The sequence below is a fragment of the Schistocerca cancellata genome, chromosome 10 (assembly GCF_023864275.1).
Source record: "Schistocerca cancellata isolate TAMUIC-IGC-003103 chromosome 10, iqSchCanc2.1, whole genome shotgun sequence".
Taxonomy (NCBI): Eukaryota; Metazoa; Arthropoda; class Insecta; order Orthoptera; family Acrididae; genus Schistocerca; species Schistocerca cancellata.
In genome coordinates, this window is record NC_064635.1 from 141,403,336 (window position 1) to 141,547,514 (window position 144,179).

Consider the following 144,179-nt stretch of genomic DNA (forward strand, 5'->3'; position numbering starts at 1 on the left):
AGAGGGAGTTTTTGAGTACGTGCCACGTAGAGTCGCTGCTCCCTTGCATTCTAAAGGTGGACCAATACACATATGGTCACAATTTTAGGGCTTATTACCGTATTTAGGTATTGCAGATTCTTCTAAGGTGCTTGGTTTGTTAATGCAATTGCAAGACACGACAGCTACAGGCTAATAGTTCAACTTGCTGGTGCTCTCTAATACCATCACCAACAATAAATCCAATAAAAGTTTCAAAAATTTTGACTACCTGCTATGGACGCTCCCGTAGTACATTTTGTGATCGCAGTCGTGAAATGTGAAAGCTGTTGGGTACTCTTCATCTCAGTGGTGCTTTCCAGCACTACCACAACCGAGAACATAAAAAATGAATGAATGAAATCCAGAACAATACGGAAACTTGAGGCCAGGGGAAGGCGGGGGAACATTCTCACGCTGCAGTTTGGAATACCGTAGCTCACACCAAACAGCTCAGCTTGATGGTGTTCTCTAAAAGAGCGACAACCGAAGACGACAGCAAATCTAATACGAAGCCCCAGAATAGTGGACCACATGTGGAACCTAGTGGCCATCCTCTTCTAGCACGACTTGAGACGGCAGTCAACTACTATGTCTGCATGGGGAACTAGAGGTGACATAAGCGTAAAATTGGTCGTAGACCACGTTGCACACTATTTCTGTTCTAGTTATTATCGTTATCAGTTAGAGGGCCCGCACAACATACAAGCGAGGTGGGCTGCCAACCTCCCTTCAAGAGCTCATATCGGAACATCGCCAGTGAATGTAAACATCAACAGACTTTCCTCATAAACACGGTTCTACTTCGTGAAAAGCCATTTGACGGAGAGCCAACAAGTAATGTGACCAAGCGTAGCACTCTGCAGAATCGGTGTTATAAGCATGCCAGAAGAGTCAGACCGTCAGTGTGTACCTACAGCTAGGACAGCTCTGGCCAATACCTACACCAGCTCTAGCCCAGTAAACACTCGCAGTAGTCTTTTGTAGAAATTTGTATCTTGTTGGGCGTAACGCCACTTTGGAACTATGTAGCGTAGTATCTTGGTTGTTATTACTTCTTTTCATTGTCTTATAACTTTTATCTAGCTTTCGCCACCATAAGAATTATTGTGTTTCTTGTTATTCTTGAGTTTGGAAATTAGTGCAGCTAAATAAAGCGTGTCCAAACTTCATCGTTAGTTCTTTCCTGCCTACTTTAAGGGGTAATTCCTAATCCTGTATTGCATGCTGTTGCCATTTTGCAACAAACTGTAAATTTATGTATAATAATTAAGGATACCACTTGTATGTCCGTAATGTTTTCATATGGCAACACACACAGTCTCGCCCCATCGAGCTAGACTTTGTTAGGCATCATAATGTTGGTAGAAACAGTTAAATCAATAATCTGTGCTAAAAGTCGAGTGTAGTTAAACACACGCGACAGCAGCTGAAAGAGTGAAGCAATTCTGCCTCTTAGATTACACCTAGTTAAGTTTTAAGGTGTGTAAAATGATGCTTAATGATAGCAAAGATTTTGTTTCCCTGTCCCTGGTATTGGCAGCAAATCTAAAGTAATGAATAAATCAGAATTTCAATGTTCAAGCTGTTAGATAGTATTTTGTCTATCTGACCCTACACTCAGATTTTTTTTCAGTAAAATTGATTTCCTAAAAAAAAACGTGCAGTAGTGGATTAAATGTTTGCCCTAACTGAGATACTTGTTTTTAAAGTTTCTTGATGTTGCTCTCCAGCACAGCTATCACGATCAACAACAAGTCCAATCTGAAGCCTCAAATTGTGGTCCACGTAAGGAAACATTGACGCACCCTAGCATGTCGTGCCTTGTGACTGCAGTTGTGCGACCTGCAAACTAGTGGGTGGCAGTGCACTACAGTAGTGATCTCCACCGCTACCACCACCACCACCACCATCACCAACAAATCTGAAGTGTTAAAATACCTGCGTCGGGCATGGATGTGTGTGATGTCCTTAGGTTAGTCAGGTTTAAGTAGTTCTAAGTTCGAGGGGACTGATGACCTCAGATGCTCAGAGCCATTTGAACCATTTGTTAAAATACCAGTCCACAAATGGAACCGTGGGTCATGGCAGCTACTCCTACTTCGTGTTCTTGTGGAACTAGAGGCAACAAAGCGGGAAATTTGTCATAGCCCACTTTGCAGACTATTTCTGTTCCTGTCATTGACCAGTGCCTTGGCAAAACTAGTGTAAGAACTAAAACTTAAATCGCTGTTCCAACTGGTATATGAAGAAGAACTTGCCTCTAAGACACCTCCATTATGCTATCCAACACTACCACCACCAACAGCAAATCTAAATGCCAGAATAGCACTTAGGGTGTATCTTGTCGTATACTGCCCAGTGATTCCAATTGTGGGACATGGCAGGTAGTAATTAGAAGTTTACTTCAATGGTGCTCTCCAATACTATACCACCATCAACAATGAAGCTAACGTTTTAAAAGAGCGTCACAAAGGGAGCCTAGAGGGCATCCTCTCATAATATGAGTTGTCTGTAGCTGTGAAACTTGGGAGCTAATATGTATGCATTGTTTTGTTGTTGTTGTGCTCTTCAGTCCTGAGACTGGTTTGTTGCAGCTCTCCATGCTACCCTGTCCTGTGCAAGCTTCTTCATCTCCCAGTACCTACTGCAACCTAAATCCTTCTGAATCTGCTTAGTGTATTCATCTCTTGGTCTCCCTCTACGATTTTTACCCTCCACACTGCCCTCCAATGCTAAATTTGTGATCCCTTGATGCCTCAGAACATGTCCTATCAACCGGTCCCTTCTTCTTGTCAAGTTGTGCCACAAACTCCTCTTCTCCCCAATTCTATTCAAAAGCCTCCTCATTAGTTATGTGATCTACCCATCTAATCTTCAGCATTCTTCTGTAGCACCACATTTCAAAAGCTTCTACTCTGTTCTTGTCCAAACTATTTATCGTCCATGTTTCACTTCCATACACGGCTACACTCCATACAAATACTTTCAGAAAAGACTTCCTGACACTTAAATCTATACTCGATATTAACAAATTCCTCTTCTTTAGAAACGCTTTCCTTGCCATTGCCAATCTACATTTTATATCCATCATCAGTTATTTTGCTCCCCAAATAGCAAAACTCCTTTACTACTTTAAGTGTCTCATTTCGTAATCTAATTCCCTCAGCATCACCTGACTTAATTCGACTACATTCCATTATCCTCGTTTTGCTTTTGTTGATGTTCATCTTATATCCTCCATTCAAGACACTGTCCATTCCGTTCAACTGCTCTTACAAGTCCTTTGCTGTTTCTGACAGAATTACAATGTCATCGGCGAACCTCACAGTTTTTATTTCTTCTCCATGGAGTTTAATACCTACTCCGAACTTTTCTTTTGTTTCCATTACTGCTTGCTTAATATACAGATTGAATAACATCGGGGATAGGCTACAACCCTGTCTCACTCCCTTCCCAACCACTGCTTCCCTTTCGTGCCCCTCAACTCTTACAACTGCCATCTGGTTTCTGTAAAAATTGTAAATAGCCTTTCGCTCCCTGCGTTTTACCCCTGCCATCTTTAGAATTTGAAAGATAGTATTCCAGTCAACATTGTCAAAGACTTTCTCTAAGTCTACAAATTCTAGAAACGTAGGTTTGCCTTTCCTTAATTTGGCTTCTAAGATAAGTCGTAGGGTCAGTATTGCCTCACATGTTCCAACATTTCTACGGAATACAAACTGATCTTCCCCGAGGTCGGCTTCTATCAGTTTTTCGTCTGTAAAGAATTCGCGTTAGTATTTTGCAGCTGTGACTTATTAAGCTGATAGTTCCGTAATTTTCACATCTGTCAACACCTGCTTTCGTTGGGATTGGAATTATTACATTCTTCTTGAAGCCTGAGGGTATTTCTCCTCTCGTACATCTTGCTCACCAGATGGTAGAGTTTTGTCAGGACTGGCTCTACCAAGGCCGTCAGTAGTTCTAATGGAATGTTGTCTACTCCTGGGGCCTTGTTTCGACTTAGGTCTTTCAGTGCTCTGTCAAACTCTTCACGCAGTATCATATATCCCATTTCATCTACATCCTCTTCCATTTCCATAATATTGTCCTCAAGTACATCGCCCTTGTATAGACCCTCTATATACTCCTTCCACCTTTCTGCTTTCCCTTCTTTGCTTAGAACTGGGTTTCCATCTGAGCTCTTGAGTCAGCCAAGTGGCTCTCTTCTCTCCAAATGTCACTTTAATTTTCCTGTAGGCAGTATCTATCTTACCGCTAGTGAGATAAGCTTCTACATCCTTACATTTTAGCCATCCCTGCTTAGCCGGCCGGAGTGGCCGAGCGGTTAAAGACGCTACAGTCTGGAACCGCACGACCGCTACGGTCGCAGGTTCGAATCCTGCCTCGGGCATGGATGTGTGTGATGTCCTTAGGTTAGTAATGTTTAAGTAGTTCTAAGTTCTAGGGGACTTATGACCACAGCAGTTGAGTCCCATAGTGCTCAGAGCCATTTGAACCATCCCTGCTTAGCCATTTTGCACTTCCTATCGATCTCATTTCTGAGACGTTTCTATTCCTTTTTGCCTGCTTCATTTACTGCGTTTTTATATATTCTACTTTCATCAATTCAACATTTCTTCTGTTACCCAAGGATTTCTACCAGCCCTCGTCTTTTTACCTACTTGATCGTCTGCTGCCTTCACTACTTCATCACTCGAAGCTACCCATTCTTCTTCTACTGTATTTCTTTCCCGCATTCCTGTCAATTGTACCCTTATGCTCTCCCTGAAACTCTGTACAACCTCTGGTTTAGTCAGTTTATCCAGGTCCCATCTCCTTAAATTCCCACCTTTTTGCAGTTTCTTCAGTTTTAATCTACAGTAAATAACCAATAGATTGAGGTCAGAGTTCACATCTACCCCTGGAAATGTCTTGCAATTTAAAACCTGGTTCCCAAATCTCTGTCTTACCATTATATAATCTATCTGATACCTTCTAGTATCTCCAGGATCCTTCCATGTATACAACCCTCTTTTATGATTCTTGAACAAAGTGTTAGCTATGATTAAGTTGTGCTCTGTGCAAAATTCTACCAGGCGGCTTCCTCTTTCATTTCTTACTCCCATTCTATATTCACCTACTACGTTTCCTTCTCTTCCTTTTCCTACTATCGAGTTCCAATCACCCATGACTATTAAATTTTCGTCTCTCTTCACTATCTGAATAATTTCTTTTATCTCATCATACATTTCATCAATCGCTTCATCATCTGCAGAGCCAGTTGGCATATAAACCTGAACTACCGTAGTAGGCATGGGCTTCGTGTCTATCTTGGCCACAATAATGAGTTTACTATGCTGTTTGTAGTATGTATGCATAGGAAAGGAAATTTTTTCAGAGATCACTTTACAGATTTCTTCTCCTCTAGTCATCGATTAGTGCCATGGGGAGACTTCTGTAAGAAGAAAATCTGCGATGTGTGTCCCAAATGGGACATGAAGAAGAATTTCCTTATAACAACTTCATGGTGCTCTGTAGCACTACTACCACCGACATCAACAAATTCAGTGTGAAGTCTCAAACAGTAGGCCACATATGGAACCCTGTGGACATTCTCTGATGCGACATCTTTTGACTGTATTTGTGAGACACAGCAATCACTGGCTGACTGTTTACCTCAGTAGTGCTCTCCAGCACTACTACCACCATCAACAGCAAGTCAAACCGGAAGTCTCAAAATACACTCCTGGAAATTGAAATAAGAACAACGTGAATTCATTGTCCCAGGAAGGGGAAACTTTATTGACACATTCCTGGGGTCAGATACATCACATGATCACACTGACAGAACCACAGGCACATAGACACAGGCAACAGAGCATGCACAATGTCGGCACTAGTACAGTGTATATCCACCTTTCGCAGCAATGCAGGCTGCTATTCTCCCATGGAGACGATCGTAGAGATGCTGGATGTAGTCCTGTGGAACGGCTTGCCATGCCACTTCCACCTGGCGCCTCAGTTGGACCAGCGTTCGTGCTGGACGTGCAGACCGCGTGAGACGACGCTTCATCCAGTCCCAAACATGCTCAATGGGGGACAGATCCGGAGATCTTGCTGGCCAGGGTAGTTGACTTACACCTTCTAGAGCACGTTGGGTGGCACGGGATACATGCGGACGTGCATTGTCCTGTTGGAACAGCAAGCTCCCTTGCCGCTCTAGGAATGGTAGAACGATGGGTTCGATGACGGTTTGGATGTACCGTGCACTATTCAGTGTCCCCTCGACGATCACCAGTGGTGTACGGCCAGTGTAGGAGATCGCTCCCCACACCATGATGCCGGGTGTTGGCCCTGTGTGCCTCGGTCGTATGCAGTCCTGATTGTGGCGCTCACCTGCACGGCACCAAACACGCATACGACCATCATTGGCACCAAGGCAGAAGCGACTCTCATCGCTGAAGACGACACGTCTCCATTCGTCCCTCCATTCACGCCTGTCGCGACACCACTGGAGGCGGGCTGCACGATGTTGGGGCGTGAGCGGAAGACGGCCTAACGGTGTGCGGGACCGTAGCCCAGCTTCATGGAGACGGTTGCGAATGGTCCTCGCCGATACCCCAGGAGCAACAGTGTCCCTAGTTTGCTGGGAAGTGGCGGTGCGGTCCCCTACGACACTGCGTAGGATCCTACGGTCTTGGCGTGCATCCGTGCGTCGCTGCGGTCCGGTCCCAGGTCGACGGGCACGTGCACATTCCGCCGACCACTGGCGACAACATCGATGTACTGCGGAGACCTCACGCCCCACGTGTTGAGCAATTCGGTGGTACGTCCACCCGGCCTCCCGCATGCCCACTATACGCCCTCGCTCAAAGTCCGTCAACTGCACATACGGTTCACGTCCACGCTGTCGCGGCATGCTCCCAGTGTTAAAGACTGCGATGGAGCTCCGTATGCCACGGCAAACTGGCTGACACTGACGGCGGCGGTGCACAAATGCTGCGCAGCTAGCGCCATTCGACGGCCAACACTGCGGTTGCTGGTGTGTCCGCTGTGCCGTGCGTGTGATCATTGCTTGTACAGCCCTCTCGCAGTGTCCGGAGCAAGTATGGTGGGTCTGACACACCGGTGTCACCCCCCAGGGGGTCCACAACTCTTTTGTGGATACGTGCGTAGCGAGCACGGGACCCCGAGCTAATGTGGCCTTCCTTCCTTTCCGGGCTGCATACCTTCCCATTCCGCATCCTCCCCCATCCCTATCTTCGCCCCTCCTCCCCTCACCTCTGGCTCTTTCCTTCTCTTTCTCCCCATCTGGGAGTATGGTTTGTGCCTACGTCCGGAGACGGACGCCCGTAAATGTACTGCATTTCTTGGCTTCCTTGCTTTTATGTCTTCTTCCTTCCTTTGTCTTTCTCTGTCTTCTTCCTTCCTTTGTCCTTCTCTTTTCCTTACCTCTTCTCTTTCCCTTTTCTCCGCTGCGGCGTTTGAGACCTCTCTTCCTTCCTTTCCCTTTCTCTTTCTTCCTCCCTGTGCGTGTCTGAAGGCCGACCCACGCCTTCGTGCGTAGCCGGTGACGGGGTAACGCGTAATTCCCCGCCCCGGGTAGACAGGTAGGACACGTACGTACCCCCTGGTAACGGCCAGGCCCAGGGAGGGGTGATTACCCGAGCTGATACCTTCCGAAAATGCCGATTGGTCCCTCCGTCCGTTTGTCGGGAGGTGTGACCTGAGGTGTGAACAATCACCTAAGGCGGGAGTGCCCTCAGAGAGGGCCCCCACAAGGGAGGAGCGCGCCATCGGAGACGCCGGTAATCATGGGGGATTCTTCCGCAATGGTTTCCTCACCTTCCACTAAGTCTAGTCACAAACGTAAGCATACTGAGTCTCAGCCACAGACGATTCTTCCATCGTTGCCACAGTTCCTTGTTGTTTCTCGGTCTGATGAAGGTCACGACTTCTCCACGGTCAACCCTTTCATTATTCAGAAAGGAGTCGACGCAATAGCAGGTCCTGTAAAGTCTTGTTCCAGATTACGGAATGGCACCCTGTTGTTAGAAACACACAGTGCCCTCCAGTCACAAAAATTGCTGCGTACTTCTCTGCTCCACACCTTCCCTGTCCGGGTGGAACCGCACCGTACCTTGAATTCCTCGCGTGGAGTCGTTTATACACGCTCCCTCGATGGATTGTCTGACGAAGAAATTCAGCACTATCTGTCTGACCAGGGCGTAACGGCAGTTCATAGAGTAATGAAACGGGTTGACACGAACATCATTCCAACCCGCACTGTCTTCTTGACATTTGACACAGTTCAACTCCCATCGAAAATCAAAGCAGGCTATGAGATAATTTCCGTTCGCCCTTACGTCCCAAACCCTACGCGTTGCTATCGATGTCAGCGGTTCAATCACACCAGCCAGTCCTGTTCCAATCCAGCCAAATGTGTTACGTGTGGCACGGATGCCCATGAGGGTGCTTGTCCACCTCCATTCCCTCGCTGCATCAACTGTATGGGTGACCACGCTGCTTCCTCACGAGATTGCCCCGTTTTTAAGGATGAGAAGCTCATCCAGGAAATATGGGTGAAGGAAAAGGTGTCGACCTTTGCTGCTCGAAAATTATTCGCCAGTCGCAAGCCCACCGTGCCTCAGACAGGAAAATACAGCACTGTCCTTGCTTCTCCTCGGCCAACAAAGGAGGCGGCCACGCAGACTTGCGACCTCACCTTTAGTACCACGGTCGTCAGATCGGCCAGCGCAAAGATCGCTCGTTCAACCTCACCACTTTCGCCTGCCCACTCTATGGCTCACCCTTCGTCGGGTTCTGCTACATCTCGAGCCCAAAAGTCGGACGCCAAGTCTTCGAAAAAAGAGCATACTCGTGAAGAGTTTTTACGGACCGCAGCTTCACAACCATCGGTTCCTCCTTCATCTAAACAACATTCTTCCAAGAAGACTACAAAGAAACCCAGTTCCTCTCCTTCTCCGCCAAGGCGTGCCCCCTCTACAGCACCACCTGGCGGAATTCGCCCTCGGCCATCTTCTGTGTCGCCGAGGCGCACTGCTGGTGGCCGGTCAACCGGCCGATCGCTGGTGGCAGGGACTGCTCCTGACCAACTTATGGATCAGGATCTTCTGCCTTCGGCTGAATGCCATTCCATGCTGTCGGTTGCTAGCTCCGAGCAGTCTTTGAGTTGACAGCAACTTTGGTCACATTCCTCCATTCTCTTTTCACCCCATGTCCATTATCCACTGGAATATCCGCGGCATTCGAGCCAATCGGGATGAATTGTCGGTCCTCTTACGCTCCTACTCGCCGGTCATCTTCTGTCTTCAGGAAACAAAGCTGCGTCCCCATGACCGCTTTGTTCTCCCTCATTTTCAGTCTGTCCGATATGATCTCCCCTCTGTTGAAGGCTCTCCAGCCCATGGAGGACTCATGATTCTTCTCCGTGATACTCTCCATTATCACCCAATCCCCTTAAACACTTCCTTCCAAGCTGTCGCCGTCCGTCTTTCACTTTCCGGATACACGTTCTCTCTTTGTACTGTATACATTCCATCGTCCACACCAATGGCACGAGCTGATCTCCTTCATCTTCTTGGTCAGCTTCCACCCCCCTATTTGCTGGTTGGGGACTTCAATGCCCACCACCCGCTTTGGGGATCTCCACACCCTTGTCCACGTGGCTCCATATTGCTAGACGTCTTCCACCAAGCGGATCTAGTTTGCCTCAACACTGGGGTCCCCACATTTTTGTCTGCCTCCACGACAACCTTATCTCATTTGGACCTTGCGGTCGGTACTGTTCCGCTAGCTCGGCGCTTCGAATGGTTCGCCCTTGATGATACACACTCGAGTGACCACTTTCCATGTGTCCTCAGACTGCAGCCTCAACTGCCATATATGCGCCCGCGACGCTGGAAGTTTGCCCAAGCCGATTGGACACTTTTTTCGTCTCTCGCGACATTCGATGACCGTCGCTTTCCCAGCGTCGACGATGAGGTCACACATATTACCGACGTTATCCTTACAGCTGCGGAACGTTCAATACCACGCACCTCCGAATTGCCCCGGCGCCCCCCAGTTCCTTGGTGGAACGAGGCATGCCGTGACGCAATACGTGAGCGGCGACGTGCTCTTCGCATTTTCCGTCACCATCCTACATTGGCCAACTGTATCCGCTATAAGCAGCTCCGTGCGCGATGCCGTCGCGTCATCCGCGATAGCAAGAAGGCAAGCTGGAAATTCTTTATTAGCTCATTTAACACCTTCACTCCCTCCTCGGAAGTTTGGAGTCGGCTTCGACGGTTCTCAGGCGCGCCTAGTTTCTCCCCGGTTTCTGGGCTCACTGTCGCGCATGATACCATAGTGGACCCCGTCGCAATTTCTAACTCGTTGGGTCAGCACTTTGCTGAGATTTCGAGCTCTTCAAATTACCCGCCAGCGTTTCTCCCGAAGAAACGTGCAGCGGAAGTGCGACCTCTTGCTTTCTCCTCCCAAAATCACGAAAGCTACAATACTGTTTTCTCCATGCGGGAACTCCAACATGCCCTCTCATCTTCTCGATCCTCCGCCCCAGGACCGGATGGTATCCATGTCCAAATGTTGCTGCATTTATCCACCCATAGTCTGCGTTACCTCCTTCGCCTTTATAATCGAATTTGGACCGGCAGCACCTTTCCCAGACGGTGGCGGGAAGCTATTGTCGTTCCCGTTCCGAAACCTGGAAAGGACAAACATCTCCCCTCTAGCTATCGCCCTATTTCTCTCACGAGTAGTGTCTGTAAGGTTTTGGAGCGTATGGTGAATTACCGTTTAGCTTGGTGGCTGGAATCCCGCAGTCTTTTAACACCAGCCCAATGCGGATTTCGGAAGCATCGTTCTGCAGTTGACCATCATGTCGCTCTCTCCACTTATATCATGAACAATTTTCTCCGGCAACGCCAAACGGTAGCAATATTTTTTGATCTGGAGAGAGCATACGATACCTGTTGGAGGACAGGCATCCTCCGCACACTGTTCTCTTGGGGCTTTCGAGGCCGGCTGCCCCTTTTTCTTCTGCGAATTTATGGCAGAGCGCACTTTTCGGGTGCGGGTGAACACTACTCTCTCCCGTACTTTCTCCCAAGAAAACGGGGTACCCCAGGGATCCGTGCTGAGTGTTGTACTGTTTGCCATCGCCATAAATCCAATTATGGATTGTCTCCCTCCTGATGTCTCGGGCTCCCTCTTTGTGGACGATTTTGCGATCTACTACAGCTCTCAACGGACCAGCCTTCTTGAACGACATCTTCAGGGATGTCTCGATCGCCTCCACTCGTGGAGCATCGAAACTGGCTTCCGTTTTTCACCCAGTAAGACCGTTTGTGTCAATTTTTGGCGACGTACGGAGTTTCTTCCGCCCTCCTTACATCTAGGTCCTGTCAACCTTCCGTTTTCAGACGTCGCTAAATTCTTGGGTCTTATGTTTGACAGAAAACTATGCTGGTCCTCCCACGTTTCCTATCTTTCGGCTCGCTGTCTGCGATCACTTAACACCCTCCGTGTCCTGAATGGTACCTCCTGGGGAGCGGACCGAGTGGTCCTTCTCCGCCTCTATCGCGCCTTAGTGCGCTCGAAATTGGATTATGGAAGCATAGTCTACTCCTCTGCTCGGCCGTCTATTCTTCGGCGTCTCGACTCTATCCACCACCGTGGATTACGTTTAGTGTCTGGAGCTTTTTACACTAGCCCTGTGGAAAGCCTTTATGCTGAGACTGCTGAACCTCCGCTGTCCAATCGGCGAGCAGTCCTCCTGAGTCGTTATGCTAGCCGTCTGTCTTCCATGCCTGCTAATCCAGCCCACGACCTTTTTTTCGACGCCTCCTTTGATGTAGGGTATGCAGGCCGCCCCTCCTCCCTACTACCCCCGGGAGTCCGCTTCCGTCAACTGCTCCATTCTCTTTCCTTCCGCTTTCCTAAAACCTTCCTGACAACTTGGGGTACAGCACCGCCTTGGCTCCGTCCCCGGATCTGCCTGCTCCGTGACCTTTGTCAATTTCCCAAAGATGGTACCCCTACACTTGTTTATCGTCGGGCATTTGCTGCTCTATGTGCAGAAATGACGGACGCCACATTTATTTACACCGACGGCTCGAAAACATCGTTAGGTGTAGGGAGTGCCTATATTGTTGGCGACACCCCAAATCGCTTTCGGCTTCCCGACCAGTGTTCGGTTTATACTGCGGAGCTTTACGCTGTTCTCCAGGCTGTCCACTACATCCGCCGCCATCAGCGGATACAGTACGTTATCTGCTCAGATTCTCTCAGCTCTCTCCTCAGTCTCCAAGCTCTTTACCCTGTGCACCCTCTGGTCCACCGGATTCAGGACTGTCTGCGCTTGCTTCACCTGAGGGGCGTCTCGGTGGCGTTCCTCTGGCTCCCGGGACACGCTGGTATCTGTGGGAATGAGGCGGCCGATATAGCGGCCAAGGCCGCAGTCTCTCTTCCTCGGCCAGCTATTCAGTCGCTTCCCTTCACCGATCTTCGGAACGATTTATGTCGCCATGTTGCTCATTTATGGCATGCCCATTGGTCGGCACTTCCCTGTAATAAATTGCGGGAAGTGAAAGCCCTTCCTTGCGCTTGGACCTCTTCCTCCCGAACGCGTCGTCGGGAGGAGGTAATTTTAGCTAGACTCCGGATAGGGCATTGTCGTTTTAGCCATCGACATCTTTTAAGCGGCGATCCTCCCCCACTCTGTCCCCACTGCTCTCAGCTGTGGACGGTAAGACACCTTTTAATTGAATGCCCCTATTTTAATCCGTTACGCTCCCGTCTACAGCTATCGCCTGATCTATCGTCGATTTTAGCAGATGACACGCGCTCTGCCGACCGCGTTATACAGTTTATTAGTGACAGTGAAATGACGTCAGTCATTTGAAGCTTTTTTTGGGGACAATCACCCCCTTTCTGTAGTGGATTTTTAAGCAGTCTTCTATTTTTAGTTTCTCCAATTTTCTGACTTTGTTCCCATTGCTGCTGGTTTTAAATTTCGGTTTTTTACTGTCTTAAGTCACGGGCTGGGCGCTAATGACCATAGAAGTTTTGCGCCCTAAAACCACAAAAAAAAAAAAAAAAAAAAAAAAACACCGGTGTCAATGTGTTCTTTTTTCCATTTCCAGGAGTGTAGAAGTACACATGTAGAACATTATGCGCATACTCCCATAGCGTGATAATTGTATGCAGTTCTGACACATGGAAATTAGTGGGTACCTCTCCACCTTCATGGTGATCTCCAGAGCTGCTACGACCATCAACAAAGAATCGTCTGAAGGCCCAGAACAGTGGTCCACACATGAAACTTGGTGGGCTCCTCTAGATGCACGACTTGTGACCTCACGGATCGATTAGTGAGTAGCGGCTCACCTTGATGATGCTCTCCAGGACCCTGAGGCTGGCCAGCTCTGCGAGGCTGGCAGCACGCAGGCAGTCGCCGCCCTCGCCGAAGACGTCCTTCAGCTCCCGCTGGGCCGCGTCCTGCCACTCTGGGTGGAGCGCGAGCAGCGCCAGCGCGTAACTCATCAACACGGCCGTCGTGTCGGTGGCGGTCACTGTCATAGTCATCAGCTGCAAAAGCGGCACTGGAAACACAGACTGCAACACCATTCCAAAGCCAGCAGTGAACGAGGAGAGGAAACTTGTTAAAATTATTATACAAGGAATGATAGCAGTTCAGAAAGGTTTGCTTATTTTACGTTTGTAGTATAGTGCATTGAATACACGATTAAAGTTGCAAGTGAGTTGTGGACACAGCAGCGTGACATATAGCACACAGAAGTGCCGACTCTGGCAACAACAGTGGCCCTGAATGACATTTTTCACTCTGCAGCGGAGTGTGCGCTGATATGAAACTGCCTGGCAGATTAAAACTGTGTGCCGGACGGAGAGTCGAACTCGGGACCTTTGCCTTTCGCGGGCAAGTACTCTACCAACTGAGCTACCCAAGCACGACTAAGGACGCATCCTCAGGAGGGTAGGAGACGAGACACTGGCGGAAGTAAAGCTGTCAGGACGGGTCGTGAGTCGTGTTTGGGTAGCTCAGTCGGTAGAGCACTTTACCGCGAAAGGCAAAGGTTCCGAGTTCGAGTCTCGGTCCAGCACACAGTTTTAATCTGCCAGGTTTTCACAACAGTGGCCGTAACTGGGCTTGTTATCGAGTCGAAGTAGCCGCGTAGGGCCGCCACTTGTTGTCACCTGCCTTCCCTCTGTTCTGTCAGCAAAGGGGATAATGTGGTGGCGTAAAGCCCGTGATCACCAATCTCTGCATTAAATTCCAAACCTCTCCACAGAGTCTTATGAACTCAGAACATCTGACACTGGTGATGTGAACCGTCCATCGGATGGGGACATAAAGCTCACGAGGGGACTGTACGAACTTCCCCTTACCGGTTTGATTTATACTCACAGGATGTGTGGGGCACAAATAGGACGTCAACATGTGCAAATATGGAGACGCAACTCTCAATCGCTTTCATGAGATTCTGATTCGAAAATTTTAGGCGTCCTTATACAGGGAGTTTCACAATTTATGTCGCTCACTTCCAGACGTTGTAGATGGCCTTAGTAGATCAAGTTACACGTAGGAATCAATGTCTAGAAATGGTTCGTTTCTATGCCGCAAGGAAAACAATATGTACAGCCCTTATTTACTGTGGTGATATAACGACCACCAAGTTCGGTGCGCACAGTGTATATGCGCAGTGAGTTTGCATAACCTGTGTCCAACATACGTGGTGTAAGGTTGATCACTCCTTCCGCAGCCACGATCTGTGGAACCAGATCTTCCTTCGACTGGACAGGGGTCTCGTAGACAAGACTCTTCATGTGGCAGCCGGCCGTTGTGGCCGAGCGGTTCTAGGCGCTTCAGTCTGGAGCCGCGCGACTGCTACGGCCGCAGGTTCGAATCCTGCCTCGGGCATGCATGTGTGCGATGTCCTTAGGTTAGTTAGGTTTAAGTAGTTCTAAGTTCTAGGGGGACTGATGACCTCAGATGTTAAGTCCCATAGTGCTCAGAGCCATTTGAACCATTTTTTCTTCATGTGGCCCCACGAGAACAACTCCGAAGGGGTTAAATCTGGGGACCGCGGTTGTCGAGCATGTGATCCATCTCGACTGATCCACCTGTCCTCGTAAACTGCTTTCACTTGATTTCGGACGCGAACTAGAAAATGAATTGGCACGCCATCGGACTGTGACCACAATTCGTGCCGAATGTCCTGTGGCGCATCTTCCATAAACTCCCCGATCAGTTGTTGTGGGAATATCGGGAATCTGACACCATTAGAGGGGGAACAAGGATATAAGGGCCAGTCACACGACCTTAGCGAATACGAGTAGCTGCCCAAACATTGGTACCGAAGGTATGTTGAAATCTTTGAGTAGAGGTGCCTTGGGGGGTTTTCTTCTTCCCGAATGTGGTTGTTCTGAGCATTCAAAACAGCTTCGCTGTTGAAGTGCGCTTCGTCGGTGAACAAAATCCGCCTTGGAAACTGAGGTAAATCCACGCTGTGGCATAAAAACAAAGTACAGAAATTGGCAAATGGCACGAAATCCGCCGGGAGCATAGCGTGTGCTTTGTGAGGGTATACGGGTGGTGTTGGTGTCCGTGCAGAACACTCCAGACAGACGAGTGAGAGACATCAAAGTCACGTGCAAGGCTCGAGTACTCGTCGATGGGTCCTCTTCAAATTTACGAAGCACCTCCTCTTCCATTACGACAGTGCGCCGCCATCTTGAAACACCCCAGTTTGCTCTGTCGCTTGTGAACTTTCGCACAGCAATTGTTCTTCTGTGGCAAACATGGCGTGTGATGGAGTGTCACGATTCGAAAAGTACGCGGGTCTCAGACGTGGAGCCACTCTTCCGCTACTGCGAGCTTCTCTGTAAATTAACACCGTATCCGTGCACTCTTCGAACGTGTATTCTGGCATCCTGTCACTGCAGTACTATGTAGTCACCGGGATGTCAACCTACACATCACCACGAAGCGTGAACACAAGGCAGGTGGAAATAGGACACGTGACATCGCATCTTCGTCCCATTCGTGAATGTGGGTAATCTATCATGACAGGCGAACTGCGTAAGAAACATCTAGCACCCGACTGAGTAGATCTTTTCTCCTTGTAACATGGAGACGAACCGTTATGGATCTGGGTTCATGTGTAAAACGTGATCTACTGAGCCCCCTCCAGAAGTCCGTAACACGAATTGCGAAACGCGCTGCATAACTTGTAACTTGCATGGTCGCTAGCGCCCCCCCCCCCCCTTACAAGAGTTCGCAGCCGAGCGCGATAAACGTTAGCTCTGTAGTTGCATTTCACAGCTGTTGTAAGTTGGCGTTCTATGTAAATAGAAGGTGGAACGGGGAGGACGGAAGGGAAAGGGAAGGGGTTAGAAGCCTTAAAGCAGTACTTCTACACAACGGCAATAAGTGTGCTTCTATACCAATTCGGCTTCAGGATCGTAGAATGCTAGCGACCATACAGTGAAAATGAGCACCTCCATAATTTTCAAACTGCATTTTCTCGAAAACGATTCAGTTTTGCGTTTTCCTGTTTACATTTGTTTAAATCCAAATCGTCTCCCACACAACCTTTCCCTACGAATCAAATCGATGAGGGGAAGTTCGTATGGTTTCCTTGTCAGGGGCCCTCTTACTGCTGTATGGGAGGAGTACACTACGTGTTTGCTGGCACTGGATTTCACCTTCCCAGGTCTCTCATCCAACACAAACACGACACCACACGAAGAAGGGGTGCGAGGGCACGTGGAGGATAGGAAAAATCTGGTGGCTGAGCCTGCCAATCAGTCGCGCATACGACTTTATTGATCGACCAGACGTCAGTCGGATGACACATATATTTGCGTCAAGTCTATATTGCTTGAATTTTATTTCGGAAATCATCCTATTGGCTAGCAAATGGTGACTTGACAGCCTCAAGGCGATGCTTGACCAGGCGTTCTCACAGGTTGGGAGAAAGTAGAACATCTTCTGTACTCAGGTCCTGACAGCAGGGCCAGAGTGTGGTCCACCATTATCTTGTTTAACGTCAAAGTGGACAGCCACAAGCCTTGTTTTTGGGTCATCAGCCTTCTGGTTGGTTCGATAAGATCCGTCACGAATTTCTCTCTTGTGCCAACCCCCCCATCTCAGCGTCGCAATTGTACCTTAAGCGCCAGCCGTTGTGGTCTAGCGGTTCTAAGCGCTACACTCTGGAACCGTGCGACCGCTACGGTCGCAGGTTCGAATCCTGCCTCGGGCATGGAAGTGTGTGTTGTCCTTAGGTTAGTTAGGTTTAAGTACTTCTAAGTTATAGGGGACTGATGACCTCAGCACTTCAGTCCCATAGTGCTCAGAGCATTTCTGAAATGATTAAGTTTGTAAACTGTTCACGTGGTGATGTTTGGTTTGTGGGGTGCTCAACTGCACGGTCATCAGAGCCTGTACAAAGTCTCAATTTGTACTCAGTCCAATTTTTACAGAATCCAGTTTAGCCCCTGTCACGAACGACGACGACGACGACGACGACGACGACGACGACGACGACGACGAAATGTTCAGCACAACACAAACACCTAGTCCCCAGGCAGAGAAAATCTGCAACCAGACCAAGAATCGAACCCGAGACCTTGTGATCCAGAGTCAGCACTGGACCACGAGCTGTGGAAAACTGTTCACGTGACGCCTTGGTTAATGCATACCACGGAGGGGGAAATGGAGCTATCCAAAACTGGGGACGAGGTCATAGATGACAGGGGTGAGGGACGGCTGCAGAGATACGTGCAGCCGAATGGACCTTCAACCATCAAGCAACTGACTGCCCAGGGGGCTACCAACGGTGTCTCCTCATCGACCGTTCACCGGATGCTGCTGCGTATCGGCCTCCTCAGCAGGTGCCTGGTTCACGCACTAGTGCTGGCTGCCGTTTCCTGTCAATGAAGGCTGGAATTTGCATGACAATACTGCAACTGGGCGTCTACTGAGTTGCGACAGGCACCTTTTCACACGAATGACCGTTTTCTGCTCCATCTAACAGATGGCCGTTGGCGCGTAAGACATGTGACGTCTGAAAGTGGACAAGGAAGGAGTGTTATGGCCTGGGGATTTTTTTTCCTGCTATACCCTGGGTGATCACGGCAGTCTGGAAGGCACAAAGGATCAACAAATATATGAATCTCTCCTTGCAGACGCTGTGCACCCCTACATGCAGCTTGTTTCCCCTCAGCACGTTGGCATCTACCAGCAGGACAATGCAACGTGCCACACAGCTCGCAGTGTAACGTGCTCGCTTGAGGCAACACGAGTGAGTTTCCCCTGGCAACAAAATTCCCTGTATTTAAACCCAGTCAAGAATCTGTGGCACCTCGTGAATGGCTCCACGGCCATGTCGGTATCTACCTGGACCTCTTTCACTGCCTTGCTGTACCACTGTGTGTGGTGTGCGTACTGTAAGACCTTCGGTACACACACCATCAGATTATTTGACTTGTCGCTCTAACGAAATAGGCGAGTGTCAGAAATATGTCTCGTGGTCTTATCGTGGCGTGTTTATCTTCTGCCGTTAGGTCAGACGATAGAAATGCCACTTGCACACTTAGAGTAGCAGATTGACGGTGACCAACTTTAAACACAACTTGATTAATTTTCACACACATTTATTAAAATAATAAAAAGCATAGACATTACGTAACTTGATTCTGGATGGTGTTTACGATTGACAATCTGAAGTTCCTTTGGTCTTGGTATGTTAATTTTATTCACACATATCTCTGATACTTGACAAAGTGTCTATATATTTATATTCATGGCTATGTAAAGGAAACTTGACTATAGACTGGTACAGAAAAATGTAGACTGATGCAGACTCGTAGAGACTAATGCTGACTGACTAATCAGAGGTCTGTATACTCGTTATAATACCTCGCGCGTTCAGGTATCAATGCGCGAGTGTGATCTGCGAGGAGAAAAGGTTCTACATTAGCAGCAATCTCATTGGCTGCGTTACATATTAATACGCGGATCGGCGGAAGCAGAATTTGGTCCGTCTCTATGGCAGCGCCATCTCGTAGTGCAGAGACGGACGAGCGCTGCGCCTGCGCTGTTGTGCTTAGGGGGGCGCGCTCTAGTGGGAAAGTTGTGTACGCGCTGACTACGCGGAACCATGCACACAACGCTGTGCTACAAAATCCTGGCTTTTAATGCTTTTGACAGGTGCTCACATGAACGTGATTGGACCGTTTATATGTTGAAAATCCTCTGGTAGTCTGGTGTGATACGGGCCCCATACACATGAGCAATATTCGAGGAAGGGTGGCGCGAGTGTTTTGTAACAAAGCTGTTTGTAGACTAATTGCATTTCCCTAGTGTTCTAACGTATGAAGTCTGCCACATTGTTCACATATGCGTCAGCCTATGTGATCACTCCATTTGATATACATACAAATTGTTGCACCTTGGCATTTGTATGAGTTGGCTGAGTCCAATTGTGTCTCATCGATACATTTGATACGTGGTGCCAGTCACTTCTCGGTATTCGTTTGAGATGTCTGTGTGGCGTGGCAGCGGTTTTCCTCTTTGGTCGCTTTTCGGCAGTTTAAGCGCACCGGCGCTGCGGGGAGAGGGCTGGTCTTGGTCGGTCGGCTGGCCGTCTAGCTGACAGTCGCTCCTCGCGCGTGCTCTGCCCCTTCCTGTCACGTGGGCTGTGGGGTCGCGGGCGGAGACGTGCGTGCGGTCGGCGAGTGTGTGCTGCTTCTAGCCAGGGGGCGACGGCCTCGTCTGTGCTGCTAGACGATGTGAACGCGAGAAAGTGTCTTTGAAACGTATCAGCCTGCAACCGGATATGCTACAGAATCAGAGGGTGGGAATAGTTCAGCTTCTAAAAGACCTGTTGAATTTCGTGCTGTTTGCAGCTAACGGCTATCCCAGTGTTTGGACGCCCTTTCTGCGCAACTTATTAAACAGTCGTTGCCTATCTGAATGACGTTTGCCTGTTTTGGACGCACCTGAGATGCTGGCAAGGAGGGTGCATCTCAAATGGTTCAAATGGCTCTGAACACTATGGGACTTAACATCTGTGGTCATCAGTCCCCTAGAAGTCAGAACTACTTAAACCAAACTAACCTAAGGATATCACACACATCCATGCCCGAGGCAGGATTCGAACCTGCGACCGTAGCGGTCATGCGGTTCCTGACTGAAGCGCCTAGAACCGCATGGCCACACCGGCCGGCCAGTGTGCATCTAAGTGCGTGTCTGTGCACTCCGAAATAACCACAGGTTCCATTTTCTGGCACTTCTTTCTGCCTCTTCCTGTTAAGTGTAATCCACATACAGTGCCATTCTTTTGTAAAATTAAGGGGTTTATGAAAATGTTTTTCTTCTTGCATGTAATTATTATTGTGTTCTGGTTTCTACAGCGTCTGAAGTGTTCTCATGGTGAATTTTTATGTATCGTGGTTCCTGTGCAAAGGGAGTGTTAACTGTTGTTGCAGACAATGATTGCAAGAGATTTAATTTGGCTGCAAAGAGTAATTGTATTCCTGTTTTGAAATTCTTCTAATTTTTTAAGGATTGTGTTGCTCTGGATGCTGTCCAGTTGCTGTGTGGTTTCATGTTGTTCTTTCAGTGGTACAGTCAGCGGTGCGCGTCATCAGATGTAGCTGGCCGTTTGACTGGGAGACGACGCCTCAGCGGCGGCCAGTTTGAATTGTAGCCGATAGCGCGGCCGCTGTGTTTATCAGTGGACTCCAGTTCTTCGGCGAATTTAAGTTGAGCATTTTATTATTTGTGCCTGATGGCACCGGGGCGTCCGTCTTTCCTTCTTCAGCGTTCCTTTCAGGTTTCATTCAGGACCGATACGAGTTGTAGTTTCCGCTCACCTCTAATGCGTTATTACTTATTACTGAAATTTTGTAATACGTGAAAGATGCCTTTTATTGTACTGAGTTTTTAATATCTTATTTAGAAACAGAAATTGTGAGTCGCTTCTATAGTTATATCTTAAAAGATATCCTGCTTCCGTGGGAGTTTTTGTCAGTAAACCATTTATTGTTTGTATTATTCTTAGCATTTATGAAAAGATGGCTTCAAAATTATCTCTTGCTTGGGGTTGGCTTTGCCGCCCGTAGACATGTTGTCTGTTTAGTAATGTTTGAGATTCTGGGACAATTATATATACTGTTCTGGGGTAACAGCAATTTTCTGTAATCATGCAATTGTTAAATAAAATCTGTTGGAAATTACAAACCAGAGTTTGTGTTTGATTGGCAATTATTGCCTTGTCTTTTTGAGTCGAAGTATCGCTGAGGGTATGTCCCGCGTCTCAACATTAGTTATTTTTATTTCATGAAGTACGCAATGTCGCATTACTGAACATTTAAAGCAAGGTGCCATTCTTTGGAACACTTTTAAATCTTTTCAAGTTCTAATCGAATATTTGTGAAGTTTTTTTTTAAACAGTACTTCAATTTAAATGACTGTATCAGCTGCAATATATCTGAGGTTACAACTGTTACTGTCTGCAAGGTAATTAATATACTACATGAAGAGCAGGAGTCCCAACATGCTACCCTGCAACGAACCTGATGTTTTTAGGTACTGACTAACATTTTGTCCGATGATCTTACTTCGCCATAACAGCTCCAACAAAGGAATCGCAATATGACTGTTCGCCAACTGTTTATCCTCGGAACCTACCGAATCCTACGAATCTTCGGGGCCAAGGAGAACGCGTGTCCCTTGAGCACTTACTGGTTTGTTGTATCTCGGGCAGATATCAAATGGCTCTGAGCACTATAGGACTTGACATCTATGGTCATCAGTCCCCTAGAACTTAGAACTACTTAAACCTAACTAACCTAAGGATAGCACACACAACCCAGCCATCACGAGGCAGAGAAAATCCCTGACCCCGCCGGGAATCGAACCCGGGAACCCGGGCGTGGGAAGCGAGAACGCTACCGCACGACCACGAGATGCGGGCGGCAGATATCAGACGAGGACGAGACTGTTATTTCTTGTGCTGCATAGCCTACAGTGCCTGCATCTCTTGAAACGACAATGGGCACAGTCTGCGTGCACTCTACAAGAGCTGTGTGGGAACCAATGACCGCCACCCAGGGCGATGGTAGCAGAAAAGAAACACCGACAACGATGGAGAGAACCAAAGGGAAGTGGCGCATCAGAAGGAACAGCTACGAGAAGACCGAACACATTTCTTACAGAGTAATCATTTAAGTTCGGGCGTGCAACCACGGAAACCCTATTTCTGCCCCCGGTATTTCGGGTACAACAATCGCTCCGTCGTTTTAAACCCGCGCACCTTAACCCTTTTGGACCCACACGTTCCTGCGTCCTACCACAGCCTTCTTCCTTTTTGCTACTTCAAAACAGAGAACTCTAGTGATGCACTACAGAACTTATACGAATACAGTGCATTATACACTCCTGGAAATTGAAATAAGAACACCGTGAATTCATTGTCCCAGGAAGGGGAAACTTAATTGACACATTCCTGGGGTCAGATACATCACATGATCACACTGACAGAACCACAGGCACATAGACACAGGCAACAGAGCATGCAAAATGTCGGCACTAGTACAGTGTATATCCACCTTTCGCAGCAATGCAGGCTGCTATTCTCCCATGGAGACGATCGTAGAGATGCTGGATGTAGTCCTGTGGAACGGCTTGCCATGCCATTTCCACCTGGCGCCTCAGTTGGACCAGCGTTCGTGCTGGACGTGCAGACCGCGTGAGACGACGCATCATCCAGTCCCAAACATGCTCAATGGGGGACAGATCCGGAGATCTTGCTGGCCACGGTAGTTGACTTACACCTTCTAGAGCACGTTGGGTGGCACGGGATACATGCGGACGTGCATTGTCCTGTTGGAACAGCAAGTTCCCTTGCCGGTCTAGGAATGGTAGAACGATGGGTTCGATGACGGTTTGGATGTACCGTGCACTATTCAGTGTCCCCTCGACGATCACCAGTGGTGTACGGCCAGTGTAGGAGATTGCTCCCCACACCATGATGCCGGGTGTTGGCCCTGTGTGCCTCGGTCGTATGCAGTCCTGATTGTGGCGCTCACCTGCACGACGCCAAACACGCATACGACCATCATTGGCACCAAGGCAGAAGCGACTCTCATCGCTGAAGACGACACGTCTCCATTCGTCCCTCCATTCACGCCTGTCGCGACACCACTGGAGGCGGGCTGCACGATGTTGGGGCGTGAGCGGAAGACGGCCTAACGGTGTGCGGGACCGTAGCCCAGCTTCATGGAGACGGTTGCGAATGGTCCTCGCCGATACCCCAGGAGCAACAGTGTCCCTAATTTGCTGGGAAGTGGCGGTGCGGTCCCCTACGGCACTGCGTAGGATCCTACGGTCTTGGCGTGCATCCGTGCGTCGCTGCGGTCCGGTCCCAGGTCGACGGGCACGTGCACCTTCCGCCGACCACTGGCGACAACATCGATGTACTGTGGAGACCTCACGCCCCCACGTGTTCAGCAATTCAGCAGTACGTCCACCCGGCCTCCCGCATGCCCACTATACGCCCTCGCTCAAAGTCCGTCAACTGCACATACGGTTCACGTCCACGCTGTCGCGGCATGCTACCAGGGTTAAAGACTGCGATGGAGCTCCGTATGCCACGGCAAACTGGCTGACACTGACGGCGGCGGTGCACAAATGCTGCGCAGCTAGCGCCATTCGACGGCCAACACCGCGGTTCCTGGTGTGTCCGCTGTGCCGTGCGTGTGATCATTACTTGTACAGTGTCCGGAGCAAGTATGGTGGGTCTGACACACCGGTGTCAATGTGTTCTTTTTTCCATTTCCAGGAGTGTAGAAGTCACATATAGCGTTGAAAGCAACAGTCGGCGTGGAAATTGAGCTTCCTGATTGTAGCTGATATCTGATATGCTTGTACTTATAATGGCGATATTGAGTAGATCATTTACAATTAAGATTATTGTAACGTAAATCTGATTTGTACTACTGCTTTCACGATAATTATCGAAATGAAACAACTGGGGCAGTATACAGTTGCGATACAAAATTTATTACATTTTTAGGTCCATTTTTGCTTGTTATTTCAGACTATAATTTGTTTTAGGCGATTAACTTGATTAATCCAAGGATCGGAATAATGCACAGCAAACGGTTCATTGATGACAGCCGTCTGTATCAGCCGGTGTGTCTCCTGCGGTTGAAAATGGAGAAAATCGAGTTTCATGCTGTTATCAAACACTTTCATTTGAAGAGTTAGACTGCCGCACAAATCAGTACAGAACTGGATGAAGTTCACGCAGCGCCATCACTGAAGACATTTACTTCTGGAATAATGATCTTAAGCGTGATCGGACAAGCACTCCAGCCTTTCAATTGCGGTCACTACAAAGGAAATCACTGACAAAATCCATGGTGTGGTAGTGCACGAGCGACGCATAAAAATTCGTTAAGCATATCTACTGAGTGAGCGCATAATATCCTACACGGAGAATTGCCTACGTAGAAGGTGTGTGCGAGGTGGGTGCTACGATTGCTTACAGTCGACCGAAAGCACAGGTGGCACAATATTTCGTCACAACGTCTGGCAACGTTTAATCGCAATCCGCAAGACTTTTTACGCCGATCTGCGAATGTTGATGCAACCCACATCTGTCATTACACATCAGACTCAAAATTGTTGTCAAGACAAGTGGCAAAAGATGCTGAAAGTGCACCGATGGAGGCACAGAGTTTTGTCAGCTGGTGAGGTAAAATTTTGGAATTCCCAAGGAATAATACTCATAAAAAGGCGGAACCAGAACTGGACACTATTGTGCTTCATTGCTGAATCGTTTCAAACTTGAGTCGGCTGAAAAAAGACCAAGGCTGGCAGGGAAAAAAGTGCTCTCTCACCAGGATAAAGCACCATCCCACGCAGCAGCGATAACAATGGCGAAACTGGATGAATGGGGCTTTGAATTGTTTCCTCACCCACCCTGTTCATCAGACGTAGCCACCAGTGGCTTGTTCCTGTTTCCTAACTTGAAACATTGTCCTGCTGCGAAGAAATTTTCATCAAATCAGTAAGTGATACTTGTAGTCAACGAGTATTTCACTGAGTTTGAGAAAATATATTCTCACACTTGGAAGAAAGAGCTGGAGGATCAAAGTGCCAAGTGCATATCCTTCAAGCGAGAAGATGTGCAGAAGTAATGTGAGTTGTCTACGAAAGAAATATTTTTTCTTGCTTTTTTACCAGACTTACCAAACCACCCTCGTACGAGGGTTGCCCAGAAAATAATGTACCGCACTTTTTTTTCTTCAACAATTGTTTACTGAACCTAATTAAAACTAAAGAATGTTTTATCCACACAGCCTATTTTTCCACGTCATCTCCACCCCCTTCTGTGGCCTTCCTCCAGCGCGAAGTAAGGGCGTGTACGCCCTGTCGATACAAATCCTTGTCTTGGTGGCGGAGCCAGTGCTTCACTGTACGAATCACCTCGTCATCGTCCTGAGAATGTCTTCCACGAATGGCTTCCTTTAATGGAGAATGACAACATGAGCTCGGTGCGATGCGTTACGTGCGACAGCCGTGGATGGCCTCCCCAACCTGTGCAGATCGTGGTGCTCCACCGAACCGCCTCCTGATGACCACACCATCTGTGTCCAACGACTAACAGCTGCTCCATAGACTTTGCATAAGAGTTTGTGACTATTCCCCACAGTTCGTTTCTCTGTAGTGAGAAATTCAATGACGGGACATCCCTTGTAACGTACATCACCTACAGACACCATCTTGAAACTGTCCTGCAGCTACGCCATCTGTCGGAAGTGACGGAAACTTGGTGCGCTCATTCACGAAAAAAAATGTGTGTGTGAAATCTTATGGGACTTCACTGCTAAGGTCATCAGTCTCTAAGCTTACGCACTACTTAAACTAAATTATTTTAAGGACAAACACACACACCCATGCCCGAGGGAGAACTCGAACCTCCGCCGGGACCAGCCGCTCATTCAGTAGACTTCAGATAATACATACGTAACGTTTCGCATTCGTAGCACTGTTTTCGGCTGAGAAAAAAGAAAATGCGGTGCATTACTTTCTTGGCAACCCTCGTAGATTGTATAGTATTGGGTGTTACCACAATGAAAATTAATTTTCTGTAAAAGTATTCGTTTAGATTCCAAAGAGCAGCTACCCCCTCAAAGCAATTAAGTGTTTACTTTTTCGCAATTTATTCTTGTACTCGTTGCCAACTATAACAACAATATATATATTTTTTTATATTGTTGGGGTTGAAAGCGTTAAGGGTTGAGGAAGGTGATAAAGAGAGATTCACATCGAAGGGTTTCCTGCCACATGTGGAAAGTATGGCGTTTAAGAAAAAGTCGAATCCTCACCAAGAACCGAAGACAGCAGCCATTTTGAGATACGTCAAAGGCGGCTTGAGACTCCATGAGGCTGGTGTTCGCAAGACGCCTCGCGGGTGTGGCCTCTCACGCACCCAGGAGGGGATGGAGGAACGCTAGAGAGCATTGAGAACTGTATGCGTATTCTTCACAGAGTGAAAAAGGGCCGCGCTCTTATTTTGCTGGAGGAGCTTGAAATTTATAAAGCAAAAAATAGAGAGCCAGATAATCTGCTTAACTGGCAGAACGATTTTGTGCCCAATGCCTACTTTGCTTTATTTGACAATGTTTTACCCTAATCACTCCACGCCTCTGTTATATATAGTGTGTTCGCAAGTTCTCCTAGTATTGAGTATATCACACATTTACTTCGTTTTCATACGTTTACGCATGACTCTGGTAGGTTCTTGTTCCTTCTTTATTCATTTCATAGACTGCATTAATCATATAATGTAGATCATCCACTGTTATGGAACTTTATCATTCTTTGCTTGCAACGGAGTACCGCAGGATACGTGGGTCCCTCTGCCGGTCACGTTCCTCCAACTACTTCCCGCCTGTGCGGAATTCTACAGTTAGCGCTAACAGAGGGCGCTGATTATGTGCAGCACTATATTTCCTTTCATTTGTGGCTCCTTTAGCGATTCGTTTTATGTTGTTTATATTACCCGGTGCAATATCAACGGTATTTAATATTTATGTTATTGCCTAGAATATTGGCACTAGAGCACATGTCAACCACTGTATTTTAACTCTTCATCTTTTTAACAATATTACTTTTGTCGTGTTCTTATTATGGCTTTTTACTACTGTAACACTTTTTATACTTTATAAGCTTATTACTGACTTCAACTATTGTATCCCCCTTTTATTTTCGCTGTTTCAATTAATTATTGAATACATGAGCGACATCTGGTCAACATACTACACAAACATCTTGTGGCTACTGTACGTCAGCTTGTTTTAAACAGTACTTTCACTGACAACATGACTGGTGCATGTAATGTGATTTATATGTATTTGACGATGCTGGTGCTGATTCCGCATTTAACAGTTGACTATGCCACGATGGCTGCAGTGCATTAGGACTTTGTTTATATGAGACAGGTATGCCTCTTCACATTTAAAGCGCACAAATGTAAATTTTGTCAGTACTACTTTTCAATATGCTCTATGTATTGACAACAGTTTGCGAGTGTATTTATAGTTTTCCCATTTTTGCTGCAGATCTGATGATGTCATAAAGGCCGAAACCGGTCATCTATTAAACAGAAAATATTGTGACCATAGACATAAATTAAAGGAAACCTTGTATATTGTATAGTATGCTACCACAATGAAGATTAATTTTCTGTAAAACAATTCGTTTATACTCCAAAGTGCAGCTACCCCCTCAAAGAAATTAAGTGTTTACTTTTTCGCAATTTATTCTTGTACTCTTGCTAACAATGATAACAATATACACTCCTGGAAATGGAAAAAAGAACACATTGACACCGGTTTGTCAGACCCACCATACTTGCTCCGGACACTGCGAGAGGGCTGTACAAGCAATGATCACACGCACGGCACAGCGGACACACCAGGAACCGCGGTGTTGGCCGTCGAATGGCGCTAGCTGCGCAGCATTTGTGCACCGCCGCCGTCAGTGTCAGCCAGTTTGCCGTGGCATACGGAGCTCCATCGCAGTCTTTAACACTGGTAGCATGCCGCGACAGCGTGGACGTGAACCGTATGTGCAGTTGACGGACTTTTAGCGAGGGCGTATAGTGGGCATGCGGGAGGCCGGGTGGACGTACCGCCGAATTGCTCAACACGTGGGGCGTGAGGTCTCCACAGTACATCGATGTTGTCGCCAGTGGTCGGCGGAAGGTGCACGTGCCCGTCGACCTGGGACCGGACCGCAGCGACGCACGGATGCACGCCAAGACCGTAGGATCCTACGCAGTACCGTAGGGGACCGCACCGCCACATCCCAGCAAATTAGTGACACTGTTGCTCCTGGGGTATCGGCGAGGACCATTCGCAACCGTCTCCATGAAGCTGGGCTACGGTCCCGCACACCGTTAGGCCGTCTTCCGCTCACGCCCCAACATCGTGCAGCCCGCCTCCAGTGGTGTCGCGACAGGCGTGAATGGAGGGACGAATGGAGACGTGTCGTCTTCAGCGATGAGAGTCGCTTCTGCCTTGGTGCCAATGATGGTCGTATGCGTGTTTGGCGCCGTGCAGGTGAGCGCCACAATCAGGACTGCATACGACCGAGGCACACAGGGCCAACACCCGGCATCATGGTGTGGGGAGCGATCTCCTACACTGGCCGTGCACCACTGGTGATCGTCGAGGGGACACTGAATAGTGCACGGTACATCCAAACCGTCATCGAACCCATCGTTCTACCATTCCTAGACCGGCAAGGGAACTTGCTGTTCCAACAGGACAAAGCACGTCCGCATGTATCCCGTGCCACCCAACGTGCTCTAGAAGGTGTAAGTCAACTACCCTGGCCAGCAAGATCTCCGGATCTGTCCCCCATTGAGCATGTTTGGGACTGGATGAAGCGTCGTCTCACGCGGTCTGCACGTCCAGCACGAACGCTGGTCCGACTGAGGCGCCAGGTGGAAATGGCATGGCAAGCCGTTCCACAGGACTACATCCAGCATCTCTACGATCGTCTCCATGGGAGAATAGCAGGCTGCATTGCAGCGAAAGGTGGATATACACTGTACTATTGCCGACATTGTGCATGCTCTGTTGCCTGTGTCTATGTGCCTGTGGTTCTGTCAGTGTGATCATGTGATGTATCTGACCCCAGGAATGTGTCAATAAAGTTTCCCCTTCCTGGGACAATGAATTCACGGTGTTCTTATTTCAATTTCCAGGAGTGTATATATACAGTTTAGGAAGCTGATACAGAGAGGTGCGCATCGAAGGGTTTCCTGCCACATGTGGAAAGTATGGCTTTAAAGAAAAAGTCGAATCTTCACCAAGAACGAGGTTGAAATGATTTATCGCCCTCCACCGAAGACAGCGGCCATTTTGAGGTGAGTCAAGTCAAGTCAAAGGCGACTTGAGACTCCAAGAGGCTGGTGTTCACAAGACCCAGGAGGGGATGGCGGAACGAAGTGAAACACGGCCAGTCGAGAGGGTAAGTTCTATGCCGTCATTTCAGTGACTGCAGAATCAAGTCGAATTAACAAAGAACTTATTAGTACGGACACTATCACAATCGAATGCTCCACAAATCTGTACACCGCACCGTTTGACTAGACGGTCAAACGGAGATACAGAGTGGAGCATTTTTCATACGCATTCAGGTGCTGATAACGCCATCTCACACGAGTGCGCAGCGATCACTGAGCACCCATCATACCCAGCCAGGCCCGGCGACGGCACTAAACACGGACAACACCAGCGCAGCCTGGTGGCTGTTGCGGCAGTCACACAGAAATGCAACTCCAACCCTTTACACGGTTGCTGATGGTGCGTACGTGTTCGGTATATTGACACCCGACTGTGTACTAGCACAATTTAACGAAACTTTTTGGAAGCAGCTGATAGTGTGACCACATAAATATTAGGTTAGTCAATAAGTTCGTAGAGTTTTTGGATAAGTTTATCAACAAATAAACATAACAGAGACTTTAGTCATCAATAATATATTCTCCTTCACTACAACGGTCTGCCACCACTGGGGTAACTTTTAAAATCCATGACTGTAGAAATCACGTCGCTTGCAGGCGAAGAACTCGGCGAGCCATGTTGGGAGCCATTTTCATCCGAAAAGGTAGGTCCTTAAAGGCTGTTCGACAGGGAGCGGGAAAGGTGAAAATCTGAGGCGCAGAATCAGATGAATAAGGTGCGTGCGGAATCACTTTCCAACCCAACCCCTGTATAATGTTTTTTTGTCAGCCTAGAAGAAAATTGGCGGGTGTCACCGCGGAGTAGTACCACTTAGAGCATTCTTCCTGGTCGTCGTTCTTGAACTGCTTCTGTAAGACGTCTCAGTTGGTGACAACAGATGTCAGCAGTGATGGTTACACTGCGGCTAAGCAATTCGTTGTACACCACACCGTCGCTGTTCCACCAGATGCATAACATTATCTTTGGCGGATGTGCACAAGTCATTGCAGGGCGAGTTGCTGCTTTGTTTGGGGTCAAACATTCGTTTCTTATTCGTATATTACCATAAAGACACCATATCTCGTCACAGGAACGGAACGGTCTGTGTTGTTCATGACGAAGAAGAAGAGACGCACATACGGCCGCCCGCAGATTTTTTGTGACTCTGTCTTAGAGCTACCTATACGCCCGATTTTCAAATCTTCCCCACTGCATAAAAATGTGGCACGGTGGTGGAATGACCACGGTTCACCACATTTGCCAGTCCTCGAGTACAATGACGTGGACGATTGTGGATCAATGCGTTTAAATGATCTTCATCAAACTGCGAAGGTGTTCCTGAGTGTGCAGAGCCACTAACGTCAAAACCATCCTGCTGAAAACGAGAAAACCATTACCTTGTCGTGCCCTGTCCAATGACATTATACCGGCACAAGGCGCTAAAATTAATGTTTCTGGCTGCCTCCGTTGCTGTCACTCGCCTATTAAACTCGAACAGGAGAATATGTCGGAAATGTTCCGATGTCTTCGCTTGGCACTCTATTTGCTAGCATCCGATGTTCCGCTCACTAACTCCAAATGACAATATGTAAACTCAAGTAGCAACAGTGAACTACAAATAAAAAAAAAGACCAATCGATAAATAAACGCGTAGCAAGCTGAATACCAACATACAAAACGAAAACGCTGCGGACTTATGCACCAACCTAAGGCGTCTTTGATTTTAAAAAAATAAATAAAAAAAACATGGCTAAGTAGGAATAAGAAGGTAGAAGATAAAAATGAGTATTGCATGAACAAAGAGAAGATCGCAAAACAAATTCAAATTTGTAAAAATGGAAATAACTGGAAAACATGGGTGAATGGAATCGTAAGGGGGAAGAAGGCAGAGACTAATATTCAGGACGAAGGAAAAGAAGGGAAATACAGGATTATTCTAAATGATGGCTCCATTTTCAAAACGTCGCATTTGTGCAAGTACAAGTCCAAAATGAACGAGCTTTATACCAATGGAAAGAGGAAGTTTCAAATATTTTTTTCATAATGCTTGATATAAATTTAATAAATTTAATAATTTGTAATTAATTAGTTTTTAATAATTATTTATAATTATAAATGTTCAATATGGCTACCTTTGGCTGCACGGCAAACATCGACGCGGCAGCCAAACTCGGCCAACATGGGCGAAAGCATGTCTGCTGTGAAACGTCCCCTTTGAACAAATTATACACGACTGTGCTTAACCTGACACACAATAATTTTAGCGCAACGCAATCTGACTATCAAAAATCCCTGCAAAAGAATGGCCCTGAGTAACATTAAACTATACCTTTCAGAAATCACTTACCTCACAAAAATCTTCATTACTCGAACTACTGCAATACAGCCAGCGCCACTACTGCCAGCTAAATAAAAGATTCAAACTATGGAAAGACACTTGTCATAATCAGGTGTGCAGATGTACGAATATTTCCCATCAATTCATAAGCATTTCAGTAATTAGCACAAAGTACGAGTAATCATATGTTTTCAAGTAACGAGCGTGTCGCATTAGCGATGCCCTCTACAAAGGAATATCAATAGCAAGGTTAATGGAAGTAATGAGGGTGTCGCATTTGCAATATTTTCTCTAAAGGAATGTCAATGGCGAGGATAAAGGCCTGCCTTTTTTCCTTTTTTTTTTTCTACCTGTGCCTCTGGAAAGGCCCTCACTCTAATGGCTTGTTCTCCAGGTGTCTGACACAGCTGTGTGCCGACGACGCACGTGCAGGTGGTCACTTTCTTACGGAAATATTTACGAAAGCAGTTTCCGCTACAGAGACAGTCTCATATACAAAATTTCATGGGTCGAGAATTTGCTTTGCAAGTGTGTAGAAACAAAATCCTATGAATATAACAGTGTCCAAAAAAAAATTTTCGCCGGCATTGTGATACATTCACGCATTTACACACACATTTCATAACTCTTAAAGTACGATTCTCGGTTTCCAACATCCTTTTTCAAAAGTCAAGAGTCCCTAACTTCTATTCATTACACCTTACCTTATTCATCGACACTTTTTCCATTTTTCATCATGACAGATACATAGCATAATCAAATAACTCATATAGCATCAGCCTATTAATCATAAACATACCTCAGCAGCATAATACACATCGTCATCGTAATAATAACAGCATAACACCTCAGTCAAATCTCAAAATCGTCGTAGCTTTCTGCAATAATTTCAAAACCTAACAAAATTCTCTGCTCATGTCAAAAGTGTCATCTGCCTCAAACGTACTTTAAAATCATGCTCCCTTACCAAATACATCATTCAAAGCTCTCATAGTATCACAATGGTACCAAAAAAATATGAACAGTTCACACAGTACAGACAAAATACAATTTCGTAGGTGTGAAGTTATCCAACTCTGTAATTGCGTAAACATGTGTCACTGACGTAATAAAAAAGTTTGTTTCTCTGTTAAATGATCAGATAGCTGTGTAATTTATGTGTTGGAGGAATATGGTACCGATGTGTAAAGTTGTATAAGCAAATACCATATTAGCTAGGGCTCCTTGTGCTTGCCAAACACATGGTACACAAAGTAGGCGTGTACCCCCCTGAGGTTTATTGTAATTATACCCTCAGGTGTTACAGATTACAGCAATGGAATGAAATGTATCACGCAAAACCTTTGTATCATTGTACTTCAAATATCTTTAAAAAGTAAATGTTTTAAGTACAAAATTAATCACTCAAATACGTGTCCTGTAGCGCTAAATGTGCGTCTTGTTGTAAGATAATCTCTGTGGAAGTGTCGTAGTTATCGTCCTCCGAAAGCTAAGTTCTGCAGAAGTCAATGTACTTACCTCATGATACACAAAAGTGAAATGCTTTGCGTATAGATATCATACTTATTACGCTTATTGCCGTGATGAAGAAAGTACTGTGCTGTAACGTATTGTTGTGCTACAGAAAAAGGCTGTCTCCTTGTAGCTATACCACAAAAGTTACTAATAAAACATGTTTTGCTTTCCAGAAGAATTCAGAAAAAACTGTGCAGATATAAAACAGATACACCACAAAAGCAACATTGTAAATTGTCACGCATTAGCAGCGTCGTGATAAAATCGTGTAGCTGTCACATAAACTAACCACTGTGTCATCTGGCACTTCACAGAAAGCACCTCAAATCCAGAATCCACTCTCAAGCAAACCAAAATGTTGCATGAAAATTTCATTAGCAGTGCTGGTATATGTTCTAAGTATGTAAGCCGTATATTCATTACGTAATCGTGCAACTAACAAGGAGGAATGTATAAATAACAACACTGTGTCGTCTGTTCGCAATAACAATGCATTCGCAATTACTTGTCTAAGTTACATATGTTCTTGACTGGATGGTTAGTTAGCTTTAAAACATAGTTGCATGTTAACAGTTTCTCAGTGTGACAAATTGTACAAGTACCGTGAAGTGAAAATTGCAAAGACTAAGTTAAAAAGCAGATTATCTGTCAATAAATGGTTTTACATGTGAAATGTGGTGTAAACCTTTTGCTCTTCTCAGTACACAGAGTTTCAACTTGAATGCAATTATCATGCGGTATTCGTCTGTAAAGAATACGGGAATTTTGCTCAAGGTTAGCGTCAATGTCATTTTTCTCGGAGCCAGCCGGCGCACGCAGCTGCCTGCGGTGCGAGTCATTGCCTATTGTCTCTTTGTTGGCGCGCGTCGTTATTGGGATTTGGAGACCTAACTTCTACAAATTCACGTTGCCCAGAGGGCCCAGCTCTGTTAGAAACCCGCCAGTTCTGATGAAATTCACGTCTGTCGTTTTGTCGGTAGTTTACATAGTTTCTTTCTTGTCTGTCACATGGTGGAGAATTTCTCCCTGAGTCGTAACTGCGCGCTGGACTGTTGCGTCTGAAGTTATTCTGTCTCCCGTGATAATAATTGTTCTGGTTGCCAAATTGTCTGTTTCTTTGAGTGTCTCTGTCATAGTCATTACTGCGGAGAGGTGATCTTTCCCTGTAATTATGACTACTCTGCCAACGGTTGTCATACGGGTGGTGTCTATTTTGGTCACGATTTGTGTGGTGAGAATAGCCTTGTCGCGTCCAGTTATCGTTTCTGTCGTCACGGAATTGTGACGGATGTGACCTGTAGTGATTGTTTTCCTGTTTTCGCATCCCGCGACTGTCTGTGTCAATTTCTAATTCTTGTAACAGTCCCTGAAAAGCTTCAATGTCGTCTTTGCAACGTCCTGCTAAAATAATATGTCGTAAATGTTCAGGCAGTTTGATTAAGCAAATGCGGATGAGTTCTGAGGGGCTGTATGGGTTTGACAGGTACTGATTCTTGTGCAACATGTCTTCAAAATATTTGACAAGACTGGAAAACTCAGATTGTTCAAAGTGTTTCATCATCATGATGCTATGTTTTACGCGGTCTTGTGTGGCTTGAGACCAATATGCTGAGAGGAAGGCATGGTAAAATTCTCCTTCACTGTGGCAATCGTGAATGACCGATCGCATTCTTATAGCTGGTTCATTCTCTAAGTAGCCACACATAAATTCTAACCTGTGCTCCAATGACCAGTTGGGAGCGAAACAATGAGAGAATTGATGGAGCCATGCTTGTGGATGAATGTCGTTGCCAGAATTCTTAAATGTTTTGAATTTACGTGTAGTAATGAACAGCTTATAGTCAAAATCATCGTGTCGGCGAGTAGCATGTCGGTCATTGTCACGTCGTTTCGGCGGTTCTATCTCAAAATTCGGTGTACCTTGCCAATTTCTTTCATAATTACCGAAATGCCCTGTGCTATTATTTTGTGGCTTTTCCGTATTTCTAAGTTCCTCTTCCCGTGTTGGAGCGCGAGTATCCTCTGAAATATGTAATTCTTGTATTACCTGTGTCAGCTGATCTTGTACTTCCCGGATTTCTCTTTTGTACTGTGTATTGATTTGATTTTGATTTTGTTTGAATTTTCTAATTTGTTCATACTCTTCTGTGTCAGTGAAGGCTACGGGTCTTGCGTCATTCAGATCATCATCTACCTTTGTAGATAAGTTAGTGACCTGATCCGAAAGTTCGGCTACTTTCTCTGATAATGAACTAATTTCCCCCATGTGTCTTTCTACTGTGTCCTTTAAGTTTTCCTGAGTTTTTGCAAGTTGCGTAACCGAATCGGTAGATGCAACTGAGTCCATTTTAGCTTGCAAGGTCTCATGATTTTCATGAACAATAGTTTGCAGTTCTTTTATGGCTGCTTCGTGATTCTGTAATGCATTTTCATGCCCCGAAAAAATAGGCTGAAAATGCTCACAAATTTGTGTTTTTTCGTCATTACAGACTTTTTGACATTTCGATTCAATGTTATGTAACTCAGTAGTTAAATCTTCACGTGTTTGTTCAAGTGTGGTGTCTAACTTCCGAAGATTTTGTTCCATTGTGTCTAACTTTTGCAGCTTTTGCTGTGTTTGTCTCTGATTTTGTTCCATTGTGTCTAACTTTTGCAGATTTTGCTGTGTTTGTCTCTGATTTTGTTCCATTGTGTCTAACTTTTGCAGCTTTTGCTGTGTTTGTCTCTGATTTTGTTCCATTTGTTGCATTAGTTGTAATAACAATGCATTAGTGTCTGGAATTTGTTCCTCTACTCTTTTCGGCAGTGCATTTGCACCGGCAACATTCACATTTTGACAAGCTGAAAATGTGTCTTGACTTATTTGAGAAAACGGTGAGGACGCAAAACCTGAATTTACAGTATTTGCAAAATTGTGTCCTATCATTTCGGATTCCTAAGGCGAGCTGTTGCCGACCGATCGATCGATAATGCTTCCCTGTTCACTACCTGTTTGACTGTCTACGCCATTGTTTGACGCCCGCTCCATTTCCCTATGCACAGTTACCAAATTACTACTTTGAATATTAGTTAATTCATTACATGGTGGGGCCAACACACTGCTTTCGTCTTCACTGTCATTTCTCATTTTACTTTGGAGCCGAGTGTTACGTTTTTCACACGCCATTATTGTCACAATATTTCACACGATAACACAGAAAAGCACAATTTGAATAGCAAAAATAAGAGAACACATTAACATAGCACTGAAAATAATATGTAGTTAATTACAAGCGCAGCTGCGAAATACTTGGTGCAAATCTACATGCATGCCACAACTGTTTTACAGTACAACAGTGAAAGACTGCAACTACAAAGGAGATTCTCTCTACAATTACGCGCTAGCAATAAACAAAAGCTACACTAAATACACAAACTACAAGAAAAAATCAGAAGTTTCCAGTGAGGTATCCTAGGCTAAGGGTCGACATATGAAACGTCCCCTATGAACAAATTATACACGACTGTGCTTAACCTGACACACAATAATTTTAGCGCAACGCAATCTGACTATCAAAAATCCCTGCAAAAGAATGGCCCTGAGTAACATTAAACTATACCTTTCAGAAATCACTTACCTCACAAAAATCTTCATTACTCGAACTACTGCAATACAGCCAGCGCCACTACTGCCAGCTACATAAAAGATTCAAACTATGGAAGGCACTAACTACTGATAGGGATAGTTAGCAAATGAAAGATATTAATAGAGAACAAACAATGTATTTACCTTAATATTCATAATTGACATCCAGTCTTACAGATTATCAAAACTCCGCCATCTCTCTCCCCACATCCACCACTGCTGGCGGCTCACCTCCAACTGCGCAACGCTACGCGCTGTTAACATCTAGCTGCCCCTCTACAATGGCAGACAACAATGCAAACTAGTCACAGACTGCACACAGCACAGCCAGTGATTTTCATACAGAGCGCTATGTGGCATTACCAATATAAAAATCTAAACAGCCTACTTACAGCTGTTACTGAGAGCTCGGCAACAGTGATCCGGTTCCTCAGATCGTTCAGAGTGGTTGGTAGAGGCGGGACGTAAACAGCTTCCTTCACACAACCTCATAAGATAGAGACGCAGGGTGTGAGATCGGGAGATCTCGGTGGCCAGAAGTGCAGAGCCATCCTCGAGTCACCTGAGGCCGATCCAGCGCTGAGGAAGGGAGTCATTCGAAAAGCCTCGTACATCATGGTGCCAATGGGGCGGAGCTCCATCCTGTTTGAAAATGAAGGCCTGAGAATCTTCCATAACTTGAGGGAACAGCCATTGTTCCAACATGTCCAGGTATGTGATTCCCGTTACAAAATGGCCCTGAGTACTATGCGACTCAACTTCTGAGGTCATCAGTCGCCTAGAACGTAGAACTAATTAAACCTAACTAACCTAAGGACATCACACACATCCATGCCCGAGGCAGGATTCGAACCTGCGACCGTAGCGGTCGCTCGGATCCAGACTGTAGCGCCTAGAACCGCACGGCCACTCCTGCCGGCGATTCCTGTTACAGTTCTTTCCGCAAAGAAAAATGGTCCGTAAACCTTTGTACGTGATACGGCAGAGAACACGTTGCTCTTCGGCGAGTCTCTTTCGTGGTGCCCGCATCTCGTGGTCGTGCGGTAGCGTTATCGCTTCCCACGCCCGGGTTCCCGGGTTCGATTCCCGGCGGGGTCAGGGATTTTCTCTGCATCGTGATGGCTGGGTGTTGTGTGCTGTCCTTAGGTTAGTTAGGTTTAAGTAGTTCTAAGTTCTAGGGGACTGATGACCATAGATGTTAAGTCCCATAGTGCTCAGAGCCATTTCAACCAACCATTCTTTCGTGGTAAGTGTGGATTTTCCAAACCCCATATGCGAACATTGTGTCTGTTGACTTTTCTATTATGGTGGAACGTCGCTTCATGGCTAAAAATTACACGCTGTAGAAATGCGTCATCCTACTTCTTTGCTAGCACCTAGCCACGAAATGCGAGTCGTTTCTCTTTGTCATTGGGGTCGACAGCCTGCACAAGTTGTGATCGGTAGGGCTTCTACACCAAACGCCGTCTGAGAACTTTCCATACAGTTGGTTGTGGTATTACAAGCTCTCGACTGGCTCTGTTTGTAGACTTAGTGGGACTGGGCACAATACTTGAATCCGTCGGACATCATTCTCTGACACACGCGGTCGGCCTGTACTTTTTCCTTTGCACACATTAACAGTCTGTTTAAATTGCTTAAACCAACGGCTAATGCGTTTGCGAGTTGGTGGTTGAATACCGAACTTGATACGAAATGCCTGCTGCTCGAAAATTTGCAACTCACTTTCCGCGAACTCGAGAACGCAGAAAACCTTGTGCTCCACAGTCGCCATCTCACTCACAGCTGACAGTGAAACGGAATGACGGCCCTATTGTCGCGCGAACTCTACCAGCCGCTTCTGAAACCATCACCGCCCGCCCGCCGCCGCCAGCCAAGAACTTTCAAAATTCCTGTCTTCATTGGTTCAAAAATGGTTCAAATGGCTCTGAGCACTATGGGACTTAACTTCTGAGGACATCAGTCCCCTAGAACTTAGAACTTCTTAAACCTAACTAACCTGAGGACATCACACACATCCATGCCCGAGGCAGGATTCGAACCTGCGACCGTAGCGGTCGCGCGGTTACAGACTGTAGCGCCTAGAACCGCTCGGCCACCCCGGCTGGCTTTTCATTGGTATAAAGCTTGTTCATTTTGGGTTTGTACTTAAATGTATACGAATTTTGGAAAATGGACCAATCCTTTAGACTAACCCTGTAATAATAAGAAGAATAATTAAGAAGTGGGGAAAGAAAGCAGGAAAAAACAGTCAAGTTGGAGAAGAAGAGGAGGAAGAAGTTGGTCAACAAAATACACTCCTGGAAATTGACATAAGAACACCGTGAATTCATTGTCCCAGGAAGGGGAAACTTTATTGACACATTCCTGGGGTCAGATACATCACATGATCACACTGACAGAACCACAGGCACATAGACACAGGCAACAGAGCATGCACAATGTCGGCACTAGTACAGTGTATATCCACCTTTCGCAGCAATGCAGGCTCCTATTCTCCCATGGAGACGATCGTAGAGATGCTGGATGTAGTCCTGTGGAACGGCTTGCCATGCCATTTCCACCTGGCGCCTCAGTTGGACCAGCGTTCGTGCTGGACGTGCAGACCGCGTGAGACGACGCTTCATCCAGTCCCAAACATGCTCAATGGGGGACAGATCCGGAGATCTTGCTGGCCAGGGTAGTTGACTTACACCTTCTAGAGCACGTTGGGTGGCACGGGATACATGCGGACGTGCATTGTCCTGTTGGAACAGCAAGTTCCCTTGCCGGTCTAGGAATGGTAGAACGATGGGTTCGATGACGGTTTGGATGTACCGTGCACTATTCAGTGTCCCCTCGACGATCACCAGTGGTGTACGGCCAGTGTAGGAGATCGCTCCCCACACCATGATGCCGGGTGTTGGCCCTGTGTGCCTCGGTCGTATGCAGTCCTGATTGTGGCGCTCACCTGCACGGCGCCAAACACGCATACGACCATCATTGGCACCAAGGCAGAAGCGACTCTCATCGCTGAAGACGACACGTCTCCATTCGTCCCTCCATTTACGCCTGTCGCGACACCACTGGAGGCGGCTGCACGATGTTGGGGCGTGAGCGGAAGACGGCCTAACGGTGTGCGGGACCGTAGCCCAGCTTCATGGAGACGGTTGCGAATGGTCCTCGCCGATACCCCAGGAGCAACAGTGTCCCTAATTTGCTGGGAAGTGGCGGTGCGGTCCCCTACGGCACTGCGTAGGATCCTACGGTCTTGGCGTGCATCCGTGCGTCGCTGCGGTCCGGTCCCAGGTCGACGGGCACGTGCACCTTCCGCCGACCACTGGCGACAACATCGATGTACTGTGGAGACCTCACGCCCCACGTGTTGAGCAATTCGGCGGTACGTCCACCCGGCCTCCCGCATGCCCACTATACGCCCTCGCTCAAAGTCCGTCAACTGCATATACGGTTCACGTCCACGCTGTCGCGGCATGCTACCAGTGTTAAAGACTGCGATGGAGCTCCGTATGCCACGGCAAACTGGCTGACACTGACGGCGGCGGTGCACAAATGCTGCGCAGCTAGCGCCATTCGACGGCCAACACCTCGGTTCCTGATGTGTCCGCTGTGCCGTGCGTGTGATCATTGCTTGTACAGCCCTCTCGCAGTGTCCGGAGCAAGTATGGTGGGTCTGACACACCGGTGTCAAGGTGTTCTTTTTTCCATTTCCAGGAGTGTAGAAAGAAAAAAAAATGGGAGAATAAAGCAGACTGCATGGGGAAGGTAGAGGACGGCAAGAAAGGGGTGAATTGAAGAAGAAGTCAGTGGAGGATAAGCATTGTGAGGTGTGATTAGAGAGTAATTAGAAGAACAGCGCGGCACCAGCCCAGCTGCCTACTCCTTACCTCGTCCCGGATCTCAGAGACTGGGAGGGCGATCTGCCCACCAGGCTTCACCAGCGTCTCGAGCAGACGCCGCCGCGTCTTGGCTGGTCCCTCCTCTGTGGCCGCCGACCTCAAGGCGATGGCCTCCTCTACACACTTCCGCAGGTGCGCGTAGTACTTCAAGATGGCGCGGCCCTCTGAACTCAGCCGCAGCAGCGACAAGCTCCGCCGCCACGGCCGCACCATCATCGTCTGTGAACAACACCGGCATTTGTCAAACATAGCCCCCGTTTGGGTACTCTCTGGGGGCCCTTGCAAGACTGGTCCCCACTAATCAGGTCTGCTCCAACTGTTTTTGACAAATCCTTTACTTGGATAACCCAGATTTCAGGACGTGAATCTGATCTTCAGGCGCCACAAAAAAAGGGAAACTGAAAGGGATGTTGTACAGGGTGATTCACGAAGGTATGGAAATATATTAATATGTTATTCTACAAGCGAAAGTAAAGAAAAAAGCTCGTATAAACATAGGTCCGTAAATGTTTATTTACGAAGTTACGGCAAATAAAAGACGGTTTGTAAACATAGGTCCGCAAATGTTTAGTTACGGAGTTACGGCTAATAAAAGATTTTTCCTGAAATTTAGCAACTTCACCTATATGAAGCCATCGCAAAACTATACGAAGTTAAAGTAAAGAACGTTGTTACTGGTCTGGGGAATGTAATAAAATATGTCCCAGACGTGTACCTGCAGTAGTTTTCCAGAACCTGCAGAGGAGCAAAGATTATTATACAAGCAAATTTGTTTGCTTTCCATTGAGAATGTAAAAACTTTTATGTCATTGTTCGCAGCCGTTAGTGAGTTGTTTCAGTCGTTTCCTAATCTTGAAACGAGTTGGTTTTCTGTATTTCTCAGTGAAAGAGCATAATAAGAACAGTGTGTTTAAGTGAAAGCAAGTAGTAACTGTTGTAGTTTGTAGATTATTTATGAGATAGGGATGCCTTTCAAATTTACGACAGAGGAATACGTCGATATGGCGTTTATTTATGGCAAATGTGACGGTAATGTTACGGCTGCAGTTAACGAATATAGCGTACGTTATCCAGCTCTGAGGATTCAGAATGCGCGAACCATTAGCTGAGTATTTAGAATGTCACGGGAGACAGGTTCTCTAACTAGCGTTCAAGATCAGTACGAGCGCTCGATACGTGAAGACGATGATGACGATATTACGGATGCTATACAACGAAGTCCGGGTACGTATCTCTCAACGATGAGGCACTTCACAATTTAAGGTATGGCGTACACTGAAGTACATTAATCTGTATCATTATCATAAACAAAAAGTGCCTCATTTACATCCGGGGGACTCTGCCCTTCGCTTGGAGTTGTGCAATTGGTTAAACACTAATCGGCAGTTACACAAATACTTTTTACTTACTGAAGTAGTTATTAAATTAAAAATTTTAGGAAATTACGTGTTTGCTTCTCTGGATGTTCTGGAAAACTACTGCAGACACACGTCTGGGACATGTTTTATTAGATTCACCAGACCAATAACACATAGTAAATGGAAATCGTGCTTTACTTTAACCTCGTACAGTTTTGCGATGACTTCATATTAGCGAAGTTGCTAAATGTCAGGCAAAATATTTTATTAGCCGTAACTCCGTAACCAAACATATTGCGGACCTGTGTTTATATGAACTTTTTTCTTAAGGGGCTCCGGAACGCCCTATACTTGCAATGTTAAAATAACGCTTATAAATTACATCTTTCCTCACAAAGTATTTGAGGTAGGAAGTTGAACTTTTTACAGATGATTTATTGGAATATGGGCTACAACTTAACACAGGGATTTTACAAAATTTTAGTTCAGTTATTAAAGATGATTTTTTTTCAATTGTAATGAAAATTCACATTTTTTTGCAATTGTTTGTTTATATATTCAAAAATATACAGTTTTTTGGAAAAAGGCTGTGTTAAATTATGCAGAAGGTACTGTGTAACATTTACTGAAAGTTTGAAACAAATATGTTTGGAAGATCCTTAGAAAACATGTAATTAGTATGAGAAAATAAAAGTTTTGGGAATCGAACGACAAAGATTGGATTAACTTTTTAGTGCATTCCAGGTCCATAGGATGGATTATCTTCATCCTCTGCAAACTCCTCCTCCAGCTTCCTCTTGTTCCTCCTCCTGTTTACTCTTGCTTGTATTTCTAAACTCTTTACAGCCCTGTCTGCAGCCCGAAGGGGTTCCTTGTCTAAAGCAAGCATCGCTCGTACCATGTTAGAACCTATCTTCATTCCCATATTTCTAAATACCTTGCACCTTACAATGTTGCCATCATTGAAAGTCGCAACAGCATCATACACACCAAAGTGAAGTGTTTCTATTCCAAGAAATACAGTCTTGGGGATTCTCGACCATATAACACTATTTACACTTTCATTGGGGTTTTGAGTTTTTCCGTGAATACACTTTTTCAACAGTTGAGGTGCTGCTAAGTCTCTGAAAATAGGTTTAGCCACAACACATACTTTATCTCACATCACTAAAATGTACCTGATGAACACGGACGTTAATAATAACACCATTTGACAGCAGTTTAACAGCGCCACAGTGGGTCACGCCCATGTAAAACACATTTAAAAAAAAAAAAAAATTAAAAATAGTTGTAGTCTTCGGAATTGAACAAATTATATACCTATTAAAAGGTAATAGTCTGCAGATTCAGAAAACGCAAAAAAGTAAAAATTGAACTTTTCATGATTTTGAGCCTTTCCAGAGCCCCTTAAGTTTTACTTGTAGAATAAAATATTAAAATACACTCCAGGAAATTGAAATAAGAACACCGTGAATTCATTGTCCCAGGAAGGGGAAACTTTATTGACACATTCCTGGGGTCAGATACATCACATGATCACACTGACAGAACCACAGGCACATAGACACAGGCAACAGAGCATGCACAATGTCGGCACTGGTACAGTATATATCCACCTTTCGCAGCAATGCAGGCTGCTATTCTCCCATGGAGACGATCGTAGAGATGCTGGATGTAGTCCTGTGGAACGGCTTGCCATGCCATTTCCACCTGGCGCCTCAGTTGGACCAGCGTTCGTGCTGGACGTGCAGACCGCGTGAGACGACGCTTCATCCAGTCCCAAACATGCTCAATGGGGGACAGATCCGGAGATCTTGCTGGCCAGGGTAGTGGACTTACACCTTCTAGAGCACGTTGGGTGGCACGGGATACATGCGGACGTGCATTGTCCTGTTGGAACAGCAAGTTCCCCTGCCGGTCTAGGAATGGTAGAACGATGGGTTCGATGACGGTTTGGATGTACCGTGCACTATTCAGTGTCCCCTCGACGATCACCAGTGGTGTACGGCCAGTGTAGGAGATCGCTCCCCACACCATGATGCCGGGTGTTGGCCCTGTGTGCCTCGGTCGTATGCAGTCCTGATTGTGGCGCTCACCTGCACGGCGCCAAACACGCATACGACCATCATTGGCACCAAGGCAGAAGCGACTCTCATCGCTGAAGACGACACGTCTCCATTCGTCCCTCCATTCACGCCTGTCGCGACACCACTGGAGGCGGGCTGCACGATGTTGGGGCGTGAGCGGAAGACGGCCTAACGGTGTGCGGGACCGTAGCCCAGCGTCATGGAGACGGTTGCGAATGGTCCTCGCCGATACCCCAGGAGCAACAGTGTCCCTAATTTGCTGGGATGTGGCGGTGCGGTCCCCTACAGCACTGCGTAGGATCCTACGGTCTTGGCGTGCATCCGTGCGTCGCTGCGGTCCGGTCCCAGGTCGACGGGCACGTGCACCTTCCGCCGACCACTGGCGACAACATCGATGTACTGTGGAGACCTCACGCCCCACGTGTTGAGCAATTCGGCGGTACGTCCACCCGGCCTCCCGCATGCCCACTATACGCCCTCGCTCAAAGTCCGTCAACTGCACATACGGTTCACGTCGACGCTGTCGCGGCATGCTACCAGTATTAAAGACTGCGATGGAGCTCCGTATGCCACGGCAAACTGGCTGACACTGACGGCGGCGGTGCACAAATGCTGCGCAGCTAGCGCCATTCGACGGCCAACACCGCGGTTCCTGGTGTGTCCGCTGTGCCGTGCGTGTGATCATTGCTTGTACAGCCCTCTCGCAGTGTCCGGAGCAAGTATGGTGGGTCTGACACACCGGTGTCAATGTGTTCTTTTTTCCATTTCCAGGAGTGTATTTGCATATCTTTCTGAGTCATTCAGTAGACAATTAATTAACAGTAAAAGGGTCCATAAAAATGTGAATATTATGTCATACCTCGATTTCGTACGAGAAAATCGTGCTGGACATTTAAAAAATCCAGCAAATTTATCAAGTAACGTACGAGATTCCGTGTGGGTAAAGCATCAAAAGATTCTTTTATATAAGCAGTACTGCACTAGCTGAACGGGACCTAAGTGGCAAAACAATGAACATAACAGCAAATAAACACTCATTGTCAACCTAATGAAACGTATGAACTGACTGCAGACGACAGTATATGTGGCACGGCCTAAGAAAGTAAGATCAAGGCACGAATGCCGTTGAAAGCCAATTTCTGCACCTCAGAAGTACCTTACCGTACAAGAGCCGATCCCGCATCACGTTATGGACGCCCAGCAAGACCGGTCGACACACTGATGAACTGACAACAGCCACTTCGCTCAGGTCATGCTTACGTCACAGAGCGGCAGCCGCCAGAACGAACATCGAGGACGCGAGGGACGACCGAAGAAATCGTAGCTCAAAACATGGCCGCATCCCCACGTTTTCTCCCAAATGTCACCCGTTACTAACTGCGCTAACACCACATTACTTTACAAAAGATATTAACTAAGGTATAGCTGATACAGAACAAATACTAAAAGAAAAATATGCAATGCGTATTCCGATTGGCAAGGAGTAAAAATAATAAAAATCTACTGTGAAATTCTCGAACAACAAAATAATAAACATTTATTGTCATGAAGTAATAAGGTCGTAGTATAACATAAAAAAGGGGACAAACCGACACAACACAAATTAAACGTAATAGTGGAACATAAATCCATATACAGAGTATGAAATATTGAAAATACAAGGCTACGGATGTCGATAGTGCAATACAACGTAACAGGTAACCTGCATAATCATGATGCATAGAATCTCCAGTAACGGAGACGTCAGTGTGACTGGTGAACGCCTAAAAGTAGTGAATATATATACAGCTGCACAGTAAATACTAAGCTGAGGAACGATATACGCTGGTGTCCAAAATTAAAGCAACAAACCATAGTTGGCCCTTCCTGTGTCTAATTCACGATATAAAAGTACAAACCGTCAACAAGATCTCCGTACGACCGAGTCCTACGCGGAAGGTGGCATTCTGGTCAACGGACAACCACGCCAACTATGACGTCACGGCTCCTATCAATCGGGACAGTGGTTTTGGGGTTATCGCTGTGTACACGGTCACAGACGGCGCAGTACGGCTCGGACAAGCCGCCTACCAGGCTCTCAGCGGTGGCCTCGGCAGAGTTGTCTTTACTGTCGGAGACCTGCTTTATGTGTACCTCTGACCCGTCTTACAGAAGGGAACGTCTAGAGTGGAGTCGTCAACATGCAACTTGGACGGTGGAAGAGTGGACAAATTTTCTTTTCACAGAAGAGTCGCGATTTGGTCCGGACAGTGATTCTCGGCGGATTCCCATCTGGACGGAACGTGGAACACGATTTCGAGACCCAAAACTTGTGGAAAGGCACCGATATGAAGGAGAATCCCTAACGGTGTGGGCAGGAATTATGTTTACCACTCGAACCCCTCTTCATGAAATTGTGCTGGTGAATCCGCGAGGCTTAACTGCTGTCAGCTATCGTGATGGGATCTTGGAACATAATTTGCGTTGTTGCGAGGTGCTGTGGGCACAGACGTCGTATTGCTGAAAGATAATGCTCGACCTCACAGAGCACGCGTAGTTAATGTTTTCTTGGAAACAGAAGATATTTCACGCATGGCGCGGCCTGCTCGCTCTCTCGATTCGAATCCCACAGAGCACGTCTGCAGTGCACGAGGGATACGGCTTGCATCGCGCCAGCATCCACGAACCACTCTCTAAGACCTGCGAGCAGCGCTGCAACAAGAACGGGCGTTATTGCCTCGACATGAGACTGATGACGTAACTCACAGTACGCCCCGTCGTTTAGTCAGGTCTGTATTGCTGCGAGAGGTGATCACACCCAAAACTGAGTGCATTAACCAGCTGGCTGAATGTGTGTACAAATCCGCTGAGTTGGAAAAAACGAAGAACATTTTTTGTCCACCGTTACGTACATTGCAATTGCCGGCAGCGGTGGTCTAGCGGTTCTGGCGCTGCAGTCCAGAACCGCGGGACTGCTACGGTCGCAGGTTCGAATCCTGCCTCGGGCATGGGTGTGTCTGATGTCCTTAGGTTAGATAGGTTTAAGTAGTTCTAAGTTCTAGGGGACTTATGACCTAAGATGTTGAGTCCCATAGTGCTCAGAGCCATTTGAACCATTTTTATATTGCAATTGTTTACATTCTGTATTCTTTGTATTGTTCCTAATTTACTATCACCTGATTATACTGTTTAGTGGCACAATCAACGAAAACCTTGCAGGATTTCGGTTGCTTCAGTTTTGGACACCAGTGTAGTATGTACAACCCCTGAAAAGTAAAACTGAATCTAGTTCCCTAAACGTTGTGTGACACCTGTCAGTTGATATGACATGCAGCCTCCAACATTAGGGTACGAGATGTTATAGACGCTACTTACGTGAAGGTGTCATTGACAGCCTACAATCTCAACTGGCCAGATTTCTTAAGATTGCACGTAATTAGGATTATTCTCACGGTCATACACGTTTAAAATAGAGGGGATTTTATTAAAAGCTTAAAGGCGGTGTAGATACCTGCGGAGGCCAATATCTCATCCTTCTACAATGACATGCCTTCATTTTACTTCCTTAGCCCTGACACATGCTCTGTTTTTACAGTTGGTTCATAGGTTACATGAAGCTTGAAATGTGTGCTAATTCGCTGTTACGTTCACGGTTTTTCGGTTAGGCCCCATTTAGCCAGTGTGGTACTGGTTCATGCAAAGAACTTTTTCATGCACGGGATGACTCACGCAACTTGATAAATTTGCTGGGTTTCTTTGCATGACCGACACGAGTTTCTCATACGAAATAAAGGTACGACACGATATTTACCTTTGTATGGACCCTTTTAATGTTAAATTTTATATAGCATCCCTCTTAGATTCTCTTCTTCTTTGTACTGCCTGAAGATGGGATTTACATCCTGAAAGATTAACGTTGTGAACATCGGGTTGTGTGTAGGATTTTATACAAATAAAGGAATTAATATAGCATAAATGGAGCAGATTTATCCATTATAAAAAATTGTAGCAATAGTTATCGATGTCCCCCATAGAGTATACTATATTGACAAAAAGGACGGGTGTTGAGAGAGCTGACTCTGGAAAATCAGGCATAGAAGTATAACAGCTAACGCTCCGTTCGTGACCAAAAATCTGCTTTGATCAAGCTGGTTGATGTTTTGAGGGAGGATGTGAGAAATGAGAAGGAAGAGGAGGCATTATTTTATTATTATTAAACAATTTTGGCCTTAACACAACGTCTGAAACTGAATGTTACGTGATTACAAATTTTTTTCATGTTCCCTTCCTTTCCTCTTCGGAAAATCAGTTAATCGTTTCATTGTTTTCCTGTTTCCATTGTCCTTGCTTCTTCTTTTCTTTTAACTGTTTCTGAAAATTAATCTCCCCGTTGATTCCTGCATGTTTTAGGTCTTCTTCTATTTCTTGAAGCTAACTGATTTTTTTGACTAACCTGCTCACTAAATCAAAACTCTTTGTGACCGTTGTTCAGTCTATGCATGCGGCCACATAATGTAAGCCAGTCTGCGAGTCAGAGACATGGCAGTTATAGCTCATTGCACTTTGCGTGCTCACTGTAGTATCTTCATAAATTGAAAAAAATGAAGTAGAGACATAATAAGGTGGAATCGTTTGTAGAAGTACGTAGAATTTAGTTCGAGTAAGTTTGGTGAAAACCGCGTCACGGTCACGCTCACAAGGTACTTCCGTTTTAATGGAGCATAACAATCTGAATGACCGCCATTCTCGTGGAGTAGGGCCACGGTGTCCAAGTCAGCGTGTCTGGCACTCAGGTTACGGCGTCCAGATGTTTCGCAGGCTGCAGGAGGCGTACCAACCGGGATCTGACTAAAAAGACAGCGTAGTTCGTGCAGGCAGACAACCCTCTGGTGGGACCTCATGGAAGAGCCCAAGAGAGGGGAGAAGTGAAGTGGGAAAACAGTGCGTGATGAAGTTAGGCTTGTCACAGTTAATAAGGAGAAGAAATTCTGTCAGTTCTGAGAGAGTCTCCAGTGCTGCAGATGTTCTAGACTAGCATAATACGGGGGCTCTAGGCTAGAGGTGTACCCAGACAAATGCTTACGTATAATGTAAGAACTCCGCATTTTACATTGTTGAGTAAATTCACAATCGATAGCGACACTGTTCAAGATGTGACCCTCATGAACAGTACTGTGTTGTATGGCGTAGGCGCATGCGCACAAATGTTTACTGTGCGGTAGGCAAACGTACTCCTGACAGCCATCGGTGTGGACGGCACAACGAAAGGTGCGGTGTGTGATATCGTTATCAGAGTTACAGTCTGTAAAACGTGTTCAGTGGCGTGCAAGAAGAGAATGGAACTCGGATCCTATCACTCATAAATCCATTTATCAGTGTGACAGAACTCTTTGAGAAACGGTAAGTTTGGTTTAAAATGCTGGAAAACATATTAAAACACAAGTGAATGAAGAGAACGTATACGTGAAGCATGAGCTACAAGCCCTCCTAAAACTCCACTAGACAAGCTAGTAGGGGACTAGACCGCTCGAGATTGTGTACAAACGTTTCCGGTTACGTGCTTACAAACTCCACATTTTGAATCACGTTAAAACTAAGGATCATCGCAGATGACGTGATTCTGCTGCTGGAAAGTTGAATCGTGTAGAGTGTAGACGAAAACTGCGACTACTGCAGTACAGTGCTGTTCAGTCATGAATCTGCTTCCCACGTCTGTGGCGAAGTTACCAGACATAACTGTCGAAAATGGGGAAGTGAGACTGCGGGAGAAGTGATTCAGTACTAAAGATGCATGGCATACTGTGGCAGTTTACTACTGTTCTGCTCTCCCATTCCTCTTTCCATCGGTCATTTATTTTGAAGTTGGTTTGGTGCAGAGCCTGTGCGGTCTTTAGTGGAGGATGCCTAGACCGGAGTCGGTTTCCTTGGATGTCGTGAGTATCTTCATGGATTTGTAATTGAGGGTTGGTCATGATTTTTTGAAATTCTCTAACCAGAGCGTGTTCACGGCGCAGGTTAGGAGGGGCTATGTTACTGAGAACGGGCAGCCACACTGTAGGAGTTGGCCTGATTGTGCCTGATATAATACGCATTGTTGCATTAAGTTTAGACTCCATTAAAAAAAAATGGACCGATCAAACTGTTCAGTACAAAAGGGACACACTAAAAGTTAATACGTAGGTGGAATTAGTACATAAACTAGTGTGATCGGTCCATTTTTTTTTAATGGAGTCTAAACTTAATGCAACAATGCGTATTATATCAGGCACAATCAGGCCAACTCCTACAGTGTGGCTGCCCGTTCTCAGTAACATAGCCCCTCCTAACCTGCGCCGTGAACACGCTCTGGTTAGAGAATTTCAAAAAATCATGACCAACCCTCAATTACAAATCCATGAAGATACTCACGACATCCAAGGAAACCGACTCCGGTCTAGGCATCCTCCACTAAAGACCGCACAGGCTCTGCACCAAACCAACTTCAAAATAAATGACCGATGGAAAGAGGAATGGGAGAGCAGAACAGTAGTAAACTGCCACAGTATGCCATGCATCTTTAGTAAACCAAAAGGATTTGATTGCCCTCGCAAAGTTTGGTCAACTCTTAATCGCATCAGAACCAACTGTGGGAGATGTGACAGATGGGGTAAACTTCCTTCGGCCGCTTGCGACTGTGGCGCTGAGAGACAGACGGTCAAACACATCGTGCAGGAATGCCCACTAAGGGCATACGAGGGTGACCCACAAGATTTCCTAATGGCGACCCAAGAGGCAATCGACTATTTACTATCTAAGCTGGACGTCTGCTTGTGACTGGTCTTCTGTGAGTGTAACTTTACAATTGGCGGTGTCCTTATATACAAACTGTTATTTATTGCTCTGTTTATACATATGTGATTTTTTTTAAATCGTGTTGTTTCTGTAATTTTTTCTGTGATGTTATGAGCCATACGCTAAATAAATAAATAAATGGAGTCTACAGTTACAGGCCACACCTATCCCGACATGTCGGCTGCTGTGCAGCTCCACAGGTGTCTCCCGACGTCGTTTTCCAGTGGGACAATACCCCACCGCACTATCGAGGGTTTGTTACCACATTTCTCCGTGAGACGTTGCCTGACTGTTGAATGGGTACGACGGTCCCATTGACCCCCCCCCCCCCCCCCCCCCGTCGGTCTCCCGACCTGGCTCCACTGGATTTCAGTGCATGGGGGTTTGACAGGATATTGTTTACAGAAAAAAAGCTTCGAGATCTGATAGATCTGAGTCAAGACCATAACTAGCGACAGCAAAAAATACTTTTATTTCATGACAAAATTTGGTCCTATATTTTGATAAATTCGGTGTTATTTTTTTGCCATATTTGGTGTTATTTTTTGCCAAATCCAGTATTGTTATCTTTGAAAAATTTGCTGTTTTTGCGGTATTCGGTGTTTTTACCAAATCTGGTGTTTTTTGCAAAATTAGGTGTTTTTTACCAAATTCTGTCTTGGGCTTTTGCGAAATTCCTTGTTGTCTTTTGTATACTCGGTGTTATTTTAAACCAAGACGATGTTTTTTACCGAATTCGATATTTTTTGCCAAATTCGTTGGTGTTTTTCGCCAAATATGTTGGTGTCCTTTTGCTAAATTCAGTGCTATTTACGTCGTAAAAACAGAGTTCGTTACACAGTAAATGAACTTTTGTTTTAAGATCATACACGAACATTAGTCTTGAGGGGATTGGAAGACAAAATGCGGTTTTAACATTCAGTAACTATCAGAATATTAGTCCCTTTTCGACCTTGTTTTTATGACAGTTTTAGACAATAGAAAATTACAAATTTCGCAATACGTCGTGAAAACCATTAATTTCGTGTTATTTTAAGCGTTATTGTTTTCGCGAAATTTTTTGCCCCTAGCTATGACACATATAATGATTACGAACATGTGGCGAGAAGTGGACTACCATTTCACCATCTTTCGAGCCCACATTGAATTGCACCAACATGCATAATAATTAGTTCCTAGGTTCAATGTTAAACAAATAAAGTTGTAAACCGATGTAGGTACTCAAATATGAACAGATGTTTTTGCATACCTCTAGCCCGAACTCACTGCACTAAAGTCATTAACGGTTCTTAAAGTGTTCACTGTGATGTCGCTGATACACAGGACGGGCCAGACTGGGGGTGATGCGGCGCCGTCAGGGGAAAAAGCGACCGGTTTCACGAGCGCTCAGCCATGGGGCGAACGTCAGCTCCACAGCTCTGGAAAAATAGTTTGTTTTTGCTCCCATTAAGTCAACAACGTATAATCTAGTAAAATCGCGCCGGGAGCGAATTTTTTTGATGTTTTCAAAGTATATTTCGATTCGTGACAACACACGCAGACTTAAACGATGGCAGACAATGCACAAAGCTTATGTAAGGCGAGACGCCAGATTAACTTTGATTCCATAAGAAGATGCCGTAACTTCTGTTGATGTTGGCAAGTGGGACGCCTTCACTATTCCGGTGTGCATTCTGAGAGACATTGTTTTATCATCGCTGATGAACACATGGCTCTGACAGTGGGCTTAGTTTATTTACCTTTCTGTATTTTAGGGAATATTGAGAGATTGATTACCAGCAGTTCCTGGACAATACTGACGTTGTGGTTTGACATCCCATGTAGCAGGTGGCAATGCGCGAGTTCAATAATATCAGACTTGGAGGAAGAAGTTACGGTCGTGCTAGCTCAGTGAATTCGGATAAAGCATCATTTACGACTGTCCAACATACGCAACTAATGAAAATCTACAAAATTAGAACATGTGTGAGTAAAAATCTTACTCCACGATGCCAAATTATCTTTACTGAATTACCGGTTTCTGCTAAGTTCCCAGCCATCTTCAGATCACTCTAAAATGTTTTTCAGTGTATGATTCTCCTTGCACAACGTCGTATTTTTTAGAGCCAAGTCGCCTACTTAAATAAAATCCTAAATTTAAAATCTTAACTGGTTGCGTAAATTGACAACATCAATCAACAATAACATAACCAAGTAACATGTTAACTTTAGGATTTTATTTAACTAGGACCACTTAGCAACAAAAAAAAAAAAAAAAATGCGACGATGTGCTAGGAGTCTACCACACTGAACAACATTTCAGACTGATCTTTAGATGGCTCGGTAATGAGCCGAAACAATCGGACAATTTGGGATCCTAACCTAAGATTTTTATCCACATATGTTTTAAATCAACACATCACATCTTTTCCGCGATTGGTAATGTGAAAGAATAACGTCTACAACATTCGAGGACACTTTACCAGATATGCCTGTTATTCATTTACGGGTGTACCAACCTCCTCCAAAGTGCTGTTATTTTACAAAGGGACAAAGCCTACCCGTCATCACCGGTTGCGTCCAAATTAGTTGTTTATGCAGGGCTCAGCCAGAAACGTAGTTTACAGAAGTGGTAACTCCAGATGGTTATGCGTTTAAAAGAAATGGCTTTGGAAAGAGAAAATAATAACCCGAGAGTCGTGAGATCGAATTCCTAGGCTGAAGCTTTCTTTTTTTTTCAATTTTTACGTTACTTACAGTGCAAACAAAACGAATCGATGCTCAGTACAAACTTGGTTTACATTAATAAAATGTACTCACACATGGAATAGTTTGGTAGAAAACCACACACAACGCATCATTTCGCCAAATATTGGCAGGGATAGTTGGTGGAATGTGTTTCGATCCAGACTTTTTGGGATGTGATTTGTTTTTCTCTCTCGACGAGATAGGGAAGTTTTGAAGCTTCTTGAAGTTTAGCTTACGATAAAATTGGACGTCGCAGGATTGACCTGGTGGAGTGCATTTGAGGAGGGGACGGCCAATTTAATACTTTCAATACTGCCCAATGGCAATCATTATTCATCTTGAAAAATCGCGTTTTATGACTGTGGATTTGTTAATCCTCACCACGAGTCAGTTAACAGAAGAATTTTTTTTTCCTGCACATTGGGTTTGATCACGTCAGTTATAATATGTTTAGCATAATTTCGGTTTATTTGCAACGTAAAAAACCTTAAAACTGGAAATAATGGTATGTTTCATAATTTGGACTTTGTCACAAAACCTTCGGATTAAAGTTCTGCGCCAGTTCTGCTGCTCCAAGCATTGCCAGAACTTCACGCTAACATGAGTTAGTTACAACATACGGCATGCACACACAGTATTGAATACGGGAAAGAACAGATATTCGGATTTAGGTTATGACATGTTCGATACCCCGTCCATCATTGGCGATGGCCGCGCGGGGTAGCCGTGCGGTCTAGGCGCCTTGCCTCGGTTTGCGCTGCTCCCCCTGATCGGAGGTTCGAGTCCTCCCTTGGGTGTGTGTGTGTTGTCCTTAGTGTAAGTTAGTTTAAGATAAATTAAGTAGTGCGTAAGCCTAGGAACTGATGAGCTGAGCAGTTTGGTCCCATAGAACTTACCACAAAATTTTCATTGGCGATGATGTGACGGAGACGAATAGTGAAATTCTGCATGACCTGCTGAAGTGTCAGAACATCGATGCTGTCGATGACCTCCTGCATGGTCTGTTTTCAGCTCAGCAATGGTTTTACTGTAAGCTTGGTCTTTAATGTAGCTCCATTGCTATCCTGAGCGAAAGTGAAGAAGAATTACATGATCTGCTTAATGGAATGAACAATCTAATTCGTATAGAATATGGATTGAGAGTAAATCGAAGAAAGACGACAGTAATAAGAAGTAGGAGAAATGAGGACAGCGAGAAACTTAACATCAGGATTGATGGTCACGGAGTCGATGAAGTTAAGGAATTCAGCTATCGAGGCAGTAAAAGAATCAAGGACAGACGGAGCAAGGAGGACATCAAAAGCAGACTAACAATGGAAAAAGGGGATTCTTGGCCAAGAGAAGTCTACTAGTATCAGATATAGGCCTCCAATTGAGGAAAAAATTTCTGAAAACGTACGTCTGGAGTACAGGATTGTATAGTAGTGAAAGATGGGCTGTGGGAAAACCGGAACAGAAAAGAATCGATGCATTTGAGATGTGATGCTACAGACGAATTTTGAAAATTAGGTGGACTGATAAGGTAAGGAATCAGGTGGTTCTGCGCAGAATGAGAGAGGAAACGAATATGAGGAAAATACTGATAAGAAGAAGGGACAGGACGATAGGACATTTGTTAACACATGGAATGACCTCCATGGTACTAGAGGAAACTGTAAAGGGCAAAAACTGTAGAGGAAGAGAGAGATTGGAATACACCCAGCAAAAAACTGAGGACATAGGTTGCAAGTGCTACTCTGAGATAAAGAGGTTGGCAGGCCGCATGAAACCAGTCAGAAGACTGACGCCAAAAAAAAAAGAGACAAAAAAATGACCTCGTAACGCTGATAAGTCGCATGAAGATCATTAAATGTTGAGTGATAGAGATGCCGCTGCAATGTGAGACAACATTATCAGCAGCGGACGTAATTTCGAAAGGGCTTCTCTGCGGGTCTTTATTTGGCTAGCTGATTACCAAAAAAAAAGGAGCACCACAAAAAGGAGTGCCATGCGTTCAGATACGGAGAACATGTCGAGCAATCGAGGCCCATACCAGTGGCCTCTGGGTACCCCGGAGCCAGAATGCGGTCCCCAAAGTGCTCCTCCAGGACATCAAATACTCTCCTGCTTCGATGGGGTCGAGCTCCGTCTTACATGAACCACATCTTGTCGAAATCAGGGTCACTTTGGATAATGGGAATGAAACCACCTTCCAAAACCTTCAAGTACCGTTCCGCAGTCACCTTGCCATCAAGGAATATCCCACCGATATTGCGTGACTGGACATTGCACACCACACAGTAGCCCATTGAGGGTGCAGAGACTTCTCAATCGCGAAATGCCGATTCTCAGTCCCACAAGTGCGCCAGTTTTGCTTATTGACGAACTCATATAAATGAAAGTGGGCTTCGTCGCTAAACCAGACTATACAGCGCGTATTAATTCCCATTATGCCCTGTTGCCAACCGTGCAGTTCGAACGTCCTAACACAAACCGTTCAGAATTTATGACGATTTTGTTTCAAATAGTTCAATAATTGTCACCGTGTGCTTGGTTCATTCGTTAACCGTCCCGCGCAAAAATGCCTTCCCCCCCCCCCCCTAAACGTAGGGCCACCAAACTCCCACCTCTATTCACTTGCATTTCTGACGAACTCCTGCATTAATACAAATTTGGACAAAATCTGGGAAACGGAGTCGGCGCACTCCTCTTATTAGAGCAGGCCTCTTATCGTATGCCGCATACGGTGAAGCGAGGCTTCGTGCCAGCAGCTGCAGTACGGGCGTAGAGGTGGGGTGAGGCGAGGCGCACGGGTTGGAGGAGGGGGTGGGGCTGGACGTCGCAGAGGCGGTGCAGGGGGTAGCATTCATCTCAGTTTAGGTGAGGAAAACCCTACCTCATAGTGACGTAACATTACGTCATCGTGGCGTAAATAACCTAAATCGAGTGCGTATATCGATCTTTGTGGTTGTACCGATAACGTCAAAGCTAAATGTAAATACATGTGTACAAACGAAGTGACAGGAGTTATCTGTTAAGCTCATCCCAGTTGAATTAATTATTAAGCTGTAATCCAAACAATTTGGGATGGTATTATGTGTTTCAGGAACATAATGAATGTCTGAACGAAGGAAGCATAACGAAAGTAAAAAAAAAAAAAAAAAAAGATTTTAGTCAATTAAAAAAAAATGCGATGAATCGTGCATAAATCGTGTGGACAGGAACGTGAAATAATTAATTATTAAGCTGCAATCCAAAGAATGTGGGATGTTATTGTGTGTTTCATGAACATATCGAATATCTTAATGAAGGAATCATAACCATAACGCAAGTGTCTTGTTATTTTTCTAGCCTGAAATGAATACTACCCCATTTAAAAAAAAATAAAAATTCCGATGAATCGTGTCTAAATCCTGTGGATAGAAACATGAAATAATTAATTATTAAGCTGGAATCCAAAGAATATGGGATGTTATTGTGTGTTTCATGAACATAACAAATATCTGAATGAAGGAATATAACCATAACGAAAGTGTCTAGGCATTTTTTAGTTAATCGTGCATAAATCATGTGGATAAAAACGTGAAATAGGGAGAAATTAAAGTGATTCGTATTTTCATAAAAGCCACTGAATTGTACATAATTCATGTGGGCAGAAACGTTAAACTGAGAAACTGAGGTTCGAAGTAGTTCCGAATGTTGCTGGAAATATTAAACCATCTAGTTCTATTTAATCTTGCCTTCATGATGCAAATCAACTAAGAACAATGAACAGTGCAGATTCGAGACGCACACAACAGTCGATGTATACAGAATGCACACAACAGTCGATAGCACAACTCGTGAAGCTCATGATGACGCGTGCCTACGTCACGTTGACGTAGGGCTCTCCTCACCTAGCGTGAAATGCATGCTACCCCGGTGCAGGCGGACACGGATGCCGGTCAACAGGGCCGCACACGCCGGTTTCGCTTCCGCTTCCCTGTACAGTCAGTTTGTTTACGGTACGTTGTCGGTTACGGTTTGGACACACATTATTTTCTCTCACGTTCAACCGATGTGTTTTGTTTCGATTGGTACTAAACAGCCACGAAACAAATTAATGTACAGTACAAGAGGAAGTAGTGGCGAATGTTTCAAGTGTTTCTGCGTGTCGCCGGCCGGGGTGGCCGAGCGGTTCTAGGCGCTACAGTCTGCAACCGCGCGACCGCTACGGTCGCAGCTTCGAATCCTGCCTCGGGAATGGATGTCTGTGATGTTCTTAGGTTAGTTTAAGTAGTTCTAAGTTCAAGGGGACTGATGACCTCAGAAGTTACGTTCCATAGTGCTCAGAGCCATTTGAACCATTCTGTGTGTTTTTGTGATTGACTGGTTGGTCGCTTCATCTCCCGGGTAATTATAATTGAACTTAAGCTATTTATCTCGTTATAACACAGAAACCAATTTTGGTAGCATTAATGTCCAGATTATGCGATGCACGATTTCGATGCGTCACAGCGCCACCGTCCAGTTCCAACTATGGCCACCAGGTGCCGGGATCAGTCATCGTGATTCATAGTCTGACACACCTGACCAGTCGCAGTGTACTTGTTGACGTGTCAACATGAGCTTGGGCAAGATGAGCAGGGCATTACGGGCGAAGCTCGATTATCAAGACAACAGTAATGCTGCAGCTGCACTTCGAGAATATTGCCAGCTGAAAGGATTATGGAACGGTCCTCTTCCTCAACCTGCTGTGTGCAGCACTATGAAGAAGTTCGAATCAGCTGGAGAACTGGCCGTCGCTCCGGCAAGAGGCCGACGACCAGTGGCACCACAGGTGGTTGGTGAAATCGCCGTTGCCATGGCAGACAACGCTGAGCGCAATTGCCGATCGTCAGGCAGTGCACGTGCTGTGCCACCACAGCTGAACATACCGTGCTCCACCGTGTGGAAGGTGTTTCGAACTATTCTCAAACGGTATCCGTACAAGATCCATATGGTTCAGCAGCTCGCACCACAGGACGCGGAATGGCGTGTTGACTTCGCTCTCCGACTGTGCGGCTGGTCCCGGCGGAGGTTTGAGTCCTCCCCCGGGCATGGGTGTATGTGTGTTTGTCCTTAGGACAACTTAGGTTAAGTAGTGTGTAAGCTTAGGGACTGATGACCTTAGCAGTTAAGTCCCATAAGATTTCACACACATTTTGAACTTCGCTCTCCACTTTCTCACGAGGACTGAAGTTGATGAGGGCTGGCTCTACACGTACAATACAAGAGGAAGTGGCGGAGAATGTTTCAACTGTCTCTGTGTGTTCCTATGATTGATTGGTTTGTCTCTTCATCTATAGACAGAAGAAACTCATTTTTCTCTGACAGGCGAGGTCAATACACAAAATAGCCGAGTGGGTGGATCTTCACCTCCAGTCACTGTGCACGACGTTCCTCTGTATGGTGAACATATCACCGTATGGTGTAGCTTCACGGCTACGTTCATCATTGGCACATTCTTCTTTGAACAGGTTGCCGCCCAAGAAGCAAAGACGTCCAGTGTGACTGGCCAGCATTACTGCGATACGTTTCGCCAGCATGTCGGACCCGTCGTACAGGAGAGAGACACATTGAACTCAACAGTTTGCATGCAAGATCGGACCCGGCGCCCATTGCTCGTGAAGTTCACATCCTTCTCTGAGACACATTTCGAAAAGAGAATGAAATTTTCAATCTGCAACGGCGTGTGTGCTGATATAAAATTTCCTGTCTGCCAGACTGAGACTCGAACTCGGGACCTGTGCCGTTTGCGGGCAGGTGCTCTACTAACTGAGCTGCCCAAGCACGACTCACGACTCGTCCTCACAGCCCGAGTCCGAGTCTCGGTCCGGCACTCACTTTTAACCTGCCAGGAAATTTCGAACTTGGAAACGATCGAATTGTCAGCCGATCGTTTCGTAATGCTGGGCCGGCACGATCACCTGATCTCACTCCCTGTGATTTCTGGTTGTTGGGCCACCTGAAGGACACGTTTCGCCAGGGGAACATTCGCGCCTGTACTGATCTGATGCGCAGCATATCAAAAGAGGTAGCCAGCATACCTACAGACATGTTTGGTTCTGCTGTGCCGAATGCAATCCTGCGCTTTTGGACTCTTCTGGACACTGACGGGCCCCCTATTGAGCCCCTTTTGTAGAAGTAATGAGACCGGTATGTAGCGGTGTGTTGCACCTTAGCAGCACATTGGAAGTGTTTCAGTCGGATTGAGTCTGCATTATTTCTCTTCCCCATATCCTTGACATTAATGCTACCAAGTCTGGTACTCGTATGGTAATTAGTTTCAGTGTTATAACGTGTTAAATAGGGAAAGTTTCATTATAACCACCCGATATATACCATCCCCCGTATTGTTTCAAAACCTTTTCTGAGGCTGTTATGTTCTACTTTTTTCCGTCTCTGTGATACCTACGCGGTATCGGCCGCCAGTTACGATACTGCGTTTCCTGCAACGCTGGGGTGCTATTCCAGTGCCGGAGAGGCCTGGCAATAGTGAAAATGTAGGGGGAAAAAAGACTGAGAATGTGAATTGAAGTTTGTGTTGGGGAGGTAGTCGACTGGGGTAATTCGTGTAGCAACATCCCGCGTGCGGCTGCGGTAGTCAGCATTTGTGCCTAGGAAGCAAGAATGCCTGTGTTCCAGTTGAGGCCTTCATTTCTTCATTGTCGTGGATAAAGATGAGACTTAAATGTTTCGGGGAAAATTTAATCTTAAGATCTTTAACTTCCAATATATTTCTTTCCTCTTAAGATTTCAGCATACGATACAAGTTGTAATGTAGCCTAGAAAGTGAAGAAGCAGATGCAGTAGCAGACAGTGCCACTGTCGCAAAGCTAGTGGGTGAATTCAGTGCCTTAAGGGGCTCTGGAACGCCCTATACTTGCAATGTTAAAATAACGCTTATAAATTACATCTTTCCTCACAAAGTATTTGAGGTAGGAAGTTGAACTTTTTACAGATTGTTTATTGGAATATGGGCTACAACTTAACACAGGGATTTTACAAAATTTTAGTTCAGTTATTAAAGATGATTTTTTTTCAATTGTAATGAAAATTCACAAAATTTTTTTGCAATTGTTTATTTATATATTCAAAAATATACAGTTTTTTTTGAAAAAGGCTGTGTTAAATTATGCAGAAGGTACTGTGTAACGTTTACTGAAAGTTTGTAACAAATATGTTTGGAAGATGCTTAGAAAACATGTAATTAGTATGAGAAAATAAAAGTTTTGGGAATCGAGCGACAAAGATTGGATTAACTTTTTAGTGCATTCCAGGTCCATAGGATGGATTATCTTCATCCTCTGCAAACTCCTCCTCCAGCTTCCTCTTGTTCCTCCTCCTGTTTACTCTTGCTTGTATTTCTAGACTCTCTACAGCCCTGTCTGCAGCCCGAAGGCGTTCCTTGTCTAAAGCAAGCATCGCTCTAATGTTGTTTTCGTAGATTTTTCTACCATTTTCTTCAGTTGCAGTTACTGCAACACTGTTCCAAAAGGTGGTCATGTATGAACACTTATCACATTTCAGTTGTATTTCACTAGCAAGTCCTACGTGCTTTATTATGGAGAGTTCCAGACCAACTTCACTACAATGAATACATCTTACACAGTTTGAAAAAATTCCTTTGAGAACCGACATATCAAATATTTCATTCACAGCCGATTCGCCCATAAAACATTCATAGTTTTCACTCATTGAACCAAGCTTCTTGTGTGAAGTATTTTCTTTCCCACTTTGACTGCTATGGGCAGGTGTACTTGAGAGGTTAGGTTCACTCACTTGGTTATCGTCTTTATTGATTACAGTAATAACACATACCCTTGGCTTTCCAACATTTCTCCTTTTCTTAAAAGCCTTCAGAGGATTTCTAATAACTTTACTTTTACTCATTATTATACTTCAACAAAACAGGGACTCAAGAAACAGAATTAATTACGAATATTTTCGAGATAACGACAGAGTAAATAAACATGAAACAATCGACAATCACACCAGCGATATATATTGAACCATCACAGGTCAGCCACAACACATACTTTATCTCACATCACTAAAATGTACCTGATGAAGACGGACGTTAATAATCACACCATTTGACAGCAGTTTAACAGCGCCACAGTGGGTCACGCCCATGTAGGACACATTTCAAAAAAAAATAATTTAAAAATAGTTGTAGTCTTCGGAATTGAATAAATTATATATCTATTAAAAGGTAATAGTCTGCAGATTCAGAAAACGCAAAAACGTAAAAATTGAACTTTTCATGATTTTGAGCCTTTCCGGAGCCCCTTAATCGGGCTTACCCGTGCGAGGGCAATGGCGCGTCTCAGCGCCGCAGAGACCTCGTGCTCCGGTACGTCCGGTATGAGACGGTCGGGGTCGGCACCGATGGCGGAGCTGCAGAAGCTGCGCATCGCGCCGAAGGAGGCCGCGGCGTGCACGTCGGCGGGGGCGGCGCCGCCCGCGCTGTCGCTGGCCGGCCGCTCGCTCAAGTTGAGGCCGCCCTCGTGGAACGCCTCCAGGAAGTTCCCCAGCAGCTGCAACACGCCGAGCCCTCGCTCACTCTACTGAGCCCACCCGCAGAGCTCGGAGGTGCAAAGCTGATGCTGCGCCGGCCTCGGAGTTAGTAAAACTGCGCTCTTCTTTAATAACTTCTCTTATGTACTGACGACATTTTCATTATTTCCAAAAACACCTTAAGTGTTTCGCCATTCCGTCATTTTCAAATGCTACAAAATACAACAAAATAACTGGTATCAGAAGATGTGAAAGTACGAGGGCTGTTCAGAAAGTAAGGTGACTTTTCGGCCCGCCCGGCTAGCCGCGCGGTCTAACGCGCTGTTTCCCGAGCGGGAAGGCGTGGCGGTCCCCGGCACGAATCCGCCCGGCGGATTAGTGTCAAGTTCCGGTGTGCCGGCCAGTCTGTGAATTGTTTTTAAGGCGGTTCTCCATCTGCCTCGGCGAATGCGGGCTGGGGAAATACGGAAGCGTCCGATCCCGCCCGTCTGCTTTGACCCATGACGTCACAAATATGGCGGAAGCAAAAACAAACACACACACTTTCCACAAGAAGCCTAATGACACTAACGGGACAAGCGCGGGAAATGGGGTGTTTTGGGTGTGGGTCAAACTAAATATAAACAAATTTAGACGCCTTGTGTAGCTACAACGTGTAAGTGAAGACAACCATGCATGAATACCCGCCCACCTCCCCAGGGGTCGTAACCTCTGCAACCCATAGAAGATAAAGATGCTTCAGTAGCTGATTAGTGTTTTTTGTCTTTAAAAAAAAAATCTCACGGGATAGAACGAACAGATCAGAAAGATAAATATAATAAACTAAAACAGAAAGTGGAGGAAACAGATAATTAAAATAAGTAATAAGTGTTTTTAAATTTTAAAAAAAATCTCACGAGACAGAACGAACAAATAAGATAAAACAGAACTGGGGACAGCCACACTCAAAACAAACTCCGCGCCGTCATGAGGTCACACACGACAACACCCTTACGTCACGGGTCAAAGCCGACGCGTGGGATCGGACGCTTCTGTCGACCCCGGGCTGGTTCCCCTTATTTCGCCTCAGTTACACCATGTCGGTGATAGCTGCACATACACTGTCTCTACGTACACATACACCATAATTATTGTACCACGCAAACATTTGGGGTTACATTCGTCTGGTAAGAGGTGATTCCGGGTGTGTGTGTGTGGGGGGGGGGGGGGGGTTCGGAGTGGGGGGGGGGAGTCGTTCACTGGGGGCCGAACCGCACAATAACCCTGGGTTCGGTGTGGGGCGGGGGTGGAGTGGGTGAACTGCTGTGGCCTGTTGTGGGGTTGTGAACCGCTGCGAGCTATGGCAGCACCAATCTCTCCAACGTTTCTAGGTCCCCAGAGGCTTTTCAAATTGCGCGGGCAACGTACATTCGATAATCAATCTTTTTTTCTGTTATTCGCATGTCCCGGACATGTGTTCACAATTTCAAGTGTACAGCGTATTTCTTTTGTTTTTGACAGATACAAAGGTTAGACGTGTTTTAGTGTGCTCGGCGATTTCTGATTATTATACGAAATGGAGCACAGAATTTGCATCAAATTTTATGCGGAAAATGGAATCAAGTGCTCTAAATGAAATGTTGAGAGTGGCATACAGTGAGCCTGCAAAGGACAAAAAAAAAAAAGTTACAAGCGGTACAGGCACTTGCAAGATGGCCGAGAAAATGGCAATGATGAACCTCGCTCTGGTCGCCCCAGGACATCGACAACAGATGATAACGTCCAAGCTGTGAATTACCGTAAGGGAGCTTGCTGAGGATGTTGGCATATCGGTCGGCTAGTTTCATGCAATTTTTTCGGCTATCTTGGGTATGAGACGCGTCTCAGCCACGTTTGTCCCAAATCCTCAGTTTTCATCAGAAGAACCGTCTAGGAGCTCTTGAATGTCTTCAATAATGATTTTTATTTGTTCAAAAGGGTCATAACTGGTGATGAAACCAATGACCACTTGTCCCAATGGAAGCGTCCCACAGACCCAAGACCGAAAAAAGCACGCCAAGTTCGATCAAACGTCAAAGCTTTGCTCGCTTTTTATGTTTTTCAGTTACCGTGGTGTAGCGCATCATGAATTTTTGCCTGAAGGTCGTACGTCCCTTGACGTTATCGCCGTCCGCGAGAAGCAATACACAAAAAATTTCCGGAATTGTAGAAAAACAATTCATGGGCTTCAGTGCACCAGCTCATTCATCGTTACTTGTGAGAGATTTTTTAGCCAACAACAAGTCGACAGTCATGCCTGAGCCACCATATTCACCGGATTTGGCCCCCGTCACTTTTTTCTGTTCCCAAAACTGAAGATACCTATGAAGGGACGAAGATTTTCAACGATTGAGGAAATAAAAACTGCATCGCTGGAAGCACTCAAGGCGGTACCAAAAAATGCTAATGAGAAGTGCTTCGAGGATTGGAAGAAGCGTTGACGCAGGTGTATTGTATCTGAGGGGGCTTACATTGAAATATGAATAATAAATATTTTTTCATAAAAATATGAAGTAACCTTACTTTTTGAACACACCTCGTATGTTACATTTCGTCATTGGTAATTGGCATAGTACAACGACTACAATATGGCTTTCAAGTTACCAGTGTTACGTCAGTCACATAAAACTGTTCGTTAGGTACATTGTACCACGTCAACATTCTCAGTCACGAGACATGGGCAAACTGCAATCGAGAGAAAATTTTGGAATCCAATTGGGCTAAACCACTCGGAGGCGCTGGATACGTGGTACACGCTGCATTTTGGTTTGTTTACAACTACAGTTTTCATCTTTACATCGTTGAAAACAGTTTCATCAGTATATATGGAAATCACTTTACAATGTTTTACAAAAAAGTAATCTTTACAAAAAAGTGTGTAAGAGATGTTTTGAGTTTTGACTACTTAAAGCACATAAATTAATAGTATCAGTAGAACTTCATAAATATCATTTCATAGCAATTTACAAAGTCCGGAAATACCAGCTGAGGCTTGTAGCATTCGTGTATGACGAACCTGAGGTGCCCACCTGTTGCTCGTTCTGACAATGGAAACAAATGTACGTCTGTACAGGAAATTCAAATCATTTTAGAGGCGCAAACTTGGAACCTCATATATAAATTCCATCAATAACATACGACAACCATTCTAGATTGCCTACGTAATTGAAACGCATTACCCCTCAGCATCAATTTAAAGCACCATCCAAAAAACAAATGTCCAAATGTGTGTGAAATCTTATGGGACTTAACTGCTAAGGTCATCAGTTCCTAAGCTTACACACTAATTAACCTAAATTATCCTAAGTACAAACACACACACACACACACACACACACACACACACACATGCCCGAGAGAGGACTCGGACCTCGGCCGGGACCAGCCGCACAGTCCATGACTGCAGCGCCTGAGACCGCTCGGCTAATCCCTCGCGGCTATCCAAAAAACAATCATGTGAAAACTAGTGCAGTATTAAGGTTAATGGTTTACTGGTAATTGTGCTACCTCACGTAACTCGCTCCCTTTTTACTTATATTACATGCCGCAGTTTTCTTTTTGGCCTATTTTTTTCTCCAAGTGTCAAAGAAAACTCTGACAGAAATAGGTATAATTATATCACAACAATAAGCGGCGATCGTACTAAAGTAATTGAGCAACTGAAGAATTAATAATTATAGAGGTTACTATATGGTGGGAAGGGAATTGGTTATAATTGGCACACTTGAAATGACGTACAAGAGATATTCTGTGATTGTATGACCACAAAACCCTTTTTTGTGAACAACAAGCATTGTGAAACGGCATGACCCAATTAAAGAATGAGGCAATGGGATAAAGGGTACACAAGATTAATCTTTTCCGATAAATGGCGTGCCATTCTGTACACTGGGAAACTCACACTCTAGACTTAATGAAACGCCTTAGTTCAGCTACGTTTGCAGTACGCATGATAGCAGAAATAGGTGAATTAAAAATGAAGAAGTTAGTTTATTCGGCCAAATTCCATTCACTAATGAGTTATGGAATCATCTTTTGGGGAAACTCCTCTCACAAAATTCAGAAACGAGTCATTAGAATACATCTGGTGTCAGTCCTAGATCATCATGTAGAGACCTCTTTAAGAAACTTGCTATTCTAACTACTACTTCTCACTACATAGACTCACTGATGTCCTTTGTCATTTCCAAATGTCTCTTTTTACACAAAATAGTGCAAAACATGATTATAATACCAGAACCAAAAACAATCTGAATAAGGACTATAAAAGCTTAATATTAGTACAAAAAGGAGTCAGATACATGGGTACTCAAATATTCAATAACTTACCAGAGCGCACCAAAGGTATTGTAAGTGATAAAGATCGGTTTGAGAGTGAATTACGTAACTTCCTGTTGGCCAACTCCTTCTACTCGATCGATGAATGTCTTCACAAGCTCATAACTCTGTCTGCATTGGAATTGTACAATATCTATGTATCTGAGTAAAAAAAAAACAAGCTTCGACTCTTTCCACGTCCCAGGAACTCAAGGGATCCGTGGAAAACGGTAAATGTAATGTAGTGTATTACCGCCAAGACTGTACTACTTTGCGTGACTTCGTCCTGTATTTTGTTTTGTGGACAAGATGAGTAAAAGTATAATAATTCACTACACATTTAGTATCATTCGCTACTGTTGGTCAAGGGCGGTAGAGTTTTCACAAGTGGTTGCTCAGCTCTTGGCTCTGCATGGCACAAATTGAAAACTCCTGTCAACAGCGCTACTGTAGCTATTCCATAACTCTTTCGCGTAATTTTATTTACAAGCTTTTGTGTTCACAGTATTACAAATAGTTGTACAAGATTTTTTAATATGTCAAGATTAATCTTGTGTACCCTTTATCCCCTTCCCCCTTTCTTTAATTGGGTCATGATGCTTTACAGTGCTTGTTGTTCACAGAAAAGGGTTTTATGGTCATACAATCACAGAATATGTGTTGTACGTTATTTCAAGTGCGCCAGTTCTAACCAAATCCTTTCCCACGCTATAGTAAACTCTATAATTTTTAATTTTTCAGTTTTTCAATACCCTTACGTACAATCGCAGCTTATGGTCGTGATATAATTGTACAGGGTATTCAATAAGTAACCAAAAAATGGTTCAAATGGCTCTGAGCACTATGGGACTCAACTGCTGTGGTCATAAGTCCCCTAGAACTTAGAACTACTTAAACCTAACTAACCTAAGGACATCACACACATCCATGCCCGAGGCAGGATTCGAACCTGCGACCGTAGCGGTCGTGCGGTTCCAGACTGTAGCGCCTTTAACCGCTCGGCCACTCCGGCCGGCAATAAGTAACCATTCAGTTCATAATTGGCCGTATTAAAGTCGTGGAAGAAATGCTGGAGGTGATCCCTTTGAACTTGAAGACACAGTTGCACACGTTTCTGCATGTTCGTGAAGACGTTGTGCAGAACATCGGGAGCGGTGTTCCGAATGTGACGTGGCAGCGCAGCTTGGAGTTCTTGTACGGTGTGCGGATGGCCTTCATAGGCCTTTCCCCTCAACATATATCATAGAAAGTAATTCGGTGGAGCCGAGTCGGGTGAACGCGGAGGCCAGAAACCTCGAGAGACGATTCGGTCACCGAAGACGTCCTTTAAAAAGTTCACCGCCTTCTGGGCGGTGTGTGCAGTCGCCCCATCCTGGTGGAACCACGTATTCCCAATTTCGTCCTCATTCAGTTCACCTACGAAGGTCTGTACCGTCCTGTACTTATCGTGTCCTGAAAGAAAATCCGCCCAATGATGCGTTTGCGTCACGGCGCACCAAACACCAATCTTTTGATCATGCAGTGGGGACACCTTAAATTTGTGCAGATTCTCCGTAGTCCATTCACGTGACCCGAGAGGTGAAACCATGCCTCATCCGTGAATAACGTTGTGTCAAGAATCCCCTCACCACTTGATGAGGACATGGAGGGGCATGTGGTCAGCACACCGCTCTTCCAGCCGTATGTCGGTTTACGAGACCGGAGGAAGGGCAGAAACAGGTAGCAAAAGTTGACAGGCGCCGGACGAAAGGTGTGTCTCAGTCTTAGTACGACCGACATTTTGTATGGATACACGGACAGTGACGTCCGGAGACTCTTGTGGAAGATGTAGCGTAAGTGAAAATGGAACGAGTCACGTGATGTAGCACAATTACCAGTGAATCATTAGCCTTAATACTACACTTGTTTTCACATGATCGTTTTTTAGATGGTGCTTTAAATTGATACTGAGGGTTAATGTGTTTCAATTATGTAGGCAATCTGGCATGGTTGCCATATATTATTGATGAAATTAATGTACGGGGTTCCAAGATTGCGCCTCTAAAATTCTTTGAATTTCCTGTATAGATGTGCATTTGATTCCATTGGCGGAAAGAGCAACACACAGGCGCCACGAGTTCCTCAAACGTGAATGATACATGCCTCAGCTGGTATTTCCAGACTTTTCACCGCAGCGCCAATCAGCGCGTTTTTCCAACGTATTAATTTCGACCACTCAATACTCTGTTGCTCATCTTTTTATAAGGAAATACTTTTTTGTAAAACATTGTAAAATGATTTCCATGTTTACTGATGAAAATGTTTTGAATGGTGTAAAGATGAAAACTGTAGTTGTAAACAAAACAAAATGCAGCGTGAAATTGGAAATTTGTGCTAAGTTCCTATGGAACCAAACTGCTAAGGTCGTCGGTCCCTAGGCTGACACAATACTTAATCCAACTTAAACTAACTTCCGCTAAGGACAACACCGGCATCCTTCCCCGAGGGAGGACTCGACCCTCTGACGGGACTGTGGCATAGGGACTGATGACCTTAGCAATTAAATCCCATAAGATTTCACACACATTTGAACATTTTTGAACTGTGGCAAGGCTCCTGAGACCGCGCGGCTACCCCGCGTGGCAATGCAGCGGCTACCACGCATCCAGCGACGTGTAACGGTTTAGTCCACTTGGTTACCAAAGCTTTCCCGTGTTAGCAGTTTGCACTTGTTTCGTGACTGAGAATTTTGATGTGATACAAGGTACCAAAAGAACAGTTTTATGTGATTAACACAAACTGGTATCTAGAAAGCCATAGTCTAGTCGTTCTACTATGTCTATTAGCAATGGTGAAATTTAAAATGCTTTCATTTCTTCTGATGCCAGATTTCGTTGTGTTTTATAGCCTTTCAAAATGACGGAATGTCGAAACGCGTAAGGTGTTTTTCGAAATAATAAAAGTGTGGTCAAGACACAAAAAAGTTGTAAAAGTGCATCAAAGTGGCCGCTTCGTGTCACAGCGTTTTTATGCAGACAGGAACTGCTGTCTGCCCTGGCAGTGGGCAGGATCGCTACATGCTGTACGTGGCACCGAGCCACGTCTCACAAGCGGCTACGTGGCAGGAACAGAGCTCTCGTCGACAGCACACTCACACAGGGCAAGTTCACTCCTGCGCGAAAATGCAAACACCTTTAGGGGCAAGGTCGCTTTATTGATAAGTGAGGTAACAGATGGCGCACCACATATAAAATGCTTCGATTCTCTTTCTTCGCGGTTTTCTCACCGTCCATGTTTCACTGCCATATAATGTTGTGCTCCAAACGTACATTCTCAGAAATTTCTTCCTTAGGTTAAGGCCTTTTGCCAGTACTACTCTGCTTTTTATGTCCTCCATGTTCCGTTGGTCAAGGGTCACCTTGCTGCCTGGGCAGCAGAATTCCATAACTTCATCTACTTCGTCATCATAAGTCCTGATACTAATTTTCTCGTTGTTCTCATTCCTGCTACTTGTCATTCCTTTCGTCTTTCTTCGATTTACTCTCAGTCCATATTCTGTACTCATTACACTATTCATTTCATTGAACAAATGCTGTAATTTTTCATGGCTTTCATACAGGATTGCAATGTCATCTACGAATCTCAACGGATATCCTTTCACCTCGAATTTTAATTCTACTCTTGAACTTTTCATTGATTTCCAACGTTGTTTCTTCGATGAATAGACTTAAAAATTGGGGCGAAAGATTGCGTCCCTGTCTTACACGCTTTGTAATCCGACCACGTCGTTCTTGGTCTACCCATACTATTTCGCAGGAACTATCCACTTCAATATCACTACAAGCCAAACTACTTCTGACAGCAATCAATACTCCACCACCAATTTATTTCATCTATCCTTTCTGAACACTGTTAGATCGTTAGAAAAAAATTATGCTGAACTTATTTCCGGCCTTAGCCAGCATTCTGTATAAGTATTTCAGCTTAAGTGCTTTCTATTAGGGCTTGGAGCCCTGGTTCTTTCCCAACACATCTACGACAATTTACAACTACAATACCGGTCGTTTCTACAACTACCTTCCTGTGTTTTACCTGCCCCCTTTTAGACGGACGCCCTTCCTGTGCTTCCCTGAGGCCCTCTAACCTAAAAGATCGCCCCCGCTACCCTTGCAGCCGCCTCCTGTGTGTAGTGCTGGTAACACTGACTGCATTGGTTTATCGTCACACCATCTTCCCTGCCGTACACTGTCAGGTTGTGTAGACAGCTATATGGCTCCAGTTGACTGCAGTGAGACAAAAACAGTTCAAATGCATTCCAGAGATGTTGCAGGGTTCAGGGAAGCGATTTGAACATTTTCCCGGTGAACTGAATGTTCAAACAAATTTAGGAGCTACAGCCAGTAATCGTTCAATACACCCCACGGTATTTCAAATGGACACAAAATTCCCCATAGTTATCCATGCAAATTGCTCGTATGTATATTACCGCTAAATTAAAATAAATCTATTATGCCTTAACGAACGTGCTACCTCTCTCCCTTGTTTGTACATTAAGCACAATATCAAATCTACCTCAGTGAGCTGATATTCCTAGTTCTGCAAGTACATCAACCTTTCTTCACTACATGCGCGACCTTTAAATCCTCTCAGTGCGTTTTTTGTTGTGTTTGTCTACCGCAGACATACCGTAACTGTCCAGTCTTGAAGCGTCACAGTGCTTTTATTTGACGATGTTATCAGTTTGTCTCACACTGATCTCTGAGAGGAGCTCGGTGCTAGGAATATTCCTTATTTATGGGCGAGGGCATCAGTCTTCCTAGCAGCCATGATGGCTTCCCGTTTCTCATCCTTTTTCCGTTCGCCAAGGTAGCAGGTGGTATCGTTTGAACTTTCAGTAGTGGCCAAAGTTTCTCCTCAGATCCCCAACCTGGCTAACCAACCTCCTATCTGCTAACGTCGCGAGGTCGCCAACCTGTGAGATTACGGCCCTCTGATTGGCCAGTTCAGGTGCGCGCTCGATTATCGCGGGTGGGCGCCAAAGTGGACAAAGGGGCAGTAGGCGGTTCTAGTGTGACCGTGCCTGAGGCCGGCGGTGCTGCTTCCAGGAGATGAAGTTTCGGCAACCATGAGCGCCGACGTGCACTGTAGCTTCGTGCCCTGAGGCCCAGAGGAAACCATATGGGTCGTTTTACTGATGTGCGTTCCTTAAATTACGGTTTATGCAATTCTTCCGGGTTATAAGACTGTAGGTTTTCCTTGTACAGTTAGGCATAATGTGCGCGATGTGTTGGTTAGTCACAGTAGCTTGCAGTTCGGTACTAAACTGTATGCTTTCATGCTCACTTTTCCACTTCGACTGGCAGTAGCTCTTTCAGTTCTCTCGTGCAAAACTTAGAATTTAGGTCATCCTATCTTGGAAACCTGTACCCTTTGTCCTACGCCGCCGGCCGGAGTGGCCGTGCGGTTCTAGGCGCTACAGTCTGGAGCCGAGCGACCGCTACGGTCGCAGGTTCGAATCCTGCCTCGGGCATGGGTGTGTGTGATTTCCTTAGGTTAGTTAGGTTTAAGTAGTTGTAAGTTCTAGGATACCTCAGAAGTTAAGTCCAAAATAGTGCTCAGAGCCATTTGAACCATTTGTGTTACGCCACGTGGTGAGTGTCTTGCGCCCCTTCATGTTTCGTTAACGTAGTCGGACCGCGAGCAAAAGTTATTTAGTATCGCCTGTGTGAATCGTTTCGCGTCCAGCTGGTTTTATTCCTTTAGTACAGTCTTTGGCTGATTCATAGTGGTGGTAGTTGCATGCGTGCAACCCCTTCCTTTAGTAAATTGAACACCGTTTGATAATACGGTGACCGTTCCTAAAATTCCTTTTCTCCTGCTATCGTGGCTTATTATGAACGTACGTTGGGGCAGGCTGCTGAACTCAATTCTTTCTTCCCCCACCCCCATTTGATTGTATAATTGTTCAGTATTCAAGTGTTAAATACACTCCTGGAAATGGAAAAAAGAACACATTGACACCGGTGTGTCAGACCCACCATACTTGCTCCGGACACTGCGAGAGGGCTGTACAAGCAATGATCACACGCACGGCACAGCGGACACACCAGGAACCGCGGTGTTGGCCGTCGAATGGCGCTAGCTGCGCAGCATTTGTGCACCGCCGCCGTCAGTGTGAGCCAGTTTGCCGTGGCATACGGAGCTCCATCGCAGTCTTTAACACTGGTAGCATGCCGCGACAGCGTGGACGTGAACCGTATGTGCAGTTGACGGACTTTCAGCGAGGGCGTATAGTGGGCATGCGGGAGAACGGGTGGACGTACCGCCGAATTGCTCAACACGTGGGGCGTGAGGTCTCCACAGTACATCGATGTTGTCGCCAGTGGTCGGCGGAAGGTGCACGTGCCCGTCGACCTGGGACCGGACCGCAGCGACGCACGGATGCACGCCAAGACCGTAGGATCCTACGCAGTGCCGTAGGGGACTGCACCGCCACTTCCCAGCAAATTAGGGACACTGTTGCTCCTGGGGTATCGGCGAGGACCATTCGCAACCGTCTCCATGAAGCTGGGCTACGGTCCCGCACACCGTTAGGCCGTCTTCCGCTCGCGCCCCAACATCGTGCAGCCCGCCTCCAGTCGTGTCACGACAGGCGTGAATGGAGGGACGAATGGAGACGTGTCGTCTTCAGCGATGAGAGTCGCTTCTGCCTTGGTGCCAATGATGGTCGTATGCGTGTTTGGCGCCGTTCAGGTGAGCGCCACAATCAGGACTGCATACGACCGAGGCACACAGGGCCAACACCCGGCATCATGGTGTGGGGAGCGATCTCCTACACTGGCCGTACACCACTGGTGATCGTCGAGGGGACACTGAATAGTGCACGGTACATCCAAACCGTCATCGAACCCATCGTTCTACCATTCCTAGACCGGCAAGGGAACTTGCTGTTCCAACAGGACAATGCACGTCCGCATGTATCCCGTGCCACCCAACGTGCTCTAGAAGGTGTAAGTTAACTACCCTGGCCAGCAAGATCTCCGGATCTGTCCCCCATTGAGCATGTTTGGGACTGGATGAAGCGTCGTCTCACGCGGTCTGCACGTCCAGCACGAACGCTGGTCCAACGGAGGCGCCAGGTGTAAATGGCATGGCAAGCCGTTCCACAGGACTACATCCAGCATCTCTACGATCGTCTCCATGGGAGAACAGCAGCCTGCATTGTTGCGAAAGGTGGATATACACTGTACTAGTGCCCACATTCTGCATGCTCTGTTGCCTGTGTCTATGTGCCTGTGGTTCTGTCAGTGTGATCATGTGATGTATCTGACCCTAGGAATGTGTCAATAAAGTTTCCCCTTCCTGGGACAATGAATTCACGGTGTTCTTATTTCAATTTCCAGGAGTGTAAATGAGTCCTTTAATCTTTACATTCTCCCTTTTAGTACGTGAAATAACCTTCAGTATCACAGTAGAATAATGCAGAACTATAGCGGTTGCTATAAGGTCGTTCAGGTCTCGCGCCTATAATGATAGGATAGAGGTTCAATATCGCACGCCTGGCACGACGATTGCACGCATCGTACCGATACTAGGATAATAGTTTTCAATTATGCCCCACTGATAAACTGGGAAGTGTTCAGGGCTCAGTGTGAGTACGTGAGCACTAAATCCACTTGATGTGGTGGAAGTAGTGGCCTCTGTTTTACCTTGCTGGTTTGGAAAAAAATATAAAAATTACAGCCCCTAAAGCAAGGGATAGTAACCAGAAAAAAAAACGAGCCACTGTTTTTAACTATATCTAACGAACTTTTGCACTTCGAATTCGAAATGGACATTAAAAAATTAAAAAAAGATAATCACTGAACAACGTCCTCAAGCGTTCGTGTATTCGAGGAAGTGTTATAATATGAACCCCACTACACCTAAATTAACATCAAAATTAAAAGTTCACAAAGAGAATCACCCAATTAGATTAGTCATTAATGCGGGAGGCAGTCCTGTTAACAAATTAACGAGGTTGCTCAACCAGTTCCTTATGTGTTTAGCAATAACTACTAGGGGTGTAACAATGTAGCCTAGATTAACGAAATCAAGACAAGCCGACCACTGAATTCTCCCGACTAGTCTGCCTGCTACGGTACATGATCATTGTCGTTATCTTCACAGCCGCAACCTCCAGACCTTAAGATAGACTATATTAGACATAAATATTAAATGACTGTGTATCATAGTTGAATTGCTTATAATGCTGGGAGATGAGGTTTCCTGTTGAATTTGGAGAAGAGACACATCGCTTATTTTTTTTCTGCGTTTCCGCCTTTGCTCAAATGGTTCAAATGGCTCTGACCACTATCGGACTTAACATCTGAGGTCATCAGTCCCCTAGAACTTAGAACTACTTAAACCTAACTAACCTAAGGACATCACACACATCCATGTGCGAGGGAAGATTCGAACCTGTGACTGTAGCGGTCTCGCGGTTCCAGACTGAAGCGCCTAGAACCGCTCGGCCATAGCGGCCGCCCCCGCCTTTGTGCATATTTGATTTCTTATTTGTATTGTTGTAGCGTCTTCGTACAGAGCACATTTCCTGCGTGAAGGTGGATTGCGGTTATAGGTGATTTTTGTTTTGTAATAAAACTGTGTTACCTGGCAAAAGATATTTTCACCCCTACAACTCTTAGCTTTCCCATTCCAAGGCCACTGTGCTGCTACATCCGTATCACTTTGATTAGTTGTTACGGCGCAGAGTAATACCGGTTCCAAGGTTCAAAATTTTCAACGGAGTTCAACGACCTTGACGTAAGACAGGCTGGTTACGCCAGGATTAGCGACGGACCGGGCAGCACGGCGAGGCAGCACGGTCTGCAGCTCTGCAGCAGCTGAGTGAGTGAGAGAAAGAGAGAGAGAGAGAGAGAGAGAGAGAGTGAGAGAGCACACGAAGTGGGAAAACGGAGAAGGACGGCGACTAAGCAAAATAACACGCACGCTCGTTCGCAAGAAGCAATAGACAAGGCTAGGAAAACCACTCATAGACTAACTAGCTGCTAATACAGGATTAAACCAAGGGTAGCAGAATAGCGAGGCTACATGCGGTCATCACTAGTAAACCGCACGTCACATTCTAACATTCTGCGTGGTGTCTGTTTGTTCTATATCGTATCTCCCTACCACTTTCGCGCAAAGACGCTCTGAGCGTGTTTTTTAGGGAATTGACTAGTTTGAACCTGGGACCTGTTGCTGGTAAGGAGACGCCAGACCACACATGACATGTACAGTTCAGAAGAGTTCAGTGAGACTAGCGATGCTATAATCAAATACTTAATGATTTCAGGGTCAGCTCCACTGCACTCCCTGTAAAAGAATCTTAATACTAACTAAATTTAGTGGAAGGGGTTCAAGGCTTTCCTATTTTTAGTTAGCTGGTAAAATAACGTCGAAAAAGCAGTTAAGTTTACCATTGGAAATTTTATTCTACTCACGAAACATCGTTTATAAATTGCACTATTGATAAAAGGATATGTTTTAATACAGGATGGTAAAAACCAACTGCGTTCAACAAAAATGTGGAAGAATATTCCCTGAATGGGTTACCAAGTTCTATAATGGATCGAAGGATGACCTACACCATATCACATCTATAATCTAGGTTTAAATTAAGTTTCACAAAAGAGAAAACTATCAAAATGCTGACCCTCAATTATCTTTAATTACTTATCTAACTTGTCGTAAATTACAGTGTCTGATGTGGCTTCTCAATAACTATATAACAGAAAAATCATCGCGTTTCAGATTTTTACTTCAAGTGGCAAATGTGAACACCATGACCTTTAATTGACGATAGACACTAGTATTACGCAAAAAGGGGGTGTAACAGATGAGACTTCTGCAGTTCTGAGTGAAGCTTTATGCGCTGTTACGCGGCATCGCGTGCGTTCATTACCTTGTTGGTGTTCATCAAGGGGCGGCGGGCAGCGCAGCTCCGCTCACCTCGCTGTCTCGGAAGCAACTCTCTCCTAACTTCTCCTTACTACTATTTACCGAAGTTGGTTTAAAAAAAAAAGTATCTGGCTGTGTTTTCATCTGACCAATCAGGGTCTCAACGTTAACCTTAAGCTCCGCCTACAAAAATTCTGATAATCCAATGAGAAACGTTATACTTTTCGTGGTGGGGCAATGTTTTTTAAAGTTTGCAACGTAACAGAGACGCGAAAAAGTCTCACGCTAAAACTTGCAGCTGGTGTGGTCCTTTTAGCGTTATCGTAAGATCTATACTGTTCTTCTGGAGGGCTCTAGCTTTTAACATTGGCTGGGGGGGTGGTCCTGACGTAACAGAAACGCGAAAAAGTCTCACGCTAAAACTTGCGGGTGGTGTGGTCCTAGCAGTTAGCTGGCGACGTGGGTGTCCGTCCGTCCCTTATCGTAGGGCCTTCCAGCTTAACACAGTTCTGCTCTCGGCTACTGTTCTCGTTTCTCCCCTAGGAACTGCGTCTGTCTCACGGTGGGAAGGTATGACATGCATTTAGGCATTCTTGTGTTAGTCTGTGGTATCCCATTTGCTCACTCGTTACTCGTATTACTTTGGTTAATTTAATGTCGCGATTTATTCGGAGCTATGTGACATACTACTGGATTTGCTTACCATGTCAGGGTTTTCATGGAAGGTATTGGATTTGCCTGACACCTTACAACATAACTACGGAGAGCTCTTTCAGTACCGGAGCCCCAGCTCCAAGTAGAGAGCACGGTTCAGGCCAATGGGAACGATGGAGTCCGTGTCGGCGACACTCCGTTCTGTAACCGTGTTTTTTAGTAAGTCCTGTCTCAGAACAACAAGCGCAGCACCAGCCAGCCGTGGAGTGCCGCAGAGCTGAACTTCGTGCTGTGTGACACCGACCGCCACTGATGGGACAGCTGACGAAGTACCAGCACCAGTGCAGCACCAGCTGCTGTGTGTACTCTCTGAGTGTGGGACGGAAGACGACGACCAGGCGGGCAGTGCTGGGTTCGACGCCTGCCGTCTACACCACACCGCGGATGGGGTGGTCCAGGGAAGAAGGAGCACGGAGCGGGATCGAGTTCACTCCCTCAGCCGGTAACGGCCATCCGCGCTCTACCAGGCTGGGCTAAGCATCCGCATCGACCCCAGGGGAACGACGTCTCGCCAGGACTGGCGCAGCGTACGACACTGACAGTCTGTCCGTGAAAAGGACAGGAGGTAGCTGCGGCCAACAGCGCAGCACCCTTTGTAAAACTTGTCACACGAAACGATTCACCGAACAGTCATATTTTCTTATCACCACCAGCGCTTCCAGACGATTCCTGACGTGCAGAGGCGTCGTCCGCTCGGCCCCTCTGTGTAGTAATTAACCGACACTGCGGCTGACGGCGACAATTCATTTGGCCCACAAACCGCCATAATTGGTTCAAATGGTTCAAATGGCTCTGAGCACTGTGGGACTCAACATCTTAGGTCATAAGTCCCCTAGAACTTAGAACTACTTAAACCTAACTAACCTAAGGACAGCACACACACCCATGCCCGAGGCAGGATTCGAACCTGCGACTGTAGCAGTCCCGCGGTTCCGCCGCCATAATTGCACAGTGAATCTGTGAGCACTTTAGACGTTTTGCCCACAAGAACTGAACTGTGGCGCGAACTTCAATTTTCCAGTACGTTTCCAGTTGCTGCGTCATTTCAGTGGCGACTGGCAGCGTGGGACCACACGCGTATTTTGATAGGAATAAAGATTCTTTCGGTGTACGACACTAACGCTCCTATAGATTGTAGCAGAGGCACAGAATAGCGAGTATACACAAAGGGAATCGGGGAGCGGTTCTTTTGACACGATCGAGTCAAGCTTCACGCACGACACCATATTAACACCGAGTAAACGCAAAACGATAGCACCTTACCATTACGGCTCAAAATGGACGTTCTTAGGAAAGAGAACCAACGCAACCGACTAAATGAAAAAAAAAATAATTAAGAAATGGAACGCTGCTGAAACAAGTTGCGATAAATTTTTAGTTAAAAACTTGTCACGTAAGCTTTTAAATTTATTGCTGTTCACTTGTGCACGCTTTGAACTGACACTACTTTTAGCCTCACATGACGATGAAGCTACTTAGCTTTTCTGGGATTCTGTGCTGATAAATCCACTTCGGTTTCTACAGAAATAGCTCTTGCGAGACATTCTGTTAAGTGTTTCAGTGTTCGTATCAATACTGGAATTTTCATTCATGATTTCAGCCGGAAAGCGACACTTTTTACTTACGTGTCTGGATGAACAGTCTCTAACGGCGATCGTCAGCCGTCGGTAATCAAGTGAAAATAGATTGGCTTGGCTTGCGATTAGCGGGAAATCTGGCTTCGATTCCCAGGCGGCACAAATTTCCAGATGTCACTATAATCCGTTCATTATAAGAATAGACCAGATGCAAACAAACACAAACGCGATGACCGGTCAGAAGCCGTACGCTCTTGTAAGTAGGTCCTACTTATGTATTAGATATGTTGTTACTAAGTTACGTTAGATGAAACTTTAAGATGTTCAAATGTATTAACAGCTATCAAAGTTTTTCTTAATTACGCTTTAGCTAGGTAGTTTTTATTTCAAAAATCGTATAGAGTGGCACAGCCTCTGCTGCGTTGTGCTCTGATAGTCGCGCTGTTAATGCACAGTGAGAAAATGGCTGGGCTCCTTTCTGTTCCGTAGTGAAACACACGCATTGGGACACGGCTAGAAAGGCGCCGAGAAACAGGCTGTTCTTAATGTTTTTCATAAATTTACGGTGATAATCGGATTTGAAGTTTTCCCAGCGCTGTGTATAATGTAGCTGAGACACACATAAATGCTGAATGTGTAGCGGAGTTGGTAGTGTAATACACGTCTTCAATATGAAATACCTACATCTCGTAATTATAAAACTGATCATCATTTTTTATGAATAATGCACGTCTTCTTGTTTCTAATTAAATACGACCATCGTTTTATACCATAGATGCAGATAAGTACCGTAGAAATATGGAAAACAATCATTTTAACAGCATCGAATACATCATACACCATTACAGTATGAACCCAGCAGAACTGATCTGGAGCCAAGCTGCGGGATTTGGCCCGAAAAGTAACAAGACTGTTGAGGCTGCCAGACGTAATGGAACTAACGCACGCAGCTTTTTCACATGGCACTGCCGAACGCTGCCGGGATATACAATGGCTCGTCGTCAAAGAAGAAGAGAAAATGTTACGCCTGATTGGCTTCGTGGATTCTGTAGTTGATAGGCTCGTTATCAACGTAACAGGTGACACTTCCAGATATGAAATGTATTTATCGGATTCGAATAAGGAAGAAGCTAAGAGATTACTAGAAAACTGACTGTAAGTAATATCTTCAGTGGCTTCAATATTTAAGTATACGGTGAAATCCTTCAATACTCTCTTACGTATCAAATGGTTCAAATGGCTCTGAGCACTATGGGACTTAACATCTATGATCATCAGTCCCCTAGAACTTAGAACTACTTAAACCTAACTAACCTAAGGACATCACACAACACCCAACCATCAAGAGGCAGAGAAAATCCCTGATCCCGCCGGGAATCGAACCCGGGAACCCGGGCGTTCTCACGTATCACTCAGCTTATGCAGAAACATTACCCTGTGGTTAGATGAGGAATTTCCATCATTATTGGTTTTAATAACAATGGTACGTTAGCTAAAAACGATGTCGTGTTGCGGTTTTCGGCCGGCCGGTGTGGCCGAGCGGTTCTAGGCGCTACAGTCTGGAACCGCGCGAGCGCTACGGTCGCAGGTTCGAATAGTGCCTCGGGCATGGATGTGTGTGATGTCCTTAGGTTAGTTAGGTTTAAGTAGTTCTAAGTTCTAGGGGACTTAAGTCCCATAGTGCTCAGAGCCGTTTGAACCATTTGCGGTTTTCGTCTAGCCGTCAAAGGAGCGTATTGTGGGAGATCTGAAGTGCGTTATTTCATTCTGCTTAAAAATTAAATGACATTCGAAGCTGGCCACGTCACAGTAGGCTAGCTGTACCAGCTGAACGGCCAGTACTGTCCAAGACAAATGGGCCGGTAAAGCTGTTGTCCCGTACTATCGCTAAGTCAATGTGCGCGTAACGCACAGCGCAAAACGTACCCTTATTATCGTACTTGACAGTACCACTGGCGGATTAAAGGAGGCGGTGGTGGCTGTCGCCCCACCCCCCCCCTCCCCCCTTTACCTTGCCTTACTTGCAAGTTCGTAGCTAGAATTTCATCATGTTATGTTTTCACTCTCCTGTACGCTTTGAGAATTTTTTTTTATTTAAAATCAAAATTTGGCCTCTGAAGTGGTACCCCATTTTATCCAGATGTAGAGTGTATTACTTTGTTGTTCTTATCTGCTCTTCTCCAAATCTCGATCATTTCTATGTTCTATTTCAGGTCATATTTTGTGTCCACGTACTGCTTGTGACTTATCCTGTACAACTGTATTGATCAAAGTAGAATGACAGGACAACACCCACATCCATCCCGCAGCCAGAACAGCGCAGCCATTCGCAGCACGGACTCTGGGGTTCCCCGACTTCCGTACCCCCGACCAGTGGCGCGCGCTGCGCTAAGCCCGTACGGTGCTACCTGCCGTGCCTCCCTTATTGTCAGTGTGCAGAGTCGTGCACTTAGCCATCTCGTCTCTGGCTGAATAGCTTACACGATCAATTCCTGTTACTGGTGTCGACTGTTTCATTTCTGTCAGCTGTGTACCGTGAAACGAGCTTCAAAGATAACATCTTTCTTCTCTAAAAAACAGAAGACAACAGGTGAGTTTATTATAGAGTAAGATTATGCTTCGTGAAGTGTTATACGGACAAAATTTGTTTGTTCATGTATATGTATTACTTAATTTTAGAGCTGAGTTCTTAATGTCAAGCTATTTGAGAATACACTAAAATTTTTCATAGGAAGAAGAGTTTGGTATATTTTCTTCCGTAGTTGGTTCATTTGTTTTCATATGCTGCGGCTGTCTACTTAAGTTGGAAAGTTGAGAGTTTTTCTATGGATGTTACTTTACTTATTGGGCATGAAGTATTTGTATGGCCACCAATCACCTTTGTGATCGATGAATCAAACCAAATTAATTTTATGTTCGAGACAGCAACAAGTAACATTTTCATGGCCGGAAGCACTTGTTTTAAGGAGTCTTTTTTTGCGGAAACTGTACGATGTTGCAAAGAATAGCCTTATCTTTCCTGTTTCCTTGTGTTTTTACGAACTGTTGAACTCGGTATCAATGACGTCTACGGGAAGTACCTTTGCCTTAGAAGTTATTTTCAGCTGGGGAGGGGGAATTCTGATGATAAAATTGCCAGTGGTCTGTCTCGTTTGAGATCTGCAGGCAGACTGACCGTATTTCAGAATACATCGGATGGTCACATTTGAATATGAAGTCTCAACAATGTATTACTACGAAAGATTGTTGCTTCCGCGCGTTGTTCCTAAAGTAGCAAACGACTGGCATTGCGCTTGCTTGCCAAGTTGCATACCCTGCTTCAACTGCCTGCTTAACTTTTTTTATTGTCGATAGATATAAAAACGATACACTACAATTACTATATTAATCTATAAAATAAAACTTTACAATTAACAAACGAAAAGAAACAACTCAAGGTAGCAAATTTACAAAGAAACAGCACTGGATACTTGCTTCATCATTTTGTCAGTATCATGGCATTTTACCTCTCAGGATACGTTTAAATCTCATCTTCCATGCGAAATCATCCAATGTGTTATCTTTAGGCCTAATTACAAAATATCACTTAAATGTGATTTTTTTTCCCGAAAACATGCTCATTTCCTGCGCACCGTGATCTAAAACCGAAATGTTTGACTGCTAACAGGTAAGATACTTTGAATGCAGTACAACCTGAAATATCAGTGTCAAATGCAAATAAACACAAGCGTCTTTTTTATATGCAGGACGTATACATTTTTAAAATGGTAAATACACCTTCGAATCTGTCAAATGGTTCCGCTACAAGACAGCAGTTATTACCATAGCTTAGATGTGCTTCATTGCAGTTTTAGAAATAAGCCCCCTTATTTCAGTCAACTAACCACAAATTCACAAACAGAATGGTCTTTGAGGACTTCTAAATCTACTAAATTATGGCGTAAAGCTCTGTGTCACATGTCATGTCTGACACGAATCTTTATTCCATCACTATAATCTATCTGCTGCATGTACTATATAAGCGAGTGAGAGCGGCGCAGAGGCTCATTCGCGCTGCTGCTGCTGCACAGGCAATTGCATTGAATGCCGCCACGATGCCTTACAGGAGAATTCGTCGCCGTTCTAAACAGACAGTTTATAAAAGCATCGAGAACATCGAGTTCGCCACAACAGCTGGAGACAAGAAGAACCGCATACCAGTTAGGAGTGTTGCTGCTACTGCACTTGTCGACGGACCTTGTGTTTTTTGTGCTTGTGGACTTAATTTTAGTATTGACATTAATGATACTTTTTCTCATGGTAATGGTTGGCTCACTGTAGCCATTGTACGTGGAGGTACGGGAGTTCCTAACGTACCTGGACTTGAAAGTTTTGTTGATAGAGACATTATCGCCTATCGTACCTACCATATGGCAGAACTTGCAAATAAAGACTTTGGTAAATCTGCTTATTTGTCGCGTTCTGCATTGTCTTTGTATAGTCGTAATAAGAGAAAAATGTCTGTAAATGAGTCTGTATTCATTTGGGTTAAAGGTAAAGGAGTATGTGAATATGTAAAGTTTGTTGGTGACTGTACTTTGTATTTTCATAAATAAATTCATCTGTATGCAAAATGATCTGTAGCGTCAGCCATTAACTGGACAAGGGTACATCACGAACCGGGGGGCTCAAGGATGCAACAGTTTTGTTTTTTTAATAGACTTATCGCTTGACCTTGGTGACGTCACGCAGCCGCCTCTGGCTTACGCAATAGTGGCGGCGCGCCATTTGTGATAAAAAAAATTATCACAAATTTGGAACCACTTATGCGACTGATGGGGATCTTTTTAATTAATAGATAAATACTCTGGCTGTGTTCTAGTATTTATCTTGCTATTTTAGGTAACAAACGGAAGAAGCAATGTCGATTGTAGTCAGTCAAGCCGGCCAAACATTTGACGCCAGTCAGCCAGTGTACTGTTATGCGGTGCGCTGCGTGTAACTTAGGTTCTATATAAAATTGCGCAGTACAGAATTAAAGATTTCAGCAAGATCTAGATTAAAAAATGCCGAAAAACAGCTTGAATCTCTAAAACGCAACAAAGCTCCAGGGCCCGACGGAATTTCTGTCACGTAATTTGCGTCCGAATAAGCTCCTTTCTTAACCGTAATTTACCGCGTGTCTCTCGAACAAGGAGTGAATGGAAAAGGGCACAAGTCACACGGATATACAAAAAGGGAAGCAGAACCGACCCACAGACATTTCGGCCAGTAATATGGGGCAAATGTGCGGAGCTCCTATCAGGCTGGACTAACGGGAGACGTATAGCAAACACAAAGAAGGCCATAACGAATGTTAACAGGCTTGTCTGACTGGTGAGAGAGCGTTAGTCACGTGTTGAGGAGTCAGAATTGGCAAACACCCGGAGAAAGACGTATATCACGCCAGAACCACCTTGAAAAATTCCAGAGGCAAAATCGTGGCATAAGCGATGCATATTCTTCTTTTCCTTCTCCACCCTATGTATATATCTCGCGAAGACAAAATTAGGTAAGTAAGAGACTAAGAACTCGCACAGAGGCAGTCATTCTTTCCGTCCGTGAATGGAATAGGAAGAAACCTTAACGTATGGTACCCTAGAGTACCCTCTGCCACACACAGCACGGTGACTCGCAGAGTACGGATGTAGGTGTAGATAGTATTAAGCCTCTGATGCGCATTTAGGCCAAAAGTCTATTAGCAGAGTGAGCAGCAAAGCATTCATTTACGCCAACAGTTGCTCGTGCGTACTAACTGTGGCATGGCATGTAAGTCTGTGAGGCAGGAGGGTTAAACACATATCATTTATGACTTTGGTGCAATGTATTCTTTTCAGGTTCCACATCAGATGAGCATAATGAGATTGAGGACTCAGCACCGCCAATGCCTCCCACTTTGAATGGTCCAGGTGATCAGATGAGCTGCAGATAACACTTCCGTTTCAGGGGTACTTTCCGAAAACGACATCGGTCTGCATATTGGGACTAAACCATCCGATAGCGTGCTTGCAACCATACCACAAAACCACTGGGAACCTCCTGCTGAGTGCACTTACCCACATTCTACTCATAATACGGGTGGGAAGATTGAAAGAAGGTTTCTGAAAAAAGAGCACTTAGATAAACATAAAGCACGGTTAGTTTTGTCTCCATACAAAGAAGGTCTATTTTGCAAAGTGTGTCCTTTCTTTGCGCCTACTTTTAAGGGTGAATATCATGTGGAAATGAAGTTAAACACATTAGTGACTGTACCTCAGACAAAATCTGCTAAGTTATTAGGTAAAGATGGTGACCTCGAAAATCACAGTAGAGCATTATATCAGCAAGCTTTAGGACGTGCCAACGACTTTTTGGTTTCTCACCAAAATCCAAATAAATCGGTTGAAAATCAAGTTGACACCTACCGACTAAAGAGAATGCAAAAAAAAAAAAAAAAAAAAAAAAACCGAAAACTGTTTTCCTTTTCAAAACGTCATGTTTCTTGGGTGGCAGAATATACCTTTTAGAGGACATAGAGATGACGGCTCTGTTTTTTCTAACGATCCTGAACTATCAAACAAAGGCAGCTTTAAAGAGTTGATGAAATTTCGCTCCGAAGAATGTGAGGAAATTGAATTAGAAGCACAGTAGAGCTCTGGTTATAAAAGACGCACATTTTTAAGTATAACTGTTCAAAATGAGTTGACTGAAAGCTGTGGCAAAGAAATTATTTCTCAGATGGTAAATAGAATCGAAGAACACAAATTCTACAATATTGGGTGTGATGAGACAACTGAAATCAGCCACAAAACTCAGGTGTCAATTTTTTTAAAGATATGTTAATAAAGATGTGATCAGAGAAGATTTCATGTGTTTCATCAATCCAAGTGAGCCACAGACAAGTCTGTGGAAACAAAACTTCATAGCTGGATCCAAACTAAAGAAAAACGAAGATTTCTTTTCAACATCTGACGATGAAAATGATCAACTTGAGCCTTTAGAAGATGGCTGTGATTCTAATAAATGTAATAAAGGTAGAGCAGAAGAAGAGGCATAAGATCCCTAAATGACTGGAATACAGTTAGGTAAAACTGTGATAAACACTATGCGACATCTTAATCTCCACCTTAGTAAATGTACTGGTATTGCAACCGATGGCTGCTCTGTCATGAGTTCCGAGATGTTGGAGCAGTTGCCACAATAAAGAAAGAATGTATTAATGCTGACAGAGCCCAATGTTTCAACCATTCTTCGAATTTATCTATTTCTAAGTGTTCTCGTGTGCAACAAGTGAGAAACTCAACTGGTATCGTTAAGGAGTTTGTTTCATTTTTTACAGCCTCTAGAAAAAGAATTGCTGTACTCGTTAAGCATACAGGCAGTCAGCTTGTCTCCATGTGTGAAACAACATGGGTAGAGAGGAAGTTATCTGTAGTGTCTTTTCTTAAAAAAATTTAAAAAATCGTGTTGTGCCTTGAGGAAATTTCACAATGGTCACATTTTTCAAGTGACACCTCTAGTGTAACAGCTACGACGCTTTTATATGCTATCAGTAATGAAGAATTTATCTTAACTCTAATGTGTCTTCCTGATGTGCTCCGTCAAAAATTGCCTCTCAGCAGATTTTTTTCCAAATAGGAACTATTGACGTTACAGAAGCAACTAATACCGTAAACGACACTGTATCAGTCTTAAAAACAAAGCGAGATAATGCAGTTGCAGAGTTCAGTTTCCTTTATGATGAAGCGAAGAGAATCGGAGATGTTGTTGGAAGCACCATCTGAACACCCAGAATTACCTCTCATCAAATTAACAGATCTAATGCTGCTCCATCGAGTCCAGAAAGTTATTTTAGGGTTAATGTCTTCATTCCCATTCTCGACACAATTAGCAACGATCTTGAAAGCAGATTCTCTAAAAACGTCCTAATTCTCTTCAACCTGAACACTCTTCTACCAAAAGTCTGTTCTTCGTCGATAAGATCCGTGGAGTCAGTGATTAGTGATACCGAAACAGTGGCTAGAAAGAATGAGATTTTCACTCTGCAGGGGAGTGTGCGCTGATATGAAACTTCCTGGCAGATTAAAACTGTTCGAGTCTCGGTATGGCACACAGTTTTAATCTGCCAGAAAGTTTCATATCAGCGCAAACTCCCCTGCAGAGTGAAAATCTCATTTTGGAAATATCACCCAGGCTATTGCTAAGCCATGTCTCCGCAATATCCTTTCTTTCAGGAGTGCTAGTTCTGCCAGGTTCGCAGGAGAGCTTCTGTAAAGTTTGGAAGGTAGGAGACGAGGTACTGGCAGAAGTGAAGCTGTGAGGACGGGACGTGAGCCGTGCTTGGGTATCTCAGACGGTAGAGCACTTGCCCGCGAAAGGCAAAGGTCCCGAGCTCGAGTCTCGGTAGTGCACACAATTTTAATCTGGCAGGAAGTTTCAGTGGCTAAAAAGTATTATAAACTGTTTGGAATGGATGAAAGTAACTGCATCTCTAATTTGGGGGCAGAAGTCAAGTTGTGGGTGACAAAATGGAATCTTTAATGTCGATCTTTTCTTGTCTTCCTGTCTCAACTGCAACAGCCGAAAGATCTTTCTCTACAATGAAATTGATTAAGACTTGGTTAAGAAATCGTTGTGGGTAAAGCAACTTAACTGGGCTTGCTTTATCGTAAGTACGTAGGGACATTGTTATTAACAAAAAATATTATATAGATTTATTGCAAAGGGTGAAATGAGGAGAAGATGTATGCTTTCTGAGGTCTAGATGTTGTAAATCCAGCTGATGGGAAAAGATAGAGTAATTAATAATTACGAAAATATATTAGTTTTTGCGCTTTTATAAGAACTGTAAAAACAACATACCACCTGCTAATATGCATAAAACGGATCAAATATGTACTTTACAATAGAGAGCCAATACAAAAAGTGTTAACTAACTTCTACCAAAATTTAAATCACTCACTACACAGAAATATATCATATTATATTCAAAATTATTATTTTATATCTCTTATATAAGTTTGTGATGACTATTGCTCATAGGATTTTTTTTCCAGAACTGGTATCATTCTAAACTGTTTAAAAATTGAAAACGTAAAAAGAACTATGGATTTATTTATGACTTTACTAATAGTGTTTTAAAATAAAGTATTTCAGTTTACATAACGCTTATGTAACATGATACTTTCCTGTTAACAATTATGTAAATGTAAATAGCTATGAAACGACTTTGAAGGCCAGACGTCTGTATCCCCAAAATAAAGCACGTCTTTCCCGCGTCTTTGATATGTTTTTTTAGTCTCAAAAAGCTTTAAATGCTACATTTTAAAGACGTTTTTTTCTTTGTTTTCTAGGGAACACCCCAGGTTCTTTTTCTTTTCGAGGCAATCACCCCCCCCCCCCCACCCACCCCATAAGATTTCTAAAATTCGCCACTGGACAGTACATCTACATCTACATCTACATTTATACTCCGCAAGCCACCCAACGGTGTGTGGCGGAGGGCACTTTACGTGCCACTGTCATTATCTCCCTTTCCTGTTCCAGTCGCGTATGGTTCGCGGGAAGAACGACTGTCTGAAAGCCTCTGTGCGCGCTCTAATCTCTCTAATTTTACATTCGTGATCTCCTCGGGAGGTATAAGTAGGGGGAAGCAATATATTCGATACCTCATCCAGAAACGCACCCTCTCGAAACCTGGCGAGCAAGCTACACCGCGATGCAGAGCGCCTCCCTTGCAGGGTCTGCCACTTGAGTTTGTTAAACATCTCCGTAACGCTATCACGGTTACCAAATAACCCTGTGACGAAACGCGCCGCTCTTCTTTGGATCTTCTCTATCTCCTCCGTCAACCCGATCTGGTACGGATCCCACACTGATGAGCAATACTCAAGTATAGGTCGAACGAGTGTTTTGTAAGCCACCTCCTTTGTTGATGGACTACATTTTCTAAGGACTCTCCCAATGAATCTCAACCTGGTACCCGCCTTACCAACAATTAATTTTATATGATCATTCCACTTCAAATCGTTCCGCACGCATACTCCCAGATATTTTACAGAAGTAACTGCTACCAGTGTTTGTTCCGCTATCATATAATCATACACTAAAGGATCCTTTTTTCTATGTATTCGCAATACATTACATTTGCCTATGTTAAGGGTCAGTTGCCACTCCCTGCACCAAGTGCCTATCCGCTGCAGATCTTCCTGCATTTCGCTACAATTTTCTAATGCTGCAACTTCTCTGTATACTACAGCATCATCCGCGAAAAGCCGCATGGAACTTCCGACACTATCTACTAGGTCATTTATATATATTGTGAAAAGCAATGGTCCCATAACACTCCCCTGTGGCACGCCAGAGGTTACTTTAACGTCTGTAGATGTCTCTCCATTGAGAACAACATGCTGTGTTCTGTTTGCTAAAAACTCTTCAATCCAGCCACACAGCTGGTCTGATATTCCGTAGGCTCTTACTTTGTTTATCAGGCGACAGTGCGGAACTGTATCGAACGCCTTCCGGAAGTCAAGGAAAATGGCATCTACCTGGGAGCCTGTATCTAATATTTTCTGGGTCTCATGAACAAATAAAGCGAGTTGGGTTTCACACGATCGCTGTTTCCGGAATCCATGTTGATTCATACATAGTAGATTCTGAGTTTCCAAAAACGACATGATACTCGAGCAAAAGACATGTTCTAAAATTCTACAACAGATCGACGTCAGAGAGATAGGTCTATAGTTTTGCGCATCTGCTCGACGACCCTTCTTGAAGACTGGGACTACCTGTGCTCTTTTCCAATCATTTGGAACCTTCTGTTCCTCTAGAGACTTGCGGTACACGGCTGTTAGAAGGGGGGCAAGTTCTTTCGCGTACTCTGTGTAGAATCGAATTGGTATCCCGTCAGGTCCAGTGGACTTTCCTCTGTTGAGTGATTCCAGTTGCTTTTCTATTCCTTGGACACTTATTTCAATGTCAGCCATTTTTTCGTTGGTGCGAGGATTTAGAGAAGGAACTGCAGTGCGGTCTTCCTCTGTGAAACAGCTTTGGAAAAAGGTGTTTAGTATTTCACTTTTACGCTTGTCATCCTCTGTTTCAATGCCATCATCATCCCGGAGTGTCTGGACATGATGTTTCGAGCCACTTACTGATTTAACGTAAGACCAGAACTTCCTAGGATTTTCTGTCAAGTCGGTACCTAGTATTTTACTTTCGAATTCACTGAACGCTTCACGCATAGCCCTCCTTACGCTAACTTTGACATCGTTTAGCTTCTGTTTGTCTGAGAGGTTTTGGCTGCGTTTAAACTTGGAGTGAAGCTCTCTTTGCTTTCGCAGTAGTTTCCTAACTTTGTTGTTGTACCACGGTGGGTTTTTCCCGTCCCTCACAGTTTTGCTCGGCACGTACCTGTCTAAAACGCATTTTACGATTGCCTTGAACTTTTTCCATAAACACTCAACATTGTCAGTGTCGGAACAGAAATTTTCGTTTTGATCTGTTAGGTAGTCTGAAATCTGCCTTCTATTACTCTTGCTAAACAGATAAACCTTCCTCCCTTTTTTTATATTCCTATTAACTTCCATATTCAGGGACGCTGCAATGGCCTTATGATCACTGATTCCCTGTTCTGCACTTACAGAGTCGAAAAGTTCGGGTCTGTTTGTTATCAGTAGGTCCAAGATGTTATCTCCACGAGTCGGTTCTCTGTTTAATTGCTCGAGGTAATTTTCGGATAGTGCACTCAGTATAATGTCACTCGATGCTCTGTCCCTACCACCCGTCCTAAACATCTGAGTGTCCCAGTCTATATCTGGTAAATTGAAATCTCCACCTAAGACCATAACATGCTGAGAAAATTTATGTGAAATGTATTCCAAATTTTCTCTCAGTTGTTCTGCCACTAATGCTGCTGAGTCGGGGGGTCGGTAAAAGGAGCCAATTATTAACCTAGCTCGGTTGTTGAGTGTAACCTCCACCCATAATAATTCACAGGAACTATCCACTTCTACTTCACTACAGGATAAACTACTACTAACAGCGACGAACACTCCACCACCGGTTGCATGCAATCTATCCTTTCTAAACACCGTCTGTGCCTTTGTAAAAATTTCGGCAGAATTTATCTCTGGCTTCAGCCAGCTTTCTGTACCTATAACGATTTCAGCTTCGGTGCTTTCTATCAGCGCTTGAAGTTCCGGTACTTTACCAACGCAGCTTCGACAGTTTACAATTACAATACCGATTGCTGCTTGGTCCCCGCATGTCCTGACTTTGCCCCGCACCCGTTGAGGCTGTTGCCCTTTCTGCACTTGCCCGAGGCCATCTAACCTAAAAAACCGCCCAGCCCACGCCACACAACCCCTGCTACCCGTGTAGCCGCTTGTTGCGTGTAGTGGACTCCTGACCTATCCAGCGGAACCCGAAACCCCACCACCCTATGGCGCAAGTCGAGGAATCTGCAGCCCACATGGTCGCAGAACCGTCTCAACCTCTGATTCAGACCCTCCACTCGGCTCTGTACCAAAGGTCCGCAGTCAGTCCTGTCGACGATGCTGCAGATGGTGAGCTCTGCTTTCATCCCGCTAGCGAGACTGGCAGTCTTCACCAAATCAGATAGCCGCCGGAAGCCAGAGAGGATTTCCTCCGATCCATAGCGACACACATCATTGGTGCCGACATGAGCGACCACCTGCAGATGGGTGCACCCTGTACCCTTCATGGCATCCGGAAGGACCCTTTCCACATCTGGAATGACTCCCCCCGGTATGCACACGGAGTGCACTTTGGTTTTCTTCCCCTCCCTTGCTGCCATATCCCTAAGGGGCCCCATTACGCGCCTGACGTTGGAGCTCCCAACCACCAGTAAGCCCACCCTCTGCGACTGCCCGGATCTTGCAGACTGAGGGGCAACCTCTGGAACAGGACAAGCAGCCATGTCAGGCTGAAGATCAGTATCAGCCTGAGACAGAGCCCGAAACCGGTTCGTCAGACAAACTGGAGAGGCCTTCCGTTCAGCCCTCCGGAATGTCTTTCGCCCCCTGCCACACCTTGAGACGACCTCCCACTCTACCACAGGTGAGGGAGCAGCCTCAATGCGGGCAGTATCCCGGGCAACCACAGTCGTAGTCCGATCGGGGGATGCGTGGGACGAGCTGGCCGTCCCCGACAAACCCCCATCCGGACCCCCACAGTGATGCCCATTGGCAACAGCCTCAAGCTGTGTGACCGAAGCCAACACTGCCTGAAGCTGGGAGCGAAGGGATGCCAACTCAGCCTGCATCCGAACACAGCAGTTCAGTCCCTATCCATGCTAAAAACTTGTGCAAAGAACGTCTGAACTAATCTACAGAGAGCGCAAACAAAACGACACAAAATTGAAGCGGTTATTAAAATACAAGATTGCCTAGTAAATGCAGTAATGCTGCCACTTGTGCACTGCTGACACACTGCTCGGCGGCGGAAGGAGACTACGCGATTTAACACTATTCGAGTACTAAAACGTGATGCTACAACTCTCAAATACTATAATACGCCCGAAATTTATGAATTAAACAATGCAAGTACCAAAAACACGCAAAGAAATTAAGAATTAAACTATGTAACAAATGAGTGAGCTAGGAGTATACGACTTGCTGCTGCAGCTGCTTATCCAACGGCGGCAGGGAGCACACTGACTGTGACCAACCGACACTGGCCGTTCAAAACAAAAACAGATGACAGACGACTACGCGAATTTACACTATTCAGGTACTAAAACGCGATGCTACAACTCTCAAATACTATAATACGCCCGAAATTTATGAATTAAACAATGCAAGTACCAAAAACACGCAAAGAATTTAAGAATTAAACTATGTAACAAATGAGTGAGCTAGGAGTATACGACTTGCTGCTGCAGCTGCTTATCCAACGGCGGCAGGGAGCACACTGACTGTGACCAACCGACACTGGCCGTTCAAAACAAAAACAGATGACAGACGACTACGCGAATTTACACTATTCAAGTACTAAAACGCGATGCTACAACTCTCAATTACTATAATAAGCCCGAAATTTATGAATTAAACAATGCAAGTACCAAAAACACGCAAAGAATTTAAGAATTAAACTATGTAACAAATGAGTGAGCTAGGAGTATACGACTTGCTGCTGCAGCTGCTTATCCAACGGCGGCAGACATCTTGGCTGCAGTCCCACGAGAAACGGAAATCCAAAGAGGTTCCAGCAAACGCGGAGAATACATAGAGCAATGTTTACAACAGGTTTACTCTTATGATGAACAGATTATACTAGGTAATATATCTGCACCTAACACAGCTGATGCCAAGATATAGGCAGTCTGCGAATTTATTTGAAATTACCTAGGTAGTACTTTAAATTAAGACAGTAGGCGAGAAGTAGACGTTTAAGTTCACTCTAACATATTACGTAATATGAGTAATATTCGTTAAATAAATGCCGATTGAGACATGTCGCAAAAAAACTTTTGTCAAGCTGCGTCCTAAATATGAGACGTGTTTCGGCATTTAGATTACCTAACTATGGTGTGGAATGTCTACTAGTTCTTTATTGTCTTCCAACATCAACTACAACAATAGATCGTGATCACTAACTAGGGAGACATGCGTTAACTCGCGCGAACTGTTCACGACAGAGGTACACGCTGGTTGCACCTGGCGCAGTCGGGAATTGTGCTCAGATAAAACACTTTAACTTCTTTTTCCTCCATACTCTAGTCACGTGTGGCTTCACTACCAACTATAAAACCATTCCCGATACTTAAGCTATGTTTAGTACACAGCAACGTTAAAATGAGCCAAACGTAAAGAATCCAATGGCCACATTTCTCGCTGAAACCCTTCAAATGTTATTGCGCAGAGCTCTTGGTTCAAATGGCTGTGAGCACTATGCGACTCAACTTCTGAGGTCATCAGTCCCATAGAACTTAGAACTACTTAAACCTAACTAACCTAAGGACATCACACACATCCATGCCCGAGGCAGGATTCGAACCTGCGATCGTAGCTGTCTCGCGGTTCTAGACTGTAGCGCCTAAAACCGCACGGCCACTCCGGCCAGCCCTGCAGAGCTCTAAGAACTATCACAGTAAGAATGACCAATATCGTAAAAACATTTTTCATCATCGAGCCGTGATAGGAAACTGTAAGATATGAAAGGAACCATTGTGTGTGCCAGTTTGTTTCCCCAGAATCGAATGAGAGATATTGTATACATTAGTGAAGAAAGCGCGCAAATGCGAAGCATGTCTTTTTTAATATTTTAAAGGAAAAGGAGAACCTCAACTTCAGTAGTTGATGTAGCTTTGCTTCATTTACATACAGTATCTTTTACAGTTTAATGAGCTTTCATTGTTTACAGGAGGAAAATAGGAAAACAATCTTTTCTCATGTACTGCTGCTGACAGTCCCCCAATGGGAATCGCTCGTTACTTCCCTGTGTGGCCTTTTCTGTAATTTTAACTTTAGCATTACATCAAACAACTATTTACACGTAGCTAAGCCCAGCAGCTAAACTGTGAAATCAATAAAATAAACAAAACACGTGCTGTCACCTTTGGCTTCAGACATAGCTGCTAACTAAAATTGTAATACAGCATTTGCACGTTGTTAATCAGTTTATTACTGGTTCCAAAATATTTTGTCTGTTAACATATTGCTTCCTGCAAGATATCTTGCACCGTTACTTTTTAAACACATGGGCGTCAGGACAACCAAATAAATATAATATCAAGCAGTATGTTGTTTCTAGCTATGTACATGTGACACCGTTTTTTATTGTTTATTTTTGCTGTCAATGGTTTCGATATCCGAAGATGTATGTAAGTAAGTTGCACCCACTTCGCGTGGTATGAAATGAACAGTGATGTTACAACCTCTGGAGCTGTACTCAGTGTGGCGACTACTCTTTCTTGAAATCTACGTTATTCGCCCCTTAATGTTATTGATGGAACGATATGACTTATGGTCCTCTCTAATACAGTAATTTCTTAAAATTCAATGTATGTTGAACAGTGAATTGGAAGATGTGCGAGTGGGTCGGAGATTAAAAGCTCATATCCTCTGTGTTCATTCATATGAGATCGCACTCTCAGTTTATATTCATGCAAATGAGAAAAAGTTTATTATTAACAACATTTATATCGAAGACTTACCAAACCGTATCTTTCTTTTCTCTAAGTAAGTGTAGCACAACGTAAAACTCGCTGTGTAGCAGTTACTTTTAAAAATTACAACTCGACCTCCGAGAATTTCCTCTCACTGAACATCACTTTTCACACCAATATTTAATTCTTAGTCTCTTGTAACGTAACATTTTGCTTTTCTCGCCCAGCATACCGCCAACTAGTTCAACGAATGCCATTACTTGTCCCTTTCCATTCAGCAGTCTTTCAACTGTCTTTGTCTTCCTCTGATTTCACCTTCTTGCTACATCTCCGGGTATTGTACTCATGCAAAAGAAACTATAGAAGTACAGTATTTTATATATTAGTTTACAAATGTTATGTAGCACAGACTGCACAAATGGAAAGGAGGGAAAAAAACAAAGAACATTCCGTCACACATTCACGACAGTTTTGCAGCTTTCCCTAGTACTGAAACCACGAACCGCCTCTGTCTCCGAGATACAGATCACGAAAAGCCTACAGTTTGCGCGGGATGACAGTGAAAGCCCCTTTATGTGCGACTGTAGCATGATGATGCTGCTTTATCATTTTCCATTAGTGTATTTTAGCTAAGCTTTGTAAGTCTTGAGAGCTTGGTTTTGACTCACCTCAGAGTGGAACGTGGGGTTGATGAGTTTGCGATGGGTCTTCCAGCGGCTACCGTTGAGGGTGAGTAATCCGTCGCCGACGAAGGGTCGCATGGCGCTCGTGGTCAGGGGATCTCGTTCTACCAACCTGGACGTCACCAGGACGTGTTGTACGTCGTCTGGGTGAGCGACCATTATCACCAGCTTCGGGCCCGCGTAGAACCTGCGACCAAGACCACAGCAGCCAGACTTTTTATTTGCTGGCATGGCGGGAAAACAGCTGTATGTACACTGGAGTCTGCAGAAACTGCGACACTCACTGCAACAAAACGTCACAGAAAAGCTGAAGCACACACGAAGAAGCTTTACTGTACTGCTCTAGAGACGTCCACTACTGCCGGCCGGAGTTGCCGAGCGGTTCAAGGCGCTAGAGTCTGGAACCGCACGACCGCTACTGTCGCAGGTTCGAATCCTGCCTCGGGCATGGATGTGTGTGATGTCCTTAGGTTAGTTAGGTTTAAGTAGTTCTAAGTTCTAGGGGACTGGTGACCTCAGTAGTTAAGTCCCATAGTGCTCAGAGCTATTTTTCAAATACCATGTAGGTGGTGTTTAATAGATATCGCTAAATATCAAATGTTCCGAAAAATGGTGTCGAAGTTACAAAGCTATGTAGTTCTTCCGAACTCTTAAATTCATAAAAATATCATCATAGTTGAAGAAGAATGTAATAAATTAAATACCAAAGAAGTCGAGTGACAAACCTACAGTTTAATGTGTCATATCTACAAAATACTGACAGACGATTTCGGTGAAAACCAGTTTGGTCTCTAGAAAAACGTTGGGTCATGCAAGGTAATACCGACCCTACCATTTATCTCAGAAGATGAATATTCATCTATAGCATTTTTAGTTTTAGAAGGTGGCAGGGAAAAACCACAGGGAGCTAAGGTGTTTACAGCTTGTGCAGAAATCAGATTGCGATCACGAGACTTGAAAATGTGAAAGGGAAGCGGTACTCGAGGAAGGTGAGACAGGGTTTTCGCCAATCCCAGATGTTATTCGATCTGTCCATTATGAGGCGAAATTTGCAAACGGGAGCTAAAGTTCAAAGAGAAGAAATAAAAAGCTTGAGATTTTATATTTCTGTTAAAGACAGCAAAGAACTTGGAACGAATGATGTATTAAAACGAGTCCACCAGATCAATATCAACACAAACGAGGGCAATGAAAGTAATAGAATTAAATCACGCGACGCTGACGGAATCAGATTAGCAAATAAGACACTAAAATTAGCGGACAAGTTTTCATATTTCGGCAGGAAAAAACTGGCAGTGGCCGAAGTAGAGAGGACACAAACTGCAACCTAGCAAAAAATAACCGTGTCTAAAGAAGAGCAATTAATTAATATTGAACATAAATGTTAATATTAGGAAGACTCTTCTGGAGGAATTTATCTGGAGTGTATGGAAGAGAAACTTGACGAAAAACAGTTAAGGCAAATGTAGATTAAAAACTTTTAAAATGTGGTGCTACAGAAGAATGCTGAGGATTAGATGGGTAGATCGAATAACTCTAAGAGGAGTACTGAACGGAATTGGGATGAAAACAGCTTTGTAGGACAACTTGTCTAAAAGTGTGAAATCTACTAAAGAGACTGCTTACAGTACGACGCTCGTCCGCCCTACTCTGGAGTATTGCTGTGCGGTGTGGGATCCGCCTCAGGTGGGACTGACGGGTGACATTGAAAAATTACAAAGAAGGTCAGCTCGTTTCGTATTATCGCCAAATAGGGGAGATAGCGCCACAGACATGATACGTGAATTTCAATCATTTGTTGCGATGGGATCTTCTCATGAAATTTCAGTAACCATCTTTCTCCTGCGATTGCGAAAACATTCTGTTATCACCCACCTACATAGGAAGAAATGATAAGCACGATAAAATAAGAGAAATCAGGGCTCTCACAGAAAAATGTAAGTGCTCGTTTTTCCCGCGCGCCGTTCGAGAGTGGAACGGTAGACAGACAGTTTGAAGGTGGTTCACTGGAGTGACGGACGCTTAACTCTGTTTTGAACGTTCTGGAGTGACGGACACGTAACTCCGTTTTGAGCATTCTGGAGTGACGGCCGCTTAACTCTGTTTTGAGCATTCTGGAGTGACGGACACGTAACTCCGTTTTGAGCATTCTGGGGTGACGGCCGCTTAACTCTGTTTTGAGCGTTCTGGAGTGATGGCCACTTATCTCTGTTTTAGGCGTTCTGGAGTGACGGACACGTAACTGTGTTTTGAGCGTTCTGTAGTATCGGCCGCTTAACTCTGTTTTGAGCGTTCTGGAGTGATGGACATGTAACTCTGTTTTGAGCGTTCTGTAGTGACGGCCGCTTAACTCTGTTTTGAGCGTTTTGGAGTGATGGACATGTATGTTTTGAGCATTCTGGAGTGACGGCTGATTATCTCTGTTTTGAGCGTTCTGGAGTGACGGACACGTAGCACTGTTTTGAGCGTTCTGGAGTGACGGCTGCTTAACTCTGTTTTGAGCATTCTGGAGTGACGGACACGTAACTCTGTTTTGAGTGTTCTGGAGTGACGGCCGCTTATCTCTGTTTTTTGAGCATTCTGGAGTGACGGAAACGTTACTCTGTTTTGAGCATTCTGGAGTGACGGCCGCCTATCTCTGTTTTGAGCATTCTGGAGTGACGGACACATAACTCTGTTTTGGGCCTTCTAGAGATAAGGACATGTAGGTTTGTTTCGGTCGTTCTTCAAAGCCGGGCATGGTGTGATCTATATCGGAAATTGGATGGAACAGTTTATAATTAAGAAAGCTCTATCGAGTGTTGTAAAAGACAGTGTAAAATGTGTGATTACTTGAAATACAAAAAAACAGAATGGATTAATGAGGAGTGTCGCCTACCATTATTGTCCTCTGTAGATACAGAGACTAACCTGGGCAAGTGGCATCCCATATAAGCACAATCACAGGTTCTAACTGACAGCGTAGCAGCCTCCCACGAAGAGCCCACGACCGACGGGCTGTCTTCTGCGCTGGGGACACAGTTTTAGGAGACGACAGGGGGTGGAAAGAACGGTTAGGGACTCTTATTCAATCCCTCCGATCACACTAGCTTCCAGATCTGACTTCCAATGGACTCGCATAATTTATAACAGGAAATTTTTCAAATGACTATACCGGCGGCAGGTTTCTCTGTATGAGTCTCTGCACATCTTGTTGCAACAATGCCAATAGTTATAAATAACTGAGCAATAATTTTAAGCCGCGCGGGATTAGCCGAGCGGTCTGAGGCGCTGCAGTCATGGACTGTACGGCTGGTCCCGGCGGAGATTCGAGTCCTCCCTTGGGCATGGGTGTATGTGTGTTTGTCCATGGGATAATTTAGGTTAAGTAGTGTGTAAGCTTAGGGACTGGTGACCTTAGCAGTTAAGTCCCATAAGATTTCACACACAATAATTTTAACTCTGTCTTAACACGTTATTAACAGCAGCAGTTCCTTCGTATTGTTTCGCGAATGAAACTTCTGTGGGGCGGACGATACGATAAGGGTTACTGGGAGAAAAGGAAATTCTACTGGACGAATTTTGATCTTTTCTGTCTTTAAAAATTTCGATAATATGAGCGTAGGTGATAAAGGAATATGAACTTTGGCGGTGAATAATCAGCTGCACATGAAAGACAAACAAGACAGATACTGCCACGTTTTGCACGTTCACAAAAATATCGTCTAGCGTCATTGAATCCCGTCTATTATAGAATTTTAGCTAACACATAAACAGATATCTCGAGGAGAATGATCCCCTCCACTCCTACTAACGTGGATTCGAGAAAGAGCGGTCGAGACATTGTTCGAGGCAATCGGCTTCCGAAAGGCCTTCAGCTACTACTACACCAGCTGCTGTTTACGAAAGTATTTTCATATTGGGTACCTACGAATCGACAATAACGATTGCGTTGAGAATTTGTAGGTAGGCAGTCTGCAGAATATTATCTTGGCTGCATATATCGATAGGCGTGTCCCAGGGAAGTGTTTCTGGACCTTTGCTCTTCATGTCGTATATTAAGAACCGGGAAAATGGCTCTGATCACTATGGGACTCAACATCTTAGGTCATAAGTCCCCTAGAACTTAGAACTACTTAAACCTAACTAACCTAAGGACATCACACACACCCATGCCCGAGGCAGGATTCGAACCTGCGACCGTAGTAGCCCCGCGGTTCCGGACTGCAGCGCCAGAACCGCTAGACCACCGCGGCCGGCTAAGAACCGGCAAAATAACTATTTAGTAAATTAGTTACATGTTCAATAGATCATTTGATCGATTCTTCTGCCGAAATCATGAAGAAGTCAGTTTGCAGGATATGTATACGTAATTAGTGTCAACATTAATGAACTCATTATCTTTTAGTCCTACCATGCAAGTATAGTTCAAAATAATTTATTGTCGGCTATCAGTTTTGAAATTGAAATTCGTCCATGGAATAGAAGAAATTGTCCAGGATAAGCAGATTAGATTTAAAACTTGCATTGCAGCTTGTCAGACATGTTACGTTATAGGGCAAATTATCAAAAATTTTTGTTGCTGCATAGTGAAGTCCTTTCTGAGCCAGTGACAGCTTTAACAATGGGTAATAAGGATCATTTCTTCCTCCAGTGTTATTGGAAAGGACAATATTGTTCTTCTCAAATGCTGACGGATTATTTATGACGAATTTCATTAGAGAAGATATATATTGTGACGGAGCAGTTACAATGCCCAACCTTTTGAAGAGGTACCTACATGACGAATGAGGGTGAACGCCACATATTACTCTTACAGCACGCCTTCTAAGCGGTAATTCAGTCCAGAATTTATTCCATAAGAGTGCAAATATGAAAAATTTGTCGGGAGGTTCAAGCGCGTATATCGTGCAAATATTGGCCGAATACGGCGTATCCATCTAACGTGCCATTGACATGCAAACACCATTCGACGGTTTCGCAGTGCAACACTAACAGGAACGATGAGACTAGCATCGTCGAATCAAGCGAATGTGAGTGATGTATTTCTTCGAAGAACAAGTCGATATGCTTCTCATTTACAGAGAATGCCAACGAAATTCAGTGAGAGCTAGAGACTTATACGCTAAAAGACATACTCAACGTATTCACCCTACACGTCGCACATTTAAATATGTATATGATAACTTGAGAACAACTGCATCTTTGACGCATCGGAAACATATCCGGCAGAGGAAAGTTACTAACGAGGAAACGGAAAATGGTTCTCTTGCCACTGTGGTTCGAGATCCTTGTGTTAGTTCGCGTCAAATCGCAAGGGAATCTGCCATGAGCCAGAGTAGTGTTGTTCGTGTTGTGCATCGCCATAAATACCATTGTTAGCATATCAGTCTCCACCAAGAATTAACTGGTACGGATTGTATGGTTCACATTAAATTCCGCCGATGGGCTCAGCTTCAGATTCAGAGGGATGACAAATTTATTAATTTGATTTTATTTACTGACGAGGCTACATTCACGAACCATGGAAATGTTAATTTGCATAACATGCATTACTGAGTAACTGAAAGTTCACGTTCGCTGCAGCAAGTTGCACACCAAAAACCGTGGTCGGTAAATGTATGGTGTGGGATTCTGGGGAACAGAACTATAGGCCCCCTACTTCATCGAAGGAAATCTTAATGCTACGAAGTACACCACATTCCTGCAAGGAAAATTAGGTCTATTATTGGAAGAAGTACTTTTAGGAACAAGGAACGGTATGTGGTATCAACACGATGGGTGTCCGCCACATTTTTCGCTGATGGCTGGAAATTAGTTGCAAAGATAATTCCCAAATTGTTGGATTGGACGCGGAGGAGATGTATCGTGGCCGTCGCGTACGCCAGACTTGACGCCTCTGGATTTTTTCTTGCTGGGATTCTTAAAAGACTTTGTTTATGAAGACGTTCTAACTACACCTGAGGAAATGCGAGAGAGAATTGTCGATAAGTGCCGAAGTGATAAGGAACACCGCTCAGTCCATGATAAAAAGATCGCAGCACTTCATTGCTACCAATAGTCGTCACTTCGAACACCTATAACTGCGCATTCATGCCACCTTTCTGACCTTCGTTGACCTTCAAAGACCTTACTGTTATACATCATTGGATTCGTCTCTGTCAGAAAATAAGTACCAAACTATAGCATCCCATTTATAAAAGCACAGTTGACCTTCATATCTCTGACGCGACCCCACTTAGCAACAAAAACTAACGTCATATTATGGCCCCCATTGTCCCATGAAACTTTTGTTCCACAACCTTTTCAGCTCCTATCATATTTTCGCAGTTACTCTTGGTGGGAATAGTTAGTGACTCACCATGTATAAGGAATAGGAGTGGACACAACCTACAAGACAAAGTTCCAAAGTGGTGCAAAGATTGGCAGTTTTCTTTAAATGATCAGATTTAGAAAACGAAAAAACGTTGTATCCTATGACTACTGTGTCAAAGAGACACAATCTGAATCAATCAACTCGCACAAAATTAATACCTGGGCGTAGGAGTATTGTAGAGATAAGAAATGGAACGGTCACGCGGGCTCAGTCGTAGGTAGAGCGTGTGGCAGACTTCGCTTCATAATCTGGATATCGGGAAAATGGTGTCCGCCTACAAAGTTGCGCGTGTGTGGAACCCATTCCAAATACGGCTTGTGAGGGAACAGTGAAACAGAGACAACACGAATGGTCGCACGTTTTTTCACCCGTAGGGGAGAGTTACGAGGATGTTTAGAGGTCTCTAAGACTGGCACGAACTATCCCACGGAAGCGTACTTAAAATGTTGCAAGAACCAATACTAAGTGAGCAGTACGCCGTAAGAGTTTAATACGACCCCACACAAATCCTTCCTCCAGCGACTGTGAAGGCAAGTTTTAGACTGACTACGCCGAAAGCAGAAGAGTCTCAGTTGTCATTCTTTTCGCGCTCCGTACGCAAAAGGAGGAGGAAAAAAATGGCTCTGAGCACTATGCGACTTAACTTCTGAGGTCATCAGTCGCCTATAACTTAGAACTAATTAAACCTAACTAACCTAAGGGCATCACACACATCCATGCCCGAGGAAGGATTCGAACCTGCGACCGTAGCGGTCGCTCGGCTCCAGACTGTAGCGCCTAGAACCGCACGGCCACTACGGGTGGGCAAAAGGAGGAGGAGAATACGTGGTACAGTGCAAAGTACCCTCTGCGATTCACCTGAAAGTGGTTTGGAACGCACGGACGCGTCAGACTCGACAAACTCGTCTGACAAGTTTCTCCCGCAGACGGAGACACGGCCTGCTTTCCCACACGTGCCTGCCCGAGGTGTCCTGTTAGAATGCATCGGTGTGTGATACTGTTGCGTCACAAGATCGCCTGAAGCTTAGTCAATATTGGTCCACTAGCTGTGCTGAGAATCCACAGAAGCTGTTTGCTTGCCCTATTCGAGGGCGGTCATAAAATCTTGATCAATTTCTAAGAAATAATCGAGCCATTTGTGTAATACGCATGTATAGAGTCGCGCTGTACGGTTCGATAGTTTTGGTACACCACATAAATGAGGTAGTTAACAGTACGATTACCGGTAATATTGGCGGAAAAAAAAACTGAATGTGTGAGGGGGAATCTGAGCGCCAACGACTTTTCTTTGCTTGTTTTGTTGTTTGTTTGTTTTGCACATAAGGATTCGAAATACACAGTTGCCATTTTTGGGGTGTTTAGACGCAGTGCGGCCCTTTGAGTATGGATTCGTCAATTTCCAATTTATTGTTTTTCCACCAATTTTTAATTGTGCTTAAGCGCATATATATACTCCTTTGAGTATAGATTCGTCAATTTCCAATTTATTGTTTTTCCACCAATTTTTAATTGTGCTTAAGCGCATATACAGGGTGTTTCAAAAATGACCGGTATATTTGAAACGGCAATAAAAACTAAACGAGCAGCGATAGAAATACACCGTTTGCTGCAATATGATTGGGACAACAGTACATTTTCAGGCAGACAAACATTCGAAATTACAGTAGTTACAATTTTCAACAACAGATGGCGCTGCAAGTGATATGAAAGATATAGATGACAACGCAGTCTGTGGGTGCGCCATTCTGTACGTCGTCTTTCTGCTGTAAGCGTGTGCTGTTCACAACGTGCAAGTGTGCTGTAGACAACATGGTTTATTCCTTAGAACAGAGGATTTTTCTAGTGTTGGAATTCCACCGCCTAGAACACAGTGTTGTTGCAACAAGACGAAGTTTTCAACGGAGGTTTAATGTAACCAAAGGACCGAAAAGCGATACAATAAAGGATCTGTTTGAATAATTTCAACGGACTGGGAACGTGACGGATGAACGTGCTGGAAAGGTAGGGCGACCGCATACGGCAACCACAGAGGGCAACGCGCAGCTAGTGCAGCAGGTGATCCAACAGCGGCCTCGGGTTTCCGTTCGCCGTGTTGCAGCTGCGGTCCAAATGACGCCAACGTCCACATATCGTCTCATGCGCCAGAGTTTACACCTCTATCCATACGAAATTGAAACGCGGCAACCCCTCAGCGCTGCTACCATTGCTGCACGAGAGACATTCGCTAACGATATAGTGCACTGGATTGATGGCGGCGATATGCATGTGGGCAGCATTTGGTTTACTGACGAAGCTTATTTTTACCTGGACGGCTTCGTCAAGAAACAGAACTGGCGCATATGGGGAACCGAAAAGCCCAACGTTGCAGTCCCATCGTCCCTGCATCCTCAAAAAGTACTGGTTTGGGCCGCCATTTCTTCCAAAGGAATCATTGGCCCATTTTTCCGATCCGAAAGGATTACTGCATCACGCTATCTGGACATTCTTCGTGAATTTGTGGCAGTACAAACTGCCTTAGACGACACTGCGAACACCTCGTGGTTTATGCAAGATGGTGCCCGGCCACATCGCACGGCCGACGTCTTTAATTTTCTGAATGAATATTTCAATGATCGTGTGATTGCTTTGGGCTATCCGAAACATACAGGAGGCGGCGTGGGTTGGCCTCCCTATTCGCCAGACATGAACCCCTGTGACTTCTTTCTGTGGGGACACTTGAAAGACCAGGTGTACCGCCAGAATCCAGAAACAATTGAACAGCTGAAGCAGTACATCTCATCTGCATGTGAAGCCATTCCGCCAGACACGTTGTCAAAGGTTTCGGGTAATTTCATTCAGAGACTACGCCATATTATTGCTACGCATGGTGCATATGTGAAAATATCGTACTATAGAGTTTCCCAGACCGCAGCGGCATCTGTTGTTGAAAATTGTAACTACTGTAATTTCGAAAGTTTGTCTGCCTGAAAATGTACTGTTGTCCCAAGCATATTGCAACAAACGGTGTATTTCTATCGCTGCTCGTTCAGTTTTTATTGCCGTTTCAAATATACCGGTCATTTTTGAAACACCCTGTATATACTGTGCTTAATGTCATATTGTAAAGAAAGGAACTTATTGGAGGTTAACTGTCGCTGTAAGGTGTTGTACACTTTCCTGTTATTAATTTTAATGTTCTAGTCAATGTGTAAACTTGCTAATTATTCTCTATTTACATGGACTGTACCTGCCTTGATGTTATAAGTGACTGTTTCATAACCAGTTCTTTAACGCGCCTACCCGCGTATTTATATTTATGGGAGAACTCAGAGTGTGTTCCCCTGTTGAACTTTATCTAAAGTGCAGAAAACTGAATCAGGTGTTTATTATTGCTCTAGTGCTGTTATCTGTTAAGTGTAACACGCGACATTTTCTTGATCTGTTATCAAGTGTGTGTTGTGAAGCGATACGCTATTTCAGTTGTTCCCGTGATTTCCTAACTCCGCATTGGTTAATCTAAACTCGTAATATTTAATTGTTTAAATATTGGAGGGAGGTGAGTGTGTCCCATGAAGAGTTTTCAAGACAAAGGGAACGTAAAAAAGTTTGAGGGAAATTGGTTCAAACATAAAGATAAAGAGTTCTTTGCAGCCGGAATAAAAAAGCGCGTAGCCTGTTGGAACAAGTGCATAAATGTTCAAGGGGATTATGTTCAAAAGTAGAACAAATTATTGTTTTGTAAAAATAAACACTTTTTTCTGCAGACAAATTTGTCTCTTTGATTATTGAATGAGCCTCGTAGTTTCGTTAATAAGTGTATGTATGGTATTGAGTTACACGTTTATCTGAAGTCAAGAAGTACTGCACCTACCTGACTGCCCTCATCCATGGCTTTCAGAATGTCATGTACGAATTGCGTTTCGTACGATCGATATTTTCGGAATCCGTGCTGTTTGGCCTTAGAAGAGGACATTCTGTTCGAGATACACTGAGCTGACGGAAGTCATGGGACGCCTCCTAACACCATGTCGGACCTCCATCTGCCCGGCGTACTGCAACGTCTCGACGTAGCGTGGTCTCAACAGCTTGTCGGAACTCCCCTGCAGAAATACTGAGCCATTATGCCTCTATAACAGTCCATAATTGCGAAATTGTTGCCGGTACAGGACTTTTTGCACGAACTGACCTCTCGATTATGTCCCTCAAATGTTCGATGGAATTCATGTTGAGAGGCACCCGCATGCCTTGCTCATACTGAGACATCAAGCAGTCAGGCCTGCAAGATGTGTGGTCTGCCAAGCGAGTGGATTCATTCTTATTTATCGAGTAACATGAAGTCTAGTTCTCACACTTAAGTTACAAGTTATCCTCCTGTATGATTAATACGCAACGGATAACGCACATCTGACTGTTAGTAATTTACACAACTCTGACTGTTCACTACGCACTGGCAATACCACATTTTCTTTCTCATTCAACGGCTTTGAACAACACGTGGCCATCGCACTGAATATGAATGGCGCACACATTATAAATTCTGGGCGTCATGACAACATACTATTCGAAGGAAAAGGCCACCTATCTTTTTCTTTTCACTACTTCTCTTTATCCTTTATCTCATACACAGATTGAGACTCACACAGTACTCACCACGTGGAAGTACTCATCTCTAATTTCAAGTCCTGCACACGCCATTTCTTAAATATTTCCAACTTATAGTACACACGCTAGTAATTCAGCTTAACTTAATCACTCTGAAGTATATCAACTTATTGCTACACGTGGTTTCATTGTGACCGTTGGTCACTTCCTAAGATTACTACGATCCCCTTAATATTACCTGCCTGACATTTAATTCTCCCCACAAAAGTTCCTCAAATAGAGATATTATTATTCCAAACTACTCTTAAGTATTTCACATGCATACCATGCCGCCACTCTTTTGTCTTTACGGAGCACACCTAAGACAGGTATTAATACACTAGATCCAGCGGCAGAGTGCTGAAACATGGCCGTTCTTCAGGTCCTCTCGCACCTCTGCCGAAGTGGGGGAGCACCTTGCTACCGTATTGGTCAGCCACATTTCAGGAGCTCAAAGCTCCGGTAAGTTTCATCACTTTGGTTCCACCAAAGGTGACCAAAAGAACGTCTCAAAGATGATCATATATTCACAGTCACTATCTGTGGTTAGCAGACGACCATACATTCATTCATTTCACAGATCTCACCAAACTGGATGTAGGGATTTATTTTGTGGAAGTGCACATGTGATCAATTAAATAAAGAAATTGTCATTCTTTCCCACACTAGTATCCGGCTTCGCTGTATTAATTGAAATTGAGTTATTATTAGAAAAAATATGTTGTACTGACAAGAATAATGAAGTATGTTGTACCTATTTTCAATGTCGGGCGGTACTGTACCCTTTCAATGTTGCGCGATCTGGGTGGCCAAATCATTCGCTTGAATTGTTCAGAATGTTCTTCAAACCAACTGCAAACAAGTGCGGCCTGGTGACATCGTCGTTTGGGTACATGAAGTCCATAAATGGCCGAAAATGGGCTCCAAATAGCCGAAAATAACCATTTTCAGTCAGTTATCGGTTCAGCTGGACCAAAGGACCCAGTCCATTCCACGTGAGCACTGCACACACTATTATGGAGCTACCATCAGCTTGTACAGAGCCTCCTTGGCAACTTGGGTCCCTCGCTTCGTGGGGTCTGTGCCCCGTTCAGACCCTACGACCAGCTCTTACCAACTGAACTCGGGGCTCATCTGACCAGACCACGGCTTTCCAGTCGTCCAGGGCCCAAACGATATGGTCTCGAGCCCAGGGGACGCGCCGCTGCAGGCGATGTCGTGCTGCCGGTTAAGACCCACGCGTCGATCCCCCGCTACCATAGCCCAGTAACGTCAAATTTCGCTCACTGTCCTAATGGATATGTTTTTCGTTCGTCTTACACTGATTTCTGCGGTTACTTCACGCAGTGTTGCTTGTCTGTTAGCACTGACAACTCTACCCAAATGCCGTTGCTGTCGGTCGTTTACTGAAGGCCGCCGGCCACTGCGTTGTCCGTGGAGAGAGAGAATGCCTAAAATCCCGAAATGGAATTTCCCGTACTCCCGGATCCAAAAACCGTTCCGCGTTCAAAGTCTGTTAATTCTAGTCGTGCGGCGAGAATGACGTCGAAAAACCTTTTCACATGAACAGTTTGTGTACGCAATACTTCCGCCATCTCTATGTACATTTCTCATGACTTTTATCACCTCAGCATACTTCATTACGTTTGTGTTCAGAATATGTTCTAAGATTCTACAATAAATGGATATCAAAGATACTGGACAGTAGTTTTGTGGATAACTTCTGGTACCCTTCTTGTGACTTGCGTTTTCTTCGAACTACTAAGAACCTAGCAATATCAGGAACGTGGTATCGTTCAAAATCTTAGCAGTCGAGTATTAGGCCGCAGAGAGAAGTAGTTCTGGAACTGAGAGAGAGAGAGAGAGAGAGAGAGAGAAAGAGAGACAGAGAGAGAGAGAGAGAGAATGTGCACTCGCTGTCTGGGCGCGTGGCAGACGAGGTCAGCAAGTTTTTTTTTTTTTTTGTTGAGAACTTGTTCAGAAACACTGAGTTGCCTGGGGCAGAATAATATTACGTGAGAGAAGGCACGAGTGCCATTCTAGATACGAGATGCTTCCAGACGTATCTCGCTAAGGATATTATGAATGCAGCTATTCGGTTAGTAAGGTAGTTTGGTCGCGGTGCGTGATAGTGGATGCGCGTGTGGCGGGCAAGAAATACTCTGAGGCACAGCTAAATAATAAATGACTTACGAACCATACCGTATGTGTGAAAATATTGTTTCATTCACGATGGAATGTAATGGTGATAGAGTCCTCAACGTGTTCCATCCACATAGTGGTGGGTGATTATACTCACGAAGAATAATGCAAAAGAAGAATAAGCGAAGTGATTTACGAAAATGAGCTAAATTATGAAAAGGATTATACTTACGAAGAATAAGCGAAATGCTATCGGAAATTGCTGTGGTGTACCACTCGATTATTCATTTGTTAGTTGCGAGTTTGAGTCTATCTGGATTCTTTCTTTGTGTCTGTTCATCGTCGGTAAAGTCTGTGAGAGATTAAAAACTGATCTGTTTGATATCACACGTCGTTATTAAAGTCTGAATGAAGAAACTGGGCAAGCATCGTATTATGAGGAGCGAATGAAACAATAAACGCACTTTCACATGTAGGTAAATTCCGTAAGTCACAGAGCTTTTCCTAAGATTGATCGCTCTGTATTTCACCTAGTTTTGCTCGCCACGCTCACCCACTACCGCTTACCGAAACCAAACTCGCTTTATAATTGCATGAGACTATGGTCTATGTGCCACCGGAGCGACGAGTGCGTGGCAGTGGGTGGTCATGGACAAAAATCTGTCAGTATGTACTCACAGACAAGACTCTTCTACAGGGTGCTCCACAATTCAGGGTACACAGTTCTGAAGGTTGTAGAGGGGAACGAGTAGATCAAGTTTTACATCGGGACCCGTGTCCGGAAACGTCATCCAACGGCGCTACAGAATGTCAAAGTTACAGGCGCAGGCATCCGTAAAGGTTTGTACAGATTGACAATATACACTCCTGGAAATTGAAATAAGAACATCGTGAATTCATTGTCCCAGGAAGGGGAAACCTTATTGACACATTCCTGGGGTCAGATATGTCACATGATCACACTGACAGAACCACAGGCACATAGACACAGGCAAGAGAGCCTGCACAATGTCGGCACTAGTACAGTGTATATCCACCTTTCGCAGCAATGCAGGCTGCTATTCTCCCATGGAGACGATCGTAGAGATGCTGGATGTAGTACTGTGGAACGGCTTGCCATGCCATTTCCACCTGGCGCCTCAGTTGGACCAGCGTTCGTGCCGGACGTGCAGACCGCGTGAGACGACGCTTCATCCAGTCCCAAACGTGCTCAATGAGGGACAGATCCGGAGATCTTGCTGGCCAGGGTAGTTGACTTACACCTTCTAGAGCACGTTGGGTGGCACGGGATACATGCGGACGTGCATTGTCCTGTTGGAACAGCAAGTTCCCTTGCCGGTCTAGGAATGGTATAACGATGGGTTCGATGACGGTTTGGGTGTACCGTGCACTATTCAGTGTCCCCTTGACGATCACCAGTGGTGTACGGCCAGTGTAGGAGATCGCTCCCCACACCATGATACCGGGTGTTGGCCCTGTGTGCCTCGGTCGTATGCAGTCCTGATTGTGGCGCTCACCTGCACGGCGCCAAACACGCATACGACCATCATTGGCACCAAGGCAGAAGCGACTCTCATCGCTGAAGACGACACGTCTCCATTCGTCCCTCCATTCACGCCTGTCGCGACACCACTGGAGGCGGGCTGCACGATGTTGGGGCGTGAGCGGAAGACGGCCTAACGGTGTGCGGGACCGTAGCCCAGCTTCATGGAGACGGTTGCGAATGGTCCTCGCCGATACCCCAGGAGCAACAGTGTCCCTAATTTTCTGGGAAGTGGCGGTGCGGTCCCCTACGGCACTGCGTAGGATCCTACGGTCTTGGCGTGCATCCGTGCGTCGCTGCGCTCCGGTCCCAGGTCGACGGTCACGTGCACCTTCCGCCGACCACTGGCGACAACATCGATGTACTGTGGAGACCTCACGCCCCACGTGTTGAGCAATTCGGCGGTACGTCCACCCGGCCTCCCGCATGCCCACTATACGCCCTCGCTCAAAGTCCGTCAACTGCACATACGGTTCACGTCCACGCTGTCGCGGCATGCTACCAGTGTTAAAGACTGCGATGGAGCTCCGTATGCCACGGCAAACTGGCTGACACTGACGGCGGCGGTGCACAAATGCTGCGCATCTAGCGCCATTCGACGGCCAACACCGCGGTTCCTAGTGTATCCGCTGTGCCGTGCGTGTGATCATTGCTTGTACAGCCCTCTCGCAGTGTCCGGAGCAAGTATGGTGGGTCTGACACACCGGTGTCAATGTGTTCTTTTTTCCATTTCCAGGAGTGTGTATATATATATATATATATAAATATATATATATAAAACGAAAATTAGTTACGAATTATGGCGTGCATACGCTTTATTCAGCACGTAAACGTCGTTACAGATATTCGGATCTAGTTTATGACATCTTCGATATGCTTGCCGCCATTGGCGACGATGTGGCGCAGGCGAATAGGGAAATTCTGCAGGACCCGCTGGAAGTGTCGGAACATCGATGCTGTCGATGACCTTCTCAGAGGGTGTTTTCGGCTCAGCACTGGTTGTGGAGTCATTGCTGTACACTCTAACACAGCCCCAGAAAAAGGGGTCGCATGTCTTCAGATCCGGAGGATATGGCGGCCAATCGAGGCTCATGCCAGTGGCCTCTGGTTCGCCCAGAGCCAGAAAGCGGTCCCCAAAGTGCTCCTCCAGGACATCGAATACTCTCCATCTTGCATGACCCACGTCTTTTCGAAATCAGGATCGCTTTGGAAAATCGGGATGAATCATCTTCCAAGGCCTTCATGTACCGTTCAGTAGTCAACGTGCCATTGAGGAATATCACACCAATTATTTCCTGACTAGACATTGCCCACCATACAATCACCCATTGAGGATGAAGAGACTTCTCGACAGCGAAATGCGGATTCTCAGTCCCCCCCCCCCCCCAAATCCGGCAGTTTTGCTTATTGACGAACCAATCCAAATGAAAGTGGGCTTCGGCGCTGAACCAAACCCATCGTGCCCTCGGACCAGCTGTGCAGTTTGAACTCTTAACGCAAAACGTTCAGGCGTTATGACGATTTTATTTAAGGGGCTCCGGAACGCCCTATACTTGCAATGTTAAAATAACGCTTATAAATTACATCTTTCCTCACAAAGTATTTGAGGTAGGAAGTTGAACTTTAATGGAATATGGGCTACAACTTAACACAGGGATTTTACAAAATTTTAGTTCAGTTATTAAAGATGATTTTTTTCAATTGTAATGAAAATTCACAATATTTTTTTGCAATTTTTTATTTATATATTCAAAAATGTACAGTTTTTTGGAAAAAGGCTGTGTTAAATTATGCAGAAGGTACTGTGTAACATTTACTGAAAGATTGAAACAAATATGTTTGGAAGATCCTTAGAAAACATGTAATTAGTATGAGAAAATAAAAGTTTTGGGAATCGAGCGACAAAGATTGGATTAACTTTTTAGTGCATTCCAGGTCCATAGGATGGATTATCTTCATCCTCTGCAAACTCCTCCTCCAGCTTCCTCTTGTTCCTCCTCCTGCTTACTCTTGCTTGTATTTCTAGACTCTTTACAGCCCTGTCTGCAGCCCGAAGGCGTTCCTCGTCTAAAGCAAACATCGCTCGTACCATGTTAGAACCTATCTTCATTCCCATATTTCTAAATACCTTGCACCTTACAATGTTGCCATCATTGAAAGTCGCAACAGCATCATACACACCAAAGTGAAGTGTTTCTATTCCAACAAATACAGTCTTGGGGATTCTCGACCATATAACACTATTTACACTTTCATTGGGGTTTTGAGTTTTTCCGTGAATACACTTTTTCAACAGTTCAGGTGCTGCTAAGTCTCTGAAAATAGGTTTAGCCACAACACATACTTTATCTAACATCACTAAAATGTACCTGATGAACACGGACGTTAATGATAACACCAATTGACAGCAGTTTAACAGCGCCACAGTGGGTCACGCCCATGTAGAACACATTTCAAAAAAAAATTAAAAATAGTTGTAGTCTTCGGAATTGGATAAATTATATATCTATTAAAAGGTAATAGTCTGCAGATTCAGAAAACGCAAAAAAGTAAAAATTGAACTTTTCATGACTTTGAGCCTTTCCGGAGCCCCTTAATACAGCTCAATAACTGTGACCCTGCATATACAGGGTGATTTCGTGAGTCTGTTACCAGCTTTCTAGGATCATGGAGAAGGATAAATATATCAATTTGAGGTAAGGGACCCTGCATTGGAAACGAACTAGTCGATAGTTGTAAGCGAAAACCGTTCTTATACCTCTGACAGTGGAATACATGAAATGGTATTGCTGTTCTGCTGTTTCTAAGAGGGTAGGCTACTTCAGTGTTGGTAGTATGGCCCAAAACAAGAAAAAAATGTTTAGTTAACATGGGCTGTAAAATGCATACCCGACGAGCTGTGAGACTTGTTCAATAGAGGAGATATGGTTCACAGTAGCGAAGGTTTGTTGCATCCTCTAGGTGTTCTGCCATAAAATGAAGTCTTTCATTCGCCCTTCGCAGAACAGTTTCTCTATGATGGTTCCAAGTTATGTTCCCTTGGTGGAAGATATTAGGATGGAGACGCTGGCTGCAGTGCTGCCATCTTTGAACTGTTGTCAGTAACTCACTTCTAGAAGCGGAAGAAATAGTGCAGTGCCCCGTCGTGGTAGGTAACAGGCCCACCATAGACAACGCCAAACCCTCCATGTTGCTGAAGTAAAGTGAGCGAGACGATGTGTTCACGCTCCATTCCAAACACATAATAGTTGCGCACTACTCGCCCACTACCAGTTATGCATAGAAAAACACCAGAATTCTGTCTGGGCAGCTGTCACCACGTAGTCCACGAAAATCATCGGACTATCAATAATTATTTTGACAACGAAGTGAATGTGTTAACTTTTCGAGAAAATGAGTCCAAAATCTCTTGCTGTTTGGAACTTAAGATTGTTCCCAGCTAATTAAACTGATTAATCCAAATTTGAATAACAAGAAATGAAGACTTTTGTAATTAATATTTTCGAGAACTATTGAGAAACGTTAATCTTTTAAATTTCAAATATTCCTTTTTTATTTAACTGTTGTTTGTGTTTTTGTGGTCCTCAGTCCAAAGACTGGTTTGGTGCATCTCTGCTCGCTTATTTAATCTGTGCGTAAAGCCGCGTTAATTTAACCACTTTGTCATGCTCAATCCTCGCTCTCCAAGAACTGCCCCCCCCCCCCCGGCTCCATACCCCCACTATCTTCCACTAGCAGCTTTATGATTATTAGACGATTCAGGATGTATCATTTCAATGAGTACATGCTTTCAGAGTCCGCAGCTCGTGGTCGTGCGGTAGCGTTCTCGCTTCCCGCGCCCGAGTTCCGGGTTCGATTCCCGGCGGTGTCAGGGATTTTCTCTGCCTCGTGATGACTGGGTGTTGTGTGATGTCCTTAGGTTAGTTAGGTTTTAGTAGTTCTAAGTTCTAGGGGACTGAATGCCATAGATGTTAAGTTCCATACTGCTCAGAGCCATTTTGAACCATGCTTTCCGTCAAGTTATGTCGTAACTAGAATAGCTTATTATTACAGAGTCAACAGCAATAAGTGGAACCCTGAAGGATCACCCTACCTATCATAATCATCATTGCAAGTGACATGCCACACCACTCGCACCCTCACAACCCCCTCCCATCCGTTCTAATCCAAAGCCAATGAAAACCCTGTATTTTAGAGGGTGCTAAAATGAGGCAGCCAATCTCAAGGTAGAATTTTTGTTGTTGTTGTGGTCTTCAGTCCTGAGACTGGTTTGATGCAGCTCTCCATGCTACTCTATCCTGTGTTGTGCCACAAACTCCTCCCCTATTCTACTCAATACCTCCTCATTAGTTACGTGATCTACCCATCTAATCTTCAGCATTCTTCTGTAGCACCAAATTTCGAAAGCTTCTATTCTCTTCTTGTCCAAAGTATTTATCGTCCATGTTTCACTTCCATACATGGCTACACTCCATACAAATATTTTCAAGAAACGACCTCCTGACACTTAAATCTATACTCGATATTAACAAATTCCTCTTCTTTAGAAACGCTTTCCTTGCCATTGCCAATCTACATTTTATATCCATCATCAGTTATTTTGCTCCCCAAATAGCAAAACTCCTTTACTACTTTAAGTGTCTCATTTCCTAATCTAATTCCCTCAGCATCACCCGACTTAATTCGACTACATTCCATTATCCTCGTTTTGCTTTTGTTGATGTTCATGGTATCTCCTCCTTTCAAGACACTGTCCATTCCGTTCAACTGCTCTTCCAAGTCCTTTGCTGTCTCTGACAGAATTGCAATGTCAGATAGTATTTTAATGGGTATTAAAATGAGGCGGACAATCAGAAAAAAGCTGTGAAATTGTGTAAGCTTCGTATGAAGTGCGTAAAACTAATGCCAAGATCAAAGATATTTGCTTTTTAGTTGCGTAAATAGGCGCCATCTCTATCTCTCTCTCTCTCTCTCTCTCTCTCTCTCTCTGTCTCACGCACACACACACACACACTCACACTCACAAATGTACACATCGATATTTCATGTCCTCTTTGTTTTGATATGTAAAATTCGTTAGTGCTTCTATATGTTACAAAGTAACCGAGTAACCGTGCATGTTATTCCATAGCGTTACCACAGCGAGTAGAAGAAAAAGTGTGCCGTCTCCGCTAGTTCACAGGTTCCGCCGCGAGGTGTCAGTTGCTCCGCTTGTGACCCACGGAAATACATGTTATTTCGCCAAACGCTGCACACGAACTTATTCATTCATAAAACTTATGTAATCATATGAAAAGTAGATGGATTTAATTAACTTACCTCAGTAGACATTAGCTGTCAGCTAGTTTGGATAGTTTTCGGGCAGTGTTGGAAGTTTTTGAAGACTTCAACTCCTTCCGAATTTGTGTAATGCCAGTGAAAAACCGGCATTTCGTATAATGAAGAATCAGCTTGGGAACGATGTCCATTACATGATCTTTGCAGCATCCAACGTTAGATATTTCAACACTTATGTGGTCCAAACTATTGAGGCAATCATAAAAAATGTCACCCCATAAACTGTCCTCACTGAGTTTCACTGTGACTATATTTTCCATCTGCATAAGAACAGTGCAGACGCCTTTCGATGGATATGTGAGCAATGTCCTTTCTGTGGTAGAGCCGTAACCTCTAAGAGACGTAAGTAAAGAGAATGGGATGTCAGACGAATTTCCACATAGAAGCCACAAACACTTACGGTATTTTACGGCTTTTCTTGCTTGATGCACCACATAACTTGCCAGATGATAAACTAAACATTCCTTTTGCTGCAAATGTCTGGCTAACGTCCGCATTTGGCATACATATGACGTCAATGAAAATTCATATTTATGTTCGCAGTTTCCGCCGAAAGATAGGTCTAGTTTTACGGGAATGTAAACGCACTGCAACATGTGCAAGCTCAAGAAATCTGTTACTGACGGGTGATCATTGCAACTCAGAGACCTTACGATACTGTACGGCAAGAAAGGAAGATTGGATTGACTGTTAGTGTTAATAACGGTCACCCTCCTTTACCTCCTCTGCATTACTGCAGATGACGTGTGACTGAGCACGTGCTGTACACGTGAGGCATTTCAAGTTAATGTCCCCAGCGCAGAAAACAGCACGCAGGTTGTAGGTTCTGTATCTTGAGGCTGAAACTGACTTTCAGCGAGGTTCTGTTCTGAAATAATGTATGAGTTCTTTGGGTTGCCACTCACGTATTTTAATATAGCCACACGAGAATACATGATCTTAACACAAAACCTTCTGATACAGCAAAGTACATGATCAAACACAATGCTTACGAAAATGTGTCTTTACACTATTTGTGACACGTGTCTGTGCCTCGTGACTACCGTAGTGAATCTTTTAATACTGAATACTGGCAAACACATCCTGCCACAGACAACATGACTGTACATCTCGACTGCCTAATCCAGAGTGACGAACAGAAACTTAAATAAAAACTGGAAACACATCCCACGACAGATAACATATGTGTTCATCTCGACTTCGCGCGCCATTCCAGAAAAGGCGTGACCCGAATGCTTCCGAAGTGCTTCGTCTGAAATTTCGCCAATCTTTTGTTTTTGATTTAAATTGTTTTTAATAATTCGATAATGACTGATTGATAGTCAGCTTTTGAGAGATACTTATATTAAAAGTGAAGTCATTCCAATGAGTAGTTTAACTAATAATAATAACTATACTTTAACGTTTTGGCGCGCTTGCTCCGAAGACAGCAGCCAATCACAGAGTTGTAGCATTATGCAGGCGGTCGTTCTCACGGGAATGGTACCGAATCTAACTTCTGTCACAGGTACCTCACACCACATTTCGCCATATACATACTTCTTGCATCTCCACTGCTCTGGGAACAGCTTCTTGGAGCCTAATATGATGGCTGACTAAGCCAGAAATATTACAACCGAAATGACGTTCAAATGGGTCCTGATTAAATTTTGTAGTCAAGACAGCCGAAACCTTTTTCCCACAAATATTCAGATATCTCCAATGTACTTTCAATGGTTGCTCTTAGAGACTGGAGAGTTCTTTCGGAAGCAAAGCTGTTGTTTTTATCGGCGAGAATGCTTTTCTATTTCATTAACGTTTTGTGAGTCTCTGCGTTTTTGTACAATGCATCCTTAGGAGACGAGGAATCAAGTGCGTCCACTACGTTGTTCATACATCTAGTGAATGATTCCATTGATTCACTGCCTTCGGATCCTGTTGCTTTAATTTCACTGAAGACTTTTATGCCGTTGGCTACTGAGTTACAGAATAACTGCCGGGATAATCTTACATTCATTCGTGGAAATGACTTCGGGTTCAAGTGGGTGGAAGTTAACTTGTGGCAAACTTCTCGATAGACTCTGCGATAAAAATTATAGTTGACGATCTCATCGTTAAAAACTACTTTAGTTTTATGGCAGAAATTATTTCTTACACACTTTATTGCGTGAACAGCGTCTAAAAATGCCCAAACTATTCTGGTTTCGTCAACAGTATTTGATATAGAGCAAGTTACAGGGTGTCCAGAAAAAGGGCTCCCTGATTTCAAAATTAAATATCTCGAAAACAAAGATCGATAGAGGAATGCAGTAAACGGTATGTTTATTGTGAAAACTGTAAGAAGTTTATGCAGCAGTTTGATATAACAATTACAAAAGCTGCTAACTGATGGCGCTGTACGCTGTACAACTCATATCAGCAAACGTAAGTGAAACAATCGTATGAAAACAATCTTTGCAAACAATCACATCACAATGTTTTCAAAATGTTCACCATTGGCACTAAAGAGGTGGCGCAAATGAAGAATGAAATTCGCTATCACATTTCGTAGTGTCTCAACCGAAATGGATTCACATGCCACAGAGATCGCCGATTCAAGCTCGTCCAGCGTGGCGGGATGCTTCGGGTAGACCATGTCTTTCACTGTGCCCCACAAAAAAAAAATCACAGGGAGTCAAATCCGGCGAATATGGAGGCCAATCCATGCCTTCACCAGTAAATTTGGGATATGCCAAAGCAATGACTCGATTCCCGAAGTATTCCTCAAGAAAGCGATACACTTGTTCGGTCCGATGTGGTCGGGCTCCATCTTGCATAAACCATTCAGTACCTGGTCGATCCTCTAACGCTTGCTGTGTGGCGACAAATAGTTCCAAAATTGCAACGTAACGTGCACCAGTGACCGTTTCGCGAATGAAAAAAGGGCCAATAATGCCTCTGCTGCATACTGCAGCCCACACAGTAACTTTAGGAGAATACAGGGGTTTCGCTTCACACCAATATGGCTTTTCGGAACCCCAAAATCGCCAGTTCTGCTTATTCACGTATCCATTCAGGTGGAAGTGTGCTTCATCTGTAAACCAGATGCAGCCAACATCAAATCCTTCACTATCAATCATTGTGAGCATCTGATTAGCAAAGGCAACACTTTGTTGCACAGCTCGTACGGGTGTGTTTGAATTTTGAATGGAAACATGTGTAGGCCCTTTCTCAGTATTCTCTGCGTGCTGGAACGCTTCGAACCAGTCTCAGATGAAATTCTACGGACGGATGACATTGGATTTCGCTGAATAATTCCAGAAAATGTGGCGATATTTTCAGGCGTAACTGCGGTTTGCTTGCGGCCAACATGCCCCACTAGATCATCAGTTACGCTGCCTGTTCGTTGAAATTTTGCGAAGAGCGTACGAATGGTATTCGCATCGGGTCCTTTTGAAACATTAAGTCGTGCTTGAAAACTTCGCCTTGTTGCCGTAGGACTCTCTTCTAACCTGTGGTACTCTAGCACCAGAAAAACGCGTTGTTCAATGGAGTACATGGTTTTAATCTCTTCCTTCGGTACGCTAACCTCCTTTCACGTTTCAATAGTGAAACTGATCGCTCTGGGCTTCGGATCACTATTTATACTAGGCATTACGTATGGCGATTACAGCGCCATCTGTTAGCAGGTTTTGTAACCATTATTTCAAACTGCTGTATAAACTTCTTACAGCTTTCACAATAAACATACCGTTTACTGCATTCCTCTATCGATCTCTGTTTTCGAGATATTTAATTTTGAAATCAGGAAGTTCTTTTCTGGACACCCTGTATTTTTTTTTTTTTTTTTTGCCACTAATCCCAAGGCATTGCCAGATCTTTTTATTGGGTTGACTGCTATCAGAAGTGATTGCAATAATTCTTGTTCCAGCTTGTTCATGCTGGATAATCACTTGAATTAATATCTGCAAGACGACATCGCCTGGATTTGCATTGCGACTTGCATACACATCAACAGTTATGCAGCAGAGGAGTAAACATGAACACGAGAGCATGATTGGCAAGTTTATTCTTAGAGTCGTCCGGAGTATACTCTCCTAAATTGACGAAACCATCAACTTTCAGGGAATTGTTATTAAATCGCAGTTCTTTTTGGAGCTTAATTTCATCAAAAATCAGCACACCTAAGCGTTTGTTTTCATCTTTTTCTTCCCGAAAATAATTCTTAATGGCCTCCGCAGTGTGTGTATTGATTCCATATGAACATATGAGACCCTTTACTAAATTTCGAAGATGTTTCAGAAGGAAGTGGCAACAAACTGCGCTTCAAGAAATGTCTGTATCCTTTGGGCGACTTAATTTTTAAGAGCTCGCTGTCCAGAAGAAACTCGTCATCATACCGCAATCCCTCAGCGCTTTTTAATTGGCATTTACTTATCATAGTGTCTACTATCATTTTCTGTTGCTTACTCAGTTCGGAATGATCTAGGAGATTTGGTTGAGCTGTCTTACGCTTCTCGTCTGAGAGCTGCTTTCGCAATAGATGAATTTATTCATTCGCTGTTCTTAGTTTATTACGTAACCGCACAACTGCCAGCTTCTTACACTTTGATGTTCTCTTTAGTGAATTGAGCGCTGCACCCGGTACCTTCCGTACATTTTCCTCGACAGATGTAACACTGGGAAACATCGTAACTTCTTGTTGAACGTTTTCTTTACAGCAGCTACTCTTTTGTGAGTGTTTTACTGGCGGTGGTTTTCTTTTGTGTAATATTTTCGACAGATATTTCGGTACATTTTGAAATAAATGAGGAACTGTCCCTGATTATAAAGACCACCTTTGTCTTGGAATTTTAACTTGTTTATGCTCAACGATAAACACATCAGCTTTTGTAGTAAGTTCCTCACAGAAATGTGAATCATTCACGAAACAATTGTAAGTTAGAATTCTGTCTTTCCGAGGAATTGCTCTGACCCATATTGCAAATTCTACTTCGTCATTTGGATGCCCAAAAAAATGTTTACCTTTACTTTCTCGGTAGCCAGATCTGCACCCTGGAACGAAACAAGTCGGCATTTTTTATCCTTCTTCAAATACGAGTAACTATATCCACAAACACCACTTATTCACCACAGACTTCAACTCTTCAACGTTCACTAAAAACACCATAAATACACTCACAAAAGAAGCACAGACAATAGCGAAACTCACCTTCGGATAAAGCAAAACCGCGTGAAACTGAGTCTCAAGCGACAGTGCTGCTAGTAGTTGGCAGGAACGCGACCCGACCTATGCTGCCTGTGTTAATGGCTGGGGAGTCAGCACACTTTCTCTTCTACTCGCTATGGCGTTACTGTACATATGCACGCAGACATACACACACACACACACACACACACACACACACACACACACACACACACACACATCAGTATTTCATGTATTCTGCGTTCTGATATGTGAAACTCATTAGAGCTTCTACATGTTACCTCACTCTATCTAACAAAGTAACCTAGTAAACGCTCATGTGTCACACACACACACACACACACACACTTCTCTGTGAATGCTGTACTGCATCATAATTAAATTTTATCTCATTTACATACAAAAAAAATAAAAAAGTTATGTACAATATTTTCACGTCTCTCTGATTTATACGCCACAGTAAATACACTCCTGGAAATTGAAATAAGAACACCGTGAATTCATTGTCCCAGGAAGGGGAAACTTTATTGACACATTCCTGGGGTCAGATACATCACATGATCACACTGACAGAACCACAGGCACATAGACACAGGCAACAGAGCATGCACAATGTCGGCACTAGTACAGTGTATATCCACCTTTCGCAGCAATGCAGGCTGCTATTCTTCCATGGAGACGATCGTAGAGATGCTGGATGTAGTCCTGTGGAACGGCTTGCCATGCCATTTCCACCTGGCGCCTCAGTTGGACCAGCGTTCGTGCTGGACGTGCAGACCGCGTGAGACGACGCTTCATCCAGTCCCAAACATGCTCAATGGGGGACAGATCCGGAGATCTTGCTGGCCAGGGTAGTTGACTTACACCTTCTAGAGCACGTTGGGTGGCACGGGATACATGCGGACGTGCATTGTCCTGTTGGAACAGCAAGTTCCCTTGCCGGTCTAGGAATGTTAGAACGATGGGTTCGATGACGGTTTGGATGTACCGTGCACTATTCAGTGTCCCCTCGACGATCACCAGTGGTGTACGGCCAGTGTAGGAGATCGCTCCCCACACCATGATGCCGGATGTTGGCCCTGTGTGCCTCGGTCGTATGCAGTCCTGATTGTGGCGCTCACCTGCACGGCGCCAAACACGCATACGACCATCATTGGCACCAAGGCAGAAGCGACTCTCATCGCTGAAGACGACACGTCTCCATTCGTCCCTCCATTCACGCCTGTCGCGACACCACTGGAGGCGGGCTGCACGATGTTGGGGCGTGAGCGGAAGACGGCCTAACGTTGTGCGGGACCGTAGCCCAGCTTCATGGAGACGGTTGCGAATGGTCCTCGCCGATACCCCAGGACCAACAGTGTCCCTAATTTGCTGGGAAGCGGCGGTGCGGTCCCCTACGGCACTGCGTAGGATCCTACGGTCTTGGCGTGCATCCGTGCGTCGCTGCGGTCCGGTCCCAGGTCGACGGGCACGTGCACCTTCCGCCGACCACTGGCGACAACATCGATGTACTGTGGAGACCTCACGCCCCACGTGTTGAGCAATTCGGCGGTACGTCCACCCGGCCTCCCGCATGCCCACTATACGCCCTCGCTCAAAGTCCGTCAACTGCACATACGGTTCACGTCCACGCTGTCGCGGCATGCTACCAGTGTTAAAGACTGCGATGGAGCTCCGTATGCCACGGCAAACTGGCTGACACTGACGGCGGCGGTGCACAAATGCTGCGCAGCTAGCGCCATTCGGCGGCCAACACCGCGGTTCCTCGTGTGTCCGCTGTGCCGTGCGTGTGATCATTGCTTGTACAGCCCTCTCGCAGTGTCCGGAGCAAGTATGGTGGGTCTGACACACCGGTGTCAATGTGTTCTTTTTTCCATTTCCAGGAGTGTATATTCCCTATATGTCTCTTTCTCTCTTTGTCTCTCTGTAATGCATACTTTAGAGAGGTGGGATTATATTATAGAGGGAATGAAAGTAAACCGTGTTTTCCCCAGTGACTGACACTTGGAGCAGCTGACACCTCCTCTCTCCCAGTGTCTGACACCTATGGTAGCTGACACCTCCACACCTCCATGTCGCCTACAACTGCAGTAGTTAACATCCTGGTCCGCAGCTCGTGGTCGTGCGGTAGCGTTCTCGCTTCCCGCGCCCGGGTTCCCGGGTTCGATTCCCGGCGGGGTCAGGGATTTTCTCTGCCTCGTGACGACTGGGTGTTGTGTGATGTCCTTAGGTCAGTTAGGTTTAAGTAGTTCTAAGTTCTAGGGGACTGATGACCGTAGATGTTAAGTCCCAAAGTGCTCAGAGCCATTTGAACCATTAGTTAACATCTCCAACAGCTGGCACGCAGTGCAGTGTGGGAACAAGTTTGACTTGTTAAGTTTCAATATTTTTCCCCTTTTCAGAAAAGAATAAGTACATTAGCTTCATCATCAGTAAAACATACTCACACATCTGAGAAATATACTATGTGTGTCAGTGCAGCTACTTGCCACAAAAAGAGAAACCTTGGCAGGATAGTGTGTGAAAGAGATGTAATTGTCTTCTCGTATCTCAAGCGAGCCTGCTAAGAGAGATGACAGAAGTCAGCTTTGCTAATGTTGTGTCACATTGCATCTACGTCTACTGCATGAAGCATGAGCAACATATTACATAGGGAATGAGAGCTCGAATAAAAAATTCTCTAGATACACACTCACGTTTAGAAGAAACAGAGCACCTTTAACGACTAGAGGTAAGACATTCATATTCACAGGACATGTGCATCAGTACGTTCTGGAGAAATGATTAGCATTTCGTCACCTCAGTTCAGCATGTGTCCTGTCGCTTGGTAGGCACAGAGTCCGCCATGGGCGCTGATGACGTGTTCTGTGTACGATGACATCAATTCGCATAAACTGCAAATGGCTTCCTATGGTATAGCCACCCATACCGCGTTCACTCAGCTCCAAAGTTCATCTCTAGTGGTTGGCATTGGATCAGAGCACTGAACCAGTCGTTTCACCATATCCCACTCATTTTCGACAGGCGACAAGTCTGGTGATGGTGGCGGGTCACACACTGTGACACCTAGAAGGTACATGTTTGTGCAGCAACATATAGCTTTGCATTATATTGCTGAAACGTGGCGACTGAGGTGATGAGCAGAGAGGGCAGGGCTACACGTGTCGTTCACGTACGTCACACCGATCACAGCGCCCTGGATATGCACTAGCTGTGATTTGTCGCTGTACCCAGTAGCAGGCTACACCCTAGGGTCTTGAGCTGGCGCTGAATGTCTTGTGTGAATGCAATGACTGTGACGCCGCTCCTCCCGTCTATGGCGAACCATAATGCTGCCATCGTTTTCAAACAAATGGAACCTGGGTTCCTATTAAAACTCTGATGCCACTCCCGTCCTCACTCACGTCGTCCCATACTCCAGTGCCGTCTAGCATGTTTCTGCACATTCGTAAAAGGTAAGTGGCGAAGTGGACGACGCCTACGTAAACCATGCCATAATAAATGGCGACGGACTCTCAGCCCTGATAGTGTACGAAGTGTTACAGTGTTGTGCCAGAGCCGAGAAGGACGCAGATCTGTCCTGAAGTGACTGAGCCGCGCGTGGCTCGTGTTCCCGCCATAATCTATTTTACACCCTGTTTTTAACGTATTTCAATCTCACTTTTCTGTTTGGTCATCAGTCTACTGACTGGTTTGATGCGGCCCGCCACGAATTCCTTTCCTGTGCTAACCTCTTCATCTCAGAGTAGCACTTGCAACCTACGTCCTCAATTATTTGCTTGACGTATTCCAATCTCTGTCTTCCTCTACAGTTTTTGCCCTCTACAGTTCCCTCTAGTACCATGGAAGTCATTCCCTCATGTCTTAGCAGGTGTCCTATCATCCTGTCCCTTCTCCTTGTCAGTGTTTTCCACATACTCCTTTCCTCTCCGATTATGCGTAGAACCTCCTCATTCCTTACCTTATCAGTCCACCTAATTTTCAACATTCGTCTATAGCACCACATCTCAAATGCTTCGATTCTCTTCTGTTCCGGTTTTCCCACAGTCCATGTTTCACTACCATACAATGCTGTACTCCAGACGTACATCCTCAGAAATTTCTTCCTCAAATTAAGGCCGGTATTTGATATTAGTAGACTTCTCTTGGCCAGAAATGCCTTTTTTGCCATAGCGAGTCTGCTTTTGATGTCCTCTTTGCTCCGTCCGTCATTGGTTATTTTACTGCCTAGGTAGCAGAATTCCTTAACTTCACTGACTTCGTGACCATCAATCCTGATGTTAAGTTTCTCGCTGTTCTCATTTCTACTACTTCTCATTACCTTCGTCTTTCTCCGATTTACTCTCAAACCATACTGTGTACTCATTAGACTGTTCATTCCGTTCAGCAGATCATTTAATTCTTCTTCACTTTCACTCAGGATAGCAATGTCATCAGCGAATCGTATCATTGATATCCTATCACCTTGTATTTTAATTCCACTCCTGAACTTTTCTTTTATTTCCACTTCGTTCTTGATCGTCCACTCTTATTATTCCCTCTTAGTTGTTGGACATATTGTATATGACCCGTCTCTCCCTATAGCTTACTCCTACTTGTTTCAGAATCTCGAACAGCTTGCACCATTTTATATTGTCGAACGCTTTTTCCAGGTCGTCAAATCCTATGAAAGTGTCCTGATTTTTCTTTAGCCTTGCTTCCATTATCAGCCATAACGTCAGAATTGCCTCTCTCGTCCCTTTACTTTTCCTAACGCCAAACTGATCGACACCTAGCGCATTCTCAATTTTCTTTTCCATTCTTCTGTATATTATTCTTGTAAGCAGCTTCGATGCATGAGCTGTTAAGCTGGTTGTGCGATATGTTAATCTAAATTACTACTGTCACTGAGCTGCTGCTTTGCTTGACTGTGACCAGCGCTAGCAGCGCGTATCGATATATTCCCTCTCATAGTATCTTTGCTCGACTGCTATTACTTCCCGGTCGTTGTCTGTCACAAAGGAGTTAGCGTCGCGAGTTCGGGTCGCGAGTTCTTGCTGCCAGTCAGTTGGAACGCGTCTGGAGCGCGGTCCGGACCTGCCAGTCGGGGAGTTGCAATGCGGCACTAGTGCAGTCGAGTTGGAGCAGCAGTAAGATGTGCGTCGACATGACTCGCCCGACCATTACCGCCAAACATTACTTGAGCCAGGCCACGGTCTTGGTGGATCGTCGGTCGGTCGTCCTACCGGACGACGCGTTCTGTCTCGCCGATCGTTCGTGAGTCGGCTGTGTGTGTGTGTGTGTGTGTTTGTGTGTGTGTGTGTGTGTGTGTGTGTGTGTGTGTGCGCGCACTGACATAAATTTGGGCAGTGTTCTTTTGAGTGAAGTTGCTATTCTGTATCGTTCAGGTCTTTGTGCAAGTGTTTGTCAGGTTGTGTGTGTAGTTCGCGTTATTTGGCTTCAAATGGCTCTGAGCACTATGGGACTTAACATCTGTGGTCATCAGTCCCCTAGAACTTAGAACTACTAACCTAAGGACATCACACACATCCATACCCGATGCAGGCTTCGAACCTGTGACCGTAGCGGTCACGCGGTTCCAGACTGAAGCCACACCGGCCGGCTCGCGTTATTTCCTTGACAAGTTATTTTAAATGTTGTCGGCGTACTGCGTCTGCGAGGTCGGTCGTCTCATCAGGCGACGTATAACTGGTTCACCGAGAGCTTCTGGGACCCTTCAGTTACCATCTTGTCGAACTTAGGTCGGTCTTTTCCTGGTGCAGATACGTCGTTTGGCTAGTGGGCGTGTTCCCTCTGCATGGTTGGGCCCGATCTGCCGTCGTGTTCCTGGAAGTGAGTCGGAGACGCAGCAGCAGTCGCGGACAGAGCAGCAGGCAGTCGGTCGGTTGTCGCGGTCGAGTTTGCAGTCGGCTGGTGCCGCTGGCGACCCCTGCGCAGTGTCGGAGCGTGTGTGGAGCTCCCCAATTGGTAAGACCGTCGTGGTTCACCGACTTAGGACGTGAAATTTGAGTAGTGGTTTTAACTACCCAAGGCACGTCCATTCATGTTCTGGTGGTTCGTTTGGGTGGTTTGCTGTTGGGGAGGTTTTCCTGCGAGCAACACAGAGTGTTTCTACTGCTGAAATTTAGCCGTCATGCAGTGCAATTATTTATTTTGGTCGACTACAATTTGAATGCACCAGTGTAATTTTCTGTCATGTGGCCGTTAGTGCTCTGATTAGCTGGCCTGGGCACTGACATAAAATTGGGCAGTGTTCTTTTGAGTGAAGTTAACTATATTTCTGTGTTTCAAATTCAGGTGTACCGGCGGAATTATCCGCCTAGTGGCCGTTAGTGTTCCAGTTACCTGCCCTGGCCACTAACGTAATTTTAGGCAGCGTCCTTTCTTCACCTGTTGTCGCTGTCCAGCCTGGTGTGTAATTCTGACAGCTAATACGTACTCCATTGTGGGTTATCACGTTTGTAACCTGGCGCAGTGGTTAAACACTGGACTCGCATTCGGGAGGACGACGGTTCAATCCCGCGTCCAGCCATCCTGATTTAGGTTTTCCGTGATTTCCCTGAATCACTCCAGGCAAATGCCGGAATGGTTCCTCTGAAAGGGCACGGCCGACTTCCTTCCCCATCCTTCCCTAATCCGATGAGACCGATTACCACGCTGTCTGGTCTCCTTCCCCAAACAACCAACCAACCAACCAACGTTTGTAACCTCTCTGGTTTGAGTTCTCATGTACTGATTGATGGGAAGCAAGTCGTGTCGGTTGGTCTGTGGCTGTACCCTGGTTGGGTACCGACGGATCAAGTATATTTTCACTCACCACCTGTCTCGTCTAAGTGAACGAGGACAGACCGACCTCCCTAGCGGCTACTGAGTGCCACCGGTGCTTAATTATCTGTTGTCAGCTACTTTAAATTCAAGGCTTATTGTTATTTTTTCATTTTCTTAAATTTTTGCAAAATTAATTTTTAAATGTATCTTTCAAGCTTAAACATTGCGGCCTTCTGCTTTTAAAAGATTATGGTAATATATTTTAAGATTTTGAAACTTAATTGTGGCCCTCAGCCATTTGTCTTGCACTTTGCATATGTCTGCTGTTTTTTTAATTATTTGATTGCTATCTTAACTGAATTTTTATCTTGTCGATTTGTTAAGATTTCTTGTTTAGAGGCATTCAGCTGTGAAAGAGTTGGATTCGGTAAGGGACCGGCTATGTGCCGTTTTGGCTGTATAGGTTATTAAATTACAATAAATAACAATTAGAACGAGAAACTGACCTCAGCCTTTGGCCCTTTCCAGACTCCTCTTACCTGTTCTTCCCAGCGGGCTTAGCAAGCGTATCAGTGCCATTCAGATGAGATGTCCATCTTCTCGGGGGGTGGTCTGGGTGGTGCAACTTGACCCATGTCGTCATGTTGTATGTCCTTCCGTGAACTACGCTGCACACACCTGTTGCACTGTCAAAACATTTCGTCCCACATGAACAGCAATTTCCCAGACGGATGCATCACATTCTCTCATGCCAATAATGCGTTGTCTTTCATAATTACTAACTTGACCGTATGGTTCGTGCATATGTCTGCAAGGAGTCCTATATGTCTGCTCAAGTCATGCGGATCAATTATCTTAGGTTTATAGTGACAAGAGCCCCAGGAACAATTTACCAATAGATGGTGTTGGGCGGCGATATCGATGTTTACCCTTAACCTGCTGGCCAACATGGTTCAAATGATAATCATTTATGCAGAGTGTACTAATGTACATGCCCGATGGATATGATGATCCTGTCTCTATTCATTCGAGATGTTCAGTTTTTTCTGTAAAATTTAATATAATTTTTTATATATTTTCATTCCGTACCAGTATATCACAATAGTTGAAATTTTACAATGTTTATAAATTTTCATATAATGTTTTTACATTCACTGTTTTTACATAACGTTTTAGTCTACTACGTACACTCTTACTATGGTAAGGTACATTCAGAGTTTAAATTGTAAAATGTTTTCACATTTTTCACATGTAAACTACCTGAGCCGTTATAATGGACATTTTTTGATCGCAAACACATGTGAACAAGCAAAATTATATAAATTTTGTATTTATCATAAAGTATACATCATACTTGAACTCAAACAGTCTCAAGATAATGTGAACTGTGGAGAATAATAACTGCTGCCAGACACAATAGAAAAATGGCTCTGAGCACTATGGGACTCAACTGCTGAGGTCATTAGTCGCCTAGAACTTAGAACTAGTTACACCTAACTAACCTAAGGACATCACAAACATCCATGCCCGAAGCAGGATTCGAACCTGCGACCGTAGCGGTCTCGCGGTTCCAGACTGCAGCGCCAGAACCGCGCGGCCACTTCGGCCGGCGACACAATAGAAGATGATTTTATTTTTAACATGTGACTGGTTTCATAAGCCTAATTCTCCTACATGATCTATTATTAACTCAAGAAATAGTCCAGCGTATTTTATCAGCAGAAAGCTAAAAAACGTTCTCAGCAATTTTCTAATTATGAAAGGAATTTCTCAATTGAGAGTAACTGTTAGTTTATGCAAGATGTCAAATTTGCACAAATGTCAGTGCATGGCAAATTTGCCTCAATGGACATAATAAATCCTTACACCGATGTAGCTAATAATGACACAATCCAAATAATTACAAACAACCTACTGAAACAGATAAAGTTATCCAAGGCCCAGACATATGATGTCATTTAGTTCCTAGAACTAATTATGACAAACCATTATTTCACTTTTAACAACAAAATATACAAGCAAGAAGATGGTGTTGCAGCAGACAGTGACTTGACAGGAATCTCTGCAGACATTTACAGTAATAATATACAAAATTAATTCTTCAGTCATAAAGCTTATTTAAAGAAAAAAAAATAATTTATAACAAATGGTATGTTGATGTCATTATTTTGCACAGTGGTATAACCGAACATATTTAAAAACTTGCAAATGCTCTCAGTAGCATGTACAACACCACTACTATCACTGTAGAACATCAAGTAGCTAAACGAATCAATTTTCTTGATCTTAAGATCTCAAATGTAAAAAACAAACAGGCCTTTTAAATTAAGGAAACCTACCAGCAGTGATGTTGCCACAAACGACTCTTCCTGCCACCCAATACAATACAGAAGGGCATTCTTCAGACCTATGCTTAATTTTGTAACAAAGTCCTGCTCAATGGAAGCAACAATAATTAACAAAGTGACTAATGGACAATTCATAAGTGAAAAACGAAAACTTTTTTGTAAAAGTGAATGTGGAAATGATGGATACACAAGCTAAGTGTAATTACTAGAATATTTTACAACACATGTCGCTTAGCCACATCCAAATGTTTCATTTTGTCTGTTTGGTCATCATCAAATATGATGGGTTTGTTTTTGATTTAACCAGTGATCTACAGCACTGAGTATGCAAACATGTACATGAATGTAAGTCAGCTGAAGATGCACACAAGCTGGAAACCGGTCATATGTAAAAAAAAAAGAAAAAGAAAAAAGGAACACCATCTATTGTGACTGGCAGTCGTTATTATTGTACACCCTGCAAAGGAACAGTCAAGGAGTTCAACAACATCCATTATGGATAAAATACATCATATTAAACTGGTATTAGCGAGTTTAATCTAGTCGATCAGGTTAAGTACGTGAATTCACATGAGTTGAAATTTACAACTGCAATCCACAGTTTATATTTTCACACACACACACACACGCACGCACACACACACACACAAGTTTTTCATGCCTTTCATTATTTACATTTTTAAACGTACTCTCCCATTTCTCATTTTCTACATTTTCAGCTAGTAACATTATTCGCATTTTTTCAGGTACTTACACTAAAATCTGTCATCTTCATCACTATCATTTTTCAAGTGGCACTGAACCCAAGCCAATGTACTCGCTTTAACCAGAAGTATAGCATTCAGTGTAGATAAACGAAGAAGCTATTTGGTGGTTTGATTGAATTACGTACTGTGCAATTGTTTTAACTATATATGAAGGTAGTATCTGTTCTCGAAAGCACAGATACCACTGATGACCGTGCAGCTTCTCTAGAATGAAATGATAATTAAATCGACACCTTAGCTGCAAACAGGTGTTGGTATACATCATTGGGGACACGTTGAAAATGTGTGCCCTGACCAGGACTCGAACCCAGCATCTCCTGCTTACATGGCAGATGCTTCTATCCATCTGAACCACCGAGGGCACAGGGGATAGTGCGCCTGCAAGGACTTACCCCTTGCACGCACTCCGTGAGACCCACATTCCCGACTTGGCCACACCACGACATTCATTTAAAATGAAAAATGAAAAAAAAAGGAACATTATATAGCAAGTTACATGAAAATTTTAAATGTAAATCGCTAATTCAAATTGTGAATGGCCGGGCTAGTGGCCCCGTGTTCTTCTTCCCATCGGCAGATGGCAGTACTTTTGCCACTCTGGTTTACCAGTTTCCTTCCTCCTTCACGTAGGCTACTCCATGGTCTGCACTCGCTGGGAGCACACCGCGTCTTGTACTCGTCCACTGAGACGCTCGGAGTCACAGCAGGAGGTGTAAGACTTGTCCTGGTATTCTTGGCATACTTCTTTACCCAGGCAGTCGTCCGTAGTACTGTCTGGTGTCACATCGGCATTGACTTAGGTTTTACAGCACCTAGCCCGACTGGTGGTTTTAAAAAAAAATTCTTATGGAATCTTTTTTTCATGTATATTGCTGCGTATAAGAAGTATCTCTCGTCTCTTGCTATTTTCAGTACGACACCTGAAGATGAGCATATAAGAGCCCAAAACCCGTGGTGTCCTAAATAAACGAACTTACAACCGTAGCGGTATTTTCAACCTCTGGTATTAGGCTCAGTTGCGGATGTTCCTCCGACAGGATTGATTATATTAGATTCTTCTAATACCCTTATACCGTTTTCCTTGCACATTATACGTCCATACTGTCTCAAGTGCCTATATTTTAGGTCACAGACCAACAAATTTTACAACAGGTACACCATTCATTTTGTGTTTGATTAATTCAACCCCGTCTTATTCGCCAGCGGCATATCATATCTGATACTTGAAGTATCAGACCTTGCGTGGACATTATTCCTGACATCCTCATAACTATTTGGAGTTGAAATGTGATAGCTTAATCTGTCAGTGTCTATGTATCACAGCATTACATGTTTCACTGGAAACGTGTTTAATGTATATCCATAATGACAGTCGATAAGAATGGTGTTCATAATATCCAAAATGGCTAATGGGTTTATCAGAGACTTTATAAACCTGATCAATTCAGTTTTGACAAAATTTTCGTTAAAAATAACAATTCTCTGAAAATGTCGTTTGGCAGTTAATGCACCTGCTTCATATCTGCCTACTGGATATCACTAGTCTTAAGTGGTGCATGTTTCACATATTTCGCGTCGTTTTTCCAAACACACTATTGCTTTTACTCAATCGTGTTTGTGCATTCATCTCAGAATATGACTTCACCCAGGGAGCTTACTTAATGATAAAATTCTATGAATTTGTCATTGTCTCAGACTCTGTTTATGAATCTGACATTATTTCAGATCTCTATAATGAATAACATAAAGATCGAAAATAATTTCTTAGCTTTGTTACCGTCGAGTGTTCGTAACATTTTTGCTGGACATAAGGGCAAATTTGAACGAAAAACGTGAATACTGTCAAGATATTCGACATTCACTTCTAAAACGTGCCCTATTTTAAAAGCCATACAATATTTGGCTCGTGATGACTGGGTGTTGCGTGATGTCCTTAGGTCAGTTAGGTTTAAGTAGTTCTAAGTTCTAGGGGACTGATGACCGTAGATGTTAAGTCCCATAGTGCTCAGAGACACCACCACCACCACAATGTTTGGCATTAGAAGCTGTAACGGCTATTCACATCAGAACTTGTTATGTGAGATTCGTCAGTTTTAGCGTCTTAAGTGGCCATTAATCCGTTGTTGGCAACGACATGTCTGTAAGAACAATGGACAGTACCACCTGTAACGCCAACTATCTCGAGTTCTTCAGTACTGGTAGTAAACTGCAATTGCTTAAGTAATTTCCAGTGGAGAATTCATACGACATCAGTTGAAGTAATATAATGCGCAGGATTCAGTTCATGAGTCATAAGGCATAGACCGGAAAAGTTTACAACCACATCAGCGAGTTCAACAATTTTCCTTCTTTAGGGCCAGCAGCATGATACATCAGATAATGACATGATCATTAGGGAGATGCACAAGAATAGCTGCTTATAATATCTAATCTTCATTTACAACATACCGTTTCCACATTTTTTTTTCAAATACCTACGAATAAAATTTTGTCGGAACCGTATATAAATGTGATTATCATTTATATTAAAGTGAGTGTATTGTTCTAACGTTTAGAATAATGTGATGTCCATATTACGTCGTTAGTGAACTGTCTTATACTATCACTGTTTTGGTAAGATAGTAAATGACGTAAATATATTGAAATAATACCTCAATTACAGTTTGACAGTAGTACACTGTTTAGAACTGTTAACAGTGTCATTACAAGTTTAACAACAAACTGAAGCTACCGTTTGTAATATGTGGTAGAACCAGTTGCAGTCGTAGTTGTGACTCTGGTTCATATTCCGATCAAGTACACTTGCATACTGCAGCTAGTCTACTAACTACACTGCAGCTATGACGTTGGCCAAACAGGAAGCAGTTTTAAAGTCAGATATAAGGAACACATTGCAGACAGCGAGAATAATCAATCGAGCTACTCTCCACATTTGGAAAATCAAAACCGCACTGCTGCTTCCATGGAAATTACACTCCAAAGTCTGCACAGAATACTAAAAGAATTTGCAATGATCATTCTTGAAGAAATGGAAATCTATACACGGGCGAGAAAATACAGACAACAAATATTAAACGAGTCTACAGAATTTATTGAGCTCCTAGAATAGGAAAATGGATAAATCAAAAATAACAAGCGCAACAACCATACAGTAGAAATATCTCAAGAGTGAGTATTCGGCTACGCAGAACAGGTTTTGTGCAGTCAGCCTGTTCACATGACCTCGGGCTGCTGTAGATTTGTCCTTGAAGGGCCCTGTACGATTACGAGAAGGCCGGCCGGAGTGGCCGAGCGGCTCTAGGAGCTTCAGTCTGAAACCGCGCGACCGCTACGGTCGGAGGTTTGAATCCTGCCTCGGTCATGGATGTGTGTGATATCCTTAGGTTAGTTAGGTTTAAGACTTTAAGTAGTTCTAAGTTATAGGGGACTGATGACTTCAGATGTTAAGTCCCATAGTGCTCAGAGCCATTTTAATTACGAGAATATCATTACATCACTAGTACAGACACTTTATCTTCGTTGGTGCCGTGGATTTGGCTTAGATGTTTCGTGAAGATGACAACAATTTGTGTTTTATACCTGGAATAAACTGGTTTGAAGAGAAACAAAGGAATCCAAGGAGCTGAAGTCTGAAGAGCTTCTTTGCGACAAATCTCTCAGTTAGGATGCAATCATTTTTTTATCCATGTCAGCCTCGTAATGTTTCGGAATTATAAGGCACTAAATTGTATTACCGAGTCTGATGTAGTATATTTTTAATGTGATAGTCTTGCAAAACGACTTGATAGCATGGCAGTGCCTTTGAAATGGTCAGAAAACCACGTAATTTGCCACGTATTAGCGATTATACCATCTGCTTCATAGATTTTTTCCAGCTTCAGTAGATTTAGTTTCCTCTTCCTTGTAGGTTAGCCTACAGTTCTGTTTACTGGTAACACTTGGGCGTATATATTTCGCGCATTTGCGTCCCACCACATTACAGGCTAAGTAGTAAGTGAATAAAAAATACGATCGCTGATGAAATGCACTACAAAGTCAGATGTATCCCACATACTAAAAATATATTCGTATATGACAAGTTGCGCTCTGATCTCGCAGCTACCGGGCGTACCCCTTAAAACAGAGTGTACTGCTTGAACTTATTACACCGTTGCTCCTGTATTATTTATTTTAGCTCTTCAGTGTCGGACCATATAATAGCATCAAGGGAAGTGGGCGATACACATGGGTGGCATTTTATGTAACAATATTTTGTGCTCGTTAACCAGATGGTTAAGGCAATAAACCGAAAGTAAAGTTCAACAAAGTAGCTGGATTTGTACTTTCGTTACATTGTCTGTGTGTGTGTTTGTCAGAATTTTGTTCCCCATTATTAAGATTCACATTCAGTCTGTTGATTTCTTATTGACTTATTTCCAGAGCAGAATATGCAATTTACTCTTGAGTATTCCAGTGTTGTGATGACAACAAACAAAGCAGTTGCTGTGCACAGCCTGCGCAGGATGCGGTGGCCGATACGCAGAGACCAGTTGTCGTCCAAAGCGCTGGGCGCGTTCATTCCATTGTGCGGAAGTTTAGATCGACAGTGTCTGAAACCTTTCGGTTGGTCAGTGTTGACAGAATCGAGGAGCACGCCCTGTAACCTCTCTGAAACGATCTTACAGAAAGTCATCGGAAAAAAATGAACTTTTGTCTTTCGTATAGCTTTGTATGTCAGGTTCATTATGGCGACCCCATAATTTCGTTAATGGTCATGTGGTATATACGTAGAAGTAAGTTTGAAAAGTTTTCGGAACGGAATAGAAAGAAAGTGCTTACATCCCTGAATTTTTTGTTTTTATTTTTCAATGTAGTTTCTGTGGTGTCACCGCCAGACACCACACTTGCTAGGTGGTAGCTTTAAATCGGCCGCGGTCCATTAGTACATGTCAGACCCGCGTGTCGCCACTGTCAGTAATTGCAGACCGAGCGCCACCACACGGCAGGTCTAGAGAGACGTACTAGGACTCGTCCCAGTTGTACGGACGACTTTGCTAGCGACTACACTGACGAAGCTTTTCTCTCATTTGCCGAGAGATAGTTAGAATAGCCTTCAGCTAAGTCCATGGCTACGACCTAGCAAGGCGCCATTAACCATTTCTAGAGAGAGTCTCACTTGTATCATCAATAATGCTGTATACAAATGATGGATTAAAGTTAAGTATTCCAGGAGCTACGTACTTTTCTTTATAGCATTCATTACGTATCCTGTTTCAGACCTAAAGCAAGCCGGCGTGTGTAAACGCGTGCCTTTCGGTTACCCGTCACTGTGGACTGGCTGTCTTGTCAGTCCACAACAGTTTCCTTGTAGATTAATGCACTTGGCCCAAATATGTTCCAGTGCCTTGATCTCATCTCGAGAATGAGTTTCTTCCAGACCTGCAAAATAGTTGTCAACTCCGGCTATCAATTCTTCGTTTGATGCGAACCTTCGTCCACCAAGAAAAATTTTCAGTTTTTGGAAGAAAGGGAAGTCTGACGGAGCCATATCAGGTGAATAAGGGTGGGGTGGGGATGGAAAAAATTCACACCTAGTTCGTTTGATTTTGCTATGGCGACAGCACACGTTTTTGATCCAGCGTTAGGAGTCGCGGCACCTATAATTTTTCCATTTCTAATTCTTCAGTTAAAATGTGATATACCCTTTCAGATGACATCTGGCAAGCGTGAGCAATTTCACGCACTTTCAATCGGCGATCGTCCATGACCATTTTGTGCACTTTTTCAACGATTTCTGGAGTAGTGACACATTTTGGCCGACCACTGCGCGGATCATCATCTAAGCTCTCCCGACCAAATTTAAATTCATTTGTCCACTTGGTAACAGTTGAATGTGAAGCAGCAGAGTCCCCCCGTGTATTCTGGAAATCAGCTTGACTGCCCTCTGCTTTCAGACCTTTCTTTTCGGAGTACTTAATCACTGCTCGAATCTCGATATTTCCCATCCTCGCAAATCACTACGGGGAAACACGAGAGCAATGTCACCGCCAGAGCTGTCTGCCAAGAGCTCTGACGTGGCACACGTTTACAGGCAACAGTCCAACGAATATCACGTGAACAACTCGTTGCCCTAGCGCTCACCTCTCGTGGTGATTCCGAGAACTTTTCAAACCACGCTTGTGTTGAATGTTCCTTTATACCTAGTTTAAGGTCTCTATCTGTCGACAATTTCGAGAAAACTGATCTGATGTGACACATACATTTTGCGATCGCGTTACACCACTGATAAAGCCAGAGTGATGTATCTACAATTCCTCAGCTTTCATAAACGGTTTCAGATACCGAAATGAGAATTTGGCAAACAGTAGCACGCAAAGAGGAGAGTGTTTTGCGACATAGTTATTGTGCAAAACTTGATTGCCTACTTTGTTATTCCACTAACTACAAAATTTTTCGATGAAAAAAGTTTAATTTTTAAGGGCCATCGATACATGGTGAAACGAGAAATGCTTTGGGTTTTGGAACAACGTAACTGAAGACATTACATATTTCTTTTGTACGGAGAACGTGTTTTTGCTTTTTCATTAGCTACTGATCTTACTTTTCCTCAGTTCCTCACTTAATAAACTTAATAAACCGGTTTGTCTGACTTCTTTTGCAACTGCATAATATGTTAGTAAGGTGAGACACTGTTAATTCCATTGTGTTTTGGCAAAAGAAGCAAATTTTAACATGGCAGCTAGGAAAAATGTGTAGGTTTTACTCAGAATTCGCCATTCGTGATGCTTCTCCGGAAGTTACAAATGGTTAACAAGCCAGGCGAAAATAAATCGCTGCATTTTAGACATTCTTCAATAGATACTAACCAAAGCAGAGGAGACAGTAGACCTTGTTGAACGGCCACAATCCAAATGTTGGCGTGGAGGGCCCCCGCTTAATACACTCCTGGAAATTGAAATAAGAACACCGTGAATTCATTGTCCCAGGAAGGGGAAACTTTATTGACACATTCCTGGGGTCAGATACATCACATGATCACACTGACAGAACCACAGGCACATAGACACAGGCAACAGAGCATGCACAATGTCGGCACTAGTACAGTGTATATCCACCTTTCGCAGCAATGCAGGCTGCTATTCTCCCATGGAGACGATCGTAGAGATGCTGGATGTAGTCCTGTGGAACGGCTTGCCATGCCATTTCCACCTGGCGCCTCAGTTGGACCAGCGTTCGTGCTGGACGTGCAGACCGCGTGAGACGACGCTTCATCCAGTCCCAAACATGCTCAATGGGGGACAGATCCGGAGATCTTGCTGGCCAGGGTAGTTGACTTACACCTTCTAGAGCACGTTGGGTGGCACGGGATACACGCGGACGTGCATTGTCCTGTTGGAACAGCAAGTTCCCTTGCCGGTCTAGAAATGGTAGAACGATGGGTTCGATGAATGTTTGGATGTACCGTCCACTATTCAGTGTCCCCTCGACGATCACCAGTGGTGTACGGCCAGTGTAGGAGATCGCTCCCCACACCATGATGCCGGGTGTTGGCCCTGTGTGCCTCGGTCGTATGCAGTCCTGATTGTGGCGCTCACCTGCACGGCGCCAAACACGCATACGACCATCATTGGCACCAAGGCAGAAGCGACTCTCATCGCTGAAGACGACACGTCTCCATTCGTCCCTCCATTCACGCCTGTCGCGACACCACTGGAGGCGGGCTGAACGATGTTTGGGCGTGAGCGGAAGACGGCCTAACGGTGTGCGGGACCGTAGCCCAGCTTCATGGAGACGGTTGCGAATGGTCCTCGCCGATACCCCAGGAGCAACAGTGTCCCTAATTTTCTGGGAAGTGGCGGTGCGGTCCCCTACGGCACTGCGTAGGATCCTACGGTCTTGGCGTGCATCCGTGCGTCGCTGCGGTCCGGTCCCAGGTCGACGGGCACGTGCACCTTCCGCCGACCACTGGCGACAACATCGATGTACTGTGGAGACCTCACGCCTCACGTGTTGAGCAATTCGGCGGTACGTCCACCCGGCCTCCCGCATGCCCACTATACGCCCTCGCTCAAAGTCCGTCAACTGCACATACGGTTCACGTTCATGCTGTCGCGGCATGCTACCAGTGTTAAAGACTGCGATGGAGCTCCGTATGCCACGGCAAACTGGCTGACACTGACGGCGGCGGTGCACAAATGCTGCGCAGCTAGCGCCATTCGACGGCCAACACCGCGGTTCCTGGTGTGTCCGCTGTGCCGTGCGTGTGATCATTGCTTGTACAGCCCTCTCGCAGTGTCCGGAGTAAGTATGGTGGGTCTGACACACCGGTGTCAATGTGTTCTTTTTTCCATTTCCAGGAGTGTATGTACAGAAAATGTGAGCGTAGGCTTCAGGTTACAACGGCTCTTCCCTTCCAGCGTTCAGCATTTCCGCTACAGCGGATGCCTGTGACCGATACCACTACCCAGCGCTCTCCACACGTGTGCCCTGCCGCTGCGCATCTAGTGGGTGCGGCGTTCTGGGCGCGCACCTGTGAAGGAAATGTACTTTAAATAAATGCTGAAATTTCACTCAGTGCAGCATACCACATTTTCCACCTTTTGTGTGCTTACCATATTTTCATTTCGCAAGCCCATTAGCCTATATTTAAGTTCCTCTTACTTACAATTTTCTATCCTCTAAAAAGTTTTTGCTCTCTCTCTCTCTCTCTCTCTCTCTCTCTCTCTTTCACCCTCCCTCCCTCCATCCCTCACCTCCCCTCTCTCTCTCACACGCCCCCACTCCTCCTCTCTGTCACACACACACACACACACACACACACACACACACACACACACACACACACACACGCATTCTCTCTCTCTCTCTCTCTTGCAGAAAATACTAGCTAAGCAAGACCGGAATATTTCGTGAACAGAAAAATGGTTCAAATGGCTCTGAGCACTATCGGACTTAACATCTGAGGTCATCAGTCCCCTAGACTTAGAACTACTTAAACCTAACCAACCTAAGGACATCACACACATCCATACCCAAGGCAGGTTGGTTCAAATGGCTCGGAGCACTATGCGACTTAACTTCTGAGGTCATCAGTCGCCTATAACTTAGAACTAAGTAAACCTAACTAACCTAAGGACATCACACACATCCATGCCCTAGGCAGGATTCGAACCTGCGACCGTAGCAGTCCCGCGGTTCCGGACTGCGTCCCAAGGCAGGATTCGAACCTGCGATCGTAGCGGTCGCGCGGTTCCAGACTGTAGCGCCTAGAACCGCTCGGCCACACCGGCCGGCTATTTCAGTTTAAAACGAACAAATGACCACACATTATGCTGAGTTGTCAGAAATGTGTATTGAGGGACAGTTTAAAACACAACAAGTGGCCACAAATTACGCAAGAGTAGGCTGTCGGAAATGTACAATGAGGGAAGAAAGCCTAACTTCTATGTCATTTCTGAGGTTCACACTGTCAAAAGAAATGGCTGTTTTTCGAGCTGTGGATTTAAATAATCTTTTACGTGTATCACTGATAAGAAATGACACACATTTTGCACGGACAATAACAGATTTAAAACATTTATTCAAAATGCAACTTGAAGAGCACAATTCATCAAAGTAGTTATATAACGTAAACTTCTTCCCCTTACACCGACTTCTCTTTGCACCTGTAGCAACAACAGTAATTCACACTGATTTTATGAATAGACATATGGTGAAAACGCAATAAATACGTGTAATATTACAAGTTTAGAAGTCTGCAGACAGCACAAACAAACGGCGGTATCCTTACCGAATGTTGTCAACATTTTTCTACTGTATGGCAATAACCGAAGACAATCGTGACAAAATTTATTTAATAAAATAATATCCTTGGTCATCTGATTAATCTTTGTAAACATTATACGTCGTAAGAGTGAACTATCAAACTACTGTAAAACCATAATTAACGTGTTATTTCAATATGTTTACGGTATTTACTGTCTTATCAAAATAGTGACAATTACAAGACAGTCCACAAACGATGTAATATGGACGTCACACTTACATGACACATTTATACACGGACTCGCTAAAATTGTACTCTCAGGTATTTGACAAAGGCGCTAATTGCTGAGAACAATATGTCGTGAGTAAAAGTTAATTATTATAAGCAGACGTGGGAATCGCTAGAAGATCATCTGTGAATTCACAGTGAAGCCTAGCATTTATTCTGTACGGACAATTCTCTTTAGTCTTTGATTTTTAATACTGTTCTTTGTATTGACAAAGATTTTTCAATTCGTGATGTATGAGCTTAAAATAAAAAGTTATTGCCTGACTACTTCGTTGGATCTCTTTAGCAGACAGAGATATTCTTTAGTCGGGTACAGTGGAAACCCCGTATATTGAATTACGTTGTAGACGGACAAACGCAGAGACGGCGAGACGCTTTGTCGAAGCACATCGAAGATTAGCGACGCGGCACTGAAAACCAGAAAAACGCAGCGTTAAACTTTTCTAACGCATCAAGTAACGGCCGTTCGGCGGATGACAGTAACAAGATGAAGATACGCCCACCGCAGTTCATTCCTGATAAACCAGAATTACGGCTTCCAATGCTCGATTTGACCTTCCAGCACCACAGAATTGTAAAGGAAGATACCAAATATACGATCACCGCTAATACGCTCGACGACAAAACAGCAACGATCAGCGCAAATATACACACATCTAATGTGCGTGAATTCCTAAGGGACCAAACTGCTGAGGTCATCGGTCCATAGACTTACACACTAATTAACCTAATTGAAACTAACTTACGTCAACACACACAACCATGCCCGAGGGAGGGCTCGAACCTCCGGCGGGAGGGGCCGCGCAATACGTGACGTGGCGCCTCAAACCGCGCGGCCACTCCGCGAGGCTATACACACACATCAAAAATACTTTTGCATTACTTCGATTCCGAGAGTTCCGGAACATACACAGAAAATTGGAATAGAGCTTAACATAAACATCTTTTTCACCCTTTTTATTGCTCGTGAAAACCACACATTGCATCTTGTACCACCATACAGCGAGACCTTCAGAGGTGGTGGTCAAGACTGCTGTACACACCAGTATAATACCCAGTAGCAAGTCCTCTTGGATTGATGCATGTATGTATTCAAAAATGGCTCTGGGCACTAAGGGACTTAACATCTATGGTCATCAGTCCCCTAGAACTTAGAACTACTTAAACCTAACTAACCTAAGGACATCACACAACACCCAGTCATCACGAGGCAGAGAAAATCCGTGACCCCCGCCGGGAATCGAACCCGGGAACCCGGGCGCGGGAAGCGAGAACGCTACCGCACGACCACGAGCTGCGGACTGCCTGTATTCGTCGTGGCACACTATCCACAAGTGCATCAAGGCACTGTTGGTCCAGATTGTCACACGCCTCAACGGCGATTCGGCGTGGATTCCTCAGAGTGGTTGGTGGGTCACGTCGTCCATAAACAGCTCTGTTCAGTCTATCCCAGGCATGTTCGATAGGGTTCATGTCTGGAGAACATGCTGGCCGCTCTGGTCGAGCGGTGTCGTTATCCTGAAGGTAGTCATTCACAAGATGTGCACGATGGTGGCGCGAATTGTCGTCCATGGAAACGAATGCCTCGCCAACATGCTGCCGATGTTGTTGCACTATCGGTCGGAGGATGGCATTCACGTATCGTAAAGCCGTTATGGCGCCTTCCATGACCGCCAGCGGCGTACGTTGGCCCCACGTAAGGCCACCCCAAAAGAGCACAGAACCTCCACCTTGCTGCATTCGCTGGACAGTGAGTCCAAGGCGTTCAGCCTGACTGGGTTGCCTCCAAACGCGTCTCCGACGATTGTCTGGTTGAATGCATATGCGACACTCATTGATTCGGTATGTTGTTGGGTGCATCTGTACCGCGCTGAATGGTTTCTTGGTAGCTAAGATGGATCTCGTCATGGACGCCGGGAGTGAAGTTGCGCATCATGCAGCCTACTGCACACAGTTGTAACACGAGACCCTGTGGCTGCACGAAAACCATTATTCAACATGGTGGCGTTGCTGTCAGGGTTCCTCCGAGCCATAATCCGCAGGTAGCGCTCATACACAGCAGTAGCAGCCCTTGGTCGGCCTGAGCGAGGTATGTAATCGACAGTTCCTCTCTCTCTCTCTCTGTATCTCCTCCATGTCCGAACAACACGGCTTTGGTTTACTCCGAGACGTCTGGACACTTGTCGAGAGCCCTTTCTGGCACAGAGTAACAATGCGGACGCGATCGAGCCCCGGTATTGACCGTCTAGGCATGGTTGAACTACAGACAACACGAGCCGTGTACCTCCTTCCTTGTGGGATGACTGGAACTGATCGGTTGTCGGACTCCCTCAGGCGCTGTTCATGCATAGTTGTTTACATCTTTGGACGGATTTAGTGACCTCTCCGAACAGACGAAGGGGCTGTGTGTGTCATACAATACTCACAGTTAACGTCTATCTTCAGAAGTTCTGGGAACCGGGGTGATGCAAAACTTTTTTTATGTGTGTACAATACTCCATCCGTTCAACACGCGGAAGCAGACGCATTTTAAACAGTTACTCCTCCAGCAGCTACGACGACTGGTAGGACAACGTCTCCAACAAGCACTACGTGGTGAAAAGACACGAGACAGAGGTCGCCTTCGGAATTTTGGCGGCACCTGCGAGGCTTAGTCGACGACGTCGCAGATACGATACTGCAACATTATGGCGCGTACAGTTGCCAGAGGCAGTTAGAAAGGCTGTATCGGCATTCGCCGCCAAGGTCTCACTAACCGACAAGGTTGTGCCTCGTGTGTGACTTTCAAATGCACCGGTACTGACCTTGCAGTCATATAACGACGCCACCAGACGAACGGTACTTGACGAGTTACGAAATCATATATGCGGCTTGCGACGACAGATATCGACGTTGCTCGGAGGCAGGGCAGCCACGTGCAGTAAGAGTGAGGAAGATGGCGACTTGTCTGAGGAGTGCAGCTGCTGGTACCGCCGTAGCTTCGGAAACGAGGTGACGCGATGCACATCACCATGCGCTCATCCAAATGGCATCAGCGGTCGGTGACAGGCGCCTCCGGTCTCGTGTTCGAGCACCGGCGCCTACCACTGCGAGGTGAGAGCGTCGACAGGAGTGAGCCTCGCTGTCCCACCGGCTTTTTGTCACGGACGTTAAATCCGGCCGCGCTTGCATAGAACGCTCAGGTTCGGACGTCAGTGCATTACCTGCTAGAAGTTGGGGTGTGAAGCCTCCTACATCTCAATCGAAGTTCACAGCATCAAACCATACCTCAGTAATGACTTATGGAAAATGCC

The 144,179-nt window shown here is 44.8% G+C and overlaps 1 protein-coding gene across 1 annotated transcript; it reads right to left on the reverse strand.

Annotated features, from left to right (window-relative positions):
* Positions 1–13,383: 13,383 nt before the first annotated feature.
* On the reverse strand, positions 13,384–96,037 carry LOC126106201 (cytochrome P450 4C1-like). The gene is made up of 4 exons (XM_049912435.1): positions 95,792–96,037; positions 62,378–62,473; positions 40,940–41,170; positions 13,384–13,614 (listed from the first exon to the last, which is right to left on the reverse strand). The coding sequence occupies exons 1-4, from the start codon at positions 96,035–96,037 to the stop codon at positions 13,384–13,386; spliced, it is 804 nt and encodes a 267-aa protein (XP_049768392.1).
* Positions 96,038–144,179: the final 48,142 nt, after the last annotated feature.

What these genes read in the sequence shown, in the direction of transcription:
- LOC126106201 (XM_049912435.1), bottom strand. Translation starts at nt 96,037, where the DNA reads ATGCCAGCAAATAAAAAGTCTGGCTGCTGTGGTCTTGGTCGCAGGTTC. An exon ending in ACCCCACGTTCCACTCTGAG is followed by an intron (nt 62,474 to 95,791) that starts GTGAGTCAAAAC and finishes GGCGTGTTGCAG; the next exon opens with CTGCTGGGGAACTTCCTGGA. An exon ending in TCTCTGAGATCCGGGACGAG is followed by an intron (nt 13,615 to 40,939) that starts GTAAGGAGTAGG and finishes CCGCTTTTGCAG; the next exon opens with CTGATGACTATGACAGTGAC.